The sequence below is a fragment of the Eptesicus fuscus genome, chromosome 22 (genome assembly GCF_027574615.1).
Source record: "Eptesicus fuscus isolate TK198812 chromosome 22, DD_ASM_mEF_20220401, whole genome shotgun sequence".
In the NCBI taxonomy this organism is placed as follows: domain Eukaryota; kingdom Metazoa; phylum Chordata; class Mammalia; order Chiroptera; family Vespertilionidae; genus Eptesicus; species Eptesicus fuscus.
Window position 1 is genome coordinate 4,079,575 of NC_072494.1, and position 144,179 is coordinate 4,223,753.

Consider the following 144,179-nt stretch of genomic DNA (forward strand, 5'->3'; position numbering starts at 1 on the left):
GGGTTCAATTCTGGTCAAGGGCACATGCCTAGGTTGCTGGCTCAATCCCCAGTATAGGGCATGCAGGAGGCAACTAATCCATGATTCTCTCTCATCACTGATGTTTCTCTCTCTCTCTCTCCTCTCCCTTCCTCTCTGAAATCAATAAAAAAATAATAATCGCTAATATGTCTATCCAATATTCTACCATAAGATATTGTATTAATGACAATATGCAAGGTACATTAATTTATTTTAAGGGTAACATTCTATTAACACAGAGGTAAGCATTTTAATCCCAGCTACAAAAAAAAGTATTAAACAACATCTATTCACCTTCTTACCCTATAAAAACATGGAGATACTGAGATAAATTAGAAAAGATCCATGAATGGACATAATTCAACATGTACGGGAAAAATAAAGACCATAAAGAGAAGTGTAACGTAGTCCAAGGACCTTTCTCCCTCATGTCCGCATCATCAACCACCAGGATGAGGTAAGCAGTTTGGTTTGCTGCTTGTCCTGAACTTTTCCTCGGTGAAAAGTTATTCTGGATCAGGGGTCCTTTCCTGATGCCCCAAACTCTGACTTATGTCCCCTCCTTTCTCTGTCCCGAGGCTGCAATGCTGATTGAGGTGCCAGAGGGAGGCACTCCCCCAATTAGAGCCAGCAAAGAGCTAAAGCATGGCAGACCCTCATCCTCTTCCTTCTCCTCCCCCCACCCCTCTTCCGGCAACACTGCCAGAAAAGTCTACTTATCCATATACATATTTTCATTGATGTTTGGAGACCAGCTCAGGAGGGAATTACAAGATCATTTTCCTTGCAGCATTTGACAGACTGATTTCTGAGTCTACCTTCATATAGACAATACCACCCATGATTTTTTTATTTTCCTTCCTGACTCAGCTTTTTGAAGGATTTGTCAACATCAATGATCACACACCTGTCAGGCTGTTGTCTTAAATTTTATCCCAACTTGAATCTATACCATATCTCTACCAGTGGGGAGTGGGGGATGGCGGGGGGGGGGGGGTGGCAGTTTTTTAGTAAGGAGTTATTAATAGCATTCATATTGCCACAACCTATGAACAGTGAAAGTCTGTCTGGCAAAAATTCTCTATGATATTTGACATGATTGAGCTATTCCCCCTTCATTAAAACTCTTTCCTTATTCACTCTAAGGCATCTTTCTCTTCTGATCTAATCCTTTCTCTCTGATCATTTATTCTGCCTGTTGGTGAGCTCCTTTGCCCCTTAAAATGTGTACTTTTCAGGAGCCTATCTTTGGCTTGCTGCTCACTTTTGTTGCTCATTCCAATTCCAATTACTAATCTGCCTCTGTGCTTCCACAGACGTGTCTTTCTCTCACAAAACTGAACTAATATGTTTGCATGGCTGTATTTCTCCTAGAATGCAAGTTTCTTTGGGACGGGGACTTCATTATACCCATCATTGTATCCTAACCACTTAGCATGTAATCTACACAGAGAGGGACAATAACTTTTGTTGAAGTGAATTGAAATGAACTAGTGTAGGGATAAGCCTGAATAAAAAAAATCAATGTTGAAAAACGTTCTATAGGAAAGAAATGAATTATTAAAAGCTAAATCTATTTTGGGGAGAGAAAGGGTAACAGAATGGGAATAATCCAATTTTACACATTCATGGGAGAGAAATAATAGACCAACCTAAGTGGGCAGAATCATTCTGGTTCACAATAGTGAAATTGACTAAAATGCTTTTCATCTTGGTTCCTTTTCTCTCTCTAACTATACACTTCTTTCTTTCAATCACTCTAATGAATTAGGAATTTTTTTTTAAGTTGGGTTAAGCTATGATTTGAGTGTATGGGAATTTAACATTCTACAATTGCATATTGTTCTGTCCATGCATTATAGAGTAAACAAAGTACTGGCTTGCAGCTAGGGCCTAATAGATCAGGTTGGCAATGGAAAACAATTTAGTGAATTTACGCAAGTAAATTCAGCTAAGTTTTTGGGGGTGAAAATATGGAAAAATTGAACCAAATGCTCATTTTATTGTTCAGGATATTTAATATTAAGTACCCTTTAGATAAGAATACTAAGCTTACTCCTTTGGACGGATGTAAATGAATAAATAAGCAAGCTTCCCCTACGTCTTAAGTACCTTTCTGAAACTGCAGAATTTGCAGCTAGAAATACATTTAAAAGAAAGGGCTTCTGGCCTTCATTATAAAAGAACCTAGTAAATGAAATGGGAGCAGAGCGGGGTTTTATTATCAAGGAAAAAAATTAGTCCTACATCTTTTTAAACACAATTTCAGAAACGGTGAGTTCACTAGAAGGCAAAATAAGAAATATATGTGGCTGTCAAAGAGAAGCATTCATTAATTCTTGTTGGTTCCCTTCTACGTTCTTTCCTTTCTTTTTCTCTCTCTTCTCTTGGCACTAACTCATGCTGTTTTGTACTTAGTACAAAGGGGTAGGAATATAAAGCATTGAAAAATAATACAGAGAATGAAGTTTATTATTATTTTTTAAATATATTTTTATTGATGTTTGACAGGAAGGGAGAGGGAGACAGACAGAAACATCAATGATGAAAGAGAATCACTGACTGGCTGCCTCCTGAATGCCCCCTACTGGGGATCAAGCCCGAAACCCCTGCACATGCCCAATTGGGAATCAAACTGTGACCTCCTGGTTCATAAGCCGACACTCAACCATTGAGCCACACAGGGCGAATTTTATTATCTTTTATTCAAGGCATAATTAACCAGTATATGAACTGGTTAATTTATAGTCCTTCTCCATTCACTTCATTTACAAATTATTTCCTCACCCCAATTTTACTATTATCACCCCCTCTTCAATGATGAATAAGGCAAAACATCTTTTTTTAACGTGCTCATGATGCCTAGTAGTAGCCTCCAGTTATAAGACCATCTTTAAAAATTTCTTCTGAAGTTTTACTATATAGACACTCACTCCCACCCCAGACTTACTGAATCAAAATCTCAGAATTTAGTCATTGTACTTCAGGGCTCTTTAGATGTGACCTTGGTCACTCAGGTATATGAACGTTGCTGTCAATATTCATTTTACTCGTATGAAAACAACTCAAGTGCATGCAGACCAAGTAATGAAAGCAAATGACTTCTATAATCACAGAAAAATACATCCCAATGTAATTTTGAAGCATAAGAATCTAGCAGTAATAGAACAGCCACTCCCAAGACACATGGACTCTGAATGGGAAAGATTACATGACTATATATTTTTATTTATACATAATTATATATATTTTTTATTTATACACACTATCAGATTGACCCATTGAACAAATTTTGACCTGTTTTCACACCCAGGTAAAAATATTTAAAATTCAAAATTTAAAACTTAAAAATTCCAGTTTCCCCCAGGGTAAATCATTCTTCTGTTCAACACTACATTTCAGAAATATTTTCCAGTGTGATGTTGGTTCCAATTCACATTCCTGTGAAGCATATGTATATATATACTATTCTAAAAAATAATCATGCATTAGTGTAGGGGGCTGCTTTTGTGCCAAGAATAGTATGGCAATCATATGGCTGAATAAACTGACCAAACAAGAAATTAAAATCATGAATTGAGCAAAAGCAATTTTGGAAGAGCTTTTTAACATATTTTAGTGAATTATACATGATTGCAAGTATAATAAGGTTTCTAATGTATAAAGAATGGTTGAAAAAACTAAAATAAACCCTTCCTATGTATTCTATATAATACATGACATTACAATTGGGAAAAAAAAAAGAAAACAGCCTCTTCAAGGTCACAGTTAGATTGTAATAAACAATTGTTAAGGAGTTCATTGAGGTATTTACCGTTTTTTTCTGATTTCCAAGCAAGCAAAAGCTTCATTAAACTAAAGGCAATTAATTTTAAAATGCTTCAAATTGCAACTAATGAGCCTACAAGATTCATTACCAGTGAAGGTCACAGAACTAACTAGATTCCTGAATTTATCTTTATCTCTAGCTGCATGACTGGCTGAGTTGGGTATTGGAAGGTCTACCATGCAAGCCATCAATCCCATTACCACCCAGCAAGAGGGCTGTGCCCAGGCACTCAAATAAAAACAGTGTCAGAGTTCATTTTGGGCCCATGTGCAACATGTTAAGCTCCATTTTCTTTTCCTAATGATTTCATTCTAATTTTGTGGAAAAGGTTACTTAAATATTGAGGTGTCCCATTCTTCCTAATGTAAGACAGAGAATAAACATCTTCTATCTTTAGTAACATATTTATATGCTCTTTATAAAATCCACTGGAGATATTAACCAAAGAACATATATGCATATATCCATAACCCATGGACACAGACAACAGCATGAGGAAGGCCTGGGGAGGGGCGGTGGTTGGGTGGAGAGGGACAAAAGGGAAGAAAATGGGAGACATCTGTAATACTGTCAATAACAAAATAAAATTTAAAAATGTATTTTATTTTCATGAGTCAAGAAGGTACTAAAAGGAGCCTATGACCATGGATGGTACACACAGAATGGGTCATATTGAAATCAGTGAAAAGTGCCATGTAAGTCATCTTGTGGCCAAATTGGCTTTGAGAATATTTACTCATCATATTCTGGGATGCATTGGTTTGTTCCCTCATTAATGTTTTTATTCATTTGTTTGTTTCTCCATTCATTTTGGAACCATTATTTGTTCAAGAGCTTTAAAAGCATAAGTGTTATATAGGGTGGCAGGAATAAAAAATATTGCTCTCCTCTCATCTTTGGAGAGGACCACCTGCCATGTCATGATTTCCCAGGAATGTGAGTGCAATCAAATGATGCTCAACTGCTCACAAGCTGCGTGAGTTGACTCTCTTATTGTTCTTTTCCATGTGTACCTTGGTATGTTTCTAGCTATTAAACTTTTAATAGCCACTGATGTTTTATGCTTTTGGATTTTCATTAATTGAGTCAAATTCAAATTAAAAATAAAATAAAATAAGCTCCCCTCTCAAGAAATTTTGACAGTGGTGAATAAAGTTAGGTAAACATTCTAAGTACAATAAAGTACCATTACAGGTCTATCAATGAAGCCTTCAGGAGCCCAATGGAACCACTAATGAACATCTGATCAATATAACTAATCCTTCTAAAAACGTGATCTTTAAAAATCGACTCTTCTTGTCTAGCTAAAGCATTGGTCTACTCTGACCTCCTAGGCCCTACCTGAAGGTGAGAGTCTACAAATTGCATGTGTGTGCACTCAATATTCTCCTGTTCACATTTTATACCGTGGTATTGGCAAGTTATAAGACTAGTTTAAAGCCTGTTGAATAATATTGACAATCTATTATGAGTTTGAATTAAAGCATTAGAATTATTGACAGAAAGGAGGTGACATATGCAATATGTTAAAGGGAGGAATTCTAAGAACTTGTGGCTTATTGGATGTTAATGTTGAAGGAAATGAAAGTTCCTCACTGTGATAATTAAATTCTATCATTTGAAATAAGGGAAACATATTTGAAGAGGATGGAAGGAGGAAGAAACCACTAAGTAGGATTTGAACCACGTTGATTTTTATATGCCTAGATGGTTCCTGGCGGAGGTGTCCAAGTAATCCCATTGATATTTGGGAATGAGGCTGATTTAATGGTGTTTGTCATCATTTCCATCTTTAATCAGAGGGAGTGGACCTTATTTTTATTTATTTCAAATAATAATTTTTAATTGTATATTTTTAGCCTCAGTGAGTAATGACTTTTTTTATTGAGAGTAACTTAAAAAATTCAATTTTAATATTTAAAATTCACAAAATATAATAAATTTAAAAGAAATATAAACTCGTAATTTTTCAATGTACAGTATTGATAATGCTTAAATTATTACAACTTAAAATTGGACTATGATTTATGAGCACCCTGTGTTAACATATGGCCTGAAAAAGAGAATATTTAATGCATAAGAATCAGAGCGAGAGAGAAGAAAGTAAAGGGGGATCAGTGGTGATGGGAGGAGACTTGACTTGGGTGGTGAACACACAATACAATATATACATGATGTGTTGTAGAATTGTAAACCTGAAACCCATATAATTTTATTAACTAACGTTAGCCCAATAAATTAAATAAAAAGAAAAGAATCACAGAAAGAAGCAAAGATCAAGGAAGAATATTGGTTGCAAAGAAGCTGAAGAGAAAATAATTTCAAGAAATTAAGTGGTCAATGGTTTCAAATGCTTTATATTGGCCAAATAAGAATAGGATTTGAACAGTTCAATGTATATTTGATACAAAGAGAAGGCCCTAATTTTATTTAAATGTTGCAAGGAGAAGCCAGATTCCAAAATGTTCAGGGTATCCTGGAAGTGGGAAGGCGACCAGAAGTAGAGAAAATGGCTGAAACGGAAGGCAACTGGGGAGTAGTTAGAAAATTTCAGTCAGGTAATATGTTGCCATTTGCTATTTTAATTATAAATATATTTTCAAACATCAACTGGCTTTTCAGTGAAAAGGAGGATCCAGTGAAAGGGAGAGACTGTAAATAAGAGGAGAGAAAAACATGATTGAGCAGAATCCTAGAGTAAATGGAAGTGACCAAGTAAGGACCCAAAGTAAAGAACGGATCCTTAAAAGGATATTAGAGAGGAAAACATGACAGATTTGTAGCGATAGTGGGGGAAAATTTAAATATCATCTGCATAGGGAATTACCTTCTAAAATCATAGTTTGCATTTTTATTTGTCCATTGGACACAGCATGGAATTAAGTTCAAATTCTAGCTCCTACCTACTAGCTGAGTGACTGGGAGCAAATACATAGATGAAAATGCGTTCTCTCTTTTGAAAGATTGAGACAATAATTTATACCTTGAGTAGTTCCTGTGGTCATGAAACCAGAAAATGCTTGCAAAAATGTTTAGTAGCGTGTGTGGCCAAGTCAACAGAGATCAGCAAGTGCCTGTCCTCATCCTGGGGGACACACAGGTGAACAGCAGGTTTTCTCTTTTCAGTGACTTGAACTTAGATTGCTCAAGGAAACACTCGCTGGACTTTCATTATAACGTGCTCTTTTACTCACATAAACTTCTTCAAACTAGAAAGGCAAATCCCTCCCCCCTTTTAGCAACTCTTCTAGATAAAGATAATGGAACAAGAAGTTACATAACATAATAAACGTGTTTTTAATTACTTACTTATTTTCCTATCTTCTGGGCATATGATGGATGGTGCCACACAAGAATGCATTCTAAATTATACCTCAATTAAGATCAGAAGGAATTTGGCTGCATTAATCTTTTTCAAAGATAGCGGGTCACAGTTATCTAGTTCCCTCTTTCCCCTTATACTTGAGTCATAGGTGAACAAGAGTGATTTGAACGAGGAAAAAAACAGCAATGCCTTCCTGGACGGATTTTCAAAGAGTGGAAATGAAGAATAAAACTTTAATATAAAGCTTCTGTACAGCAAAGGAAATCATCAACAAAATGAAAAGGCAGCCTACTGAATGGGACAAAAATAATTGCAAATGAATTATCTGATAAGGGACTAACATCCTAAAGATATAAAAAACTCACACAACTGCACAACAATCGATTAAAAAATGAGATGATTTAAATGCACATTTGTTCCAAAGAAGGCATAGGGACGATCAACAGGTACATGAGAAGAGGCTCAACATCATTAACCAACAGGGAAATGAAAATCAACACCAAATGACATCACCTCACACCTGGTCGAATGGCTATCCTCAAGAAGACAAGAGATACAAGTGATGATGCGGACATGGAGAAAGGGAACCCTGGTGCACTGTGGGTGGGAATGGGAACTGGTGCAGCCGCCGTGGAAAACAGTACAAGAGACTCCTCCAAAATTTAGAAGCTAGAACTACCAAATGATTCCACAATTTTACTTCTGAGTACCAGTATTTATCCCAAGAAAACGAAGCCACTAATTTGAAAAGATATATGCATCCCCATTGTCAGTAAAATTATATTTCAAAGACCCTCCACTATTTTCTCATTAATTGTTAAATAAGTAATATATATGTACTAGTCTACGTTAGCATTATATATTAGTACATTCCTGATCAATATTTCCTAGCCATTTTTACGATCTCAATTATTGCCATTCCTCGCCTACATACGTTATACTTCAGCAATGTGGAAGTATTTGCTATCCATTCCCATGACATCAAATTCATTCTTATTTGAAATTTCTTCCACTGTATTATTGTTTGCTCTCCTAACTCCCCACAGGAAATTGAAATTTTCTTGAACACAAGAACTCTATCTTATTGATTTTTTTGTCTACCGTATAGCCTTTGACACATAGTTCCATAAAAATTATTGAGTTTTTGTTGAATGCATGGGATAATAGAGGCATGGATAAATAGGCTTAAGAATGAATAAAGGAAAGCCAACATTCCAGGTTGGACTGAGGTGATACCATACTACATCATATCAGATCCTGGCTTTTATGCCCTATGTTTGTTTAGCAAAAACTTACTCGTAGCCACTGCCCTTATCATTAACTTCCCTAAAATCACAACTCACTTATTAAATATTCTGAATTTCAATGAAAAAAACAGCTGCCCATTTCTTTTTATCTCTAAGGTTTTCTTTAGCTTCACGGGTAATAGCATGTTCCCTGCCCCTCTTGTCTGTGGACTGTGCTGGATTGTAATTATTCTCTTTCCCGGCTCCTCTCCATCACCCCACCTCTTCCTTGCACACAACCAGTGAGTGACATCAACATTCAGTGGTACCTGAGTACTGAGGGGACATGGTGCTAGTGGGGAGGCTGGGCAGGCAAACTTGTTTCCGTTTAACCTATTTATATTCTTTTTCAGGTGTTTGAAACACACCAAATAATTTGGAACTACACTAACATCAAAGAATAAAGAATTTTATATTGCAGAAAACAATAAGCAACATTTAAGTACTACTTTACTAATCTAAGAGTACAAAATATCAAATTCTGCTTATATTATTGTAGTGTTTTATGATTTGTTCCGCATATAATGACATCTATAGAAAAGGATCTCTTTCGGAAAAGTGGAAGTCCAGGTGGAACAGGTGAGGTCACTCAGCGAGCTACGACACAGCTTATTAAGGTCCCTTAGTTGTTCTGGCCTTCCAAAAGTTATTATCACTCATTAATTTCTAACTCTTCAGCATCTACAAATCACATAATAATGATTTCACAAATATAAACTAGGAAGTTGACTTGTGATTAATTTTGGAAACAGAATATTCATGAGTTGTTCCATTATTCTTCCTTCTGTATTTAAAACTCCCTTAATTACTACTTTTGGAGAAATAATTGACTCGGCGCTTCATTCTGAACATGCATGTGATGGTTATTAAACTCAGACACATGTCTACAGAATTCAAATATCCAATGTCCATTAAAATTAAAATATGAAACCCACCTTCCCGTCATGACATAATTGAACCGTGCTTTGACAAGTGTATCACCGCAATCTGAGCATCAGATTTGGATGTGCAACTATTTTTTCGATAGCCAGGAACATGTTTGTCCCTTTTTCAGATAATCTGCTTATTACAATTGTCCTCTGTGTCCATAATGAAAAATGCTCTGATAAAGACAAGTAAATCCCCACATAATTTGATGATGTGGATTCAATACTAACTATGCAATATTTCTTAAATGCTTAGGGTACTCTCCGTGGGTGAAACTGCTGTCTAAGATCAAGGAAGTGCCTTTTTTTCTTTCCTTGTAGTAAGTTAGGTTCCTACCCAGAGCAGTATTGGTGGACTGCCACAGCTGAGTATGGCATTCACCAAATGGAAGGGTGGAAAACCCTAGGACCATGGAAGGCAGTAAAATCCCTAGCAGCTGTCTACATTGATGCACATGAACCTCTGCCCTCTTCATGATGGAAAGATTCCTATATGACCATCGTCCACCAGGTCGATGACTGCTTCTCAGGCTCATGGTATAGAGAGTAAGCAGCGGCGGTAACCAGATCAGGTTAGCAAGGAAGGGGCCATATTGTTGAGACTTGGCACTGGTTTCAGCCCTGTAGCCAGGATCCCATTTCTATGTTACCTGGGGAAGAAGGCTGACCTACACCCCCGAATGAATAATCTTGCCCATCTTGTCTTATTACAAGCCCTCTCTGCTTTGACAGCTTTTGCTGACCATCCACATGAAACACAAATATTCTAATATCCTGTCCCAAATTAGGAGGTTCATTAATATATGTCTTCCCAAACTTCTTTTTAACCCATCCATTTATTTTATTTCTTCTAAGTGTCAGATTATTCATCAAAGCATTATTCATGGACACCTCACCTGAGGTCTTCTCTCCGTTGAGGTAAAATTGAAACTGTGATTGTGCCAACTGAGGTTCTGACTACTGAGCGGTTTTACTTTTGTCACCATAATTTAGAATTGTGCGACAGTGGGATGGCAATGCTGTCCTTGTGCATTTTTTGCTGATGTAGTCTTACCCATAAACCAGGCTGGGTATTTTTCTCATCAGACCAGTGGTCACAGAGATTACTCATGAGGTCATGTATGTATTTTGAGCTGAGACATGGAGGACATCACAGCCAAGCTGTGAGTGTGAATCACCTACTAACATAAGTTGCTTGTGCCTATCTGGACATGCTTGAAATAATCTCACATGGACAGCCTGACTTCATGATAAAGTGCTGTTGGCTGGCTAAGCATATTGCTAATAGGATATAATGATTCTAACTCACCATGTGTAATTCAGGTTGGATGATTATGTCACTTTCCATGGTTAAGCATTTTAGTTTATATCATTGTCCAGGATCAAGGAAAGAACAACTTAAAGGGAAAATACTTAATTGCTAAGATAGCACAGCATCTCTCCCTGACCTCCAATCCATGGGGGGCATCACTGTGACTCTTCTAATGGGCTTTGCCATAGAGCTATGCCAAACCTGTCTCCACAGGAGGTACTTATGCAACACTGGACCAATGGGGTTACAATGGATGGATAGTGGAGCTGTACACGCCGTATCTCATAATCATCCAGAAAGCATATGTGGTCAGAGAAGTGTCATCACAAGATACATTTTGCCTTTATGTTTCTGAAAAGTCTACCAAGCACTTGACTTCTTGTTTTAGTTGTCCAAATAATTACATGCAGAGATGCGCCTAGTATTGTGGAGTGACTACCTTGATAACCAGTTACTCCACTAATATGACATAAACCAGAGTTATCTGTTGGAAACCTGATAATTCACTCTTATTTTCAAAGGCCCATCAATTGCATCCTTCAGAAGTAACTGATAACTAAAAGGGGATGTGGAAGAAATATTTATTTCTTCCATTAAAATTTTTACATAGTTAAATAAATGTTCTTGAATTTCCCAAAGTTGTGCTATTATTTTTGATTGAGTAATCAAACACATAATTATGATGTGCCAGACATTATTATGAGTTCTACAAAATAGATAGCAATTCTAAGAAATATATATTATAATATCAAGTGCTTATGTAAAAATTAAACTCCAAAATGATTCAGATATGTGTGCAAGGTCACAAAGCATTTAGGTGGTAGAAATGTGATTTTAACCTGAGTAGCTGGATTCCACAGTGTGCGCTCTTTTAACGCCGCCAAGCTGGGAGACAGGAATGCTTATAGGAACAGACTAGAGAGCCCGGAAACCAACCAACACCTTTACAGTCAGCTAATATTTGACAAGGAGGCAAGAGCTACAATGGAGTAAAGACAGTCTATTCAAGAAGTGGTGTTGGGAAAGTTGGAAAGGTACATGCAAGAGAGAGAGAGAGAGAGAGAGAGAGAGAGAGAGAGAGAGAGAGGGAGAGAGAGAAAGAAAGAAAAGAAACTAGACCACCAATTTACATCATACACAAACTCAAATGGATAAAATACTTAACTATAAGTGATTAAACTATAAACATCCTAGAAGAGAACATAGGCATCAAAATATAAGACATTTCACGTAACAGAATTTTCATCAATACATCTCCTAGGTCAAGGAAAATAAAGGAAAAAATAAACAAATGGAAGTACATCAAACTAAAAAGCTTCTGCACAGCAAAAGAAACCACCACCAAAATGAATATGGGAGAACATAGTCACCAAAGATACATCTCATAAGGGGTTAATTTCCAAAATATACAAAGAACTTACACAATTCAACACCAGGAAGACAAACAATCCAATTCAAAAATGGGCAAAGGACCTGAATAGACACTTCTCCAAAGATGACATACAGATGGCCAACAGACATATGAAAAAATGTTCAACGTCACTAATCATCAGATAACACAAATTAAAACTACAATGAGGTATCACCTCACACCTGCCAGAATGGCCACCAGCAATAAATCCATAAACTACAAGTACGGGTGAGGATGTGGAGAAAAGGGAACCCTAGTTCACTGCTGGTGGGAATGCAAACTGGTGCAGGCACTTTGGAAAACAGTATGGAGTTTCCTCAAAAAATTAAAAATGGAGCTGCCTTTTACCCAGCGATTCCACTTCTGGGAATATATCCAAAGAAATCCAAAACACCAATAAGAAAGAATCTATGCACCCCTATGTTCATAGCAACATTATTTATAAGAGCTAAGATCTGGAAACAGCCAAAGTGCCTATCAGTAGATGAGTGGGTAAAAAAGCTGTGGTTCATTTACACAATAAAATACAACGTGGCAATAAAAAAGGAAGAACTCTTACCTTTTTTTTGACAGCAAGGATGGACCTGGAAATTATTATGTTATATGAAATAAGCCAGTCAGAGAAAGACAGATACCATATGGTCTCACTAACATGTGGAACCTAATGAACAAAATAAACTGAAGAACAGACAGAACCAGAGGCATAGATACCTGGAACACACTGACAGTTGTCAGAGGGGAGGGACATGGGAGGGCTGAACCAAAGAAGGTGAAGAGAGTAGCCATAGAACATACATGCATAAGCCATAGACACAGACAACAATGTGTGTGAAGGCCAGGGGGCGGGGTGTAGGAGCTGGGCGGAGGCACACGAACAGGGGAAAAATGGGGAACATCTGTAATATTGTCAACAATACAAAGGAAGAAAATAATGAAGGAAGAAAAAAAGGGAAGGGAAGGGAAGGGGAGGGGAAGGGAGGGGGGGGAGGAGGGGAAGGGACAGGGAGGGGGGGGGGGAGGGAAGGGACGGGAAGGGGAGGGGAGGGGAGGGGAGGGGAGGGAGGAAAAGCTGTAGGAGTTTTCATTTGGACTTTCTCATAAGAGACCTTACTTCTTTGGTGAAATGACGACCTGGGAATTTTTACAATTGTCGAGCATATTTACTTATCAACCATAAATCTAGTGAGTTGTGAAAGAATAATGGATTTTTAGTTAAAGCAGTCCTACCATGAGGTGAATTCCATTCATCTACTCCTTGGTGCTTTGGCCTCCCCTATAATTAAGGAAAGAAGAGCACGTTTTAGTCTCCAGATTAATGCACATTTAGATCCACAGTTGACAAATACTCAAAAGAATTCAGTGTTTCATTTTCTGATTGAGTTATTCCTTTCTCTTTGCAGAAGGCCAGAAAGAAGATCCTGAGACCCGTTATTTTAGGTCTTTCTGTGAACTAAACTACTCAGAAATTACTTCAGAAGTCATGATTCTATTATTTGAACCAAGCCTACATTTCCAAAGCCTAATGCATTTTGTGTCTTAAATGATTAAGAAGTAGAACATTAGCAGGTTAACTACCTCGTGATCTCAGCTGCTACCGAGAGCCTACAGGTGGGATGCTTCTGCTGAACCCCTGGTCCTGCTGACAGCACCCCCTTTGCCCTGGTCATTTGCCCTTCACAGGATCCCACTGTGCCACCAAAATCAGTAAGTCATTTTCAGCTGAAGTAAATGTCAAGCCTCTCATTATAGAAAGGGGAGTATAGTCTATGTGTTCATCATTGGCCACTACTGAGCTTCAGTCCCAGAATTTCATGTTCACTAACTCTATTTCAAGTATTTCTTTAGTGTACAAGTTCCTTTCTAGACTAGAGACTTACATTTTGATGTCTTTTCCACTTGTTCTCTCACAATTCTGTGATATACATTAGTATTTGCTCTGAATTATTACTGCTTTCTTGCAGTGTCCTATAATGGGCTTTCTGCTCTACTTGTGGGACTTCACCACATGTACAAACAATCAAGCAAGCAACCAATTGATGGCTTATTCCGGTGACTGACTAGAACCCCCAGGGGAGAAATACTCTCCAGGTACAGACAGAGGGAGATGGAGACGTCAGTGTGGGTCCTTAACCTGCCAATCACCCATTCGGCATCTGTATCTCCTTATAGAACCTTACCAGGTCTACTTCACTAAAGCCCCGAACATTCCTTAGTGACTGCTGTGCCAGCACCCTTGCAAAGCACTGTAGTAGCTGCGGGAAGCGCTTGTTTTTAGGCGGCGAAGAAGGCAATGTGGTGATTAAGAGCAGGCTCTGAACCCTAACGGCCTGTTTCACACTCACCGCCTATTAGTTTGACATGTGTAAGTATTTTATGCTTCTTTAGCTTCACTTGTAAAGTAAGGGTGACACTAATAACGACCTCACAGGACTGCTATTAGTGTCACCTGACGAACTGAGAAGTCCCCCCACCCTCGGCCATCTGAAACCCTTACCTGGTGTCCTAAATCCTGGCTATGAGTGAGTCCACTTGCTGCTAATCACACACAACAGCCCCCCTCATCCCTGGGGGATATGCTCCCAGACCCCCAGTGGATGCCTAAAACCATAGGTAATAGTATTAATCCCTATATCTACTCTCTTGTTTCCTATACATATCTATGACAAAGTCTGCTTTACAAATTAGGCACAGTAAGGGATTAACAACAATCACTAGTAATTAAATAGCACAATTGTAACAATATACTGTAATACAATTTTGGGGAAAGACTGGTGCCACTGTTAAGTAAAATAAGGGTCACTTTAACACAAGTGCAGTGATGGCACGGCAGTCACATGCCTTGACAGGTAAGTGAGTACCAGACAGGTAGTGTCTACAGCCTGGATCTGCTGGACAACAGGATTCACATCCCCGCAGGCCGGGCCGGACGGTGTGAGATTTCATCACGCTGCTTAGAATGGCGTGTGATTGAAAACGTATGACCTGTTCATTCCTGGAGTTTTCCCTTTTATAATTTCGAGCCTCAGTTGACCTCAGATAACTGAATCCCCATGGAAAGTGAAGCCAGGGGTAAGGGGGCACTACCACTAAATGTTTGAATTCTTCATTGTTCCTACTTTTTGGATTTCACCATTAATGTTGGATTCAACATTTCTGAGATTTTTTTTTCTTTATCTTGTACTTTTTGGGGTATCTGATTTAGGCCCTGCTCTAAATGTTTGGGGTAATACCAAGAAAAAAAAATAGGCCCAGAGACATAGAAGCATAAACAGACTGTTGAACCTCAGAGGGAAGGCAGGGGAGGGTGTGGGAAGAGATCAACCAACTTGTATGCATATATGCATAACCCGTGGACACAGACAATGGGGTGGAGAGGGCCTGGGAGTTGAGGGACAGGATCAGGCTGGAAGAGGTTAATGGGGGGAAAAGGAGGACCTATGTAATGCTTTCAACAATAAAGATTTTTAAAAAATCAATGCTAGGGCAGTGGTCGGCAAACCGTGGCTCGCGAGCCACATGCGGCTCTTTGGCCCCTTGAGTGTGGCTCTTCCACAAAATACCACGGCCTGGGCAAGTCTATTTTGAAGAATTGGTGTTAGAAGAAGTTTAATTTTAAAAAATTTGGCTCTCAAAAGAAATTTCAATCGTTGTACGGTTGATATTTGGCTCTGTTGACTAATGAGTTTGCCGACCACTGTGCTAGGGTAACAGACTAAGGAAATATCTAGTCTTTGTATCTCATTAACTGAGGAATGAGGTCTGTATCCTATGAAGTCTTAAGGTAACATAACTTTATATGGTTTAGATGATTGAAGGATAAGAAAATGATACAGATCTGCTTTAAAAATAGCTCACACAACTACCTCTGGCACTAGAGTGTCCTTCTGACTATATTTATCTCCTCTGGCTCATCAGCCCGCAAAAAGAGAATTTGTAAGTCAACTCAAAATAAACATTCCATTACACAGGGCATATAAAAGATGATTGGGAAATTTGCTAATATGCTTCCAGTAAAAATTGAAAAATTGTGAAAAATTTTAAAAGATACCCTCATATTCACTGCAGCGTATTTACAAAATAGCCAAAACAATCTACAGTCCTTTAATGGGTGAATGAAGAAAATATGGTATAGACATACAATGAAACATTACTCAGCCTTAAAAAGGAAGGAAATTCTGTCCAAGGTGAAAACCTTGATGAACCTGGAGGAAAAGTATGAGAAGTGAAATAAGCCAGTCCCTGAAGGACAGCTGAACTGCCAGTCACAGACCCAGAGAGGAGAATGGTGGGTGCCAGGGGCTGGGAAGAGGGGGATGGTGAGTTGCTGTTCAATGGATATCAAGTTTCAGGTACACAAATTCTAGAGATTTTCTACACAACACCGTGCCTTCAGTTAGTGATATTGTGTTATGCACTTAAAATCCTAAGAAGCTAGATCTCATATTAAGTAAACAATGTTATGAATAAATAATGAATAATAAATAATAATGAATGAATTGAATGAATACATAAATGTTGGTTACATTAAAAATGCAAAAGACTATTCTGAGTAGCATGGGTAAAGGACAAATACAAGGAAAGGAACACATGCTTGGGGCACATCAGGGTGTTTGGCCGCGTCCTACTTATACGCAGTTGTGTATATCGGAGTGGACACAAATAAAACTTCCTTTTGTTTATACTTCAAGAGACTTCATTTTAAACTAAACTACCTGCATCATAATCATTACAGTGAGTTTTTACAAAATTTCAGAGATTCCCTAATTCTATCACATTTTAGATAATCAACAGCATAAAAGCTAAGTGGGACAGTTATTACCTCGTTTACATATAAGATAAAAATAAGTAGAACATTCATGATATATTCTGACAGTTGGACTAAGCTCAAATAGCACCCTTTATTCCTATTTTTTAAACTCATTTAAAAACAAAAACGTTTCCCTTAAAACCCAAATAACATGTTGATCCAAAATCACTTTATTTTTAGTAATGGACAAGTGAATAAGCATCCTGCACAGGTTTGAGCACAAAAACTGGCAAATACGAAAAAGCTAATTTACCTCGACACATCATTCTTTGTTAAGATAAATTAATAAACAGCACCTTTGGGTACAACGAATCTATTCAATTGTTGTCAGTGTTGATTAGAATATCTTTCTAAACTGTAATAAACTGTGAATGCATTAATATATGATGGTGTCTTTTGTTTATTTAATGTGAAGCAATTACCACTTATTCATCCCACCAATCACGATTTTCCATGAGTGATTCTGTCCCTTGCTTACAGTGCTCAAATGAACAAAGCAATTAGTCACATTTTATTGTTGCTCAAAGCTATTATTTATCCCGTCAGAGACGCCGTGGTGATTTAAATAGGTACCATGCCGCCTCACTAATCAGGTTTGTTCAGCAGATGTAGGATTAGCAATTTCAGAAAGACAGAGATACCACAAATGAATACAACATAAGCTGAATCTTGTGTATTCTATGGGCTACTTTCAATAACATTCAATTCAAATCTTCCATGAATGTTTTCTATTAAATAGTTAATGTAACTTATTTATCAATATTCGATTTTAGAAGAACTTTATCAAACAGTTATGGTCAAACTACTTGAATGATGATTGCATCAATGAGGTTATCACATTAATTATAAAACACTTCCTCTTTATTTCCCAACAGAGGAAGACTTTCGGGATTCTTTTCCTCCTTTTCTTGGTTTTATTTCATAAAGGCTAGGCATTACCGTACCTATCAAACAATTACACTCACTATGACTATATTGCTTTTCTCACATCCAGTGTTTCCAAGATTGTTTTAAATTTCAAAATTGTCTGGTGTGTTTTTTTCAGATTTGAATTACCTATTGGATTTCCTGCATATATCCTGTGCTTATAGTAATGTATTTCTTTTATTCCATAACTACAAAGGTTTTCAAATATGTCTCTAATATGTGGAACAGTTATTAACCTAGGAGGGAATGTGCCACAGAGGATTAAGATCTTGCTTGCTTAGGAAAACAGTCACAATTTCTCCTGCTGTGTATTCTTCAATGGGTCAGAAAACCTGGCTTGTCATTAAAATGCTTCAAATTTTTGAACAAAGGGATGAAGTCTGATAAAGACTTCTTTTCAAAACATTGATATGTGACATCTGAAATTTTTAGGTATGTGACTACTAATGACATGGCATGGCTTATATTCCCCCCCCATTGAATTTGCATCATCAGAACATACTTCACACAACACAACATTTAATCTCCAAATGACAAGATGATCCTTCATAATGTTATATAATCCATTGTATTTGTTGACAAGCTAAAAATGTAATTCTTTTTCTACAACACCATAATGTGCAAATCGTACATTTCTTAAAATAAATACAAATAAGAATATTTTGAGAGTTTTTGTTTTTTCTATAATTTTGTTATATGATTAGCTCATTCCTGAATCTGCCACATTATGGGCATTACTCCATAATGGGACTCAAGCTCCGTATATTGCCAGAGACTTCTTAATATATCCAAGCAAACATTTTTGTTTTAATCTTTCATTAATGCCTCACTAATTGCACATACATTTTTAGTAACAGTAAAACCAATAACAGTACATTTACTTAGATTCCCATCCCGTGGAGTTGACAGTTGACAAAGTGTTCACACGAGTTGCCGTGTGCGATTCAAAATCTGCGTTAAACAACACCGTGACCCCTCTATGCCCTCCTGTCGAGTCAGGTGGTCTGATCACACACTTAGATGTCATGACAACGGTAAACAAGTACAGGTGTTGGATGCTTATTCTCCACTGCTGGACTTATCTTGTAACTACATTGTCAGTAAGGGCGTTGCTGCGCAGACCCAGTCCCTGCACTGCACTGAAAATGGAACACGTCTAAATGTGTGCGACTTCTCAGGGAACAGATTATCCTCTGCCTCATTGAGCATCACCAACATCTCAGGTATGCAATAAATCACACACTGACAGGTTCCCACTCAGGAGCTCTATAACAAAACAGGACGCGAGATAAGCCGAAGAAAGGATATAATTATGTGCATGCAACAGAGAGGCAAGTCAAAAAAAAAAAAGAGTTTTAAGGAAGGAGGTGCCCTTCACTGTTCTTTTTTATACCTGTCATATTAAAGCCTTTCAGCTAAAACTTATTTACCAGTGACATGTAAACGAATGAACTACCAGGCATTTTACATGCAAATTATACATTGAGTGCTTGGTTCTGAATAGTTTTCTGTTATTCCCATTTGAGTACTCTATAATCCTTTGATTTCCCCATATTAAAGCCCATATTATCAATTCAATGAATAAGTAGAAAATACTTTGAAAATAGCATCATGCCATCTTGATAGCTATCCCGCTAATATTTTATTCACAAAAATTAATAATTAGGACAAGTCTCTTTATTTGGGACCCTATTCTTTTGATAGTGTAATTTGTGAAATTTGGCAGAATTAAGTACTTAAAATCTTATCATCATATCTATTTTTCTAGTGGAAACAATACACTGATTGAATTTAAGTATTAAAAATTCTATGTTCAATTCAAAGTTATGGGCTTTAAAATAATACTCAAGCCCAGCCAGAGTGGCTCAGTGGTTGAAGGTCAACCTATGAACCAAAAGGTCACAGTTCAGTTCCCAGTCAAGGCACTTGCCTGGTGTAGGGAGTGCAGGAGGCAGCCAATCAATGATTCTCTCTAATCATTGATGTTTCTCTCTCTCTCCCTCTTCCTTCCTCTCTGAAATAAATAAAAATATATTTTAAAAAACAGTTAAATAATATTCAATAACTTCAAGCTTTTGGTGCTTTCTGTTTGTTTTAAAGATCTAAGTCATTTCCATTCCTTAATGAATTTTCCTCTATAGGTAAAATGTGTCCTTTGATAATTGTTTGTTCTGTTCAACTATTATAATACATAAGTTACTTAAAGGTATTTTTTTTATTAGTGTTGATCTCACAGTGTTATCCATTTCCATCACCTGGCCATGCTATGAGAGCATGTTTCTATGAAAAAAATCAATTAATATGTAAGGTCAATGAAAACAGGGACTCAGAAATTAAGACAATACTTGGCATATAATAGTCATCTAATGAATATATACTGAATGACTGACTGACTGAATGGGTTTGAATACTAGGGATAATAATATCTATCTTCTCAGAATGCTTTCAAAAAGATCTTGTAGACATAAGTCAATCTATCATTCTCTCTTAAGTCTCCCTTTTAATGGCTGTTCTTCTGAGTTGCATGTAATGCTTCTCTGTTGTGCCATAAACCATAATTTTTCTCTGTTATAAGCCACTGTGTGGTTCTATGAACTGCAGATGTCTAGGCAGATACTGTAAATCCTTTCAAAGAGGTATCTTTTGGTTTGGTGTTAATACAAAGGTATACACACACACACACACACACACACACACACACACGGGTATATATCAGACTTCACTGATTGAGGAAAAATAGGTTGAAAAATAATAGGGGCTAGAACTACATATACTGTACCCTAATCATTAACTTTGCTATAGCTTAAAGCTCCCATGTAGTTTTGTACTTATAGCTTCCTCTTGATTCCAATGACTCAGGAAAGACTCCAAAGAACAAAGAACTGGGAAGTGAAGTGAGGTTACTATATGAGAAATATTATGAAATATCTCCATGATGATAAGAAAGATCCATTTTAGATGGAAAATATGTTAATGCAGTAGATACAGCAAACACCTACAGAATGATATTACTGATATAACATTTAATCTTAGAAATTCTGTTTGAAAATATCAATAATTAAAAGCGAAACCAAACAGTCAGTGACTCTATTTATCTTCCTGTTTTGAATAAAAGTAAAGATGGGAGATAAATGTCTGAAAGAAGAACGGGTCCCTGTTACATGTCTGCATTGCTGTGGTTAAAGATTAGCAATGAGTTTGCTCTGCTACTAGAGTAAAAACACAAATGTTCACATAAAAAATAACTAGTTACCGCAACTGTCTCTTTCTACAAATCTTATAATTATACAAGGACATAAGATAATTTAATTTCTCTGTATTAAAAAAAGAGAATATTTTAAAAGTACTCATACTGAAACATTTGATGAAATACTCCCAATACATGAGGCAAACAGTAAAGATTAATGTTACCCAGTGGCATTCCATGAGCCACACTGAAGTTTTGGTCAATTCAAGGTTTCACAATGGTTCAGTTTTCAGTTTTTAATGAATTTTGTATCTGAGACACTCATATACTCACAGCTACTAGATGTGCCTGTTGGAGCAGTAACAGTGGCCTTAGGTCCCTCCCGATTTCATATTGCAGGTTCCTTCTCATTTCATCAATTAAAATGCCATCAATATTGATGGGTAGCAACTAATAATGAGCTCTTATTATATGCCTAGGCTCTGTGCTAAGAACTTGGCATCTATCTCCTCATTTAAGAGAGAATAAAAAATAAAAATGAAAACAACACAAAGGTAAGAGTATTTAAGGAAACTGTCTACAGTTATACTTCTAATTTATTGTAGATTTGAAACTTAAACCCAAGAATCTTTTTCTCCACACTCTGAATATCCACTCTGTTTCTTATAAAATAAACCATGGAAGGAAAGAACTGAGGAAATTTTCAACTACGCTTAAGAGGATGAACAAAGAGTTGTCCCTTTAAACTTAATTCCAATTAAGTTCTACAAAGCAACATACAGGCAGATAAGATTATTGGTTAATGTTAGACATCATTTTACTGCTCATGGTAGGAGCTGTTTCCTGCATAAGAGGGAGGGGAGCGAAATAGGGGATGATGGGAGGAAACAATTGAGTTTGGGGGAACCACCAGGGGAGCAGATGGCCAGGACTAACTCCGTGAACCTGGCTGTAGGCTGTCCTGAGGGCAAGACTTTACACTGACTCCATCTGCTGATGTCACTACTAACTGCCTCACTTTGCATTCTTTGCCTCTTAGGTGTCTTTCTGGTTTTCAGTGTCATGGCTATAAACACATATTTTAATAAATATTTATTGAGAATTACTGTATGCCAGGCACTGTGCTAGACAAGACATGTAATCAACCCAGTGCTTACACTCCAAAGTACTCGTGCATAGGTGGGGTCCGGAGGGGTCATGGGCGGTTGGCTGGCCTGCCTGCTGGTTGAACTCCTGGTCGAGGGGACACTTTGCATATTAGCCTATCTATGAAAACACTACCAACAACCAAAAGAACATCAACAAGCACACAGGCATTCAAGTACAATGATTCAGATGTTAATGTGGCTACAGGGTGATCTTCTCTGGAGGATTCCAAGTGGAATGAACCTCAGCAAAAGGAAGGGCTTCTTAAAGTGAGAAAAATACAACAGATGAGACAAATCAAGAAAAATTTCATAACATCAAAATTAAAGATTTTGCTCAGTGAAGAACATCTTGAGCAAAGACAGTCAATATAGTAGAATGTAAATGAGCACATAAACCAGCAAGAAAATGAAACAAAAACCAGACAGCCTGATAGAAAATTAGGCAAGGGCTGTGATGAGCCAGTAACCAGAGAGCAACACAAATTCTAACAAGCCTATAAAGTGATCTTCAATCTCAATTGTCATCTGAGAGAAAAAAAAGTGGAACAATATGAAATATCACTTTAGAGCAATCAGAAAGAACAAATTAGAAAGCTGTATAATGCAAATATTCACTGAGGATAAACACTGAGTGGCCAGATTTTTATGATCTCTGAACGCATAATAATCTGGCCACTCAGAGAGTGTGTGTGTGTGTGTGTGTGTGTGTGTGTGTATTAGAGGCCGGTGCATGAATTCGTGCACAGGTGGGGTCCGGAGGGGACATGGGCGGTTGGCTGGCCTGCCTGCTGGTTGAACTCCTGGTCGAGGGGACACCAAAATCAAGAGAGATTAAATGATGATGTGATGTAGCAAGTATAATGTGCACGCTTTGTAAAATTCTTTTCATGATGTTACATAACGCATGCACTGTTTCCAAATTCAAAACCATACCTTAACAGTGAGGAGCTACCAAAGAGAGAGAACATCTAGTCAGTTTGCACAGTCAGACGTGATCTCCAGGAAAATGAATCCATACCTGATGTGATGTAGCAAGTATAATGTGCACGCTTTGTAAAATTCTTTTCATGATGTTACATAACGCATGCACTGTTTCCAAATTCAAAACCATACCTTAACAGTGAGGAGCTACCAAAGAGAGAGAACATCTAGTCAGTTTGCACAGTCAGACGTGATCTCCAGGAAAATGAATCAGCATTAGGACATACTCGTGCAAAGACCCTGAGTGGGCAGTTGGTCTACTCTACACAGTGATTTCAAATGCCCACAATTACTAATTTCCTTGTGTTGATCGGTGTTCTTTAGTCTCGTATCCCTGCACTTGGTACTCTATGAAACATGGAGACAGGCATGCACCCTTTTTGGAATACACTGAAGAGGGCAAATCCTGCATCAAAATTTGAGATAGAGCTGGTCCTGAAGAGAGGAAATTAATTCAGGATCTCTGCTTCAGAGGACTGCCTATTGAATTATAATAGGTTCATAATTTTAGGAAAACTACTTCCAAATAGTAAAAATTATAAGTTCTACCGTGAATCAAACCGCTGGGGCTGAATTGCAAGGTCATAGGTGACCCTGACCTGAACTCTCCAGGCAGACCAAGTGCACATTAATTCAGTGTTTTCTGCTATTAGAGCGATCACAGAAATGAAAGCATAGAGCTGGAATACTCCCCAGGCTCATATCTTATGCAGGCAGCACAGAACAATGATTATAAATCTCCTTCCAGACAGAGCAAAAACCAACCTTACAAATCTGCCTTCGCTTTAGGTAGCAGAGGGGTTAAGGATATGATAAGAATTCTCCTAAATAACATTCCAATGTCTTCATCGATGGAGTCATCCGTCCCCACTAATGTGGACTAACTGAGGGAATTAATTATTTTGCAATCATGACCCGGCACAGAGATCAAGGTCGTGTTATTACATCAGCAGAACACTGACTAGTTGTGAATTATTCTTGATGAGACATCCAATTCGTAAATCTAGAGCTGGTAGTCACTGGTGGCCTATTAGCCATTATAGGTTATAAGGCATTTTATACAATACCATTATTCACAGATCCTGCGTTCTGCCTCTGTGGATTATAATAATGCTCATGGCTTAGGAAACTAACCTCTGAAGAATATGAAACATCTGGGTGGCAGATTTTTAAAACTCTGCATGATCATTTACATCTACTTGACTAGTTAGCGATTACAATCTTTATAATGATGCTCCTCGATATCTTGAAATAACACAGCATAGTCACTGCTCACCTCTTTGTTACCAAGTGCAAAGGCACTTCAAACAATACAAATATTATATAAAATCAAATCACTTCCTTATCAATTTAAAATTTATGCATGCAAAGTCACCTGGAGATATCCTGTTTTTTTCTTATGATCAAAGTATACGCCTTGGATAATCTGAGTATGTGAAACAGGGAACAAGTGGTCTCCCAGGTGATCCCAGGATTTCCCAAGTCAAGCTAATAGGAACTGACAATTCTAAAGGTTTGGTGTTTTTCCTGACGCTCCCAATGAACACACGTGATATCAATGAACTGGTGAAATGCAGTCACTGTAAATTTAGTACCTAGACGGCATGTTTCTACAGACAAGATTTATATCTCTTTTCTCAGACAAGGAGTCACCAGCACCTACAACTGTGCAGTGTCCAGTAGCTCTTTAGTACTTGCTTAGCAAATAGATGATTCCATTAGGACATCTACTTTCCAGGGCCTCTGGTATTGAATACTGAAGGTGAAGTTCTATTAAATAAATATTTTTCTTTATTTTTTGGAAAACATTACACCAGAGAGCTAAGAACTGTTATTGAAGAAATTCCTAAAGTCTTTTTGAACAGAATTACCATGTACATAAGTTGCAAATCATAAATTTTTAAGTTCTATAAAATTACATTTAATACATATTTTAAGGAAATTGAGCAATCCTACATGCATGAATTATAATGTGTGCTTATAAGGAGTTATGCCTATATTGCTAAACTTTTTAAATGGCTATTTTAAGAGTCAGTATAAAGTTGGGGAACATTATGATACACACACACACACACACACACATATATATATGCAATAATATGTGCATATTCGTGAGTGAGAGAGAGAGAGCAGTGGAGAATATATAGTTCAATAATGCCTGTTCTGAGGAGAGAGCTAAATTACCAGGAAATACCATTGCAAAAAATAAAAATGTAAAATAAAATATTCTTTAATATCCTTAAATGTATTTAAAAAGCTGAAAATATGCTGATGTATCAGTAGGGTAGGGTGTGTTTAATAAAACAGTATGTGACAATCTAGGGAAAGCTGTCATTTGGTTTTCGAGGCACTATCAGAGAAAAATGAAGACAATACAAAGTTCAGACTTGATTTAACTAAGTACGTGATTGGGTTGAGGAGAGAAGCTTATGCCCTGCTGCCAGAGGAAAAATGGAATCATTTCTGGAGGCTGTTACTATTGTCCAGCATCTTCGCAGTCATACGCAATGTCTGGTGTGCAATGAAACAATATAAGGCTTGCCAGCTAACAAAACCAAGAGATAATACTGAAAATAGAGACAGAACCATAGCTCATCCAGATGTTGAAATTATAGTAATATGCTACCCCAGAGAAGACAAGATAGAAAATCATACAAAATCATTATTTATAGAAAGAATAAATAAAAATTCTAGAATTGAGAAATGTATGGATAATAGCAGCTTAGATACAGCAAAGGAGAGGACTGTTTGCAATAGATGATAGGTTAATAGGAAGTATCCAAACTGAAGCTTGGAAAAGACAAAAGAACCAATAAAATAAAATAGTTTTTAAAGCATATAAAGAATGAATCTAAGTTTTAACTTCTGTATATTCAAACACAAAGAGGAAAAAGATACATCAGACGTGGTATTTGAAAACCAGTACTGGGAAAAGTTGTTGATAAATAGTATCAACGCTGAGCCACAAACTCAAGGTACTCGAGCAGTGTAAATGCAAATAAAACCACATATTAGTAAATAATAGCAAGCACTTGAAAATTAAAAATGAAAGCAAACAAAAATCTTCAAATCAAGACAGCAGAAAGAAAATAACATTATCTATCAGTTTTGTTTGCATTGAATGTAATTTCACTCCTGACTAAATATCCCACCAAAAGCCATAATTATATGCACTATGATATGTGTTTAAAAATGGTCATAGAAGATTGTTATCCCCAAATTGAGAACTGAGTTAAATTATGGAATTACATTGGTGTCATGTGGCTGATCCAGATTATTCTCATATGTTAAGGTCTACTGATTAGCAATCTTAATTCCTCCCTATAAACTAACATAGTCTCAGGTCCTGGAGGTTAGAATGTGGACATCTTTGGGGAGCTGTTACTCTATTTACAATGACCCTAAACTTCCCATATTAATTAAAGAGACAATGTTATCCCTGGTATATAATGATGATTCCCAGGCCCTGGTCAATGAGCAAGACTCTTGAATTTTTTCAAGTCTGATGAAGTATTTGTTACTAATGAAATTATTTGTTAATAGCAGAATGAGGTTAATTTTCCTCTTGACGCTACTTAACTATGTGAAACTATCAAAAATACTTACCAATTTCAGTGTGAAAGACATAAATTTAAAACAGAGTGTCTGACCTATGTCCATAATGACATATGTCCACAAATCTTTCCAGGATATGATATCTTTATTTTGTGCTATATTAAATTAAAAGATTTCATTCAATATATTTTTGTAACTATATACTTTCACAACATACAATACCCTTACTTTAATGTGTAAAAACTGAATTTTTCAGTTAATGATCCTAACTCGAGTTCTGTGGAGAATATTTTTATACATTTGGAAGAACAATACTTTAAAAGATTTCAGTATACTAATTCTTTATATTCCTATAATCTTTTTTAAATGTTTTTTAAAATATATTTTATTGATTTTTTACAGAAAGTAAGGGAGAGGGAGAGAGAGAAATATCGATGAGAGAGAAACATCAATCAGCTGCCTCCTGCACACTCCCTACTGGGGATGTGCCCGCAACCAAGGTACATGCACTTGACCGGAATTGAACCTGGGACTCTGGAGTCCTCAGGCTGATGCTCTATCCACTGAGCCAAACCGGTTAGGGCCCTATAATCTTTCCAAGTACAAATGTATATTAGAAAATTGTTAAAGTGGTTTTTGGTGATGTACTTTGAAATTCACGTTGCCTGTCAATTATTTTACCTATTTAAAATTTATGAAATATTTACAAATTGTTCTCTAATTGTTGTTACTAATTTATACAGAATCACTTCCAAGTTAATATAAATTTGATATATTATTTCTTGGAATAAATTTCTCTGCAACCATTCCCTTTTTTTCTCATGTCTTGATTTTTGTCTGCCTACCTCCAATCCTCTGCTTCATAGCCCGTCTACTTTCTAAAATCTATTTTATGTGTATCGAGTTTTCTACTTTTGGCCAACTCTGCCTTGATCTTTTGTTATAATCAATAAAGTGCTGCAGAGCCCCTTGGCCAGAACCTGTGATGCTCATCACAGTGAAGTTGAGCAAATGACCTCCAATAGCTCATTTCCGATGAGCATTCCACACTTCTGATGTTTATGCAAATTTTAGTCTAATTATCCAAAAGTGTTTGGAACAATGACCCCAGGAGTCTGACCCTTGTCCATAAACACCCTCCTGTACGAACAGGCTGTGGAAGCCCTCTTTCTTCTTTCTTCCCGCGGAAATGGAAATTGCTGAACTTAGGTGCACTTTGCCGTCATTAAAAACCAGAGCCAGTGGGGAGCCTTAGCAGCGGCTGATGAAATATTTCCAAATTGTCGGGCGAGGGAGAATGTCTAGGTCATCGCCACCTCCATGTTGCACTTAAGAGAGAAGTTGCCAAAAGAGGAGAAAGCACCTGCTTGCTTTAAGATGGAGCGTGTGTCCTTTCTCTGACCCGTGAGACATCCGCAGAATAAGGGCGTTTATAGCATCATTTCAGAGAAGTTGGCTCTTTAGCATTTGCCTTTGTATTTCAAAAAGACAGTCTTACTAGAATATTTCAGAAACAAATATTAACATCATTAGAATATAGGTGTCTATAGGTTAAATTTTTCATGTGAGAGGCCTTGCGACCTTTTTCTTCAAAAAAAAAAGAAACATATTTTACTGTTATTGAATATTCTACAATTATTTATGTAAAAGTATACTTGTGACATATACATATTTTTTGTGAAGTCGAATATTTGAAAGAGAAATATCACCACCAATTCAGAAGGGCAAATAAGGAGGCATTTTTCCTACAGAATTCTAAATTTCAGTATTAATGTAGTACTGCATATCTCTTATCATGCTGTAAATCAGATTTTATATACTTATGATTTTTCTATCTCAACACTAGACAAATTCAATTAAAAACATGGGCATAAGTTTTAAAATTTACTTAGGGTTTTATTAAAGAAAACACAAAGGCTGAAATTGTTGACTATTGTGGATATGCTTAACTGGTTTGCAGTTGAATGGAACAAAAATTAGAAAACAAACAAGTGAAGTTAAATTCTGAATATCAATTATTAAAATCAGCCAAGTTTTTCAAAGCTTTTAGTTTAATGACACCCCCAAAACATAGTTAACTGATCACTACCAAAACCAATTCTCCCACTCACCGAGTTCGGGAAGCACATGAAGTCAATAAATGTGAAAAAGGGGTGCACATTTATCGTCAGTGAAATCATTCTTTGCCGTGTCAAAATGTAACCACCAATCATTTGACTCCATCTTCATTGAATTCAAGCTTTAAGAATTAGCACAGAACTTTGCGGTTTTCATAAAGTTGTTTCTCTAACAGTAGAGATTTAGAAACCCTCTGTGGAAGTATACGTTGGAAATTGCCTGTTCAAAGAAATTTATGATTTTATTACAGCGGCCTATTGACTATTCCGCTAGTCACCCACAGGCAGAAAGTAACAGTTTATTTATTCAAACTGCAAATGAAATCAGGCAAGAAAAGTAATTAGCAAGCAACAAAAAATAATGAAAAAACACCATAAAAACAGTTTGGAATTTATGTGGGTTGTCAGATGGTTAAAAAAAAAAAAAACACTTCAATTTTAAAAAGGTAGAAAAACTATATGTGTTTTTTCAACCAACTGCCTAAACACATAGATTTTTCAAAGGCAATTCTAAAAATCACCAATATTGTTTCCTAACTCTTAAAATAATTGTAAATACTTCCTAATGTAATTTCAAGTATTCTGCTTAAAATACAAACTTCACAGTGCATGATGGCCAGCTTGGCTCAGTGGCTGAGCGTCTAGCCCAGTGGTTCTCAACCTTTCTAATGCCGCCACCCTTTAATACAGTTCCTCATGTTGTGGTGACCCCCAACCATAAAATTATTTTCGTTGCTACTTCATAACTGTAATTTTGCTACTGTTATGAACCGTAATGTAAATATCTGTGTTTTCCGATGGTCTTGGGCTCGACAGCAGCGGTTCTCAACCTGTGGGTCGTGACCCACAGGTTGAGAACCGCTAGCAGGGTAGCCTAAGACCATCGGAAAACACAGATATTTACATTACGGTTCATAACAGTAGCAAAATTACAGTTATGAAGTAGCAACGAAAATAATTTTATGGTTGGGGGTCACCACAACATGAGGAACTGTATTAAAGGGTCGCGGCATTAGAACATTTGAGAACCACTAGCCTATGAACCAGGAGGTCATGGTTTGATTCCATCAGGGCACATAGCAGCGTTTCGGGCTCAGTCCCTAGCGGGGGGCATGCAGGAGGCAGCCAATCAATGATCCTCCCTCATCACTGATGTTTCTATCTCTTTCTCCCTCTCCCCTCCTCTCTGAAATCGATGAAACATATATTTACTTTTTAATTGGAGAGACAAGGCATGTTTCACTACCTGGCTGCAGTTTCCAATAATCTATCGACAATGTTAAATGCGGGTTTCCTGTACTTCAGGATCACGGAAGAGAGGATGTCTAATTGCATAAAGCAAATACAGGGACGTGAGAAATGTCCAATGCCAACTCACTTACCGGAAACCCTTTAAATGATGTACTCCTCAACAGACTCTCCCAGCTGCAATCACGTCTTACTCTGTTCACCGAGTGCCATGCACATTTGCTGCATGAATCATTACTCATAGCAGTTTATGAATTAGAAGACAACACTCTTACTTGACTCACCAGCAATGCAGACCCTCCACACACCTCTCCATGTCCAAGGTCTCCTGCCCCATCTCTGCTTCCGGTCCGGTGCTCTTTAGAAATCAGTTCACACCTTAAAGGAAAAAGAGCAGAAAGTGGTAGTCAGTCCATGGTCTTCCTTTCCACTGGAATTCTAGTTTAACCATATTTCATGAGGGCCGGTGTCCTGCAATGGGGAACGGACCTGAAAAAGGAATGAAGGCATTCTGGGTCACTCCTTTGAAGGCCTCCTCTTCCTTCTCTAAGATTTCTGTCCCCTCAAGTATTCTCTTTCTCATCCTTTCTCTAGTGCCATTTGACCACTGCTTCCTCCTTTCGTTTCTTATTTTAAGATTTTATTGTTTTTAGTTCTTAGTAGGAGTTCATTGGTCTGATTTTAGCTACTCCATCAGAACTAGAATAGGAAGTCCAAGCAAGCTTTGATGTTGGAGGCACACAGACATGGCTTCACATCCTATTATACCCCCTCCTGGGAAAGCAACTTATTCTGCTTACAGATGAATATCCTTCATCTACAATGTGCAAAATATAATTCAAAATTAAGTTATTGCACTTATATATGTGGATGATGCTCAGCATGTGGCTCAGTAAAAAATTTTTCAAATAAATGCCACCTTTTCTTTGTAGGCATAAAATACATAAAATATCATGTAATACTAGTACAGAAATGCAGCATTTTAAAAAGGAAACACATTTTAGGCATAGAAAGGGGGTTAAACTATTTGTTCTATGCAAAATACAAAAGAGACAAGTAATCACTAAAAAGAGATAACTTTTATACATGCAAGTAGCTGCATGTACCCAATGTTTAACTGAAGAAGCTGAGGTTAAATTTATTTTTAACACCATGAGGCTGTTTTCCAAAAGGCAGATACAATAATAATAATAATTCAGGAAGAAGACACAAATTGAGTATACCAGCCCGATTCTATTACTCTTCAATTTATCTGAAAAGAATCTGCAGTCTTATCAGTATTAGCATCCTACTGAAATAGTATTCATTTTTTTATTGAAAATAGAATAACCATGCTTGACTTTCCGATTATTTTGGTGAGGAATGAGTATTAACAATTTATAACATGTCATGAAAAATCTCTTAACATGTGTATGTGAATGGATCTGCCTACTATTTGCCTACAATGAAGCTGACAAAAGCATTGTTGGCTCAGGGGCGGTTTGATCTGATTCTGTTCCTATGAAAATGGCACCGCTCACAGGACTTGTACAAATTTTGGTATGCAGCTGACAAAAAGACAAATAAAAAAGGCATTCGTTTTCTTTAAATTTAGGATGGAAATGGAGCGTATTCCAAATCATTTCTGTGTTGAGGAAGCATTACAAAATTAGCTGGGCATTCTTTTACAGTGCTAACAAAGAAAATGTAATAGTTCAAATAACCATGCAATAACTAAGTTAACTAAAGAAAGAACTCGATTCCCTGAAAGCACTCTAGTCCACTGAATCCCAATGAGTATTAAAAGTCTAATATTTAATTTAACATTCTTTTGCACAATAAAAGAATGAAGGTTTCAAGCCATCAATAAGAAGCAATTTTATGAAGTGGAAATAAAGATATCTTTATATAATAATATTGATGAAGCAACTATGAAGATGGTTTGTCTTTTCTTTTCCTTTATAGGTAATACACAATAGAGATGGGATTTATGATTTGATACATAATTTAATTAATGTAAATAGCAAATGATTATCCTTTTAATCTAAATTGGTATCTATGCACCATTGGATTTCTCATTTAAATATTCCAAACTGCATATTTTGTTACTATGAATGCCATTCTTAAGACTTCATAAATTCATGTATAACTGCCACAGCAAAAGACAAAACATTCTGACAGTGAGCTCGAGGCTGTCCTATGCCATCTCATTCTCTCTGACCTCAGATTTGAACCCTGTTCGTTTGGTGTTTGCTTTCCCGTAGGCATCCCCCAGGTACCACTACTGGGCTAATGAAGTTGATTTTCTTGCCTCCACTCTCAGTGGCATTTCCCTTTTCAACTCGATTGCCACTTTCTTTGCAGAGGTATAACAATTACTTAAGGTGTGTGTGTGTGTGTGTGTGTGTGTGAGAGCATCTGTTTGTATGTTTGCCTATATTAAAGGAGTGATCACCTCGAGTGGATGCAGGTTGAGAACAATGTGCAGTCCACTAATGATTAATCTCAAGTGCCATCTCCTCACTGATCACCGGACCTGTGTTGACTCCCATCCTCAGAGTCCTTGTTCAAGCTCCTGGAGAAGCAACTTGTTGGAATTTTCTGGTTTTGTCCTGACATAAATTACAATATAAAATCTCTGTTTATGAGATTAGTTTGTGTTTCTTTCCCAGCTACGTTACTGGTGAGGAAAACGAAAGAAACCAATATGACATAATTCTTTCTGAAATGTTCTCCTTTTTATTAAAAATATGTTTTGTTGATTTCAGAGGACTAAGTGACGTCATTCATTATTATTCAAGAATTGCTTAAAATCAATGTTACAAATGACTTTTACTCTAATACAGTCTAATAGAGAAATACTTTTCGTATAATGTATGTACCCTTAATTCAGGATTTCAGTCATCTCCCCGCTAAAAAAACAGTGGCATTAAAGTTCTATTATAAGAAGTCAATATTTTAACATATAATATTCCTAGCATTTAACAATCTGTTATTAATCTAATAGTTGTAGGTTCATCTGAATTCATTTAAAATCAGGATATACTAAAACCCATGGTTTCATCTCAAATGGCAAGATTTGAATCTGGAAATAATAACTAAATGTATCAAATAGCTAAATTAATCCCTCTGGGCTTGAGTTTCCTCACTGGTAAATTCAAGTTAAATGTACCTACTTTATAACGTTGGGAACAATAAGATGAGATAGTACTCGAGAGAGAAACCAGCAAGAGCATCAGACCCACCTAAGAACACCAAGACCTGCTCTTCGGCTTGGAAACTCGGTGGCATTTTTGTCAGCTCTACATACAGTTGAAATATATCAGCGTTTTGAACCAGTTTGCTTTCCACTTGTGGGCTGCTCCTGGGAAGATGTGGGACCTCCTGCTGACCATTTCTCAGAATTTGCGGGGCCTATTATGTTTGTGATGATTTTAGGAAAGCTTTGTAACTCGTGAACAAACACTGCAGGGTCTGGCTTCTAGCCTGTGTCAAATGTGGTAACTAAGCAAACCAAAACCAGTGAACGGATTCAATACTGAGGGGAGGAACACCAAGCCCATAGCAGGACATTGGGTCAACACTGGACTGAAAGCACAAGGAGCCCTGGACTTAATGAAATCTAAAGTGCCCAGTACAGCCTGAGCTGGCTGATTGGATCGATTGTGGCTTTTACTTTTGATTACATTTAACTTTTCTATAGAGATGCCATTGAAAAAAGTCAATGCAGGTAAAATAGGGAACAATTAGCACACAGGTGAGCCAAGTTTCATGGGTATACATACAGACACTATACACAACACAATCGAACTGGACAATAAATTTAAGTCTACAGCTTGAATTTCTAGCTTGCATATTTCATACAGCAATAAAAGGAACAGACACTGCAGACATAAATTTTAGTAGAATATAATCTTAGACACAAACTTAAATTCCCAAACTCTGCTATCGTGGACAAAAATAGGATTAGCTGCTCAGCACCTACCGTATTTTCCGGCGTATAAGACGACTGGGCGTATAAGATTTTCCTGGGTTAAAAAGTTGTCTCATACGCTGGAAAATACGGTAGTCCAATATATCTAATCCATTATATCTAATCCCGTCAATATAGTCCAATATACCGTATTTTCCGGCGTATAAAACGACTTTTTAACCCAGGAAAATACTATATGCCCAGTCATCTTATACGCCGGAAAGTACGGTACTTTTTTAAGGCCTTCTTTTGCTGGTAACTATGCATTTTTGAGTCCTCTGTGTTAGTACAATTGATCTGGCACTCCTTCAGGGAGTGGGGGGAGACTCCACCAACCCAACCCCAAACTGAGCCACTCAGTGTACCTTTCCCTGAATTTTTTACCAAGAAACAGAGACCCCACCCCCTTATTCCCCTGACCACGGGACACACCTGCCAGTCTGGTTTCGCTCCTTGCCCAGAGGGGAGGACCTCCCAGTCTCTGGGGGTTGGGTTAGGAGCCTGACACAAAACAGCCCCAGAGTCACTTTCTGCCCACAGGCTGACTGCTACACACTGGGGAGGACGCCAAGAAAGTTGACACCAGTCTTCTTTCAAGACAGCCATGGGAGTCCATGTAGCCAGGTGCCCCAGTGGTGCCCCCAATGGGGGCATCTATCATTGGACTGTCCTGGAACCCTGAGCCTGCCTGGGAGCTTAGACCTCCGGGAAACAGCCGTGTTGGGCCCCCTAAACCCCGTGTCCTCTCTGTGATCTCTGTCATCCCTCCCTCAGAGTTCCTTACTGGTCACTGGGCCCTGAGGGCCAGCTTGCTGCCATGTTCACAGGTCACCTCTTGTTCCTGAGGGCAGGGACACTCAGTCTGCCATCCAGACTCTGCCACAGGGTTGGAGGTCCTCTCCAGTCTCACCGGGCCCCTCCTCCTTGTCATGTGGCCCCACGCCCTTATTTCCCACACCACTCTTCAAGTTCACCTGGCCCCTCCCCCACTGCATCCCTTGGCCACTTCCAGCTGCTCATCTGGCCCCACCCCCTTGTTCATCAAACCACTTCTGGCATAGATTAACTTACCTGGTTAACAGTTGCTTAGGGTATTTTAGGTTCATTTGCAGTGAAAAATTTAAAGTGGTGAAAATGCACCTGTAAAATCCTAGCCTGTGAAGTTACTGCAGTGTTCTCCTTGGGAAAGGTAAAAGATGTTTTCATATAATGCAGATGTAAAAGTCAGCAAGGAGGCATTAGAGCTGGTATGGAATGAGAGTCCAGAAATATCCAGTCAGTTCTGGAAGAGTGATGAACCTTTACATTGATTATTACCTATTTTCAATGAAAACTAGGAGGATATGTGTGGCACTGGACATTAAGGTCCTGTTCCAAGTGTGAAGAATCATTTTGATGAAAATTTCTTGAGAATTCTATGAAATGTAATTTGAGCATGTTGCATTCCAGTCTGCACAACTGAACTAGAAAGTATAGGAAAACTGACGATGGAAAAGTGATGGTGAAAAGATCATATGTGTTAAGTGATATGCATGCAGTGGCTTTGAAAATCCTCACTGCTCTTGTTTTGACTAAAGCTTTGCTGTCTGCTCGGAGGCCTGCCCCACACCCGCACACCCAAGTGTGCTCTTCACAAATGAAATGCAGGAGCCTCAGTCAAGAGGGTTGAATCCATTCACTTAGTGCTACCCCTACTCCTCCAAACACAGATCAATAATTAATCAAATGTGCAAAAAAGCAACTTTACTCAGATAAAAAAATATCTATTTATGTGGACTAGAAATATAAAAACAAAGCAAACTAAAACCACAGGTCTTTAAGGGTTCAAGTCTTGAATGAGGCTAGAGTAGGCAAGAGAGTCATGCTTCAGATATCTACATATATAAAAGCCAAGAGACCGGAATGACAGAATGACCGAATGACCGGAACAATCAGTTGCTATGACATGCACTGCGGTGGCCAACCATCCTGATTGGGGCCTGAATCGGGCCCCCCCCACAATCTCCCGTGGCCCCTCCCCCTGACCAGCCCCACCCCAAATTAGCCCCCCCCACTCTGATCAGAGGTGGGGCCGACCAGCCAACCACCCACACCCCCTCCCCGCAGCCAGCCCCACCCTGATTAGCCCCCCCCAACCGTGGCTGGCCCAGCCCCAATCGGGGGAAGGGCCACCGACCAACCTCCTGCATCCCCTCCCCCCCCACTGGCCCAGTGTGATGGTCCCCATCATGGCAGGCCAGCTGGACCCTACCCGTGCACAAATTCATGCACCGGGCCTCTAGTTGAGAATGAAAACTCCTCCACTTCAGACAGGAGAAGCAATGGGTCTTCTTCATAAAACCAGTAATGAAAGGAAATTGAAAAGAATCACCTAGCTGCTGAAACACAAGCGTTTTAGCTAGGTTAATTCTTCTGGGAAACTGGAGAATTATGCAGACACAATCTGAGGAAACACAAGTTGAAATTAAAGTTTTCCACACATTTGGTGATTGGATGCCCAATAGCACCATACCATAGTAGTTGGAAAACACATTTCTACATCCGAGTTCTGTGTTGGGGGCTAGGGGATTGGTGGAAGCAACTGTATAAATGTTAAGAGTAATTTTTTCAGAAGAGTAAGAATAAAGAGAAATACACAAAGAAAATTAAAAACTTTGATTAAAATTAAAAAAAGCAATGGAGAAAACCTATAGTAAGAAGCAATATAGTAACGAAAGTATAAATTAAAATTCAAAAGGCAGCATGATAGTATTTGCCGATTATAAGGCTTGTGTTTATTGCAAAGCCAAGATCATATTACAGTCTAACTTAGGAGTAATTATTTTATATAAGGATTAATTTTGATTCCATAAGTACAGTATCTGACATACTATCTAATCTAATAATAGACAAATATGCAAATTGACCGCACCTTCGCTACACCTAAGCCACGCCCACCAGCCAAGCCACGCCCACTAACCAATCAGGATGAGTATGCAAATTGCCCCAACAAAGATGGCGGCTAATCTGCATATCAAGACAGCGTCCAAAGAAGCCAACAGCTGCAGAAGGGAGTAAAGCTTCAAAGAAGCAAGCAAGCGGGGGTGGGAGGGGGCGGGGCGGAGGCGGGGCCGGGGGAAGGAGAAGGGCGGGGCGGAGGCGGGGCCAGGGGTGAAGGGAAACGCGGGTGGGCTGGAGGAGAAGGCGGGGCGGGTGACAAGGGCGGGGCGGAGGCGGGGCCAGGGGTGAAGGAAAACAAGGGAGGGCTGGAAGAGAAGGTGGGGCGGGCGGAGCGGAGGCGGGGCCGGGGGTGAAGGAAAACAAGGGAGGGCTGGAAGAGAAGGTGGGGCGGGCGGAGCGGAGGCGGGGCCGGGGGGAGCAGGGCGGGGCGGAGGCGGGGCCGGGGGTGAAGGAAAACAAGGGTGGGCTGGAAGAGAAGGCGGGGCGGGCGGAGCGGAGGCGGGGCCGGGGGTGAAGGAAAACAAGGGAGGGCTGGAAGAGAAGGTGGGGCGGGCGGAGCGGAGGCGGGGCCGGGGGTGAAGGAAAACAAGGGAGGGCTGGAAGAGAAGGTGGGGCGGGCGGAGCGGAGGCGGGGCCGGGGGTGAAGGAAAACAAGGGAGGGCTGGAAGAGAAGGTGGGGCGGGCGGAGCGGAGGCGGGGCCGGGGGGAGCAGGGCGGGGCGGAGGCGGGGCCGGGGGTGAAGGAAAACAAGGGTGGGCTGGAAGAGAAGGCGGGGCGGGCGGAGCGGAGGCGGGGCCGGGGGCGAAGGGAAACTCGGGAGGGCTAGAGAAGGCGAGGCGGGTGATAAAGGTGGAGTGGAGGCAGGGCCAGGGGCGAAGGGAAACGCGGGCGGGCTGGAGGAGAAGGTGAGGCGGGGGACAAGGGCGGGGCGGAGGCGGGGCGGAGGAGAAGGGAAACGCGGGCGGACTGGAGGAGAAGGTGAGGTGGGCCAACAAGGGAGGAACAGAGGCAGGGTAGAGTGCAGCAGGAAATCCTATTGCAGGATTTTTTCCTGCAACGGGAAAGCTAGTTAGAAATAATGAGTGTTCACTAACACTAGTTTTCTAACATCAATTTTCTCCCTCTCTCTGCCTCTCCTGCCACCTTTCTACACACACCATGTAGTAAATTGTAGATTTCATCCTTGACAGAGTTGGAAAATCAAGTGGTGTGACGCCAAGTAGTGCCCATTAAACAAATATGGATTGTTTTTGATCTGCTCCACCAGAAACTGCTGTGTCTGTAACTCATTAACGGTCCATTAATTCCAGAAGAGCATAGAAACGCTTCTTTGGCCAGAATGTTTAAAACAAAGTCCTTGGCAATATAACTAAACAGGGAAATATGTCCTACACAGAGTGCTGTTGATAGTCTTTTGAATATTCAATTTTATGTATTCTTTGTGGCCTCCTATTGATCTTAACTTTTTTATTTTTATTTTGCAAAACACTTTCTTTAGGCCCACTAGTTCTCATGATCAGACTTAAACACGGAAGAACTAGCCCATTAATTCTAAATCGAATGCTCAGTTATGTGTGTTTAGAACAGTGTTACTGTTAATTGTCTATGCTGACTCCACGTCATTCCAGCTGAGTGTCTACAATGCTGAAAAACGCAGCTGGGCTGGGGGTTTTCTTGTGGAAGACAGAGAGCTGATGGTGATGGAAAAGGCTAATGGTAGGCGAGCAGTTCTGGCTCAGTAGAAGCCCTCTCTCCTGACGAAGCTTTTGATGAACTGTGTTACAAAGTTATCAAATATTCCCAATTACCTAGCAGGACCGAAATTTCCTGACGCAACACAAAACACTATTATTATCCGTTCTCCGCCTTTTTTTTTTTTTTTAAATCACTGTTTCTGTAGTTGACAGGCATTCAGAGAGATATTGCCAAATCCATTGCATTCTCTTGCTCAACACCATTCACTAGCTCCTAGCACATTCAAGACATCCAGTGTGTGCGCCTACTCCCATCCTCTTGAAACTGCACACCCCATGAACTTTGAATTTACCATTTACATTTTCTTTCCCTTATCCTGCTCTATGGCATTCACGCCCTTTCACGTGATATTCCCTCTGTGCCACCCCTGGTTTTATCTGGCTAACTTTTTCACTCTAGTTCTTGTTTCAATAAAAGTCATTTATTATTTATTACAGAACCTCAGGAGCTTGTAGATCAATAACAACTACAATAACAAAACCCAAACATTTATATCACCAGAGTCCAAGAATGCAAGGAAAAAGACAGTGGGGCTGAAAGAATATTTAAGGAATTAGTAGTGGCTTAAAACTTCCCAAATTTGGCAAAAAAAAATCATGAACCCACAAGTAAAAGTAAGAGCAAACATCAGGTAGGGTAAACTCAAAGAAATCTAGGATAAGACATCATAATTTAACTTCTAAAGACGAAAGGCAAGGAAAACACTTTGAAAACAGCAAAGATCAATCAAACAAACTTGGAACGCCAGGAAATAAGGGAAAATGGAGAGAATACAAAAATTATTAAATAAAATAGTTGATCCTTTTCTTTATGAGCTTTCTAAATATATATAGTGATCCAAATAGAAGTTATAAAACCATCGGATATTCATAACAATAATATTTAAAAGTAAGGAAGATAAAAGAAACCTAAATAGAAGGAAGGCATTCTCACTTTTCTTGAAGTGGTAAAATGTTGATGCCAGTAGACTGACAATCATGTGTACTGAAATACTAAAGTCAGCATTAAGAAAACTATGGAAAGAGATATCTTCAAACATACTATCTATACATAACATGAAGTCATCAAAAGAAATATTCAAGTAATGTACATGAAGCCAAGGGAAGAGAAACAGAAAAACAAACACAAAATAAATAGCAATACAGCATTAGGGTTTAATATATCAAGAAGTGTCTTTCATGTACATGGTCTAAAATATGAATTGCGAAGCAGAGATGAAGAGTGAATAAAAAAGGTTTCTACTATGTGCCACTTTAAGATGCGCTGTTATAATTCAATGTCATAAGTTGGTGGAAAATAGAAAGATGGAAAAAAGGTATGCCATGCATTTCCATATCCCCCAGAAGACACATGGTGCCCACTGGCAGTCACCGCCTATTCCCAGCTCAATCTAGGTCACCACCAGCCTGTACTCTGTTCCATAGATTTGTCATATATATATATATGTGTGTGTGTGTACACACACACACACACACACACACACACACTCAGACGGACGTATCATACACAATGTGAGCTTCTTTCACTTAATATAATGTGGGTAAGAATCATCCATTTTGACATATAGCAGTAATTTCACCCATTTTATTGTCAAACTAAAGGCCCGCTGCACGATATTCGTGCAAGAATAGGCCTTCCTTCCCCTGGCTTCGCTCCCGGCTGCCCAGGAGCCCCCAAGTCCTCTCTCCCTGCCGAAGCACTGCTCCTGTAGCTCCCTCCGCCGCCCGCCCTCCTCCTCATAGCAGGTGTCCTGCCCCCCCCGGCCACTCTGCACCTGCATATGCAAATTAACATGCCATCTTTGTCGGGTTAATTTGCATACTCACTCCTGATTGGCTGTGGGCATAGCGGAGGTATGGTTAATTTACATGTTTGTCTATTATTAGGTAAGATATAAACCCATTGTATGAATAGGTCACATAGTATGTACCCATTCACTAGCTGAGGGACATCTGGACGGTTGTCTGTTATGAGTAGTGCTGTTATGAACATTCACCTAGCAGTCTTTGCGGGACATAGGTTTGTAATTCTCTTGGATAGATACTAAGGATGGAAATAGGGAGGTCTCATGGTAACCCTTTATTAACCTATTAAATGCCAAAGAGTTTTCCAAAGTGGCTGCACTATTTTACACCCTGATCAACAGCGCAGGAGGGTCCCCGTTTCTTCTCACTGTCACCAGCACTTATTGTTGTCTGTCTTTTTCACTAGAGCCATTCTGGTGGGTGGGAAGTGATGATGTAGCTGATAGAGTCTAGAACCCCTGAACTATGTCATCTCAAACCATGCTGTCGCCACTGGTTTTCTCAAATAACTTGCAATTGCCTTTTTTAAGATGCAAATTATAGAAAACGGATTTTTATCCCAGTTTATGGCTTTCACCCTTAACGAATACATCTACTGAGGCCGATTTTCAGAGATAAATGTCAGACAGTGTGCTTTGCTTGCAGTCCTGTGACTGTGTGGTAACGATACCTGAGGCCACTAATCTCCGTTATGCGGCTATAAAAACACCCAGGGGGTGTGCTGGTCAGGTGACGGGACATTAGAACAGGAAGGATAGCACCCGAGGGGGCGCGTGCTGTTCATAAGGAAAATATTACATTTCTGGTGAAGGATTTTAAACAGCTGGGCTTGAGCCTCTGCTGGTTTCCCAAGCCTGAGCCCAGAGTTTCACACATCCAAACCTTAACCTTTAAAAGCCTTCCAGCAGCTGTATAAAAATTGGTTTTACTAGAGGAATTGGGCAGTTTCCACACTCATTAACTGCTGGCAATGGCCCTTTTTCATAAGCTATAGAGGCACCCTATCTATTAAGTTGCTTATTAGTACCACCGAAAGTGCTTCACACATAGTGGATGGCAAATCTAAATGATTTACCTTTTATTCCTCTTTGGCTTCTCATACCTGTAAGACTACTGTATGCATCAAAGAGAGGTGGAAGCTAGTTTGTTGACATAATGAGACTACTCCAACATTATCCAGGCTCTCTGATTATTTTCCTGAAGGAAGCCAAAGGGATGTGAATTATTTCTCAATTCTCTTTGATATTCTAGTATGCTAACAGAGTGCCTTATAGCCTCAGCTAGTTTGGCTCAGTGGTTAGAGTGTCAACATTTGATTCCCATCAAGGGCACATACCTCAGTTGCAAGGCTCCATCCTTGACCCTGTCAGGGGCATGTGCGGGAGGCAACCATGTCTCTCTTGCATATTGATGTTTCTCTCTCTTTCCCTCCCTCCTACTCTCTTAACAAATCAATGGGAAAAATATCCTTGGGTGAGGATTAACAAAAAATAAAATAAAATAAAATAAAATAAAAAAAATAAAATAAAATAAAATAAAATAGTGCCTCATAGGTAGAGCTGTGGGTAATGCTTCATTATAACCCTTGTCCATCAACCTGTTGGGTGCCTACTATGTGTCAGGTACTGAGAGAGATATTGGGATAAAAGTACTGTCTTCAAATTTCTTACACGGAAAGATAGCCAAAGATTTTCCTCATTCAGCAGCCCATCTCTGTGGTTTTCAGTCAGTAAAATAGTAACACAGAGAACATATCCTCTTGTTGAATATTAAGACTCACAAATATGTACTGTACATTTTAAACTGATGAAGATCATACTGTTGGGCACTTTGTCTCTGACAAGAAAAACACCTGAAACAACTCAAAGAAGATGCAGAGGTCACACATTAATGATAACCAATGTGCATTTTGTAGCCCTTTATCCTCCAGGGAAAATTCATCTCCATGCCCACAGTATCTCATGGGGATTATTTCTCCACTTAGCATTTTATTATTTTTTTAAAAAAAATATTTTTATTGATTTCAGAGAGGAAGGGAGAAGAAGAGAGAGATAGAAACATCAATGATGAGAGAGAATCACTGATTGGCTGCCTTCTGCACGCCCCACATTGGGGATGGAGCCCGCAACCCAGGCATGTGCCCTGACCGGGAATTAAACCGTGACCTCCTGGTTCATAGGTGGATGTTCAACCACTGAGACACGCCGGCCTGGCTCCACTTAGCATTTTATACTGAAATTGTCCATTAATGTGCCAGTCTTCAACCGTATTTGGAATATTTTAAAATCATATTCCATGTTCCATTCACATTTTCTATCTCAAGCCTTCAACACTAAAATCTGCCACATTCTAGGTTCTCATTTAGTGTTGAGAAGTCAATATTCAAGGACTGGAAACAGGGCCAGAGTCAGAAGAAATAAGCAATTGTTTAATCTAAGCTTTCTTGATTTTATTTCTTTTTATCTTTCCCCTCTGGAACTATATTTCTAAAGAAGGAGATTTGGAGAAGCACACTTAAGAACTAGATAATGATTTACTTCATTGATGAATTTTCAGAGAAGATGTGGCAAAGTCCAGAGAAAGGGATTCAAAGAACTAGCTTTGAGGGACGTAGGGATTTGCAGCCTTGCAATCGTAATTCTCTTTACTAATGTTGTTTTTATCCAAGCAATAAGTAGAATTTTTAAACAGCATTTTGTTGATTAAATAATTTATAAACACACACATATATTACACATTTTTTTCTAGACTTTCCTATGCAGCAAAAAATGGTACCAACATTTAGTTTGGAAATTATAAGTATTATCTTTGTGACTTGATAGGTATTTTTAATTTTTTCTTTCTAAAACAACACTGTCAAATTAATATTATTAGCCCTATAGTTCACAGAAGAAGAGACTGTTATTAAATTTGCACAAATGCTAAATGAAAGAGCCCGGATGTGACCCTGGTTCCAATGTTTATACTTTTTCTTTTCCATTATAAATACTCAAAGCACTATCTTAACCAAAGAGTTGGGTATATTTCATGATAAACATGCTGTGAGCCAAACTGTCAAAATTGTCCTTGTCTTGTGTAGCTTTAATCTCCCATATCACACATCCTTATATTCTGATTATTTAGGCTTGGAAAAGTATAGGATATTTGACTACTGCTAGTAATTTTAAAATAATTTATTTACTAAGGTAATACAATATTAACATCCTCTTCCTTTGATTTAGACTATTATTTTATATGCTTTTAAAATACATGCATAAAATAAAATACATGCAAAAGACGAAAAGATAATAGAAGGTCAAATCTACACCCTCGGCGGTCTAGTCTCCTTTGACACCTCACACCTGCCCAGTTTTAACATTCAGAACCTTGCAATCACGTCTAGGCTCTAGCAGAAAATATGTCTGCAAGTATCCTTAGAGGGAACACGCTGGTTTGAAAAACTGGCACAATCCTAATTGCATCGCATGTCCTGGCAATCGATTCTCCTTCCCAGGAGGAACTTTCACCTTATTCACTGGGATTTCTTAAACTTAACCAAGAAACCTGAATTGGTGATGAGATGACTGGAACAGTTTGCTTCTTCTAACGATGACAGGGGATAAACCAGAGGTCACATAAAACAAAGAGATGAAGCAGGTGCAAGACAGAGTCCCAGTTGGAAGACGGCCCACGGATCAGCCCACCAAGGTTTTAGTATCTAACTAGAAACACATTTTGTTGATATTTAGTCTTTCTCCCTCCAGAGTCACTGCTGCCAACTGGACACAGTTCAGTGAACATAACGGCCGTAACTATTCGGGACGCAGGTAACTGATTGGCATCATAATCGCCACTGGACCCAGGGCTTTGCTCTGCCTGCATAGAGACATCCAGAGAACCTGGCAGCGCCAACCACGCACAGGCTGTTCATGTGGCCCAATCTGGAGATATGTGCCTGGGCTTTCTTTCCATTGGAACTTATCTCAACAAATCACTGAGGGAACAATCCGAGGATTACAATGCAATCAGCAACTGCTTACCTTGAATTGATGATCAAGAGGTGTTTATACACTTAAATCCATGAAAAAGCTATGGGTTATAAAGTAATGAGAGGGGTGGAGGGTCAAGAAGGTGCAGGGATTGAGCAAAACAAAACAAACAAACAAACAACAAAAAAACCACACCACAGTATGGCGATTACCGGAGGGGAAGGGGGTGGGAGGAGGTAGAAGAGGGTAAAGGGAGGATAAATGGTGATGTCAGGAGACTAGACTTGGAGTGATTAACACACAATACTACATACAGATGACATATTACAGAATTGTTTAGTTGAGTCTGGCAGAGCATGAGGCTAGATGTGGTCCATCAATCCATTGTGTGGCATCCATATGGCCACGAGACACGTGTGTGCAGGGTGGTGTTACACATTATATAACTTCTCTGACTCATCTACAGACTTTTAAGAACAACGTGGGACAGTGGTACATGCTAGAACCCAGGTCAATATGCTTTATTTTATTCTAAGGGAAGTCACTGGATGGGGTAGAGCGGTGTGCTGTGATGTGCGCCTTTGGAGAATGGTTTGTTGAGAGGCATGGACAAATGCATAAAATTAATAAAGAAAACTCACCCAGTGGTCCTCAAGGGGCCTGCGGTATGTGAGGCATCGGGCCGAACACTTGTAAAGATCTCCCATCTTTAACCTTTTGCACTCGGATGTCGAGTGCAAATTACTCTTTGAATGTATCAATAATTTGAAATATAAAAAAATCCAAATAAATAAGTTTGTATGAAAAGAAACTCCAGTTTTTTATTCTATTGCCGCGCTTTGTAAAATCTGGGGTTTTTAATAAATTAAATCCCGAGTAGAATAAAGGAATCAAGAAAAAAGCAAGCGAGTGCAAAGGGTTAAATATATTTTAAATTTAAAATCCCCAGCCCTGGCCAGTGTCGTTCAGTGGTTTAAGTATTGGCCTGTGAACCAAAATGTCTTAGGTTCAATTCCCAGTCAAGTTTACATACCTGGGTTGTGGGTTCGATACCTGGGCCTGGCCAGGGCGCTGGTGGGAGGCAACCAGTTGATGTGTCTTTCTCACATGGTTTCTCTCTCTCTCTCTCTCTGTCCTGTATCTGTCCCCCTCCCTCCCTTCCTTTCCACTCTCTCTGAAAAGCAATGGAAAAAAAAAAGTCCTCATGTGAAGATTAACAAAACAAACAAACAAAACATCTCCAGATCTTAAGAATAACAGCTATGGAGTCTGGAGCACCTTTATCTTAAGAGAATTCAATTAAATTTGCCTGTACTGCATTTTCAAATTATTCCTTTAGCTACCTATGGAATTATAATGGTTATAATGTTTTCTTTCCTACCCTTTTTTCTTTTTCTTGTTGAGATGAATGGTTGAACGCACGTGTATCTCAATTTAGGATGCTTAGCTTTGGCCTCTGTCATCGATCACCTGCCAGGCACAGCTCCTGGAGTGTTCCTTTCCTTGCCTCAGTAGGTATTTAAATTTCCTATTAGAAATCGCTGGGGTAAAAAGCCTGCAAGTATCCTAGCAATTTCAAGAGGTTACATGAATAACAAATGAATGTTTTAAAATGTAGAACGGTTTTGGGATACTTCACCGGAAAGTTACTTGTGTGGTGTGAAACTTGTAACTTTGAAATTGGAAATGGAGAGCAGCTTTTAAGCTGGCATTCTTATTTTTCCTGCCCCCAGGAGAAAAGAGCTCACTCCTTTTTTAAATGAAGTCTCTGATAACCATTTCCCATGAGGATTTTTCAGGTTTGACTTTTTTCTAAAACTTCTTGTTCGCTCTGGCGGTTATATTTTCCTAATCCTGATGAGAAAGAATATATATATATATATTTCCACCAGGGGCTTTAATCCATTAGCATCAGAGGTTGAGAACACCTCTTCACATGAACCAAAATACTAGGTCTGGTCACCCAGTAGTGGTAGAAAGAATGGCAACAAAAATTCTTACGATAATTACTTCTAATCAGACAAACCAGTAAAACAAACCTACATTGCAGGAAAATTAGAAAATGGAAATTAGATATATGTCAGTGTTCTTAATCTCGAGCTGGGTAACCCTGTATGTTGTAATTCTAAATTTGAGGTCGTGGTTGTCAGAATGATTCTATACCATGTGAGTGTTTACAGAGAGTAGAAACAATAAACTGTTCTAAACTAGAATCATGGGAAGTACTGTTTTTACTTTCTGTCTGCAAACAGTAGTCATGTAAATCTTTCCACACCCAATATGCACATCTCCTCCATCCAACATTCATTTTTCCCCCTCTCTATAAAACACACTGTTTCTTCCAGTCGTAAGAGAATGTTTGGAAAAGAAGAAAATTAAAATCACCTATAATTTCACCACACAGAAATGAGAGTGTTTATATCTCAACATATTTGAAGCCATTCATTTTCTATATTTAATTCATAACTTTGCTACTTCTGTGCAATGACTCTATCTCCCCGCCAACATGTAGCCTAACCCATGTTGGTCTCTGATATAATTTAGAAATTTACTTTTTTTTTGGGTAAAATCACTAACATTTTATTCTCTGTTACTGTAGTATTTGTTAATGCAGCATCATTTAACACATACTTACTAATATTTAATACATTGCAACAAAACACAAAATGTGTAAGGATTAGTGGGTGGGAAACGAATGGTAAGAATGCAGATAAAGCATTCTGAACAGCCCAAGATCTATGTGATGCAGTAGCAAAATATGTGGCAAAACATTCTTCTCTGCCACCTGCATTCAACCTGTCCTTCTCTTTAGCTGTTCAACATCTGACGCTACTCGCTGAGAACTCCTCTCTTCTGAGTGTTGGTCAGAGACAGAGCTGTGTTCTGCTGTATGACAATGATCGCGACTCATGTTTCCAACCGCCTTTGACACTGGCACACAACCCACTGGCCCGGGAACTGGAGTCACCACCAGGTGCCTCACACATGGCTGCTGAAGCAGAGCATCAGGGATGGGAAGGATGTCTCCGGGATGGTGCTGCTGGCAACAAGAAACAGGGAAAAGACAACAATGGCAGGTGTGCTCATTACGACCCTCAGGCCCTCCTACAACAGCAGCCACGTGGTTCAACGGCAGGAGCTGGTCTTAGCTTGGAGATAGTCTTAGCCGATTACTGTCTGGACCAGTTCTGAGTGTGAATTTGGGCATCTCTCCTTGTCTCTATGCTGGTTCTACAGCCCTTTGGGTGACTCAATAGCTGCCCAATATTGGGTAAAATCAATCTGAGATACTTTTTTTTTTCTTGGAACTAAAATTTTGACTGATATATGGCCTTAACAAGATTCTTACATCGACTTTTCATCTCAAATGTGAAGATGTGAGCATCAGAAAATAAAACTGTCATGTAAAGCTAGTAGTAAAAGTGTGTGGTGCTGGGAATATTCGTTGTTCCAGTGATATTTCATGAGAACTACCTTCTCCTGTTATATTCTAAGACTCATCGATGAAAAGTTCCCTAATCTTAAAACAAAGCAAAGAGGTTGAAGGTTTTGGTAAAAGGAGCGGCTATATCCTGGGTCCTGACTTTCGTTTTACTGCAAATGGCCTCCTATTTAAGAGCAGAAATCTCACGAATCTGTCATTTAATGGGTTCCAAGAAGGTTAAGAATGAAATCGTATGTCTTAGCCTTTGTTAGTGCGTTAACCAAGCCCAAGACTATTGAATACAATATTCTCTTGTTTTGTTTTTCCATGTAAAAGTAAATATATTATTGATGAAATGCTCAATGAAGTGAATTAGAAAACTATTGCTATCAAAATTGGTAGGTGTTCGTTTTAGCAGGTCAATGAGAGTCTGGGTGGTAACAGTAGAAGACAGTTATGAATTTAACTCAAGAAAATTTAGGTGAAGAAAGACCCAACTTGCTGGGTGAATATACAACATTTCCATCTCACTGAAAGTACTTTCAAAGCACAAGCCTTTTTATTTGTTGAATGGAGTAAACATATGTCACTAACCAGATACAATTAAAAAAATGTAGGAACAGAAGAGATTTTGGTAGAAAATGGTTCAAAAGTTCAGAAAGTAATGGTTTAAAATTAGATCACGAAGTGTCTGAAGAGGCCTGAACACTTGCTATCTGCCTTTACTTCCAATGAGCGTGCACAAGCTCCCATGTCCCAGCCAATTATGTGAGGAGCGGTCAGCAAAAGGATAACTGTGCTATAATGTACTTTCTATGTAGGTTCTTCCAACAACTGAACCCTTTTAAGGGAGTGTACCATTCTATATTTTTGAAATCCTCAGTAAAAGGTTAGCACTGATTTATTGAGACATTCGCTTTATAATTTTTTTATTAGGAAAATGCATTTATAGTATTATCCCAGTTACTTTAATATGTTTTTAATTATTTTATTTTTAAAATAGATTCTTATTAATTTCAGAGAGGAAGGGAGAGGGAGAGAGAGATAGAAGCATGAATAATGAAAGAGAATCATTAATTGGCTGCTTACTGCACGCCCCCTACTGGGGATCAAGCCCGCAACTCCAGCATGTGTCCTTGACTAGAATCAAACCCAGGACCCTTCAGTCTGCAGGCTGATGCTCTATTCACTAAGCCAAACCAGCTAGGGCTTATCCCAGTTACATTAATCTGGCAGGAAAATCACTTATCCATTTTATAATTTAAAAATTGGCAAAGATTAAAAATTTACTTCTGAAATTGTTTCCCAGAAATGTCCAAAGCCAAGTTAGGAGAGAAAATGCACAAAATATGTTTTTTTCCTGGAGGATACCTGTGGCCAGAATTACACAAAAGTTACACGATAAGCCCATGTTTTATACTTTTCACACACCACTCCGAGTTTGTTTATTTTTACAGTTCCTTTCACAGATACAATGCTGTAAAGTGTGAATAGTTAGCTTAAATCATCCCTGTAGATATAACCTGAAGAAACTGATAGAATCTTAAAACCTGTACAAACAGAAAATTAATTCAGATTATTCTCAAAATATAAGAAACTAAATCCCATATTAATTGTAGCCTTTTTAAGTCATTAAAATTTTCTCCACTTTATTGCCCAGAGAGATAACAAATTTGACTGCGGTTAGCATCAAAAGTCTGAATCATATTGCCGTTATTTCTATTATATATGTTTTTAGATGAAAGTGAAAGTGTTTCTTTATAGTAAAATGCTATGCCATTGTTTAAAATTGATTTCTCTTTAAACAGAAACAGTTGAAATATTTAGACTCTATTTTTTGTGATGTTGATAATATGTGTTAAGATGTGATTCTTTAGAGTAACTGTCTTGTGTGGACTACAGTGTTTAATGTATTCAGGAATGAAAGGTTAGCCGAAACCGGTTTGGCTCAGTGGATAGAGCATCGGCCTGCAGACTCAAGGGTCCCAGGTTTGATTCCGGTCAAGGGCATGTACCTTGGTTGCGGGCACATCCCCAGTAGGGGGTGTGCAAGAGGCAGCTGATCGATGTTTCTTTCTCATCGATGTTTCAAACTCTCTATCCCTCTCTCTTCCTCTCTGTAAAAAATCAATAAAATATATAAGAATGAAAGGTTAAAATTCAATTCTTTTTCATTATTATTTATAGGTTTCTGAATCGGTAACTTCATGTTAGAAAATGATTTATACTTGTGGCTCTCTGGCTTGAGAGACAGGATTATTGGGGTTTGATTCTTAGTTCCACTGCTTGGATTTTTAGTCTGAGCATGTCATTTAGCCTTCTTTAATTTTTAGACCCATCTAATGAAGAGGCTCACTTACCTCACAATGTTATTTTGGGGGATTATATGAGGAAATAGAGGTGAATATGAGATCCCTTAATAATTGCTATCAACTTTGTGAAGTGATTTATATTTTAAGGAACATTGTTTTCATATATATGAAAATATAGTCTTGCCATTAACCTTCTCGGGTAGATATTATGAACCTTCCAGGGAAGAAAACGGAGACGAACGGAGGTTAATTCGGGTAAGTAGTAGTGACTCCAGGGTACAATACCACTGTTTTCACTTCCCTGTTCAATGATGGGACTAGAATAGTATTCAGATTAGCAGAAGTGAAGGAGCAGAGAAACAGCTCAAGAATGTGATTTATGGAGGGGAAGAATCTCTAAGGTGCTATTTTTGGTTTTAAGGAAAGAGGGACAAGGACAGCATCAAAGCATAAATGCCCGGATGCTCTTAGTATATGTGTGTGTGTGCCTTTGTAGCTGGTATGCTTGAAAGATAAACACCTTGTTCTACAGTGTCTTCATACAGATGTCACTCAAAAAGGGTAGTGATGCTTAGGACCTGACACGGTGTCATTTAGGTGAAAAATAAACCACAGCCGCTCTGATCCCATCTTTTCATATAACTCCTCAAAAACCTAATAGGTAATCATATATAGGAATAAATTCTGGAATTAAATTTACTGAGGTATAAACAATGGCCATTCCTTATTTTTAATATAAGGAGTGTTTTGGATACAGACAATAGTGTGGTGAAGGCCTTGGGGAGGGGTGTGCGGGAGGCTAGAAGGGGTCAATGGGGGGAAAAAAGGGGACATCTGTAATACTTTCAACAATAAAGATATATTTTTTTAAATGTTTGCTTATGTAATTCTATATATAAAAAGTTTGATAGTTTTATCAATTAAAATATAACTTCATAATAATTTAATGTTAAATATGACAGGTATCTTTTTAACTGACAATAATAATAATAATTATTAAAGTATATAAGGTATTCACAATAGATGGCACTCTATTTGCAGAGTGACTGAGCTGAAATGAAAATCACACACACACACACACACACACACACACACTCACCCAAGGAGCAGAGAACAGTTAACCAAGAGAATGAAGTCCTTCATTGAGAGTGATGACTAAAAATATAACACACTACTTAACCATCAACAGGAGTAACAGTTTACTATTTAATTCTTTCATTTGACTTAAATTGTCTCAGAATATCACAATCCACTGCTCAAAAATAACATTTAAGAACATTTCTAAACTGTAAGGATTCTATATCCCAATGTTTAAAAAGTCTAGCATTCCTAGGAAAGACAAAAACACACATGAAAACATTGCAAGCAAAATGTCACAACAAAAACCAGAGTGGTGTTGTTTCAGCTAGAAATTCAAAACAACTGAATAAGAACCCCATTGTGCTCAATATTGTCCTTTGTAATTATAAACTCAGCTGAGCTGCCATCTGCAGAAAAAGCTATGGGCCATTGCAAAGGTTACAAACGTGGAGTCATTGGAATTGCACACGTGGGCCAGCAGATGGCACTCCTGCGAAAAGACTGTCTGAATCATCTTTTATGAAGGGTAATTGTGGGCTGTGGTTGCGGGCAGAATCTCAACCTGTGAAGGATTTAACCCTGACCCTCTTTTCACCTTACCACCTACTTTACACTAATGACAACAGGATCAGTAAATTAAAAGTGTCAGCTGCCCGGCCATCAGTTTCCCAAGCTGTTGGGTCTAACTGTAATTTATGGTCGATAGTGATTCCGCAGCATTGCCAAATCTCTGTAATTATTACAGGGATGTAACCAAGCACAGAGAATAAATGTTGCTGCAAGCTAAACCGAGCCCCGACATTACTATAATTAGGCCGATGATTCATGCTATTTGTTCCTCTTAGAAGAGATCTACAGTAACTAGAAAATTAAGCTGCAATTTCTGATATTAGGAATTTTATTTTGGTGTCTCTCTCATTTTTTTGCTTGTATAAAACAACAGTTTGATCATAGACAAGATCTGTTAATCCTTCACCCTTAATTACTTAAAGCACATTCTGGAAAGATCACTGGCGTGACATAATGATAAGAGGATAACAAATAATTTTAAAAATAAATTGCCAGGATTAAGGTAAAATGTCTAGAATGTATATTCACTTAATCTGTCCAAAAATAAAAATAAGTAGATGCGTTATGTGTGTGTGTGCGTGCACATGAAAACACATGCACACAAATGTGAATCTACTCACATGTGTGGTATATTCTTTAAGAGAACATATGAGCTTCTTGTAGTCCTATGAATATGGAATACATACTGTCATATAGTGACTATGTAATATTTTATCAGGACTCTTTTTCAGGTGAATTAATTATTGTGATAAATGATTTCTTTTTTTACTTTTTAAAAATATATTTTGATTTCAGAGAGGAAGGGAGAGGGAGAGAGAGAGAGAAACACAATGATGAGAGAGAATCATCAATAGGCTACCTGTTGCACGCCCCCTACTGGGGATCCAGCCTGCAACCTGGGCATATGCCCTGACTGGTTATCAAACCGTGACCTCCTGGTGCATAAGTCGATGCTCAACCACTGAACCACGCCAGCCAGGCTAAATGATTTCTTACATGAATAAGATTGGCCATGGCTTCTTTGGCCAAAACTACAAATAACAGTAAAAAACAACAACAAAAGAAAAACAATGAGAAATCCTCCTGGGTTCAAATACTAATTCTACCAACCATTAGGCTTATGAACTTAGAAAATGATTTCCCTTTCTCATCTGCTGCAGTTTTTTAATCTGAAAAGTAAGGTATGACTAACACCATAAAACAGTTGTGTGGGACAAATAGAGCAGCCTGGCTCTTCTAGGATCGCAGAGGGCATATTAGCTCTCGGACTGCACCTGGGCCTTGCCAGTGAGACTACTGATACGATCGTCCGTGCTCATCAAATAACCTGTCCAGTTGGACAATGTCTGAAAGGTTATTTAATCCATCGCCCCACCTTATGTGCACCAATGGCTGGTTTATGTGCTTTAATATTTTGAGAAAATGGAATTCACACAGGACCTGCGTATTTCTGGCTCACTACTTCACAGAATAGCTCATCCCATTTAGTCTAGCCATACCTACATCAGTCTGATGGACTTCAAATCTGCTCAAGGGCCCCAGAGCTGGACCCAACAGACACACAAAATACACTTTCAACATCAAAACACTTATACTTTAATGTTTATGGCAATATTGTATAGCGATAGGTGTCTAGTTCTTTCAGTATTTTCCTATATTAATGGTATAATGCATTTATTACTACCATTTGCTTTGAGGATTTAATAAAATGTTGCTTGTAAAAAAATTTAGCCCAGTGCCTTGTATATACTAAACAGGCCCTGAATTTACATTATTTTGCCATATCCATCCACTTATGTGCTGGCTCTGAAGGATACACCACTTTTCACCACTCTGTATTTTGTGATATTGTGATTAAACCTGGCTATAGTGTCTCAGATGTGGAATTACCAATCCTCATGACCTAGTAGTTCAGTTTTATTTTTATTATTGTCTTAGGAGATGTGTCACAACATTGATTCAAGTTTAGTTTCCCTGAACAAGAATTCTTACATAATTTAGGATTATTTTGTGTTCAGTTCACAGAAAATTCAAGTGGCTTTCAAAAGTATTATTTTTATTGATTAATTTAACTAAAATGTCAAGGAATGGCTCTTGATTCTGACTCAGCATGATGGAGAGCATTCTGACCCTCATGACATCCTATGGCCCAATGATTTCCCTAAGGCCCATCTCCTAACACCATCACACTGAGGTCTAAGGATCTCAGCACATGGGTTTGAGGGGGACACCAGCATTCGGTCTGCAACATCTTGGAGGCTCAGATGTCATCACTGGTGACAGTCACTGTTTGCGCTCCTCAGAGGAGCCGGCTTCCTGCATTCATTTCCAAGAAAATATATGACAGACACCCAACTCTGAATAATCATTACTGATCTGTCAGTCACTCTTTCAAGTAAAAACAATGTTCTAAGAAAAAAGCCTCAAATTCAGGGAGCAACTTGATTGCACAAGTGTTGTTTCCCCCCCCCCAAAGAAATCATTATGAATTAGAACGCAGCACAAGTGCTTTACAAATAACTTCCACTTTCTCGATTTTTAAAACGTGTGCACTCAGAGGCTGAGAATTCAAAACATCCATCATCATTGCTGCTTTTCCAAGGACATTTTCAAGTGAAACTGGACCTTTTTTATTGAGAAAGCATGGCTGTGAAGAATCCTACTGGTACCAGCCGTGGTACTGGTACCAGCCGTGGTACCGGTACCAGCCGTGGTACTGGTACCAGCAGTGGTACTGGTATCAGCAGTGGTACTGGTACCAGCAGTGGTACTGGTACCAGCCGTGGTACCGGTACCAGCCGTGGTACTGGTACCAGCCGTGGTACCGGTACTAGCAGTGGTACCGGTACCAGCAGTGGTACTGGTATCAGCAGTGGTACTGGTACCAGCAGTGGTACTGGTACCAGCCGTGGTACCGGTACCAGCCGTGGTACTGGTACTAGCAGTGGTACTAACACTGGTACTGACAGGACAAGTACTGATACGAGTTGTCGCTGCTGCTCTGACTCATGCTTCCGCACTAGCAGTTTTACACATCATTGTCTTTGCACCTTCGGTGCAAATGTCACTACAGTGAAAGGGGAACTGAAATCTCAGGATTATTATGGTGATTTTTTAAAATATATTTTTATTGATTTTAGAGAGGAAGGGAGAGGGAGAGAGAGATAGAAACATCAGTGATGAGAGAGAATCATGGATCAGCTGCCTCCTGCACGCCCCGCACTGGGGATCCAGCCTGCATGTGCCCTGAAAGGGAATCAAACCGTGACCTCCTGGTTCCTAGGTCCACACTCAACCCCTGAGCCCCGCTGGCCCGGCTGGTGATTGTTCTGAATTTGCAGATCCCCGAAAGCATCTCAGGGACCCCTGGGACTTGACAGGCCGCGTTTGGAGAGCCGCTGGCCTGATGTGAAAGCACTTCCACACTACAGTGTTTACCCTGGTCGATAGAAGAGCCTGAACAGCTGCCCCAAGTAGGATAGCTAAAGAACGTTGATATGGAGGAGCAGAGTAGGGGAAACAGAAATGAGACGATACACAAATGCCACGAGAGAGAGAAAACCTCAGCATTGTAGTAAGAAGTTATTTAAACCCACGCAGTGTATTCCCAGGATTTATAATCTTAGTCAGCATGTTGGACTAAGGTTCTGCAGCATAGTCTATGCCAAGGAGGATGAGAGGCGACTAGGAAGGAGAAGGTTGGTGGAAGCACAGACGTGGAAAGGGAGGCAGAGATGAAAGAACTGACTCGGTGCGGGAGCAGGTCACTACAGCTGCTGCTGCCTTAGCAATGACCTGCGATGAGTATCCAATGCACAGCGATGAGTATCCTAGCTCCGTAACAGCACTACACATACATGGTCTTTAGTTACAAACAGTCTCACAATACATCTCCACCCCTGAGGTAACAGCTGGGTTTTATTTCATGGAACGGAACATTTTCATTAAGTATAGGTCCCTGTAGCAGTCTCATGATTCCTGTGGGTGGCATGGATCAGTAGGGACATTGATGGTACCACAGGGGGGACTTCACTAGGTTTCATCAATAGGAACCAAATGGGTCAAGACCATGAATTCAGAAAGATATGAACGGGCCAACCAAAGTAAAAGAACAAGAACCTGGAGGTTGGCTACAGACAAATATCAGTAATAACAATTGTTCATATGAATAAAACACATTCTCTATCATTCTTTTCTTACTGGAACAAGAATGACAAAGATCTCAGAGAACACCAGAAGTCATATGTTGCTCCTAATTATCTCTGCTGCATGACAATTTATAACGTTATGAAAAATACAGGACACAGTAACCACTGGCAAGACCAATGGCATTCCTCTTTGAGGGGAAAATGGGGAAGAAGGTCAGAGGGTCAGAGGGTCAGACAGTACATTAAGAAAAGACTTTGAGAGATTGATTTGGAGATTTAGGTAAGATTACTTTTATTAGGTCTTTGTCTCAGGAACTTTGGTGTATTGCAGAGTCCCTGTCATCTCCCTGAGGTGCTCTCACACAATGTCAACGATGCCTCTGTGTGTTTCAGTTGCCACTGACCTCTTCTTGTGGCCGTCACTGTGTGAAGAGCAAAGGTGGGACCAAGTTTCCCAGAGACATGGTTTTGCAAATTTGATGTGAATAGTTATTGATGTGAATCAATGAAGATATATATATACATACACACACATACCTTCATTAATTTCAGAGGGGAAGGGAGAGGGGGAGAAAAATAGAAACATCAATGATGAGAGAGAATCACTAATCAGCTGCCTTCTGCATTTTCCCTAATGGGGATCAAGTCCACAACCTGGGTATGTGCCCTTGACTGGAATTGAACCTGGGATCCCCCAGTACACAGGCCAACACTCTGTCCACTGAGCCAAACCAGCTAGGGAGTTGTGAATTGTTTTTAATAACAATAATGCGCTATCTGTATGTCTCAGAAAATTCCAATTCACCCAAACACTAAAAGCAGTAACTTAAAGCAGTAGAGTGAGTCAACAATTGCAAAATCCTCTTCAGCGTGACTCATTACTTAAAGACACAACAGTCAACACTGATTATGAGAAAGAGGGAGAATATTTCTGGTTTATGTTCAATTGAAATCCAGTGCAATGTTTTCTTGGCAATACAAAGAAAGTGATCTCAAGGTCAAGCAGAAGAATAATAAGGGGATACTGGCCAACATAATTTGGGAAAAGAATAATGGTAGTGGTTTACCTTCCAGATATTAAAATAGTAATTACAATTTTTGCACTGCATATTTATTTTATTATATATTTTTCTCTCTGCTGTTCTGTAAGTATGAAATATTTCATAATTAAAATAAAGAATACAATGTTACGATTAAAAGCACAAACAAATCAATGGTACAGAACAGTCAGATGCAGGTGCACACAAGAACTCAATATAGGATAAAGGTAATAAAATAATTACTAATAAAAGATAGGGTTATTCAATCCCTGTCACTAGCACCACTGTGTAAATATTTAAGAAAACATACATATTACAAGAAAATATTTGAAAGACATACACACACAAATAAACAACCCAAGTAATTATTTTTCCCATGTACCATAAATATCCAAGGTTCTACATCATATTACATGCCAATTTGCATATTGAGACAATGGGTCCATACCTATGAGCCATCTGTATTTAACTTCTCTATATTTCAATGTATTAATATTAATATAGAAAGAAAGAAAGCAGAAGTAATGTTTGTAGGAAGTATTTATCTATTGGATACATCAGATTCTCTTCTGAGTGTACGTGTGCGCATACACACATACACACACACACACACACACACACACACACATGCTTACTTAACCTATGACTAGATACCATTGCTACCCATATGTTAGAAATGAGGAAACTGAAGCACAGAAAAACGAAGGCACATTGTTAAGGTTACACAGTATTTTGAACGTTACACAGTAGTAAGAGGTAATTTAAACCCAACCAGTGTATTTCCAAGATTTATAATCTTAGTCAACACGTTGGGTTTTCTGTGCCACCCCTGAAGTAGAAGCTGAGACAGCATGATGTATATATCTAGGTCATAATGTTTATAAAGCAAATAGCACCAAGTCTAACATGAACGCTCAACTAGTGCTCCCTTCACCTCTATCTTTCACTATTAGATGTAAAATCAGTGCCTGCTCTCTGTTCAGAGAGACTGTGAGTTAAGAGTACTAGGTACTCTAGACTGTCAGGCAAAGACCTTTCAGACATATTAAACGTAAGAAAGCTGACTTCTGTTTGTAATGGCAGTGGAGGAACAGCTCTTTGCCTAGGATGTCCAAGTTTGCAAGCGTTCTGATTACGAAGGCCAATAGCACCACTCGCTTGCTCAAGAAACGATTCCTGTTTGGAAGATACATTTTCCTGCCACCCTACATAGGAAGTATATACACAGCACCTCGACTAAAGTACGTTCCCCCAAATCCATATGTTGAAGCCCTACCTCCCCTCCCCGCGATATGATGGTATTCAGAGATGGACCCTTTGGAGGGGCTTGGGTGTAGAGGAGGTCATGCGGGTGGGGTCTTCATAATGGGTCAGTTCCCATATAAGATGAGGAAACAGTGGGAAGAGAGCCTCTGTTAGAACCTGACCATGCTGCCACCATGACCTTGGACTTCTAGCCTCCAGAACTAGGAGAAAAGCATTTTCTGTTGGTTAAGCCCAGTCTTCGGTACATGTGACGGCAGCCTGTGCATCAGAATACCGCTATATTGCATTAAAGAGTAACAGGTTACATGCTCATTAAATTATATGCATATAACGTCTACCTTGCATTATTTGATAACAAATTTCTGTGTTAGACTTTAAACATTATTTATATTTATACTAGAGGCCCAATGCATGAAATTCGTGCAAGGGGCCTGGCCCTCGCAGCCCTGGCAGCTTGCCTTGGCCCGAGGCAACTGTAGCGGCTGCCTCGGCCCTCGCAGCCCTGGCTTCATCCTGAAGGTCATCTGGAGGGACATCCAAAAGGACATCCGGTCTAATTAACATATTACGTTTTTATTATTATAGACTAGAGGCCCAGTGTACGAAAATTCTTGCACTTGGGGGGGTCCTTCAGCCCAGCCTGCACCCTCTTGCAGCCTGGGAGCCCTCAGGGGATATTCAACTAACGGCTTAGGCCCGCTCCCTTGTGGAATCCCACTGACCATCAGGGGCAGCTCCTGCGTTGAGCGTCTGCCCCCTGGTGGTCAGTGCGCATCATAGCAACCGGTCATTCTGCTCTTAGGGTCAATTTGCAAATTACCCTTTTATTATATAGGATAAGCCTCTGAATCCTTGGAAATGTTTATTACTTGCAGCTTAGAGGAAGGAAAGTTCTGTGTGACATGAATTAAAAGATGGACATCCACACCCCCAAAGAAATACACTAAATTCTAAAGGAAACGTTCACCTGCACTCACAACTGTTTGCCAGCCACACTGATGAGATGTTTGTATGTTTGTATTGTGGCCATTTGGGTCTGTTGAAAATTTAGTGGGTCCACTGCCTATTGCTAAGAGTATGACTGTAACTTCAGCTTCTTCAAGTCTATGTTGTATCTATGTTTACATTCTTGACTCCAATGTTCAGCATACGTCTTATTACATACCACATATATTAAATAGACAACCATGTACACACAAGTACAGCCTCTTAGACAATGTAATGATCAAGAAAAAGTGTCCGTGTAATTATGAGAAGCAAACAGAAGTATATAGGCTATTAAGTTCTGATGAGAAATTTCCACAAGAAAAAAAAATACAAGGTTTTACAAATCATGATTTATATTGTTTATAGGCATCCTAATATATCTAAAAATAGGTATTTCAAATACATGGCTCCTTGGCTCCCTGGACATTCTAAAAATAGTTGTCACACTTTAAGAATGTCATTCACATTTAAAGAACAGAAAGAATTTTTCTCTTTCTTCTCTCATAAATATGAGAGTAATATTGTCCATCAATCTCTGAGACAATATAATCAGTGAGAATGTGCCTAAAGATGATTTTCCTTCGGTCATTCTGCCACTTATGCTATAACTTACATAAGAGATTAGAGGAAATCTGTGTCCACAGAGCTGCATCGGCTTCGCTGATAATCTCAACAACTAGGCACTGTTATCCTCAGCACCAACATCCAAACCCTAAAATGCCTTGAACTAGTAAAACATATCTACTAACATCTGTACTCCCAAAACATTCACTGTATATCACAAAACTTGATGTTTCATTTGTTTCATAGGCGTAGATGTGCTTTGCTGGGATACATGGATGTATAAGGGGAAAAAATAACAAAATGTGTGCATAAAGTGACAGTAAGATTTCACATTAACTCTGATGCTAATATCAAAAGACAGGCTGAGTAGAAGCCAAGTAAATTCAATAAAGAAAATTTATTATCTTGTATTCACCATTATATCTCCAGCACTTACTGGAGCTCTTTGCACACAGTAGGACTTTAATGTGTTTTTTTTATCTTCCTATCTAATAAAGAGGAAATATGCTAATTGGCCCACACCATCGCAAAGATGGTGGCGCCAGCAGCCAATAAGGAGGGAATATGCAAATTGACTGCCAGGCCCTCAAAGATGATGGTGCCCACAGCCACAAGATGGTGGCACCCAGTCCCCTCAGCCCCACCGGGGCAGCAGGCGTGCAGCAAGGCCAGGCCCACCCCCAGGCGGGCCCAGCCGCTCCGCGCGCCTGCCTCCGGAGTCCCCCAGTCCCTCAGTCCCCCAGCCATCCAGGGCCTGCCCGAGGCACAGGCAAGCCTCAGATGGCGGATGCCCAGCCGACACCTAAGGTGCAGGCAAGCCTCGGATGGCAGATGCCCAGCCACCCAGGGCCACCTGAGGCTCAGGTAACCAGGGCCAGCCGAGGCTTGCGCTGCTGGCAGTGGCAGCAGCAGAAGTGTGATGGGGCATCGCCTTCCCCTGATTGCTGGGTTGCCTCCCACCCCTGAAGGCTCCCGGACTGTGAGAGGGGGCAGGCCGGGCTGAGGGACCCCCGCTCCAGTGCATGAATTTTCATGCACCTGGCCTCTAGTAAAATACAAAATGGACTATTTCCATACCATTTAACAAAATATAAGCAAAGTATTTCACTAATTTACACATTTATAATTCTGTCAGTACAAATGTACAGATCAATCTGCTTACAGCTCAGATATGGTGACTAATAGGGTAATTTTTTAAGAAGTTGGGCATTTCTTAGAAAATGCACTCCATAATGTATAAACATCATTATGACTGATAGAAAATTAGTTGCCATGGTAGCTTTTCAGAAAATATAATCTTTGTCTTCAATGCATTTGCTCACTTGGGTGTTTTTTAAAATGTAGGTCATGGGAAATTGGAGATGGTGGACCTCATTATAAATCTGCTTGCTTTTATATAAGATTTATTTGAGATATAGAATTCACTCAGGTATGGTAACTTTTTTTTTTTTTTTTTACTGAATCTCTTACAACCTCTATAAGTACCTTTTCCTGTTAAAACCTACACTGCAAAATGTACACATTGGACTCAGAATTCTACTAGGTGGATTTATAACAAAGGTAATAAATGCTCATTCTAAATAGCGCTTGAAATGACATGGGTAATAAGCCATTAGATATGAGTTAGATAAGCTATGCTTTTCTCATCTCAACCTTCCCATCCAATTTGAATGTGTATGCGCATAATATTTTTTATTTCCACACACCAGAGATTCAAGAGAGCAATAGCCATGTTTTTTTATTCTTTTTAAAACTCACATCTTCTGTATTGGTGTTATAGGCAGCAGTGAGTACATATTAAAATATATAAAAGGGCCCAGCCTATGTGGCTCAGTGGTTGAGCATCAACCCATGAACCAGGAGGAGGTCAGGGTTCGATAACCAGTCAGGACATAAGCCCAGGTTTCGGGCTCCATCCCCAGTAGGGATCATGCAGGAGGCAGCTAATCAATGATTCTCTCTCATCATTGATGTTTCTATCTCTTCCTCTCCCTTCCTCTCTCTGAAATAAAAATATATTAAAAAAACATATATATATGAGGGCTCTCAGTTTTTTAAAGTGGCAGTTATTTCACAATAATGTAGTGTTCTTACTCTGTGTTTCTCTTCTATAGTTAACGGTAAGCAGAAATTGAGCTATTCTTATTCAAAAATCTTTCAAACCACAAAATTGTTGCTATGTAGCATAAGATTTTACTCATTAAAAAAAAAGTTACTCAGTACCAGTACCCACGGGGCAGGCACCACACTGAGTACTAAGGCTATGATGCAATCACCCCCTAGGTCAGGAGTACACAGCTCACTGGATACAAAGAAATTTTCAAAACCGAATAAAAGTATAATTTTGGTACAAATACTGAGTGTCTTAAAAAAATGACCCAAGAAGAGCATACGGCTGAATATTGGATAGATGCTACCTGGGATGCCTCCCTGATATAACATGCATCTGACGACAGGTAGGGATTAGAGGTATTACCTGAATTGGGGCAAATGTACGGGCTGTAGGTGGAAGGAGGAAGAAGTCATTCCAGGAAAAAGGAATGGCCTGTGCAAAGGCTAAGTGGTAAGAGAGATGTGAAAAAAATAGCATATTTCATGGAGTGATGAGTCTACCTGGTAAAGTTTTTTTTTTGGGGGGTGGGAAAGGTCAGAGGTCAATACCCTGACAATGGTATTGAACCTTCCCTCCCCCTCACCGCCAAAGTCTTGATTTGAAATGTCTTTATCAGTTTTGTGACCCTTTTAATTGAACTCTAGGGTTCCTAAATTATATGTTTTAATCATAGACATGATCCCCTTCTTCTGTTTATTCGGCTCAAGCCTGGCCAAGGCCTCACAGCTGGTCAGAATGTTCTTAGATCTGGACCAGAAAGAGGTTTCTGGTCTTCTTCCCCAAATCTGAAAATGGCCCTCCCCCTACAATGGGATGCTGTAGATAGATGGCGGCAGTGCGCTCGTGCGTGTGCGTGCGTGTGTGCGTGTGCGTGTGCGTGTGTGTGTGTGTGTGTGTGAGAAACACCTAATTGGGTTATTGCAGAAAATAACAGATTGGAAGCAATATTGCCAGAAAGCAATGCCAAAGCAATTAGGAACAGGAGGATTCTACTCCTTTTTCCAGACCCAGGGTTTGGAGAGGCATATGAAGGGGGATGAAAGAAATGGGTAATTAGTGGCTTCCTCTGAGAATGTGGGATACTAATTTCCATAATGAAACCCCAAGACTGAAAGTGCTGACAGCAACTTGCATGTAGCCAGATCAGCTTTACATTTTTGATATTCAGAAAAGAAACCTGCTTTACTGAGCAAAGTTATTGTGCACAGAACGTTAGTGTTAATTTTAAAGGTGTTTAAATATTACTTATGCCACTCCTTCCCCTAAAACATTTTTTATGATTACCAACAATTCAAAGTTACATCATCTGATGCTCATTTTATTAACATGTTTGAAATTGGAAATGTGACAAGAATATGCCAGTATTGTGTCACTGAAGGTATTGCTGAGAATGTGAGCTATTAAATTTTTCTGAATTTGAGGAATTTAGAATTTTAAAATTTGGTTGCTATTCCATATAATCCTCCTAATTCCTTTGTATGACAATTATTTTTGAGTCAAGGGGGTTAATGTTTATAATAATCAATATTTAAAACTTTTTCTGTGCTTTTTAAAAATATCAAAATTACAGAGTGTATATGCTAACCAAATTTGTATATTTCATATATTTCAAAAGTATATGAAATAAAATGTCTACCATAAAATAAACATTTTTCTAACCACAGATATTGCCAGATAACCAACAGGGATTGCCCACTATGTTGGAACAAAAATAGTCCAGAGCTACACTTTCGAAGTTGAGCACCTGCTGTAAAATAACCATCTGTGATGAACGGTAATTTAATTATGGAGTCATTCCTTTTGTGTACACTGGAAGGATCTCACAGGTCTTCCCCAGTTGGTAGACAATCAACTTCTGGCATTTTGTTAAGGAAACTTGCATATTCTCTTAGTAACACCTGCTCACTCTATCTCACTGCAGATTTTATAAAGATCTTCTGGGATTTTACAGTGGCATTGATAGGCAAACACATTATTAAACCTGGACTCAAAAGCTGCAATAATTAATTATCTGCCTTAGAAAGCCAGCATCCTCAGCTTCAGAATAAGTTGGTGTTTACCTGTTAAAAACTCCTGTGGTAACTTCAGATATTTAATGGGGATAATTCAGATAACCAAATGTTTGTGACCCATTTTAATAGTTGATAAAGATGATGTTCATCGTGCATTCCACAACTGTTTATCAAACTGAAAAATTAGATTGTGATAAAATCAAAGGTGCCATATATTTTATCTCTGCATTGATGATTATCTAATTGCTTTTTTTATTAAGTATTTTTTTAAATATCATATTCTCATATTACAAAGATTCTTCAATACATGATTACTGGCTCAGTATGTTTCATCTTCACAATTGTCATGAGGTGGAACCAACTCTCCCCTGACCCACATAGCACACACTTTTGTGATAAAGCTACTTAATAGCTAGAAATAGAAGGGAACTCCCTTAGCCTGAGAAAGATCTGGGAACTACCCACAGCTATCATGATATTTAATGAAGGGAAGACCAAACGCTTCCTGCTGGGATCAGGAACAAGAAAGACACCCACTCTTGTCACGTCTCCTTAGCACTGTACTGAAGGTGCCGGCCATGACAATGGCTAAGGTAAGAAAAACATTAAAATGCCTCCAGATTGTAAAGGAAGAAGTAAAATTATTTTATTTGCAGGTGACATGATCCTAGATGTAGAAAAATTCAAAGACAGACAGATACACACACACACACACACACACACACACACACACATCTAAAATAATAATGGGATCAAACAATGTGGAGCATATAAGATATATTTACAAAAATAAACTTTGCTTCTACATAGTAGCAATGAACAACCTGAAAATCAAATAAGAAACAATTCCACTCACCATAAGAATAAAACAATGAAATACCTAGGAATACATTTAACAAAAGAAATTCAAGACTTGTACAACCAAAATCTCAAAACATACTGAGAGAATTAAGGATCTAAACAAATGGAAAGACATCTCATGTTTCAAGACTTAACAGGGTTAAAATGGCAATACTCCCAAAGCAATGTATAGATTCAATACAATCCCTTTGTAATCCCTGCTGGGGTTTTGCAGAAATTGGAAAACAGATTCTAAAGTTCACATAGAAATTCAGTGGCAAGCCAAAACTATTGTTAAAAAAAAGAAAAAAGAACAAACTTGGAAGACTCACTCTTCCCAGCTGATAGCAAATAGTAACCAAGACAGTGTTGTATTGGCAAATGATAGGCAGATAGATCATTAAGTGGAATTAGGAGTCAAGACATACACCCAACATTTGTGATCAACTGATTTTGGCAGAGTTACCAAGAAAACTCAATTTATCAACTGAATGGATAAATCACTTGAGTTGCTTCCATCTTTTGTCTATTGTGAATCACGTTGTTATGAACATGGGTGAACAAACATGTTGAGAGTCTGCTGTCATTTTTTGTTGTGTATATACTGAAGTGGAATTTTTGTATCATCTAGTACTACTATGCTTAATTTTTTGAGGGACCACATCTTGTTTTCCATGTCCTAATTCAGTCAGGAAGCTATAACAAATGACCATAAACTGGGTAGCTTACGTAAGAAACATGAATTTCTCCCAGTTTTGGAGGCTAAGTCCAAGATCAAGGTGCTGGCCAATTTGGTGTTTGATGATGGCTCACTCCTGGTTCACAGATGGCGATGTTTTCCGTGTCCTCATGTGACAGGAGGGAAAAGGGAGCTCTCTGAGTCTTTTATGAGGCACTTGTCACATTCATGAGGGCTTCACTCAACACTCACTGACCAAATTCTATGCTAAAAATGATCTTTCAGTGTAAAAGTAGTGGAAACTGCTTCTCAAAACGCATATTATCACCAATACCTGGCCAGCATGGCTCAGTGGTTGAGCTTTGACCTCAAAGCTCAGTGGTTGAGCTTTGACCTCAAAGCTAAGTGGTTGAGCTTTGACCTATGAATCAGAAAGTCACAGTTCGATTCCTGGTCAGGACACATACCCTGGTTGCAGGCTCAATCCCTAGTAGGGGGCATGCAGGAGGCAGCCGATTAATGATTCTCTCTCATCATTGATGTTTCTATCTCTCTTTCCCTCTTCCTTCCACTCTAGAATAAAAATATATTTTAAAAAAAAAAACAAGCAAACATATATGTATAAAAGCCCAAGAACTGAATTATGTTTCCCGCGGCCCAGTGGACCTTTCTGTAAAGAACACATTGGACATTGGACACTATTTTGAAACTCTCTTTCCAGTTGGGTTCACACTGAGACTTGTGTGCTGCCCATTAAATTTGCATGCATTTCCAAGCTAAATTTCAGATGGTTTCCCCATATTTCTGGTCAATGGAAGCCAAGGTCAGAGCGTTGAATGGCATGCGGCGTGAAGAACAAGCGTACGGCATCCTCTCTCTCTGCCCCAACTGCAGCTCTAGGAGCTAACCCCATTGCTCTGTGTTCCCACTCCCAAGTGGAGTGCCCACGGTGGTTTCTGCTTCTGATAACCATGGCTTCTGGCCTCTGGGGACATTCCCTCCTTATTTTATCCTCCCTGAATAGGCACAACAGACGTTTCTTGCCCTCCCATCTAGGTGGGGAGGTGAATTACTATTCACCTTGGGCTTCTCAAACAACTAATTGCTCTCACTAAATTCCCTGTTTTAAATTCCTCGATTGATTTTTGTGTTCCTGGTAACTCAGACTGAAATTCTTTGGACAGGCCGCTCTCAAACAATCTTCTTGAATTACAGATTAATGTTGCTACAGTAGACCCAGTGCCCAGAGTCTAGTCAAAGCTTTACTTAACATCCACATTCTGTTGAACTGGCTGAACCCAGCACACCGGGGGGCCAGTCACACTTTGTTGGTGATTCACGGTTGGAGGGGTAGCTTTTTGATTCCACTTTTCAGATACACAGGAGGTGGCTAAGGCACTGAGTTCTCACACCGGCTATTTCCAGGGGTGATCCCTGATTTTGTAAGCACTTCCACTGTTTCATAAAAATAAAACACCACAACAGCAACAACAGAAGACAAACTAAAGTGGACTGTTCCCAGTACTAAACCCTAATTGGTAAAACCTGAGGTTTAAAAATATACCATTAAGCCTAGCTGGCATGGCTCACTGGTTGAGCGTCAACCTATGAACCAGGAGGTCAAGGTTCAATTCCCTGTCCAGGCACATGCCTGGATTGTGGGCTAGATCCCCAGTGTGGCAGCCAATCAATGATTCTCTCTCATCACTGATGTTTCTATCTCTCTCTACCTCTCCTTTCCTCTCTGAAATTAATAAAAGTATATTAAAAAATAAAAATATAAAATTAAGCTTAGGTGAAGATATTACATTTTCAAACATTTTATATTTTTATATGATCTGCTTGAACTATAATTTATAAGAGAACCAGTGTTCAGACTTTATAAAATTCATGGAAAACATTTTCTTTACAAGATTAAATATTCTTTCCTTTTCGTAAAAAGTGTGTTTTAGCTACCCATAGCCCTTCAAGAGTTTCATAAAGCTTGGATTGATTAAACAAATAAAAACTAAACCCTTACTTGAAAGGCAATTTCAAGCGGTTATGTTGTCATGAATTTAAAATTATATTGCTAAAACAGTTCTTCTCAAGGGTATCCAATAACTTGAAATATCTCACAACATGAAAGGTTTAAAGTCAAAGTAATTTTTTCTACTGGAAAGCTTTTTTTACCTGTTGTGTGAGATCCCGGGATTAAAATGTTAATACACATTATTATATTCTCATTTGTGGTTTAATCCAGCAAACGTTTCTTTTCATCACAGTAGTGTTACCAGCGGCACTGTGTGATTTGGAAAACAGCCGTCCTGTTGATCTGAATTACTGATTTCTCTTAATGCTAATTAGGACTCTATTCCAGCATATTGCAAACACCACACGGTATATATTACTAATCAGAAAATGCTGAAGGGCAAGGTTACAATGTGTAAGAAATAAAAAGGAGACAAGGCAATTTTGTAGGAGATGGATTTAAGTCATAAGATTTTTTTAATATATATAAGTATACTATAGATGTATATATGGGTATATCCCTATATCTCTCTACATGTATCGAGAGAGAGAGAGAGAGAGAGAGAGAGAGAGAGAGAGAGAGAGAGTGTCAGACACTACCCATCTATCAATATAGAGATACTAGTGGCCTGGTGCACGAAATTTGTGCACATTAAAAGGAAATTAATTAGAAGAAATATTTTAATATTGCTATTTGCCCTTTCTCTATAATAGAAGTGTCAGAGATGAAAGAAAATTAGTAAAATGTATATAAAATCTCCCTCCTGTTAGCCCTGGGGGCGGAAGTCCCCTCCCACAGACTGGTAGTGACTGGTACACCATAACAGACAAATTAGTGTATTACCTCTTTAAAAGTATAGAAGATATCAACTGAATACCAGGTAGATATAAATACAGGTATAGAGGTAAATATAGCTATCTGGGAAGACAGTCCCTTTGAAATATGTGTTTTTCTCTAAATTTAATAACGCAAAGCATATATTCGCTCCCTTGCAATAAGTCAGTTGGCATTTTCACAGGAATTGGTAAATTTTAATTACTCGGGCAATGAAGAGGATCTTAGAAGTGACTTATAATGAGCTGGCGTCCTATGTGTTTGATGTCACCCTGGAGCTTGAAGGCACCTGCCATATGCTGTCTTTAATAATTCCACAGTTGCCTTCTCTAGGCGACGTAAGCACTGATGAAGTTATACTGGTTTGTGCAATACACTCAACTGTAACTAAAATATGCTTGGAAAATGACTCTGTTTTTCCTTCCTCATTTCATTTGAAGATACACTTCACCTCCCTCAAAAAAAAAAAAAAAAAAGATAAAAAAGATTGTCAAAGAAAATAATACTGACATGGGGATCAGAAAATGTGGCTATTACGCAGCCTTTATACCCCTCTGGTTTGTGATTTGAGAAATAACATCTAACCTGTTCACACTGCTTCTACCATTAGCTCTTTTGAGAGCACCTATTAGGCATGTTTTAAAACTAGGCTCTATTTTTAAATTCTTCCATAAAAAGATACATAAGACTTGGTGGGTGCTGTGAGGAGCATTAAAATTTATTGTGTCTATGGCAGGGAGTACATAATATCATAACCAATTAAATCTATTAAATGCGTGCAATAAAGGTAGGTTTCAGTCTCATAAAGTATTATTGCTTAATAATATTATATTATTTTATTGGCTTAATAATATTCTTCTCTATTTTATGTTACCATTGTCTTTATGTATTAAAGACATAAAAACTTTGTCTCCAATACATGGTGAAAATTTGGCTTTCCAGTTTAATTTATAGTGTTTTCAGTTTATCAAAAGATGATTTTAAAATGTTTTCATTTCTATAAACAAAACGCATTAATATTTTCAAGAATGTTCTTTCATATCATTCTTACAAAGCTGTCATCAAAAAATAATTAATGTATTTTACTATTTCCATAAACGTATTTTCAAGTTTTATTCTTTTATATTACAAGTTTTAATACAGCCATGGGCTGGTGTGTCTCAGTGGCTGAGTGTCATCCTATGCACTGAGGGGTCACATGTTTGATTCTAGGTCAGGGCACATACTGGATTTGAGGGCTAGGTCCCCAGTAGGGGCCATGCAGTAGGAAGCCTATGGATATTTCTCTCTCATCGATGTTTCTCTCTCTCCCTCTCTGTTCCTCTTTCTTCAAATCAATAAAACGTATTTTTAAAAAGTTTTAATAAAATAAGAATGAATACCAGTGCCTGCTTTTCAATTGGATGTACTCTTACAACTGGTTAAAATGGTAGCCAGCTTTCTCAGATAAAATAGCACAATCACTCATACAGTAGAAACACGTGTAGGTAGGAATCTTGACTGAACTGCCTGTTCTATTTCAGTGTCTCACTTTCGTAATTACTGCTGGCTGTAGTTTTGTTTTGTTTTTTTTCATTTGTTGTTTCCTAAATTAGTTTTGGATTTAATAAGCCTTACGGGGGTAATTGGCAACTGCATATTGTCACATCTGAGGTGCACAGTGAAAATCAACAATACTTCTCCCTGACTAACGTGTGGCTGATCTTGAAATAGTCACTGTTACCTTCTTTCTTCAAGGTTCACATTTCCTTAAGATAAACACTGTTAAGTGAAATCTATCCATAGCTGTAGGCTATGGCTAGAACTGATGAGTCACTGCACCTCTGGTACTCAGTTGGGGACAAGGCAATGAAGATGTAAGTACAACAAAGGAAAATGTGACTATTTTACTTCCCAGGGCAAATAACCACAGAGGTCAAATCAAATGTCCTTGAAGAAATCACTGAACCAACCCACATTTCCTTTATTTACTTTTTTGAGTTTTTTTTTTAATGATTTTTTTATTGATTTCAGAGAAGGGAGAGGGAGAGAGAAACATAAATGAGGAGAGGGGGTCATTGATTGGCTGCCTCCTGCATACCCCACATTGGGGATCACGGGCACAGGACGCTCAACCACTGAGCCAAGCCGGCTAGGTCTACATTTCCTTTAGTGATCTTCTGTCACTGTTTTAAAACTCTTCATAATTCTTCTCTTTGAATTTTGGTTTTGTTAATGAAGTTTAGTGGGACAATGCAGTATGGAAGAGAGCAGAGGAGAAAGGCACAATACGCGTGTCAGTGCAAGCTACACCGTTGTCTAATTACATTACACCTCATGCACACTAAATGCTCTTGTATTAGCAGTTAAAGCTGGTATTGATAAAAATAAAGGTGCACGGTAAAATCATGTTAATAATTAGGATTTTTACGTTCTTTACTTAGAACAGCATTAATTAGCAAATACAACAACACTGCTAAGGTGAGAGAGACAGACAGGAAAAGGAAACACTGTCTGGAGGACCTTGAATAGTTCCTTCCCCTTCTCTGTGAGCACGCCCTCGCCCTGCTGCTCTGCCATTTTTCCTTTTATCCTGGGCCCTGCAAATGGTGGGTCTGGCCCTGGATGGGGCCATAGTCACATGGCAGAAGGATGCACCGAAGTCTAGAAAATACAGACGATGTGGGCATTTGTGTGCCTGGAAACCTGGAGCTCAGAACACTTAAGAAATGGTGTTCACTTCTAAAGTAGGTTATTCAAAGAGTTTGGTAAATTCATTCTCAAGAGTCACATGACCCGGCTGGCATGGCTCAGGGGTTGAACATTAACCTACGAACCAGGAGATCATGGTTCAATTCCAGGTCAGGCACATGCCCTGGTTGCAGGCTTGATCCTCAGTGTGGGGCGTGCAGGAGGCAGCTGATCGATGATTCTCTCTCATCATTGATGTCTGTCTGTCTGTCTGTCTGTCTGTCTCTCTCTGTTAGTGGAACCAACGTTTATTGAGAGAAGCCGAGAAGCCAGTCCTGGGAAAGGTGCAGCTGGGGTTCCAGGAGGAGGCCAGTGGCCAGAGCTTCCTTTCCATGTTACGGTTGGGAGTAGTTCAGCATCCAAGTGCATTCAAGTCTATTAGTCCGCGTGTAGCGTCCCACATGGCCATGTGCCATGTAGGCAGGATGTCCCCGCCACAGGAACTTCAGGCTCTCACTTTGTGCTGGGGAGAAGATGACTGATGTTTCTCTCTCTCTCCCTTTCCCTTCCTCTCTGAAATCAATAATATATATATATACACATATATACACACACACACATATATACATATATGTGTGTGTGTGATATATAGATATATATATATATAAATAAAATATATATATATAAAATAATTTTTAAAAATCTCATACGTTCTTCACAACTTCCTCCTTTAATTTTCTCTGCAAACCTAGAATCCTAGAATAGACATTTTCTACTTGGACGGATGGAGCAGTGAGCCCTCAATTCGTGGAGTGTCTTCACAATGGTACCACGCTGATATAGACCCCATTTCCTCTCACCTACGAAGGGGAAGACGAAGGAGGCTACTGGACACCCACAGGGGAGAGGGAGGCGTGGGGGGTGATCTGACCTCCACACACTCCTTCCTGAGTGCCGTTTCAGGGATGGGCTGGATGATGGAGAACCTGGGCGGCTGCATCCCTCACACTAAACGCTGAGGACTTTCCCTGGTCCCCATCCACATGCTTCATCCCGGCAAGGGCCAGTGTCATCATCATAAACCAAGGGCCTTCTTTTGTCTTTTATCTGTTTCTTTAAAAAAATAATCAGCTCCCATACATACAAAAAAAAAAAAAAACACACCAAAAAACAGAAATTCACTGGTTATTTACTCTCACGTGCTATTTCCTAGGTGTCTCCATGTTTAAACAATCAAATTTGGCCCCAACTGAAAAGAAAAAACAAAATAAAACATAAATTAAAAGGCAAACAAAACATCCAAAGAAATGAGTATCTTACATGAGTGTTCATAGATACACATGTGTATCAAGGGCAAACATTTCACATGGGCTGAAGAAGGCAGACTTTTTACCTTCTTTTAGGAGATCGCATGGTTTAGATTATTCTTTTCGCCTGGTATCACCAGAGACATTCCAATTCCCACAGCTCTGACACCTGTGCTCTTTGCAAACCTTTGCTCAATGTTTTTATTAACTCAATTTAATGGAACCTTTTTGATGGTGACCTTAAGAATTTAATAACTCCTCAATACAAGGGCAATGCCACCTGCAGGCTCCACGGGGATTAGAGTGTGGTGGTTCAATATGTCTGCGGGACACATTAAAGATAAGGAGGAGGTGGGTGGACCCGGCACACAAATCCGTCCCTTCCCTGGAACCCACAAGGACCGCCACTGTGCATGATGGTCACTCCCAGACACAGGTAGAAAATCTGTGGTTGCTAAGGCGACACGCAGCTCACTTGCAGCTCCTTAATAATATTAATCTAACGCTGATCATGTCAGCTAGGCCGCGATCTCCAAGGCCTGAGGTGTCTCTCTTCCTGACAGACACGCTGTGTATCTCGGAGATACGATCAATATGTTATTAGTCAACAACCTGACGCGCGACCATGAATTAATCCCTTTCTGTCAACCCAGCAGTTTCTAGTCCTCTGTAACCTCATCCTGTCCGTACAGACGGGACCCGGCTTAATCCAATTAAGGTGAAATTAACTTTTTTTTCCTCTCCTGGTCCTCTCCATCTATGTTAATTCCAATCTCCCAGGACAGCCGCTCCAAGCAAATAATTTTATGCTTGACCTTTTATGTGCAAGATTAACGTGGGAGAGATCTATGCCTGGGAAGTCAATGAGCTGTCTCGGCATTTGCACCCCCTCCCCTTAGCTCCCCGGGAGTGGCAGGAAAAATTCCACTGAGCAGGGAGGCCGGCTCAATGACAGTGATATATTTATTTGGGGTGCAGAAAGGACTCTGTCACTGTAGCGCTGTGTTTAGTGTATGTGAGACTTTGGTCCTTTTGAAAGGTGAATGAAGAAGTGGGGCCAGGAGCTGGGCCCTGTTGTCCATGTGACAAAGGATGCCGACAGTCTGCACAACGCAAAGCTAATCAGTTACGTTCCTGGTACGGAGGTGATGCGGTGACATTACCCGCCAAGAAGGGGACACGGATTGGGAAGTTCAGTTCTCTGAGCGGAGGCTCTAGAGCAAAGCTTTCCCTCCATGGGCCCTGCAAGGATTAGCTGCGGAGAGCAGAGCGGCTTGCTTCTTCAGTTGCTCAGTTCTGGGCCTTTGTGGCTGGTGTGCTTTAAAGATTGCAGGTCTGGCCCTGACTGGTTTGGCTCAGTGGACAGAGCGTCGGCCTGCGGACTCAAGGGTCCCGGGTTCGATTCCGGTCAAGGGCATGTACCTTGGTTGCAGGCACATACCCAGTGGGGAGTGTGCAGGAGGCAGCTGATCGATGTTTCTGACTCTCTATCCCTCTCCCTTCCTCTCTGTGAAAAAATCAATAAAATATATTAAAAAAGAAAAAAGATCGCAGGTCTGGTAATCCCCAGGCCAACACCGAATGGAGTTGGTGCCCTGGGCAAAGCCGCTTCCATTTCCTATCTCTTCCTTCCTCTTCTAGTCTCCCCCACCCTCTCCCCTTGGCTGGCGCTGCTCTCCATCCACCCTCCTTTCAGGCATTTGGGGAAACCTTGCTTGCCTCTCCAAATCCTTCTGAGGAGGAGAAGATAAATGGCACGTCGTTTCCATTTAGAGAAATCGAGTGTGAATTTAGAGAAATCGAGTGTCTCCCCGCAGCTCTGAGAGAATGGAAGTCTTTGACCCTGCTCCAGAGCAGTGAAATATTGATAAGGAAGCAACGGAAATATTTCTACTTCAGCAAACTCTGGATATTGGTTTTGTTTACAAGAGATTGTAGCTAGGGACAGCCAGAAGAAGCAATGGTTCTACAGACAGAGAGCAGGGAAATGGGCAGCTAAGACCGAGGAAATCCTAACTTATTTCAAATTTTTATCAGCTGTGGTATCCCAATGTATACATAACCCACACGTTTATTATGAAGTGTTTTTGATAAAATAGCAAACACCTACTTTGGCTGCCTATGTTTTCATAAGAGACATTTTTTGTGTGTTTTTATTATATATGCGATGCATTGGGATGTCCAAATATTGGACATTTCTCATCAGTTCTGGAATATTTTGTAATTTTTCCTATTAAGATTTCCTCCCCATCCTCTTGCTCTTTCCTCCTAAAATTCCATGTGGATGTGTCTAGTATTTGCACTCTTGAGAGTTCATTGATTTTTTAGGTTTTTTTTTTCTATCTCGTTTTTGCCTCTAGACACTCATTTGTGTGTTTTTTTAAACTCATCTTGGGTAATATTCATGGCATTTTGTTTCTTATATTTTGTCTTTACACTAACAGCTATATTATGTTTCTTTAAAAGGAAACTCTTACTTCTTGTACTGTGTGGATAACCTGCAGCAGGGTAAGTATCTGTGTGTTTGCTCTCTATAGTTTCCGCTGGCCGACATTCATTGTTCTTGGTGTCCGTGCGGACCCTGGAATTTCACAGCTCATGGGGCTTGGGCTTTATATTTTGATCCTGGGGTTAAGAAATGATTCACGTCTTAGGAAGTATTTCTGTTCCTCCAGAAATAAATGTTTGCTTCACCCAGTTTAGCCCACACATTCAAGTGAGAGCCATAAAGTGAGGAATCCTCCGCAAGGACCTCTACCCTCCCCCAGGCGCCCGGCTGAGAGAGGCTGTTTCCTTCTGATGTGAGACATGTTTCTTCTTCATCCACACGAGGGGCATGCAGCACGTGGGTTCTAGGACAATGCACTGTTTCCCATTAAATCCCCCTCCGCGCTTGCTGAGCCCAGGACTTGGCCTTCCTTCCTTGACTGCCCTAGAGCCCGCAACAATTATAATTCGTGTCAACAAAGGGTTCATCTCCGGGGATGTGTTGGAAACCCAGGCTTATCTCCAGAGGTGCCTGGAACCCTGAGTGACCCCTGGCCAAACCCGAATAAATTGTCCACCTGATGATCAGGGCAGTCCTGTGCTAGGGTTTGAGACAGACCAGGAGGCAATGTGCACCGGCTTTTAAACACTGTATAGAGAATGAACAGATTCACGGTTTGTCCCTGGGTTCTGCTCTGCGGACTGGTTTTGGCTCCATTGGCAGAGGAATAGGAAAGTCCCTCCCCCATCCCAGTGAGCGGATCAACAATGTGAAGACAGGCCAGGTGGGCAGCTAAGGACGGGCCCCGGGGGCCATGCGTGTGAGCTGGGCCTGTCCCATGCCTGCCTGGCTGGCTCTCCCTCTCCCTCTCCCGCCGTCTGTATCTCCCTCTGAGAATATACCCCCGGAGCCCTGGGAGTCCCTTCACCCTCAGACCCTGGGTGACGGCTGCACAAGCCGCTGGCGGACCCCTCCGGGCACAGCCGCCTTCAGGTCAGGCCGCCTCTTGCTCAGTCCCATCTCCCGCCCCCTCTGCTTTTAGCCGCTTAGAGTTTATCTTCGTGCCAGATCAGCTTTTCACTTAAAATATTTTATTGAGTTGTTTTAGGTGCTTCTAGTGGGAAGGTCTCTTAGGATGTCTGATATGTCCTGCTGCCTGGGGTGAAAGTGGGTGAACGTTAAAAGAGAAAGAGAAAAACTGCAACTAATGGAGACAGCTTTATTTTCTCATCAGAATATTAAGAATCGTTTTAACTGACATTATGGTCAAAGGCTCATCTTGCACGCCACCACTACTATCACTGCCATATACTCACATGCACATACATGTGCACACATATACATATATACCCACATGCACACATGTGCACAGACACATATGTACACAGATGTATACAAACACACACACATGCACAGGTGCACACATAAATACATATATACACACACACTACTACTTAGCATTATGCACATGTGTATATGACTTACGTACAGAATAAAGTAATAACCCTTAAATGTTGGAGAATGTTGGAGAATAAAAGAGATGAAGCGAATGCATAATTTTCAACCCAAAGTGAGTGAACGAACATATCATCTTTCCTCTTGTTACTGCTCACGGGCTGCAATGAGCAAGGCAGAGAGGAGCGACGGTGCCTTGGTGAGCGGGGAGAGGGCCTGGGGAGCAGAGCTGGGTGCGGCTCAGAGAGGGGGAAAGCAGAACCCGGGACCACAGGCAAAGCCCATCGCACGTGTGTAGTTCTGGCCCGTGAAGAAGCGTCATAGCTGGACCTAAGGCCAGGCTGTCTATTTGGTGAAGAGAAGGGAGCGGGCCTGGCTGCCTGCGTGGGCCCAGCCTGCCGCCTTCCCCGTAATTGGCAGCCGCCCCGGCCAAGTGGCGGGTGGCCCGGCTCCTGAGCGCTCTGCCGCTGAGCAGCGGTGGGAACCAGTCCTTCAAACAGAGGCTGCGCTGCCTTCCCGAGCTTAGGAAGTTTTCCTTGGTTTCATTTGTAGAAAAGCGAGAAGTAAACCTTTCACCTGAGAAAAGATGAAAGGCGTTCGCCTAGAGAAATCGTCCAGGGACCCAAACAAGGAGACAGCCGGAGACGGACTATTTAAAAATCTGGTCTGCTGCTTCGGAGAACTTAAAAGGAGGATGGAAACTGTGTGCGGGGCCCCGAGGGGGTGGAACCGGGCACACGGCGGGGACTGCCGGCCACCGGCGCGTGCCCTTCTAGTCGGTGGAGAGGCGATTCTGCCTTAAGAGGCACGCTGCTGTGAGCTCACACAATAAATAAAATAAAACACTTATTAGTACGAAGATGCTTCAAAAACACTATTAAAATAGGAGGTGCCTTACTGGGTGTCTGTTAAAATAGGAGGTCTGCCCAAAATATTTTTAGGATTGAGCCAAACCAGATGATATTTTCATTTAGAACAGAAAATAACTAACACTTTATATTCCCAGTTTAAGTTTAGTGGATGAGCAAGGCATGTTGTCCATCAGTGGAGATGCACAAATCACAGCTATTTCTAGACTATCCTTATAATCTCATTAAACCCATTTTAGCAGCCGTAACAAAGATAGGAGCTCGGCGAGGGTGTTGTCATTAAGGCAAAACAAGGTTTGCAGCCTTTTATTCAATAGATGTATGTGAATCGACATAAAGCTCTCTTCCATGAAATAAGGATTAGGTATTTCTCTTCTTTATGTTACTGTTAGGTTTGTTTTCTTAAAACAAACGGAGGAATGTCCCCAGAAATTCTGTTTTCAAATGTCACCCTCAAAGGTAAGAGTAAATCTGTTCGCCAGCAAAGATTGCTCCCTTCCCTGTGTGCGTGTTGTATTTCCATACTTCCCGCGAATCACCGAGAAAGCCATGGGCACACTGCTAGCAAATGTCACAACACACCAGACACTCTATACTTTTTTCCCTAAATATAGAGGTGAAGGCTCAAATTTAAAGAGACAAGAAGCTGCAAACGATGTGACAGCATAAACGGGGTGGGGCGAAAGGAGGTTTACAGCTGTTCGCATGGAAAATAATACAATAAGCTCTAAGTAACAAGAATAAACTGTGTTTCTTATACTCACAATTGTAAACCTGCTTTTGCCCCACCCTGTACTAGTGGTACATAAAGCAGTCTAAGACCCTACCTCCACCTCTGCCCAAAAGTTTAAAACTATAGTGAGCAGTGAGAAGGAGTCAGCGACGGGGCCAGATGTCTTAACTTTAATCAATCACTCTCTTTAGTTTATGGCATTTGTTCAGATGACTTTACAATGCGAACCTCAAATTTTACCAATGTACTTCCCAGCATGCCTCCAGATGGACTAAAACACTACATCTGACTTACTAAAAATTAAGTAAAGACAATCTTTTATGTTGGACACGCGTAAAGCTTTGACGTATCCAACTTAAAATTGTTCTTTTAGTTTGTCCACATGTTCAACAACGCCATCCCTTTCCAAGCACCTGCACCTGTGGCTCAGATGCACTGGAGGCTAGGTGGTAGCTGGGGACTTGACCGATGATGACACAGGAACCCCTGGCCTGTGCCATGTGCCAGTCTCCTTGCATCAAGAAATCACCATGAGGTCCAAGATCAGCATATTGTACAATCCAGGTCATAAAATCATCTACATCTTCCATTCCACATGTAATGTGCCAAATCCTTTTCAGAGCATTTTCAGTTGGTGTGGTCAATGAACAGAGGGATGACGGAAAGACCTGCATGCTGGGAAGTGTATGACATAAGATACATATCAATCAGACCCTTTTGTTTGACACACGCATGGGTTTCTGAATTAGCCATTAGAATGACAACTATTGCCACAGATTGCACTGTTCTGAGCAAATTACCTGTCCCTTTACAGCAGCAGAACTGAAGTGTGAAACCGACAAACCTATTTTTCAAATGAATTTGCAGAGCCTTCAGCCGAAAGTAAGTCAGAGGTAGGAGGAGTGTGGTTCACACAAGAGAGAAATAGATTTTCTGCTTTGACTGCTTACAAGAACTGGAGATGATCTATGAACTGATAACAACAGTATCTCTTACTTTCAGGGAAAATGTCTTTATGTTTCATTTACGGGGTTATCAGAATACACAGACTATTTGAATAGTATTCAAGAATCCACTTGTAAAAATACTGGTAATATTTCCTCCATCCTACCTACATCCAAATAATTCATGATGCAATGCTGAGGTTTGTAGCTACATTTTTAGTTTTAATGACAGCCATCATTTCATCCTTCCTTCTTAACATATCCATTTCTCCTATAGGACTTCCCATTTTTATTTTTCTGATTTTCATCTGTCTTCATGCTTATGGTGTTGCATATGCATTTAGTTCTTTGTAATGATAACATTCATAATACCTTTTTTTCTCATGGTCTTGGATACAGAATAAATCTAAGCCTCTCAAAAAAGACAAGGATTTTTAAAATCGGGCCCTACTTCACTGAACACAAACGACGTGGTGACCTGGGGCATATCAAACACTTCAAAATATATTGAGAGCGATGCTTTGTGAAATGTGGATAACCATGATTGATGATTTTTAGGAAATTAGGGTAAGACACCTTTACACATAACACCTGACCATCGCATATATTTTCGAAATGAGGTACCATCTCTTTCCCATCATAAGTATCCCTCTCTAAAGCACTCTTGATTCTTAAAGCACCGTCTTCATATTTTAGAATCGGGAGCCCTTAGTCTTTACAGGTCTGATAGTGTATATTGATGAAAAATCTCCCTTTTCGGAGCCCAGGTTCCCACTTAGAGGAGCAGTGTTAAAGGAGGACTGATGTCATTGAAATCAGCACCGTTTCCACTTGGTAATGTCAGCAACCTAACTTGCCTCGGCCCAAGCGCATCTTCATCATTATACTCAAATTGTTGACTTTCCCACCCCCAAAGCATTCTTGGCTTCCCTCCATTTTTTTTAATAGTGTTAGTTTTTTCTTATATTCTCTTGGGTAAAATCCTGTAGTTAATATGCAGAACATATCAGTTTTGTAATCACTACTTTGGAAAGGCTGCTGTTACCAGAGCTCCCTCAGGACTCTACAGATCCTGAGTCAGGAGGCACTGCCGTGCCAATCTAATCATTCCTTGCCCTCAGCCGTGCATCAATGACAGAAGTGTATACCTACTACGTGTCCATACAATCCCTTGGGTTTACAACAACTTTATTTTGTTTAAGCTATGACAGTGGCACACACACACACATAATTATACACATATGTACATTTGGGTATGCTTTGCATACACACATGCTGATCTATGATACTTAAAACATTTATACTATATTAAGTTCTGTGACCTTGTCTGGCTACCCACGTTGCTGAGATGCTGCTGTGTTTCATTAGGCAGACCTTCTGGGGCGACCTATCCTTGTATGTTTCCTCTGAAGAGCTACAAGCCTCATGGCTCTGTAATCAGTACAAGACACTTCATAATATTAAAAGTGCTATCACAGGGAAGCACAACTTGCCCAGCATGCTTTGTGTCCTATTTAAGTCATTAATTAGTTTCCTTTTTAAAGGAACATTACAACAGGAGGGGAAAGGTAGGTATTCGCTGAGAGAGGAATTTCTAAACTCTTAGGACCTTTGAGTTCCTTCTGCTTATACAAAAGTCCATGAGTGTTACAAAAGCGTAGCTACCTTACAGAAAGTGCTTCACAAAGACTCTTTGGGGTTTAAAGACTATGAAATAATTAAAAAATGCAGACATTTTAAGTGGTTAATAATCTGAACCAAAATTTGTGTAGGTTACATCTGAAAGGAAGAAACAAAATAAAAAGAGTGTTCCTATGTCTGGATAAATTTATAACATTCTCTGTCTTAAAAAGACCTGAATTCCATACTTTGGATTATTTAACATGCTATTTATCCCTATTTGTGCTGTACTGCGTTATGATGTCTTATTGTATTTCGTAGGCATAGGCAAATGTGTTTCATACATTTTCTTATACAAGCCGATGGCATTCTCACGCTATATTTAAGAGTTTTCAGAAAATACGAACCTAAATAAATAAGCACCGTGATAAACCCAAAGTACTTTCTACAGAAGAAAATCACACGTGAAAAGCAAAAAAGACAGATGATTAGTTAGGAAAGGCCAAGAGGTTAACTCAGTTCATGACTGAACTGGGGCCAGGAGCCAGCCATCACACTGTAATTAAAGAACACCAACCCTTCAGCCCGCCGGGCGCGGAAGGGATCACACCCATCACACTTGGCACTAATGGCCTCCATGCTCTCAAAGCGCATCCATCTTCCAATGAACAGAAGCAGTGCATTTGTAAGTAAATAAATATTGAGGGGCAAGTTGGGGTTCTTTTTCTTTTTTGTTGATGGTATTCCAAATGACAACGTGACAACGTAGAAATTTCCTTTGGGTATCATAAGACATTCAATGATGTTGAATTATATGAATTATTTTGTTATGTATTGATGTGAATTCATTATTGGAAAATGAATTCACTTAAGATTCAGAACTTGATAACCTTAACTTAGATTTCAGGGGGAAAAAAAGTCTAGACAGTGGCTCTATCAGCTCAGAGTTTGTCTTTTTCATCCTTTTCCACCATAAAGGGTAAAACAATCTCCATGTATGTCATTTTGAAATGATAAAACAAATTAGTGGAATGACTTTGGAGAAATGGATTTAGCAACATTTTACTTTTTATTCTCTCTTAGAAATATAGCAGAAAAATTCCAAATCTTTACTTGGTTATGTTGATTTTTTTCATTTAAAAATCAGTATAGATCTTTGCACAAATACAAAAGTGAATTCCATATTCATGTATATGTTTGTATACATTCATATACACAGTCATACATTCATGTATCATGGTCTCAATCAACCATGAGCAGTTCTCTGGGAAGCCCATGTGGGAAGGTCACCGGAGGTGACCTCTGCCTTACAGACATCCCGGAAGGACCTGAATGCTGCCTACAACCTAGGAATGGATTCTTCACAGGCTGAGCCAAAGAAGAGACTAGATCGAGGCTGACAGCCTTGCAGTGGCCCAGGCTACAGGGAGCCTGTGCTCTTGGTCCAGAGAAACAGGGTGAAACAAATCTGGGTGGTTTATGATGCTAATGTGTGGTCTGATTGTTATGCAGCAATATGCCATCACCAGAAGGAACGTTCTAACAGTGAGAGCAACTGGAGTAAGTCAATTCAGGAAGCGCAGGGATACTCCTGAGGAAAATGGTGAACAACTCCATCATTTAATTACTATTAAAAATGTGCTATGGATATTTTTAAGTGTCAGTTATTATGGAAGTTATAGGACTTTTAAAAAAGTGAAACTAAGGCTTAGAGATGGTCTTGTATAAGTCTGGGCTACAGAGAGAACTGATCGATGCCTGCCATTAAGTAATATAGAACCACCGAGGCCAACATCTGTCTTCGTCACCAGGGAAGAAGGATAGCAGCTGAACACATGGACTACAGTGAGCCATAACTCTTTCTAAGAAAGCGTCCTCTGAAGGCACTGACAAAGAGGAAGCCACAGGAAGGCGCTCATGGGTAAAGCGGGATATATGGTCCACTAGGAGGCCGATCCTGGTTGGTTTCCCATTTTCAATGCCTCCCCATAAACCACTTTGACTCACAGCTAAACTGATTGCTTCGGTCACCACAGTATCCTTACCATCCCTCCCATGTCGGGAGGTTGTCTTTCACAGCCTTATTGGAGGCTGAAATATATGATTTCATGAAGTTCCCATTATTACCCTATTCATCTTTTCTGTTCTAAACCAAACACTGATATAAACGACAATCGGGACTTTATATTGTGCCCAGCATGTTGTCCCTATTTCCTTTCCCACCTCTACTGCACAGCCATCTTTCAAAGGAGGGAATGTCCTTTTTCTCCCCATCACCCCACAGTGCCTATCCCAGTGCCCTATGTAATTAGAACCAAGTGTAGAAATGAACCAACATGCCTACCGGTGGCCCCATTGAGATGATCCCTTAGTGTGGGTAGAAATCATTTCTGCTTTCTTCTCTGTCTATGCTCGTCAATCGTAAGTAAACTAGAATATCTTTTCCACATTCTTTTCCTCCAAACAAGAACAAGCAGGCCCTGTTGTGTTAAGCGCCATCCAGGAGACCTTATTGGCTGAAATTATAAATATTTTCAAACAATGTGTTGTGTTAGCTGGTTTACTGAAGAAAAAAAAAGTAACATTTGTGGAATAGTTATGGGATGTGGGAGTTATCTATCAAAATACCAAACAGAATAGCCTGTATCAAGTCTATTGCGGAAAACTGGATCTTTCTGTTGATGTTGCTGTAACCTGAACTCGGTAAATGGTATAGATTCTAATCTCAGAATTAATGTAAGAATATTAATTTCTTTCTAAACTAGATAGGTGTTGGCGTGGTTGTTATGAAATTCACTGCTAGATTTCTACCACGCTGCCCAAATACAAACAACGGCCGTGACAGGTGACCAATGACATTGAAAGAGAACTGAAGTTGAAGTCAGGACATCCGAGTCCACCTCCTACCTGTACTGACAGTTATTAGTGTAACTTTGATATTAATATTAACTCTTTGGGTCTCAGTTTACTCTTCTATTAAATGGCAGTTATAATGCCACCTCTCTCTGCTCTCCCTGTAGGATTCTTGTGAATTTTAAATCAAATTAATACATTAAAAAAACATTTAGAATAATAAATGGTAGATAACAAAAAAATCAATGAATCTTGAGTTATTAATATTTCTATTTATTCTTAGCACATATAAATACTGGAAGTGGGTATCCCTGTTGTTATGCTACAAGTAAAGGCTGATACTTCCCCAACCTCTATCTCTATCCTGAGTTCTACACCTATTAGTATATACTGTCCAACTATAAACATGTTTTAAAAATAGATTTATTGATTTCAGAGAGGAAGGGAGAGAGAGACAAAAACATCAATGATGAGAGAGAATCATTGATCAGCTGCCTCTTACACGCACCACAATGGGGATCAAGCCAGCAACCTAGGCATGTGCCCTGATTTGAACCATGACCTCCTGGTTCATAGGTTGATGCTCAACCACTGAGCCATGCTGGCTGGGCTACCTCTTTACCTTACTGTTCCACAGGCATTTCAAACTCAATTCACCTGAACTGAACTCACCTCGTGGTACCTTCCTTCTGCTGGACCAGGACTAAGTCCCCAAATCTGATCACCTCCATTTGCAGTCTGTCCTATAACTGGTGCTCTATCTACTCATTTATTTGAGCCAGATAATCATCCTTGATTCATCCCTTCCATACCTCTCACATCTCTATTCTATTATAGTTTTCTTAAGGCAATTTGCTGTAATGATTGCAATACTCTTTGAAACGACCTTGTCTATCTCCTTTAACACTTTCTATACATTGCAACCAGAGTCATCTTTCTTAACTTTACATCTGATCCTATATATTCCCTGATCCACTTCAGACTTCCCATGATCTTTAAGATGAAATACAGATGGCCCAGCACAATATAAAGGAAATATTCGTGATGTTGAAGCTTTCCCATTGTCACAGCTTTGCTGTATTCTAGTCACACAAATATTGGAGGTGCCTAGAAATAGTTTAGTCTTCTGGGTCTATTGTCCATGTTTGACTCTGAAATAGTTTTTACCATGTTTCTCACTCCCCCCCCCAACCTTTGAAGATTTCATTAAGACTCAGCTCAGATACTACCTTTTTTTGAGAAAACAAATGCTTATTCTGTCCACTTACCTCTATTCCACTAACATGTGTTTGATTTCGTATCATTTCTACAGGTTCCCAAAGCACTTCTTTTAACTCCTCTTCTCTATATTGCAAGCACTGACCTCCAGCATTAATCTATGAGGTATTTGATTTCTAGAGACTTACCTTATTTATATTTGCATGTATTATTGATTGAATTTAGTAAATACATGAGTTAAGGTCCCAAAGGGTGATGCAGCAAAAATCTGAATTTTGGTCACACCTATAAATTAACTCAAGGGGTGAGCAATCAGAGTACAATGCTAAATTTAACACAAAATACGTTATAAGCCTATTTTGTTGAATTAAACTATTTATGCATGCAAACAGAGAAGAGAGTCTTCAGTATAGAGACAAAATAAAGAGCAACTTTTGCAATTCTGTCTGCAGATAATAATTCGGTGCATAAATGGAAGAATCAATCCAACAATAATCCAACCCTATCTTTGAACTTTATCTCCACTTAAATGTTTACAGGCAACTCATACTTAGCATGAACATAGAAATAGTCTCCACTTTCTCTCAAAACAAACATATTCATTTTTAATTTCTCCCAACTCAGGAAATGGCGCCATGATTCATTTAATTGCTCAAGTAAAAATGCTAGCAATTTTATAGGCATCTTGTTTTCCTTTCACCCCCACACACAATTTCTATAAATAATTACAGATCAAGATCAGTATAATTTACCATGCTGTGGCTGGAGAGAGACACAAAGATAAAAATAACACTTATAATATCAAGTTACTGGGTGCCATTAGTAAAATAAGGACTAAAAGAGGGGAAGGGGTCCTGTGCTCCAGAAACACAGAGGAAATAAAAAATTGGCAGGATTAGACCCATATGTAAATTGCTTTAGAGGGAATACAAACTAGAGAATGCTAAAGTAATGAGAATGAGAGTAAAATAAACTAAGGAGGAAGGTCCTTTGCAATAGGTTTGATTTCATATCAATTTGGGGATTAGTCAATGCTAAGAAGCCATGTAACAGTGAAATAGGATACCAGTGTAGTGTTTAAAAAATTTCTGTTTTTATTGATTTCAGAGAGGAGGGGAGGGGGAGAGAGAAACATCAATGATGAGAGAGAATCATTGATTGGCTGCCTCCTACACTGGGATCGAGCCAGCAACCTGCGCACGTGCCCTGACTAGGAATTGAACAGTGACCTCCTGGTTCATGGTCGACGCTCAATCACTGAGCCACGCCAGCCAGGCCGGATACCAGTGTTTTTGAAGGTCTAGGTCAGGAAGATCAAAGTCCTGAGCTGGACAATTCAAGTATTCTGATAATTGGAACAACCTAGGATGAACAGAATGTTCTAATTCTGAGGCTTTTAGGGGTCCAAAGGATGACTACTGGAGCCTCAGCTCTTAATGTCCCAGCAAGTAAAGAGGTTGGTAGAAGGTGTTACGAAATAAAACGCTTAATTAACAGTGATGATTTAGGCCCCGCGTTTTTCAAGGTAATGTCTGACTAAATGTATGGCGGTCACACAGAGGAAGCATGGAGCTCATCAATTCATGGACCTTGCGTGTACTTACAAGGTCTGATATAGGTGATGTCTGAGGCTGCAGTGGATACACTATAAAGATGTAAGAGGGCAGGTATTCAAACAGCGCTAATCTCATATGGTGGGCTATCCTATTTCAGGAAGGATTACCATATTATGGGAAAAGTAAGATTCCAATTTCTCAGAATATGAGCCCAAAAAAATATTAACTGTTCAATTTTACAAAACAGACATCCAATTTTTTTTTAAGAAAAATTTCAATTTTGGCAGAAAGCTTTCCAACTTCTTCCAGTGCCTTGGATCCTGCGTGCTAAATATTTTATGATGCATTCCAGCAATACATTCTTGCCAATTAACTGAGATCACGGGTTGACAGGGTGTCAGCCGGTACACAGTACTTCAGATACATATTTGATAGCAGAAGGCCAGCAGTTTCTATAATATGGAGTTATTTGGGTCTACGAACGTTTACACTGGCAGTTTGCAGAAATGATATCATGGGTAATGGAACAGATTTTGCCCATACCATCTGTTATTATTCAGAGACTCTCATTTCACAAATGAAAAACTAATTGATAACAGCATCAATGCTAAGACGGCCGAAAGACATTTCTCCTCTGAACATGATGATTTAGCTGTTTTCCCCACAATGCATTTTTGATTACCTCGGCTATCGAATAAGACACAACGTGCCTGACTCGCATTTCTTCCCTGAGCCTCATTTACCATTTGTCTTCTCTTAGCAAAAGGATATCACCAACCAATCAGCCTAATGGCTCACCGAGGAAATCTGCATCGTGGCAACAGAACCAAATGTCTTTCATTCCAATGGCACAATAAGCAAGGTAATTGTCACAAAGCTTACCGAATGCAAGGAGAACACACTCCAAATATTATTGGAGAAGACCCTGATTATCTCGCCGAGTTGCTGCCAAATTGATTTTTTTTTTGCTGTTTAATATTATTCCTCTGTCACTATAACTCCTCTCATCACTATCAGCCTGAGGAGCTGTGCAGCTGACTTGATTTCATCACTAAGCCAACCAGGCCACAGATGGATGGTTCATTTGGGAGCCGGGGTATCATGTCACTTCAACATCCCTGACTGTCCAGAGTTCTGCTCCGAATGCTGAGGGAGAATTAACACCCGGAGACAGGGCGGTAGGGGTTCAGTGAGTGGCTTTTCAGTGAGTATATTTTAACTATATCTTTTATGTGGTGAGATGTACAACGTCCACGTCGATATAACCTGGATTCTGTAATCAGATCCCCCTGCGCACAAATCTTGGTTCTCTCACTCGTTAGCAGCTTTTGAATCTTGGTGTCTTTGTCTGTAAAATGGAGATACCGGGGTCATTTCCATTTTCAGAGAGATACTTGCCAATTAACTGTAACTAGGATAGAGTGAAAAATATGTGGAGGGCATTTCTTGCTAAAAGGATGACCCCAGCAGCATCGTGGCCAACAACCTGCTTCCTGGAGTCACACAGACACACAGCACTCCATCAGGAGTCTTGTGCTTTTGCCCAATCAGTGGATCCCATTCATCCCAGGTTTCCTCCTGTGTAAGAAGTAGTGGGGAGGGAATTACTGAAAGAAGATGCATTGGGAGGGAGAGAAATGGAAGACAGAGAAGGAGACGGGAGTGTATCTAACTCATCTAACTCAGTTACCTGGGGAAGGGGGATATGATGGGTGATGTCTCTAACTGTTTGCCTAGAGAAGGGGTCAGTGTAAAAAAGTAATATGGAGAAAAGGATTGAGGAAAAAAAGTCTGACGGCACGTCATGTAGGGTATTGTGCAGCTGAAGCTGTATTCTCTGGGCAGCAGTGAGTAATATCATTATGCAAAAACTAAGACGAGCGGCCCATTTGATTTCATCTTCCCCACGTTAGAGGATGTGCAACTCTTTAGACCTCCGTCAAGGTCAAATGATGTTGAACATATAGAAAGCATATATTAAACATATGAAGAATAAGTCCTAGGACCACATTATATAGTACAGCTTTGTGGTCTTCTGATATATCCCCCTTAGAAGAATATAGCCTTCAGCAGAGTTAGACCCTTTCCGCATAAACTTGTTTACTTCTCCCTGTCCCTGTTTTATCTTATCCGAACATATAAAGCTGCAACTTCAAAGTCATTAGGAATAGAGATTGTGTCCTGCACTTGAATATCCTTCATGTGAATTGCCCTCCAGAGGAGGAACTTAATGATCACAGTAACAGACTGATCTCCACATCCCTGAAGCTCCCGCCTGAAGGTCGTCCTGCAAGCAGTCACTGGAGGCAGAGGCACAGGCTCTGTCTGCTCAGGTGAGCTCTTCAGGAGGCGGCTCCCCACGTCAATCTGGCCCTGGGTCTCCTTTCCTCTCCGGTTCTATTTGGAATTTACTGCTGCTGCACACACCAGCAGAGGGAAGTTTGGAGATAAACAACCTCTGCTTCCAAGAGGAACCACACCAAGTTTGCTGCACTGAGCTGGAAACTGCATTTCTGATTTTAACCTAGCGAGGAGCTCACCTCAGTGAGTCCTGCTCCCTCTGCAGGGAGGGGAGAAGGAGCCCAGACCTGCTGAGCGGAGGCAGCGGGTGAGTGCCTGTGTGGAAAGCGAACTGCTCCTCCCAGCTCCACGGAAGATGTAGTTACTATACTCTGGCACAGCACACTTTCTCCTCATTGTACAAAGGACAATTAGTTGCCAGGTCACCTATTTTTAAAAATCTTTCTAATAATAATGTGTTTATTAACCCATCATCTAACTCAGTTAAGGAGGACCAGTCCCTTGGTGAAGGGATTAAGAAGAAATATGGGCACACAGGGAAAAGAAGGACAGCAGACAAAATTAATCAGGAGAAACCAAATTTTACCGGAAAGCTTAGGACACTACCCCAAGGCAGGCTGTGCAATGGCCTAAAGACAGGTTAGTTTGCTTTTGCAGGACAAGGAGCTTTGGTCAAATACTCACTTAATTTATATAACGACTTCTCTTGGAAAATCATTCCAAAGAATCCCCCCATAAACTATGATAGCCCATCAGGACCTACATGAGTCCCTGAAGCCTTTGTAATCATCTCCTAAATCAGTGGTTGGCAAACTGCGGCTCGTGAGCCACATGCGGCTCTTTGGCCCCTTGAGTGTGGCTCTTCCACAAAATACCATGTGCGGGCGCGCACATACAGTGCGATTGAAACTTCGTGGCCCATGCGCAGAAGTCGGTTTTCGGCTCTCAAAAGAAATTTCAATCGTTGTACTGTTTGATATTTGGCTCTGTTGACTAATGAGTTTGCCGACCACTGTCCTAAATGATCACGGAAGGCCACCATCCATCCTCTTAGCTCCAGAGCCTTGGAGGAAACAGTTTGCTTTTTCCAGTGCGTGGTTAATAAGAAAGAGACAGCTGCTGAATGGGTGTTGAATGAGATGAGCTGGAGAGAGGCATCAGACAGAGTGTAACTGAAATGTAAGTAAGGGAAGCATAACAAAAAAACACTGGTGAGGCTTTTCATCACTTCCGTGAAGAGCTGAGTCTCGCCTTCCACTGCTCCCTAGAACTTCTGCATAGAAGCCTTCGCCCACCCTCTCAGGCTCTCATAGGAAACAGCTGGGATGTCAGAATGAGAACCCGAGGTTAGAGCGCTGTGACGTTTTCCGGCTCTTCAAGCTCTGTCAAGCACAGGAATTACATTTGCTGCGAGTCTCTCACCCCCTTAATCACACACGCAGTGGCGATCTCTAAGTGTGCAGGCCTGGGATAAAAGGGGTGGGCTTGCATGCTGCCTCTAGGACACAGACACATGGCTGAGATGTTCCAACTGAGGTAATCCGAACAGATACTTTCATGTTTTAGTTTTCTCTTAAGCTAGCATTAAAAGTGTAGATGGGGTTTTCTACAGAGATTGCAAATGCTCAAAACATCAATTTAAAGGCTCTAGTTGGATAAGCATACTTTATTTGAGGGCTGAAAACTTTCTAATACCATTTTGAAATATTGCATATTTTCTGTATCTGAATCTGTGAGAATTATTTTTATAGTGAAGTCAGAAATGGAGAATTGTAAGTACTTCCAAATGAAATTCCTCAAGCTTTCAATGCAAAAGCTGCTGTTCTGAAATAGCTGGAGAACAGTATTTCTGAAATTTTGACGAACCGATTAGAAGAAGCACATTTAATAAATTGTATTCAGGTATTTTATTAGTAACTATGTGTTCTGATGGCATGTACTTTGGGTATATAAAAATACAAGGGGCCCAGTGCACGAATTTGTGCACCTTGAAAGGAACTGTGGGAAGCGAGGCTTTGGTGGGCACAGGAGTGGGTCTTGGCCCATCCTCCACGCCTTCACCTGGCCCCTCTCGCCACAGCCCCTGGTCTCGTCTGCCAGCAGCCTCACTCCCATGCCCTGATGATGCCAGCTCCGCTCACACCCACTGATGGCGCGAAGCGATTGGGGCCAGTGCCAGCAGCAGGTGGGAGCGGGGCCAGCGCCATCAGTGGGTGGGAGTGGCGACTGCTGCCCCGGTCGTCCCTCAGGAGCAGGGGGAGGTGAAGAAGCCTTCAGGGGCGATCAGGGCCAGCAGCCGCAGCTCACACCTGCTGAGGGCGCCAAGCGACAGTGGCCAGCGCCGTGTGCCTGCAGTGGGTGCAAGCAGCAGCTCTGGCGCTGGCAGCGGGTACGAGTGGGGCCGGCACCTGCAGCAGAGGCTTGCCCCGATGACAGCGACCGGGGCCCCGCCTTGGTCTGGCACCCCTGCTCACCTGCTCCACCATCCCACTGCAGTCAATGTCCACCATGTTCTGTGTGCACCCCCTGGTGGTCAGTGCACATCATAGTGACTGGTTGTTCAGTTCTGTAGTTCGGTCTATTTGCATATTAGCCTTTTAAGATGAAGGCAATGGTATTGTATATAGAGCTTCCATTCATGACAAGAAACAGAGAATTTATGAAGCAAACAGCATCTGAATGACCATTTAGTAATGTTATAGTATACACATTAGTTCCAAAATATAATGCAAACAATAAAAGAGATACTACTACACACCTAATAAACTGTAGGGGGAAAAAATGTGACAGCACCAAATGCTGGTGAGGAAGAAGGGCAACAGGAACTCTCCCTAATTCACCACAGAAATTCAATATGGCACACCCACTTTGGAAGACAGTCCAACAATTTCTTATAAACCTTAAACATAATCTTAACATAGGATCCAAGAACTGTGCTCCTAGATATTTATCCAAGAGATCTGAAAACATATATCCATACAAAAATCTGCATGTGAAAGATATAGCAGCTTTACTTGTTATTGACCCCAAACTGGAAACAACCAAGATATCCTGCAAAGATGAAACTGGAAACTGTGGTACATGTATACAATGGAATAGTAAGCAATAAGAAGAAATGAGTATTCAAGCCACAGAAAAAATGCTTGGATAAATGTTAAGTGCATATCGCTAAGTGAAAGAAGCCAGTATTAAAAGGCTACATACTACATGATTCAATTTATATGACTTTCTGGAAAACACGAGGCAATGGAGTTAATGACCAGGTCACGGTTTCTATAGCTGAAGCACAGATTTTTAAGGTGATGAAACCAATCTATATGACACTCTAATGGTGCATTCATGGTACTCTGCATGCCAAACCCTTTAAATTTTACATCAAAGAGAGTGAACCTTAATAAACGCAAATTTTAAAAAATCACTTAAGAGGTCAAGGATTCCCAGAGTAGAATGCAGATTGCAATAGAAGGATATAAATGTATAACAAATACAAGAAAGAACCAAATTTAAGGGGGTAGTAACTCTGGAAACGAGTAGAGACTGTGAGACTAAAAATGGTGTACCTGTATTTAAACATTATATTTGTTGAAGTATCTTACTCTGGCGATATGGGCTAACAATTTTGAAATTATTATACATATGTACTGGAATTAAACAAATGAAACGAAGGGATGGCAGTTATCAAGAGCCAGGTTTCTCACTATTGAAGTGGGAAGTTGGATACAAACAAGGTGAGAAAACTAGAATGAGCCCCATGTTAATGCATTAGAGTTGATGAGAGTATGAATTCATATTTAGTTTAATGCAGACACAGACAAATACATATAGAAATATTTACAGATATATCTATATATACCCGGGTAAGTATACACGTGTATTTTCATGCTCTTTCAGTTGAAAGGATTTAAAAATAAAAGACACTCCAGCCTTAGCCAGTTTGGCTCAGTGGATAGAGAGTTGACCTGCAGACTGAAGGGTCCCAAGTTCGATTCCAGTCAAGGGCACATGCCCAGGTTGCGGGCTCGATCCCCAGTAGGAGGTGTGCAGGAGGCAGCTGATCCATGATTCTCTCCCATCATTGATGTTTCTATCTCTCTCTCCCTCTTCCTTCCTCTCTGAAATTAATAAAAATATATTTAGAAAAAAAAAGACACTCCAGTAGCAAGCAATACACAAACATACACAAATAAAATAAAAATGAATGTTGGTATGTCGATTGGACATAAGAGACAAGAAGAGCTACCAATGGCAAAAGGTGGAGAAGTTTAAAAAGTAGTATTGGAATATGACCAACATATAAAATAAATATCCGTGATTCTACCTGATATAAATAAATAATCAGTTAAAAAATAAGTTGCTAATAGACAAATCTCTGTATAGAAGAATTCTACATCATTTATGTAGACTCTCCACCCTTAAGGAAGTGAAGAATAAGTCTTCAGCCATAGTCACTTCCTTCCAAATACAGAGTAAAGAAAGGAGGAAAAATAGAGTATATAAAACATAGGAGAAATCTGACAAACTCTACCTTAACCACACGATCAAAGTCAACATCAACATAAATTATGTGCATGCTTATACTCTTGATAAGACACGGTCTTCTTCCACAACACCCACAACTCCAGTCAAACCAAAAGAAAATCATCAAACAGTTACCAATTGATGGGGATTCTATAAAATACCCGACTAGGTTTCAAAATTGTCAAAATCATCAAAAAACAATAAAAGCCTGAGAAAATGTCAGAGCCAAGAGGAACCTAAGGAAACTTAACAACTAAATATAATATGATATCTTGGATAGAATCATGGGCAAGAAAATGACATTAGGTGAAAACTAAGGGCATCTGAATAAAGTTAAGTTAATGATACTGTATTATTATTAATTCATATTAATTCATTAGTTGTGACAAATTATCATACTAGTGTAATATGCTGATATGGGAAAAACGGGATGTGGGGTTTATTTCATTAGGATCTAAAGGGACTTTGGGGGATAATGATGTTCTCTATCTTGATGATGACAGTGGAAGGACCACTGATTACATCTGTTAAAACTAATTAGTGAATTTTGTATGTAAATGTACCTCAATGAGGTTGCTAAAGAAAAACTTTACAAAATAGAACAGTCAAGCCATAAAGTGATAATGATCATTAGCTACCCATTAAGCAATCTGGTAAGTCCTGAGTTATATGCCATGTAATTGACCAAAAACATTCCTGCTCATAGGTGCTGCTGAAACTCTTTCCCATGACTGTTCCCTGTGAATTGGAGTATAACTTAAGACTAGATGAAAGCCTATGAAATAAGGGATCCTCTACTATCCATTTGGTATGTCTATTGTTCATCAATCTCTCTCTCATTTCCAGGAATTAGTCTTCCCATATGATCAGATATTTAGTATTCTCTAGTTCCTTATGTCCAGAGATGGGCCAAAGTAGATTTATAGTTGTAAACACAGAGTTTATTTTTATATTATTACTGTAAACCTACTGTTATAACTATAAACCTATTTTTGCCCAGGCCTATATTCTGATTTTTAAAAACATATGTAAAGGCTTAACCAATGATCAAAATATAACTACCTCATCTTACCATATTTTCAGCAAAAAGATAAATGACTTAAAGTTAAACATTCATTGGGTGTTTGTATATATATTTGTACTTTGATGGTGCTCCTGGTAATAGTATGTCACCTTCAGAAAAAGATGAGGTCAAAAATCTCACTGCTAGTTGGGGCATATTCACATGGTGTGCAGAGAGGAATTACTATTTTAAGTTAATGTTTGCATTTCTATATAATGAACTGTGTGTAAAATAAATGTTACATGCCTTTTACTTAGCTCCAAAATTAATGTAAATTAATTATCACCATACAGATGTGAGAATGAATCCATTTATACTATATCAATATGTTTTTCAATAAAAAGCTCTATGTATTGCATAGAAATATTCTCCAAGTAATCTGTCTAGTTAAATATGTTCCCATGAACTTAAGTAAAAATGTCTAGTTCATATTCATGAGAAGAAATGAATCTCCTTAATAGGGTTAACTAGTTGTAATATATGACTGCAAATCAAAAAAAGCACAGTGCTGTATTTATACATATATGTGTGTATGTTCTGAGGGAAGTAATCATATCAATAACCTTGAGCAACTTATTTAACCACAGGGTAACACAGAAATTCTTTTACTCATGCACCTTCCCATGAAGCAAAAATGCTCTATTACCAGCTGTAATTCTGTTAATGTCTCTTAAATATTGTAACAAAATAACATGGCTATTAATACTAGTAACAATTTTTGTAAAGTGTTTTAAACCTGCCTTCCTAATTGAGACATTATGGTTAATCTATACCAGTAATTATCATACAGAGAAATTGTATATAAACAAGTTGAACACTACAACATGACATGAAATAATATTTAATTGAATCATGATGATGAAGCATGATGTAGCTGAGCTGTATTCAGCGAAGTTTAAAAGTAATTTGTCATAATAACAGTAAAAGATACCCTAAAAAATCTTCTAAAAAGAGCCTGTTAGTAGCAAACTGGTTATTGAAAGTTATGCAAGTGGACTAATTACGGAGGAACATACCAGGATGTTAAGTTGGTGTCACAGAGAGTGACTAGAGACACATGCCTTCTGCTGCCCAAAGACAACTGGCTAAAACTCAAAGGACTAATTAAAATGTCAGCCCCCAAGGAAAACGGGACGACCGTGGCGCAACCGTCAACCATAGCAAGCCCCTTCCCAGACAGACATGGAAATACACACAGAAACAGAGGGCTCCTGGCCTCGTCTTTGTTTACGTAAATAAGAACAGTGTCCCTGAGAGAAATGCCCCGTCTTCCCAAGTCAATTCTCTTAGGATGCTAGCGTTCCAGAACAAGATCAGATCCACACACTCATGTGCCTGTGCTTGAGTTAATGCTAATGATTATACTAGCGGTGAAAACACTAATTCGTGTGCTTTGTCGAAGCTTTCCTCTCAAACTTGCTCGTTGAAATAATATTCCCCAATCTGATTTGAAACTGAAATACGGCAGGTGGACAACAAATAACGAATGTGATACCAACAAGGTACCTATCTGAGAAAATGCTGTATTTCCAAATACTGCCAGTCAAATTAAGTATTTCTGAGACGAGAATATGGGAACAAAGTGTATACTTGTAATACACAGAATCGCATAAAAATGGCCACAGACAATGGCCATGTCTTTGCATTTCATATAGGTTTCGTAGTTCACATAAATCAAAAGGTGGGTGCAATTCTAAAAAAAACAAAACAAAAAACAGGCACTCCACAAATTGTTTTAAAAGATTTTGCATAAAAAACTTATGGATGCTAACATTTCTCGTACTACCAATCCACTAAAAAGTTGAACATTGTGAATTTTAATCCAATATTTTAAAATGCAATAAGATGACTGAAGATTTGGGACCAAAAAAAAAAAAAGAATATGATTAAAACCTTTAGAGGTTTTTACTATAATCAGTGATCATGAACCTGGTTGATTCAAGGTTATTTTCAATCAAAATATTATGTGATACAAAAACACATATATTTCTGATTTCATAGTCTTCTCTCTGTTGAAGACTATATCTCCTCTTTCCTAAGGGTATTAAATGTTTGTAAAAATAAGCTGGTGAAGAAAGAATATAGATATGCCCTGGATAAATACAAGTTATACATAATGGTGACAAGGTTCAGCATATGCAATAAGAGAAAACACACTGTCGTATATCATGAAGTCTACAGTCTCTATTTAAAACATATTTGATGTGTCACTAATAAAAGAAAAAAAATGCTTGCAATTATAGTTGTAAATTGTCACAGGTTTCTAATATGCATCATGATTTACGACATTTTAAAATGTAAAAAAGAAAATGTGCATCTTAGAATTGACCAATACAGTTTTTGTATTACAAACAAAGACGCATGCGGGTCACTGGGCACAGGAGCCCCAAATATCTAAGTAGCATGTTTGTGTTTCTTTTCCTTTTTATTTTCTCTTAACACACATTCACTGTGTTGATGCCAAAGTTCCTTAGTGCTGTGGACTGAATAGTGTCCCCCAAAGATTTCGAAGTTCAAAGCTCCCAGTACCTGTGAGTGTGACCCGGTGTTAAAATAGGTCTCTGCAGACGATCAAGGGAAGGTAAGCTCATTAGGATGGGCCATGACCCAATATAACTGTGTCCTTCTAAGAAGGGGGAATTTGGACAATGAAACATGCACACAGGCAGAATGCCATGTGAACATGAAGGCGGAGATCAGCATGATGTATTTGCGTGTCAAGCAATGCCAAAAGATTGCTGGCAAACTACCAAAGCTAGATATGGAACATACCTTTCTAGGCATGGAACAAATTCTTCCACTCAGCACTCAGCAAGAACCAACCCGGCAGGCACTCGGATTTCGAACTTCTATCCTCCCGAACTGTGAGCCGATCGGCTGTTGTCTAACCAGCCAGGCTGAGATGCTTTGTTCTGGCAGTCCTGGAAATTAACACAGTAAGATAAGTTAGTGATACTTTAGTAAAATATTGTTGATCTTGTTGTTCGACAATCACAGTCACAACAATCACAACCTTTTTCTTATTACTCTTCAGTTAAGCGAATCATTTAATCAGAAACCCAATATTCCCAGAATTTTTTATATACTGCCTACTATTGACTTTTACTCACCGTTTGCAGTAAGCTTACATATTTAAAAATTATGAATAAAGCATCGGAGAAAGGAATGAAATAGCTACTACTACTAAGCAGGCAAATAACACAAATCTAAAATCATAAATTTCCTCGAAGTGACTAACACTTGTCTTAGTGAAAATTTCCAGAGATGCCTCATGTTGCACAGACCAATGTTACGTCTTTGAATACATATGTCTCTCTCTGTGCACCTGTGCCCGGATGTGTGTGACTGTGTTTGTGTTTTAGTATTGAAGAAGGCAAGGAGGGCTCACATTTCCTTCTCCCATTGAGTCTTTGTGTTTCAGTTTCGTTTTGGTATCCTATACAGGGCCTACTTTTCAGACCTTCATTATAGTTAACGTTAAAAAAAAAATCTCCATGTTGATTAAATTAGTCAGTACTAGATGCCTTGTGCTTCTCAAAAGAACAGCTGTGGCTTAGCCCTAGTTTTTATCTGTTTATATGTAGAGGACAAAGGAGAGGACTTTTCCTCTACCCTCTTAGGTTCTGAAGGAGAGGAAAAATAATTTTCCTTCTACCCTTCCCGGTTTTGGCTGAGACCCCTCTAATGAAAGATAGGTTAGCAAGAGAAAAACAAACCGAAGTGCATTAACATGGATACTTTGGGTGTATATGGGAGATCCAGGGAAAAATAAGGAACTCAAAGCAATGGCTTAGAATTCCAGCTTTCTGCAGGGTCAGCAAAGGAAACACATTTGTGGCCAAATGACAGGACAAAGGGAAGCAGTTTTAGGCTTGCAAGGACTGAGATAAAGGCCAATAAGTAAAGCCCTTTTTTATAAATTGGTTTTAGAGAGAGGGAGGGAAGGAGGGAGAAAGGAAGGGAAAGGCTGGGGGCGGGAAGAGGGAGGGTAAGAAGGGGAGAGTGAGAGAGGAAGGGAGAGGGGGGAGGGAGGGAGAGAGAGGGAAGAAGAGGGAGGGAGGGAGAGGAGAGAGAGAGAGAGAGAGAGAGAGAGAGAGAGAGAGACAGACAGACAGACAGACGTCGATTTGTTGTTCCACTTATTTATCCACTCAGTGGTTGCTTCTTGCATGATTCCACAACCTTGTCATATGGGGACCTCTAGCCAACTGAGATGGGATGTAGGCAATTTAGGGGAGAGGAAATACATTTCATTTTTACTTTTTTATTGAATGCATTGGGGTGAAATTGGTTAATACAACTATATAGGCTTCAGGGGTGCAGTTCTGCAATACATCATGTGTACTGTGTGCCACGCCAGCACAGCCAGGTTGCGTGAGCCTGAGAGGGGGTGGTGAAGGATTACGAAAAGACAAGACAAGAGAATCAAGGTGGGTCTGGGTGGGACGCTGCCCTCTCAGAGGGAGAGACAGCTACACAGTCTGGAAGCCGAGTATTTTGTGGCCAAGATTGCACGAGGCAAAGGAAGGGCTGGTCAAGAGGTTTACGACGTCCTCGCGGGTTACTCCGTCACCTGCACCTGATCACGCTGTTTCCTTGCTGCAGCTCCGGCATCCTGTATCCCTCAGCCAAGGGGGACCACGGGTGCCCACCAGGCAAACTCTGCAGCCGCTCTCCACAGTATTGTGTTCTCACCACCCCAAGTCTCCTTCCCTCTCCACCCCCCTTTCCCCCTGGGAATCACCATGCTGTTGTCTGTGTCCAGGAGTTGTTATTTTTCTTTATTTGCTTGATCCCCTCACCCTTCTCGCCCCGCCCTGCAAGCCCTCCCCTCCCCGCTGTCAGTCTGTTCTCCGTACCCATGAGCCTGTGTCTCCGTTGCCTGCTGGTTTATCGGGTTCATTAGGTTCCCCCTGTGAGTGACATCCGAGGATGCTGGTGGGAAAATCTGAACGGGCCCTTTCTGAGGCCTTCTCCCCACCTTGGCGCCAGGCTCTGTGCCCATTCGGTCCGGGCTTGGGTGGGGGGGTCCGGTGGCCCAGAGGCGGCTCAGGCTGCAGGGGGCGGCTCAGGCCTCCCGTGAGCGCAGGGCATGCGGAGGGGCCCTCGAAGCTCGCTGGCCCCGCTCCCGCGGAGGTTGTTGGTTCAGGAGCCCGAGGAGAGACAGCCGTCCGCCCGGCCGCACAGCCAGCCTCGGGGGTCGGCGGGGCGCGGCCCACGTTCTCGGATGGGTCTTACCTCCGCGTCCAGGACCGGGAGGGCTCCTGCGGCACCTGTGGTTCCCTCGTGCGGCCCCGCGTGCGCCCGGGCAGCTCTGCGTCCCCTACGTCCTCACGTCCTGGAGGGCGTGGCCACGGCGCAGGTGCATGTTCTCGCGGGAAGTCGTGTCCTCGAGCAGGAGGAGCAGCCACGCCCGGGCCAGGTGGTGGCTGCGGGGACAGCAGCGGGGTCGCAGGTCGCAGGTCGGTGCAGCAGGGCAGGGTGACCGGGTGCCGGGAGGAGGACAGCGGCGCATGCGGGAGCTCAGGGCTGGGGGGCGGTACGGAGAGAACCTCCCCCAAAGCGGTGCAGGCAGGTCTGGTGCAGAGGGTGGCGGACACGATGGTTCCGCAGGTTGCAATTAGGAAGAGGTTGGGGGTGGGCCCAGGGGTGGGCCCAGGCCCCCACCCCGAGGCTGTTGAAGCAAGAGGCAGGGTCTCAGGCCCACCAGCGCGCTGCCCGTTCCCACCCGGGACAGTTTTGCGCAGGGAGAGTGGACGGGGGCCTGGGGTGCGCTGCGGGAGGGCCCTGGGGTTGCGGCGGGGATGCAGAGGATCTGACTCGGGGCCAGGCCAGCCTGGGGCCCACTCTTAGGGGAACCGGGCCACTGTCCCAGCTCCAGGGCCAGAACGCCCAGACGTTGGCTCAGGGAGAGAGGAGAGCAGGACAAACAGAGCCCGCTTCTAGGGAACTCTCTGTATTTGGAGCGTAGTTTGGGGAAGTTCAAGCCTAAGGATGCTGTTAACAAAAAGGTGGGGAGATTGAAGTGAGCCGTTCAGGTGAAGCCAGTAGACCCGAAAGAGAAAGGAGCTAATTTTGCAGCGAGAACCCCCTCCCCGCCCCCGTGTCCAGTGCAGACATGGACCTCGGGATACCCAGGCGAAGGCCCCAAAGACGAATTCACCTCCAAGAGACCGACCGCTCAGCTGGCGATGGATGGAGCCTAACAGGTGGATGTGGTTGGTCCCAGCAGAAGCCGACAGCCTGAGAGAAAGGTCGTGGCCACGGGCGAGGCAGGGCGCTCTGCTAAAACCGCTGTCCTTCTGTGGTCACTGGGTGTGCGCGCGCAAGCCTGGCTCGCCGAGGTTAGGCCTCAGAGGCTTTGCACGGTGGGCAAACAGAGGTCAGTAAAGGAGTCCATCCACATCCACAGATAACCGACAGCTACCCCACCGAGGGGGGCTCAGTTGCCAAAGTCTGATGCCTTCGTGGCCACTGTTCTTCGGAGACCCGGACTCCCCCCTGCCTCTGGACTCAGTCCCTGGATGATGACACTCACCCTGAAATACCATGGCTTTCATTCAGAATAATTTCTGCACCCAGCTTCACCTACCCACACCCTGGAGGTACTGGAGTTGGTCCAACGTGGTTTAAATGCTTCTCTGTGAAATGTGTAAAATGTCTGTTTTCCAAATACATAATGGGTTACAGTTGAACACGGGATAATTATCTCCCTTTTTATTCATTTGAGACTTCCAAATGATAATTAATTCAAAAAGGCATGTTTATCAGAAAACCAAACAAGTCTGAGAGGTAAGTTTTCAAAGAAAACTTGACCCATTTGAGGGTGAAGATAGAGCAACACATTCTATTACGCATTATTCCCTCATTTCAACATAACAAGTTCTGTCTAAGCACTATTTATGATGGAACATGTTTCCTTTCATAAAAAAATGTAATTTCAGCCCTGGCTGGTGTGTCATCCTGTGCATGCAGGAGGCGGCTGATCAGTGTTTTACTTTGCACACCAATGTTTCTCTCTCTCTTTCTCTCTCTCTCTCTAAAAACAAAACAAAAATCAACAATAAAAATAATTGAAAAAATAATGATTTCAGTATTTGATTACAACACATGAAAATGTTTGTTGCTATCACATAACATAAGCATAAGGATCGCAAGTCAGTACAAACTAATTCGGAAAAGAATTTAACAACACAACTGGACACTTTGCATTTGTATTCAGTATCTCAATACTTGAGGACATTTCTGAGAGCAGGAGACAGTGACTGCATATTGAAACTATAATGTGTAGCCTTAAGAGAATTTGGGAGTATTTTAAAATATCAAATCTTTGGGGGATCTTTTATTTTTTAACATTTTGAAGTTCTTTCTCCAGGCACCAATACCAAAGGATAAAGAAACACAGTTCACATGACAGCCACTTCACAGAGCTTTGTAAAACTTGTGAAATAAAAATTTCAAAAGAGAAAAACTCAAGTTATCCCATAAGCACATACCAGCGGGGTTCTGTTGTTATTGTTGCTGTTTCTTCAAGTGAGAAGTTTCAGAAGAGAACCTGAATGGAAATGGGGTGCTAGTTTAGTTACAATGCAAGGGGCTTTATAATAAAAATTAAACGGGATTAGAATTTTAAGTACAACCTCTAAGGCTATAAAGCAAATGTAAGTGTTAAAATAGAAGTTATAAAATGGTTAGTAGTAACTATTTATTTCATTCAAAATTCAAACACTTCTTTATCCCCTATATGTCTTTTCATCTTACTATCCTGGGGTGAATAAGATAGCTTGAGGGGTTTTTTTGTTACATATATATTTTTCATATGTAATTTTTTGATAATTTTTTTTTACTAAGTACCATCATATGTATCTAATAGAAACATATAAACTTTTGATTAAATGTTAAATCATTTTTTTCTAGAAATTAATGAAAGCATTAAGACTCTTATTCCCAGGATTGTAGTAAAAGAGAAAATTTAGTCTCACCACATTTAAAGGGGACATAATTTGATTAATTCATTTTATAAAAGTGAAAATGTCTTCCAATATTGTCATTTTCAAGTTGAATTTTTATTCCCATTGTGAATTTTCACTTATTAAATACCCTTACCTCTCAGACTGTTTGGTTTTCTGATAAACATGCCTTTATGAATTAATTATCATTTGGAAGTCTCAAATGAATAAAAAGGGAGATAATTATTCCATTTTCAACTGTAACCTATTATGTATTTATAGCAAATGCCTAGTAGATTTCAATTTAAACTAATCCTAACTATTGATAAAAAGATGTGTTCAGTTCCTTGTAATGTTGGCTTAGTTTGATGTCAAAAGTACAAAGACAGCGAATTCTCAAGCCTTAACATACCAGAAAGGGATAAACAGCCTTTGAAATAGTTTTCAGAAGCCAGAAGGACACCTCCATAACCTTGCACTACGTACTTGACTTGCATAGCAAACACTGAGTAGAAAGATTTGGCTTCTGCTGTTTCAGTTCACTTGTCCTACAATAATAGCTCTTGCCATTATTCATATGAAAAGACTCCCAAAGTGAGTCTCACAACAGATTCACCTTTTAAAAATGATGGCACATGCTCTCTATCATGGGTTTTTCATAGGACCAGACTACCTACCTTTGTTGTTGTAAAAGAACAAGTTTGAAAACACTTTATGTTTTTGGAAGCAACAACCTAGAACAGGTGCCCACCATGTGCAGGTAGGCGCTCGAATGAACGAATACGGTTAGGTGTTAGAAAAATCGTGATTTTCATGTCTCACTTTTTGCCAGTTTTATTGAGATATGACTGGCATATAACATTGTGTAAGTTTAAGGGGTACACCAAAATGATTTAATATATGTACATATTACCAAAGAATTACCACAAGATGTTTAAGTAACATCCATCACCTCTCCTAGTTACAAGTTTTTTTCTTGTGATGAGAAATTTAAGATCTACTCTCTTAGCAACTATCAAATATACAACACAGTATTGTTACTTAGATCCATCATGTTGTAAATTATATCCCCAGAACTGATTATCTTATAAGTGCAAGTTTGGACCTTTTGACCCCTTCACCAAATCATGCCCCCACTTTCTTGCCCCCCACGTCTGGCAACCACAAGTCTGACCTCTGTTCCTATGACTTTGTTGCTGTGTTGAGTCCGCATATGTGTGGAATAATGCAGTATTTGTCTTCATCTGTCTCATTTTTTTTTTCTTTACTTAGCATGATGTTCTCAAGGTCTGAGTGTAAATAATGCTGCAATGAACATAGGATGCACATATCTCTTCGGGACATTGATTTTCTTGCCTTTATACCCCAAGTGGGCTTGTGGATCATATGGTAGTTCTGTTTTTTTAAGAGACTTGGATTCAAATTGATGGGGGGCTGTGATGAACTAGAGAATGCAGATGAATCCATCTCCCTGTCAACCAGTGGCAATGTGGACCAGTGTTGACAAGACATGTTTTTCTTCTTTATTTATTTACTAGAGGCCCGATGCACGAAGATTTGTACAAGAATGGGCCTTCCTTCCCCTGGCTGCCGGCACCGCCTTTGCTCTGGCCCGAGCCGCCTTTCCGCCTTCCCACGCTGCCCAGAGGCCCGGAGCAGCTGGGGTGGTGGACTGCCTGCATCGTCGCCATGGTGATGACACAAGTGTCCCACCCTGCCCCTTGGCGCCTGTGTATGCAAATTAACCCACCATCTTTGTTGGGTTAATTTGCATACTCCTGATTGGCTGGTGGGCGTCATGAAGGTATGGGTCAATTAGCATGTTGCTTTTTACTAGGTAGATTTTTTCACTCAGAGAGACTGGATTTCTGGAATTTTATGTGTGATCTGTGAGTTCTTCAATTCTCAAGTGGAAGCTCATATTTTAACAGTTTTTCATGGTATGACATACAAACCCATTGAAGGGCTGAGTTGCTACCATGGATTACCAGTTCATAATCCCTGGGTTACATACTTCAGAGAGAGAAAGAGGCTCCTTTTTAACCAGAGTTTTTTTTTTTTTTTTTTTAAAAGCCATCAAGGAATGTACAACACTGAGAGTGAACCCTACTGGGAACGATGGCCTTTCAGAACTTATGATGCTTCAATGTAGGTTTGCCCCTTGGAACCAACGCTCCACTCTAATGTGGGGTGCTGATAGTGGGGGAGGCTGTGTGTATGGGGAGGTGCAGTGAGAGGTAATTTATGGGCACTCTGTACTTCTCTCTCAATTTTGCTGAAATCCTAAAACATCTGTAAAAATAAAGTCTATGTCTAAAAATCACCAATAAATTAATAACTAACTTAAAAATACAGAATCCCTAATAATTAAATAATAACAAATCAACGTAACAAAATGTCTTTCAATATGGAACCATTCCCATACTCTACAAACTAATAATCAAGTAATGAGGTCCCCAAAAGCATTGATAAATAAGATAAGGTCAGTCCCAGTTAATAAATTAGTCCAGTATTTGTTTCTTCTTTCCTTCCATCTTTTTTTTCAATTCATCTCTTCCTTAACATGTGTTTTGCCATTGTGCTGCATAGCTGTTTAAGGCCTTCTGGCACTGCTTTATATGGTAGGTGACAGACAGTTTGCCTTTTTTGAAATATTCCCATAAATACAGACCTGTCTGGGATCTACTCCCACTGGTCCAGATCGTCTTCCAAAGTGATACTTTGCTAAAGCCAAGAAAAACAGAGAAGACCTCAAAAATAACTTTATTTTTGTTAAAAAGGTTGTATACTCTTATATGGTATTTATTAGACTCAGTATACTTCTTGCCATTTTAACAGGAAAATAGAATGATAATTAAAATCTCACTTGGTGAATTTCTTTTCCCTTTGGCAATAGGACCAAAATATTTTAAAATGTATTTTCTCATGAAGGACTATAAATATGATTTTAAATAAAATCTCAATATTTTAAATTCATCTGAGACTGTTCTAGTTAAAGAAATTAGTTCATCATAGTTCTGCATGATCACTTTCTTACACAATAATTTTTAAGAAATATGATTCCAAGTTTCCCAGCATAAATTATTTGTACTCATTTCATTACTTGCTACCTTTGGTAGATGACATATCTCAGTAAATCAATAGTTATGTAGCTCTAAAATTTCTAATGTTCTGATTGCATGTACATGATTGATATATTCTGATTTATCTATAATATTGAAGTGAAATATAAAATATCTTGATTAGATATGTTTTATTAAAATAAGACGAGAAATATTAATAAGGATGGTTAAGTAAATGCGTTTGGATAGCATGCTCACTGACATTTAAGAAGAATGTTTCCTAATATAAACGCAAATAGCAGAGAATTTTAAATGCCTTTTTGTAAAGCATTATTAATAATCTGAGCTTCAGTTTCTTTTTACCCCTTGGATTCATGCTTTTCATTGAGAGCACAGAGTTGATTTGAGAAAGCAAGAGGTAATCCAGCCTAGAGTATACAGGTCTGTCTTACTGTTTTTATTTTTTGTTATGTAAAAACCAAACAACTTGTAAAATCAGGGGAGGTTAGGAGTCCCTACATAAAGTTTTACTAGGAGTATTAAATATTACCTGACCAAGTTTGAGATATAAATTAGAAGCTTTGATTTAACCCTCAAACAATTTCATTTTAGCCACCCAGTCAAGACTTTTTCCTGGAAATAATGCAGTAAATAATCACAGATACAAGCTTTAGGCTTGTTTTCTAGGTTGTTCATCAGCGTGTTATATATGAATGAAAATTATGGAGGAAAAAAATACTGAACAATGTGGAAATGTTTGACTAAAGTACTGCATATATGAACAATTACATATTAGGAATCAAATTTTGGTTAATATTTAATAAGTAAAATATGGATAAATCAGATGAAAATGCAAAGCTATAATGCTATATATAATTCATCTTATTTTCAATTACATAAAGATAACTGTACATAAGCATACAGACACACATACATATGCAGAAAGATGTATACATCCATACACTGAGGAAAAAATTCTTGGAAATAAATATGCAAAATGTTAATAGCAGGATCAAGGTTGTTTTTACATTAAATGTAAAATGCCCATGCATTACTCAATGTAGCCAGTGAATAATTCCAACATGTTTATAAATCCCCATCCTCTCTTTTCCTGTAGCTCAATTTAAAGTATTTATTTAGATATTTGTAAAGGATGCATGAAAACATGCTGACAGTTTTAAACGCATGTAGTGTACAATCATGCCATTAGCCTAGAAACAGAGGTTAAAGAAACATTGTTAAACATGAACTATAATAAGAAGTCTTATGCGGTGGGAAGTTTTAATTTGTGAGTTATCCACTGCTTGGATTCAGTGTCCAGGGGAAAATTATATAGAGCTGTCTTGTCAGAAATAGAAATTAATTGATGGAGAAATCCATAGAGTCCTTACTATAAAGAATGTATGAACGGAGGCACAAACAGAAACGCTGACCTTGGTGGGAGCCATGATTCTGAGACTAGACTGTACCTTTTGTACTTGAAGGTGTGCCTGGGACCAGTGGACGGGATGAGATGCGGCTCATCAGCACATCAGGAAGCACCCTTGGCAAGCGCTGGCTTCCTGAGTTGTTATGGAGAAGATGTCAGGTAAGGTAAAGTCCAGAAAGCGTGGCTTCCCTGAATCGTTTATAACATGCAAAGCATTCGGATATCCACACCTTACAATTTTATACTTTTTCAGTGTGTTTCTTATTTTCAATTACGTGTGTGCTTGATCCAAAATAAGGTACAGTGTATCTGGAAACTGTGGACGTGTGTAAGTCAGTGCAACATTTAATCATAGCATTATTCACAAAATAGAATGGCCAAGAGCAAAGGAAGTCCTAGGAACAGTTTCGTAAAGGAGATTGAAGGTTATAGGAGATCCTTTCTATTTCTTCTGATTCTTCTAACAGCACATAAAAGGAGACTGGGCAGAGAAAGTGTGCTGAGAAAAAAATTCCTAAAACAGCTTAAAACAACAACCACCCACAGTACTCTTATCTCTCAGTCCTTAACATGGATGACTTTATGTTCATTTTGTCATCTTTACAATCACTTTTGTAGTGAAACCTTTGGTTGCTTTTGAGAAACTAACTGCCCAGAGGGAGCCAAGATGTTGGACGAGCAGAAAATCAGTGCGCCAATTATGAATATGTTCAAAGTCTGAGTACTGCAGTGCTAGTACAGTACAAAGCACTCTCAACATGGTCAAAGAAGGCCATGTTTAAGATTAAAGGATTTGATGACAGTGACTCAATAAATTGATGATAAAAATTATAAAGAGATAAAAAGTACTTCATCCTTCAAAAAAAAATAACTGATTGTGTTAGGATTGTCAATAATGAGTAATTTTTCTTTATTTATACAAATTGTCATATAAAGAATTTTTCAAAATAAAGACTGGAATTGTAAAAAAAAAAAAAGGGTACACTAAAAGAACCAAATGAAAATTCAAATGTTGAAAAACTCAAACTGAAATTTAAAAAACTCAATGTAGGGGCTCAGCAGCAGATCTACACTAATAAAAGAGTAAGATGCAAATTGACCATACCTTCACGATGCCCACCAGCCAATCAGGATTGAGTATGCAAATTAACCCAGCAAAGATGGAGGGTTAATTTGCATACACAGGTGCCTAGCGGCCGGGGGCGGAGTGGAATGCTTGGCAGCCAGGGGAAGGAAGGCCCATTCTTGCATGAATCTTCGTGCATTGGGCCTCTAGTTTGAATATAAGAGGTTAAATATAAGAGACGCACAATCAGGCAACACAAACAGTTGCGAGACAAAGAAAATCTTGAAAGCAACAACAGCAAAACCATTCACTATGTGCAGCAAACCACACTCAGATCAGCAGCTTACTTCTCAGAAGAGATGTTGGACTTCTTTTAGGTCTCATATCAATAAGCAGGGGTACAGATCGTGTGATCTTTATTTAGGATAGGTAAGTATCACTTATCTGGACTTCAGTCAATATAAAAGAAAGCCTCACTTAAGCTCTGGAACTAGTCTAATCTAATAATAGACAAATATGCAAATTGACCGCACCTTCGCTACACCTAAACCACGCCCACCAGCCAAGCCACGCCCACCAACCAATCAGGACGAGTATGCAAATTACCCAACAAAGATGGCGGCTAATTTGCATATCAAGACAGCGTCGAAAGAAGCCAAGAGCTGCAGAAGGGAGTAAAGCTTCGAAGAAGCAAGCAAGCCGGGGGGGAGGAGAAGGGCGGGGCAGAGGCAGGGCGGGGGGCGAAGGGAAATGCGGGCGGGCTGGAGGAGAAGGCGGGGCGGGGGACAAGGGCGGGGCGGAGGCGGGGCGGGGGAGAAGGGAAATGCGGGTGGGCTGGAGGAGAAGGTGAGGTGGGGGACAAGGGAGGAACGGAGGCGGGGTAGAGTGCAGCAGGAAATCCTATTGCAGGATTTTTCCTGCAACGGGAAAGCTAGTCTATATATATAAAAAGCCTAAGCAACTGTTCAACTGGTAGCTATGATGCGCACTGGCCGCCAGGGGGCAGATGCTCAACGCACAGGCATGGAAACATGGAACAGAAGAATCTCAGAAGGAAGGGGGGAGGGCAGGAAGAGATTAACCAAAGATCTTATGTGCATATTAGATGCCTGGTGCACAGGTTCATGCACCGGTGGGGTCCATCAGTCTGGCCTGTGGGAACCAGGCCGAAACCGGCAGTCTTACATCCCCTGTGGGGTCCTGGATTGCGAGAGGGCACCAGGGTTACGAATCCGTGCACCAGGCCTCTAGTATTATATAAGTCTACATAAGAAGAGTGGCTTGCCGGATCTGCATATGAACCAAAACTTGAGAAGATAAATAGGCAGAGAGTGAAGTGAGAATACCAACGTTGGTAATCTGGAGAAGATAATATACGTAGTGTGGCTTGAAATGTAACTAGTGAGGAGATGCAGGGGGTGGAGGAGATATGTTCCAGGGCTTGGAGTAGATGCATAAGAAAGAAGATCATCTGGAAAGCCTTGGAAATACCATAAATGGCCCATGATTGGATACTTTTTACCAGGGCATACTGCATAGAGAAGCTAACTCATTTCAATGGTCCGAGTTGGAGTGGCAGCAATGTCCTGATCCTTTACTAATTACTAATATAAATAAAGGGAATCTACCGAAGAGACAGGAGAACCAGCACCGTGAGGAGAAGAGGGAAAAGGGGAAAAAAAAGTTTTTTTTAAAAAAAACTGGGATCGGCTTCAGTGTTATTAAGTATTATAGAAAAGCTGAAATAAAGCAAAGCGCTAAGAACTTTAAATGGAAAGTTTTGAAAGAATAATGAGCAAATGTAGAACCAAGATGAGATAGAATCCTGACTCAACAAATTTGGGAAGACCTAAACTAGATTTGAAGAAGAAAAAAAAACCTGCTGGAGAAGATGTTGTTTGTAAGTACTTCTATGGGTCATGTACTGGTATATATGAGAGTGAAATATTTTGATGGAAGAATTATTTCATGCAAGAAATAGGAAGAATTCACAACAGGTGTGGGAATAGCCAAGACCAGTATGAGAGACATTAAAAATTCTTTTACAAGAAGGAAAGCCATGTAGAGAAACAGTTTATAGTTCTTTGTTAAAATCGTTTAGGGAGGGGGTTGAGAAACAAGAAAAGTTTGTTTAATTAATAGAAATGCTATGTACTCTTCTTTAATATAAAAATAACTATTAACCTAAATAGGATTGGCTCATATATTCCTTGATAGTTAGAATCAGAAGTAGTAAAAATCATTTGACCTCTAGTATTACCATCTCTAATACTTCCCAAAATGTGCAATAATGGCTGAAAATGTCCCTCTATATCTCATTATTGTTTAAATATACATTGGCCATCAGGTAAACTGTGAAGAGGGAGTCCACATTAGAATAAACCCGAATTGCATTTTTGCCCTAGAAGCTTTACATAATATTGTTAGAGTGGACTGGCACTTGCGCGTTGTGATGGGGAAGCAGGTAGATGTCTGTCAAGTGGAAATCATTCTGCAGACACGTCCGCTCTGTGACGCACGCGACGCTCAGGTGCCAGATTTGGGTCTTGAGCATCAAGACGTACACTTTGCATTTGACCGTGTCATTATTTTGACAGGGAAGAGCTGGGCTAGATGAGCTGTAAGAGGAGTTGTGATTGTTGGCAGGGTAAGCCCCCAAACACAGAACCCCAGCAAACTCTCGTGGATGCTAGGAGACTGCGGATTCTAGCAGGGGATGACTCATCCATTAGACAGTCTGCCTTTTAGGTGAGGGAAGTCAGGCACCAGTGTGACGTTGCTATTTTGGGCGGATCTTATCGTAAGCCTTATGGCTACTCATCATTAAATGTTTGTGTGTAAGCGTGTGTGTGCGTGTGTGTGCGTGTGTGTGTGTGTTTGTGTGTGTGAGTGTGTGTGCACGTGTGTGTGTGTGTGTATGTGCATGTGTGTGTGTTTGTGTGTGTTTGTGCGTGCATGTGTGTGTGTGTGTTTGTGTGTTTGTGTGTGTGAGTGTGTGTGCATGTGTGTGTTTGTGTGTTTGTGCATGTGTTTGTGTGTGTGTGTGTGTGCGCGTAGTAGGCACATTGGCTGTTTGTGTTCTGTGGTCCGGCACTTAGCACAGTGCAGGCCTCAGCCTGTGCCTCCCTAATACCTCTCCCTGAAGACAGGACATTCAAGAGAGGGATGACACACTTGGAATGACTTTTTTAAACCCTGGAAGGAAACATATAACTTTGTGAGGAACACAGCTGAGCAGGAGAGAGCTGCATTAAGTGTTCAAGTAGGCCCGTCGTCGGCAAACCGCAGCTCGCGAGCCACATGCGGCTCTTTGGCCCCTTGAGTGTGGCTCTTCCACACAATACCACGGCCTGGGCGAGTCTATTTTGAAGAAGTGGCATTAGAAGAAGTTTAAGTTTTAAAAAATTTGGCTCTCAAAAGAAATTTCAATCGTTGTCCTGTGGATATTTGGCTCTGTTGACTCATGAGTTTGCCGACCACTGAAGTAGGCGATCAAAGCAACAAACCCCAAATAAACGTAACCGCTGGCTGCAGTAGCATAAGGAAGAGGCTAAACCCGGGAAAGACGTGGTGACCGGCCCTGTTCCTCACCGCCCCCCCCACCCCCAAGCACATGACCTGGTGCAGCAGGTGAGGCAGGTGGGTCAGCGCAGGTGTGGGTTCAGCTCACTGTCCAGGGAGCTCTGAGCAGAAGATTCCCGCAGGTGTCCGGGCGCGAGGCGGGGGAAGGGGAGAGCAGAGGGCTAGCAGTGGCAATGTGCTTAGTCCTGAGGGAGAGAGGGGAAAAGTATCCTCACATTTCCGCCACCTTCCTCACCTCCTGAGGAAGCCTCTAGGCCCCAGGTACAGAGCTGCGAACGAAAGGGCCCAGGCTGGGACTGCAGATACGCCTGTGCAAGCGGACAAGGTCGGTGCTTGGTGCAGCGATCTGAGACGCATGCGCCCTGTGCACTGGGACTGGTGTGAGATGTGAGCACCCCCCATGCAGCCCATCAGGCTGTTCTCATTCTGGGGTGACAGCCATTGGTGCCAGCTCATTGAAAAGGCGGAAGCCACGAACACTGAGAAAACGCGACCGAGTGTGGAGGATTAATGAGCTATACAGTTCTTAGGAGCACACCTCCCTGGCCCGTTTTCCTGGGTGTGGTTTTAGTAAGAGTGCCATTAACTGTGAAAGCGAGGCGTTATTCGTCTTTCTCCCCGACATCTCTGTGTCTCTGAGTTAAAATGAAGACACACATTTAGGTGCCGAGTCTCACATGTTCGACCGTGGAAAGTGATACTCTTTTCCCCTTGATGTTGCCACCACTGTTTCTCTTATAAAAACCCAAAGAGGTGCTGTAATACAGACACCGGCTTGATTCAGATATGGTAATGCCGCATTTCAATACTTTTTATCTCCTGGGTGCTCAGAACTACTGGAAATCAAACACTTCGAAGCACTTTTTTTTTTTTTCCTACTCCCACAAGGATACTTCAAACTGGAGGTTTCCCGGCAAGGTAATGCAGTGGCGGCTCCGTGCCATCGCCTTGGGCTATGAATGCTCCCGTCCTCCAGTGTCACCTTCAAGTCCTTCACACTGTCCCAGGGCTTAGCTGAGCAGCAAACCTCGCTCTCACAGTCAGAAACTACCAGGTGAGCGTCCAGGTAATGAGCAACCCTTCAACTTTCAAATAGCACATTGCCTGGGACCCTTAGGGTGTGCGGATCTTATTTGGGTTTAAGTACAAAGGCCTCTGCTAAGGGTTTTCCAAAGACTTGAATGAGTCAAGATCCAAATAACAATCAGTACAAAAAAAAAAAAAAAAGACAAAACTGAACTCCTATCCTCAGGGGTTATGATAATATTGATTACATATTATCTTAGCTGTCACTGGCATTAATCTCAGGAAGGGAAATTATCTGTGCTTGATGATTATTGAGGTTTTTTTTTTGTTTTTGTTTTTTAATTCTGAACACGTTATACAGGATTCACCTTTTAGGGAACTGTATCTGAGTATTACCTTTAGGATTTGTCTATTTCTCAGACCATTTGGAATACTGGGTTTTCATACATATGATAGAACTAGAGGCCTGGTGCACACAATTCTTGCACGGGTAGGGTCCCTAGGCCTGGCCTGTAATCAGGGCCAATCAGGTTCCCCGCCTTCCTGCCTCCCTGCCTCCTCACCGCCTCCTTCCCTTGCTCCCTCAGCACCCTGCTGCCGCCGCTAGTTGCCCGCCATATTCCACGCCACCCCCTGGTGGTCAGCACACCTCATAGCGGGCGTTTGAACTCCCAGTCAAACTCCTGAGGGGACACTGCATATTAGCCTTTTATATATATATAGACTAGAGGCCCAGTGCATGAAAATTCATGCACTGGAGGGGGATCCCTCAGCCCGGCCTGCCCCCTCTCACAGTCCGGGAGCTCTCAGGGGATGTCCTACTGATGGCTTAGGCCCGCTTCCTGTGGGGAGCAGGCCTAAGCCGCAGTCTGGCCTCCCTGTACGGGAGGCGACTGGCTGATCATGGGAAGGCACTATCCCCATCACCCCCTCGCTGCTGCTGCCTCTGGCCTCCCTCTGCGGGAGGCGACTGGGCCAATCAGGGGAAGGCGATGCCCCCATCATGCCCCTGCTGCTGCCACTGCCACTGCCACTGCCGGCCTCCTCGGCTGCCTGAGCCTCGGCCCGGCCCTCACAGCAGCAGCCGCTGTGGCTTTGTCCAGAAGGACGTCCAGAAGATGTCTGATCTAATTAGCATATTACCCTTTTATTAGTATAGATAAATACATCACTTAGTATTAGAAGCATTGTCCTTAATCATTGATGTGCATATGTTGGTAACAACGAATATAATAATGAACAATTATGGTTTATTTTATTTCTAATTCTAGTTGAAAGTGTTTATTTATTCATTTATTTTTTTAATATTTTTATTGATTTTAGAGATGAAGGGAGAGGGATAGAGAGATAGAAACATCAATGATGAGAATCATTGATCGGCTGCCTCCTGCTCACCCACTACTGGGGATTGAGCCTGCAACCCAGGCATGTGCCCTTGGCCGGAATCGAACCTGGGACCCCTCAGTCCCAGGCCAACGCTCTATCCACTGAGCCAAACCAGCCAGGGTGAAATTGTTTATTTTTTATAGTAGTTTTATGACAAAATTAAGAGGAAGGTCCAGAGATTCCCCTCAGAACCGCTGCCCCTAAAGATGCATAGCCTCCTCCATTATCAGCATCACTCACCAGAATGGTGCATTTGTCTCCAAGGATGAACCTACATTGATACATCAGTTTACTTTAGGGTTCATTCTTAGTGCTGAACATTCTGTGGATTTGGGCAAGTGTAAAATGAAAACCATTACAGTATCATGCAGAGTATTCTCACTCCCCTGAAAATCCTCTCCGTTTTGCCTACTCATCTCCCACCCCCGCACCCCACTGTTTACTGTTTACCAGACTGCAGACTATCCATGTCCAATGTACTATATCATGTGGACTTGAAGGCAAACTCCCTGGCTACATTTGATTGGACCAGAGAAGTCACCTCACTGAGCCAGTTCCATCAGATTTTCTTATAGAAAGGTGGGATTGGTTTGGGACAGATTTCAGGAGCAGAGGATGAAAACCAATGGGGCTGTTGCCAGGTGCCGTGGCCTGTTTATGTTTCTCCTGTGTGCTAGAAGAATGAAATAGTGGATGCTGGGAGAAATAAGAAAGCCAAGTTACAGAAGAAAAGTGAACATGAAATACCTAAAGGAAGAACGGCCAGGGTTCTGGATTTTTGATGATTTTCCAGTTCCTGTCATTTGTGAGGCTCAGCTGTACTTGAATTACACCTAGCTGTTTCACATGGCTTTCCTTTCTTACAGCAGCCTGGATTCTGATACTTGCAGTCCACAAAACTTTGCCTGAAGCGAGTGTTCTGATTTTCTGTGAGTGTGTATCCATAAATCCGTCATCTCTCCTATCATTTCAGATCACTGTGCTGTGTGTCCCTAAGTAGACTGCAGTTCCCACCAAGAACTGTATGACAACAGCTACAACAGAACCAGAATGGTCAATCCGCCTGGGAAATACGCATTTGTTAAGGCCTCTGGGGTCTTGAATAAGTCACTCACCACTTTTTGGATGTTAGTTTCCTAAACTAGCCCAGTAGACCTTAAATCCTACAAGTAGTTCCATTTGTGTTGAGACTATTGGAGGGCTACAGCGAGGTATCTCAAGGTTTACGTGAAGGGGTTCAGTGTGTAAGGAGAGTGAGTCTGTTATCTGAAGAGCCATTCCTTACACAATCACACACGCACACACACTCACAGACTCATCATAATTACACATAGGCACGGATTTGTAAATTCTGTGTGAAAAATTTTTGCTTAAAATATCGAAAATACTTTCTGTTATTAGAAAATACTTAGTATTTTATATTGTTCTATGATATGAAGAACACAGATATAAGCAAGTGCATAGACCATATGACTGGGAAGAAAAGGTTTAAGGAACAAAAGAGAGGCAGGCCAGTCCTCGCCAGTGAGGGCGTTTCTCAGTGTGAATCTCTTGGCCTCTGTTGGGAGCAGGCTTTGAAAGGAGAAAAAGAAACCCAGGAATAGCTGGAGGGCTCCTTCAAGTCTTGAAGCAGCATAAACTCTCCCAGACCTGAGACCAGGAGTCCTTTCGAAATAAATAAAAAGTGTTCTGTTTCATTTGGCTTCAACTGGCCTCAATACATTTTTCTTCCAACTGAGACCCAGAGTCGTTTCCTGGGCATGAGAATGTATACTTAACTTTTCTCGTTGGTTTTCCAAGGCAATGCAAACATTGACAAAAGGACGTGAAAGTAGCTGCAGAGAATATTTTGCAGTTAAGATAGCAAGTGTTCTGTAACGTTACTGGACACTGAACAACTCGCTAAATGCCTTTTTCCCTTTCATACTTCATGCTATTACGAATAACTGATACAACCAGAACAATGAGAATGGTATGGGCCATCAGGAGCATGAGTGCTTTCCGTTAGTGAATAAATAAAAGATATAACGGGGAGATACTATCACGGAAGACAACAGAATAGGGGGCTCCAGGGATCAGTTCCTTCACCAAAACAACTACGGAGCTGCCAAGAACCCGCTGAAGAGAAGTAAGAGAATGAGCAGACAAGCCCCGGACTGGGGGAAAATGTTTGCAAAATACGCATCTTATAAAGGACTGTTATCTAAAAATATACAAAGAACTCTTACAACTCAACAATAAGAAAAAAAAAACAACCCAATTGAAAAATAGGCCGAAGACCTTAAGAGACACCTCATCAAAGAAGACACACAGATGTCATCTAAGCCTGTGGAAGGATGTTCCTGTGCCATATGTAATTACATGCGAATTAAAACAAGAGGTACCACTGCATATCTGACACAACACTGACCACACCACCTGATGGCGAGAATGTGGAGCAAGAGGATCTCTTTTCTTCTTGTCGGTGGAATGCAAAATGGCCCAGCCGCTTTGGAAGCCAGTGTGGCTGTTTCTTACAAAACTTAAATATACTCTTACTGTCTGATCCAGCGCTCATTCCCCTTGGTATTTTTATCCAAAGGGGTTGAAAACCCATGTCCACACAGAAACCCGGCATGGGTAATTACAGCAGTTTTATTTATAGTTCTGAGTAATCGCCCCACATATGAGGCAAAAGATTAAAATCCACAGTAAACACATCTAACGGGATATGTAAGGAAAATCTACAACTTAATCAAAAGCTGAGCTAAGGAAAAATGTAGAAAATCATATGAGGGATAAAATTGCTTATGGGAGCATCATTTTTTTTATTTTTTTTTTTTGCAAAACCACTTCACTACCTTGGAATGCTGTTTTGCAACTGTGCAAACCCATAAACACCGATTCAAATTACAAACATATGCCGCAGACATTTGGCGGATTTAAATAAGGAAACATATAAGAATATTCATTTCAGTTTTCTTGGTGCTGGTGAAACTTTGAAAGGAACCTAAATATCCATTATTATGGAACTGGTTAATTTTGGATATTCTTTTATTCATTCTGGATAGTTTTCAAAGCAAAGAGCATTGCATGAAAATAAGTTTCAAGAAAGTACCATTTTGAGAGTTATTAAAAAATTAAACTATTGTATATGTTAATCATAGCTGTAGGTGTATACACACACAGGCACACAGATATTTTACATGGCTCCCTACATCCCAATTCATGATAGTGGTTGGCTTTAGGGATGGCTGCAGAGGAATAGGATTATGAAGGCAAAGTAGAAAGGTATTTTTTTTTCCAAAAATGTAATCGGTACTGTATGATTCCTACTATATGACATTCTGTAAAGGGTAAAACTACGTAGATAATAAAAGGATCATTGGTCGCCAGAGGTTGGGGGAGGCAGGAATGAATTAGTGAGCACAGGATTTTTAGGGTAGTGCAAATACTCTTTATGAAACTATAATGGTGGATACATGTCACGTATTTCTCCAAACCCATAGAACCTGTAATGTAAACTGTGACTTTGAGTGATAATGATGTGTCCATGTCGGTTCAAATCTCTGGGACTGTCACTTTTTTGATGAAAGCAAAACTTCTCTCCAAAAAGGTGTCCTTAATAAAATCTGAAAAATGTAAGTAATTAGCTGGGACTGTGGTCGGCAAACTGAGGCTCGCGAGCCACATGCGGCTCTTTGGCCCCTTGAGTGCGGCTCTTCCACAAAATACCACGGCCTGGGCGAGTCTATTTTGAAGTAGTGGCGTTAGAAGAAGTTTAAGTTTAAAAAATGTGGCTCTCAAAAGAAATGTCAATCGTTGTCCTGTTGATATTTGGCTCTGTTGACGAAGGAGTTTGCCGACCACTGAGCTAGGATGAGGTAAGATTTGGTTGATAATTTTGAATAAACACGATTGCTTAGCATGAAGTCTACTCAGTCAGCTGACTACTTCTGACATGGACGGTTGCACCCACCACTACTTGTAAGGAGGACCATTCTTGAGGCTCAGAAGAGTCACTGTACACTCTCTGGCCCCCATGACTCCTAAGCTTGCTCCTGAGATGCTGTCTCTCCCCAATAGTAGGGCATCTGCAAATGAGCCATTAGCCTGCAGCTGACTTCTGTTGAGGCCCATGCTGGCCCGTGGCTAAGGCCTCCTTCTCTCACGTGTGCTTTCAATGGCCTGATGATGGAACACGTGGATATGTGTTTATTGTTATGACACTAATCAAGAGGAAAACAATCAAATCGCCACGTCTGACACTTAAATGGCAGTCCTTACCCAGGATAGACATACTCTGATACTTGAGTTCATAGGTCATGGAGTCACTGTAAAAACTAATTAGGCATCACCTCTGAGAACTGCTGTTACTGTGTGTGTTTATCCGCTTTGTTTACTGGTAAATTGTAGACTGTGTCCAAGAAAAGTAGTGATTGTCAGTTTATCAGTGCCTGTATCCTAGGTCTATTGAAGCAACCTCCACTTCACCTTTGTAGCTGCCTCTATATGGTAGTTATTATTCTGTTTCATCATCATATACAAACAAACCAACAACCTCCCTCCCCCCCCAAAAAAAAATGGTCCTGGAAGAGCCAGGCCCGTGTGGCTAGTGGTTGAGCATCGACCTATGAACTAGGCAATCATGGTTTGATTAGTGGTCAGGGCACATGCCCAGGTTGCAGTGCAGGTTAGATCCTCAGTAGGGGGTGTGCAGTTGGCAAACAACCAATGATTCTGTCTCATCATTGAAGTGTCTCTCTCTCTCCCTTCCTCCCTGAAATCAATACACACACACACACACACACACACACACACACACACACACACACACACACACATATATATACATATATATATATATATATATATATATAAATGTAAAGTCCTGAAAGGAATAAAGGTATAAGATGAAGACACTTGGTTATCTTCTTCTGTTTGTCTTTTTTTTCAGTAGTTTGTTAATATAATATGCCAAACTCAGGTACAGTGTGATCCAGGGTAAATCTGATGTATGCAACAGGAAAGAAAACAAAACTCAGGCATAGTAGAAACTATGACAGCAGGGAAGGGCCAGAGGCCATTGCATGGTTTACCTTCTTTTCTTAACTGCTATACTATTTCACTCTAAATGCACTGTATGTAAATGATATTTTTTATAATTTGCAATATTTAACATAGATAATTTATGGTGTGTTTTTTTTTTTCATCCTGTGTGCATACCTAATTTCTCATTACCATCAATTTTCCTTTTAAAAACTCAACTACCTTTTTGGGTTTTATTTTTTTGCTTCAGAAAGCATTCTTCATTTGTCCTTGTAATCATTTTAATGGCCCTGTAGTGTAATGCAATCATAAGAAAAATGAACAGTTTAAAAATCTAAAGTTTGCCATTGGGGACACCAGCGTGAGTGGCGCCAGAGAATGCGCAGTAGATGTGCTGAGCTGGGGGAGACTTCTGCTGAGCGGACAGTGTTTAGGGTGCTGCCTGCGTTGTAATGTAAACGCCTCCTGCAGGTCTCCAAAGGCCAGTAATTTAGAGGCATCACTTCAACTTCCACCGGCACACTGTCTTCCCACCGTTACTCAAGCTGAAGTAAGAAGATGACTCCCCGCGTTTCCTAATAAAGGAATATATGGGTCGTCTAGGGAACATTTAAATAATAAATGAGAAGAATTCCAGATGAATACACTGTCCTTTAAAGTTAGAACGGTTTCCTTCCTCAGAGGAGAGCTAAGATGTCAGGGCCGCTCCCTGTTGAGGAAATAGTGTCACCAAAAGAAACTAAACTGTTGAACAAAGACAAGGAAAACAGACAGACCATCCTCCTGTGAAGTCAGTCCAGTGAATCACCGGTGCTCAGTGGCTGTGTCACAGTTCCTGTTGAATGCAAAGAACTGTATGTGAAAACATGCACAGGCTACCACGCTCAGCGCTTGACAAACATCTTTACCTGTAAAACGCTGCATCGCGAGGCAGTGGCAGGTGATTAAGAATTTAGAAATCAGGAAACTCACGAAGATCCGTCTGAGCCTCAGCATGAGGTGCAGGAACTTGAAATAAAAGTAATCCAGGCACACACTCATCTGACCCGTCGGTGAGCTCTCTGATTGATCGTTTCTGTAAGCTTTTCTCTCTTGTGCTGATATTTTCTTTCTCCTCCTTTAATATAGAACAGTTAGTAAATTAATAAATAGGAACCAAAATAAACATCTTCCATAAGACTCTGAAATATTTATCACTAATTTTTATCTCTCATCATATTCCCTCAGTTAGAAAACATTTATTTCTAGGAAACTTCAGACAGAGAACAGCAATTTTTCACCAGGCTAACCCAGTTAAATTAGGTGGTTAAATTCCACTTGTCTTTTTGTAAATACAGCACCTAGATTGTATATTATGTGATATTCATCATCAGTTCCTTCCGAGATTTATCAGGTATCCTAAAAACAATTCAGGCTTTGAAAGCAAATGCACCTGGATTAGAATCTCAGTTCTTCAACTTCCGTCCATATACTCATTCACAGTAATCTCTGACCTTTAATTTCTTAAATTAGATTGCAGAGTAAAACATTTTTTGTGTTTATAATCTTGTTAAATTAAGGTATATTTGACACAATATTTTAGTTTTCAGGTATACAACATAATGATTTTTTAAAAAATACGTTTTTATTCATTTTAGAGAGAAGGCAAGGGAGAGAAATATAAAGATAGAAACATGGATGAGAGGGAAACATAGATCAGCTGCCTCCTGCACGCCCCCTTCTGGGGATCGAGCCTGCAACCCTGAGCATGTGCCCTGATTGAGAATGGAACCAGTGACCTCTTGGTTCAAGGGTCAGTGCTCAACCACTGAGCCACACTGGCCAGGCACAACATAATGATTTGATCATTTGTATTGCTGCGTGATAATCACAGCAAGTCTGGTTAATGTCCGTCATCTTACATAGTTACAAATCTTTTTACTGTGATGAGAACTTTTAAGATATACTCTCTTAGCAACCTTCAAATATGCACTACGGTATTATTAGCTACAGTCACCATGCTGTACATTACTTCCCCATGACGGATTTACTTTATAACAGGAATTTGTACCTTTGGATGCCTTTCTCCCATCGCTCCCACCTCCTACCCCTGCATCTGGCATCCAGCAATCTGTTCTCTGTATCTATGAACTTGTTTTGTTTTTCGATTCCACATATAAGTGAGATCACGTGATATTTGTCTTTCTCTGGCTGACTTACTTCATTTAGCATATTGCCCTTGAGGTCCATCCATGTTGTTGTTGCAAATGTCAAGATTTCATCCTTTATTTTTTTGGATGTATTTTTACAAATAATTTTATTCAATAGAGTCAAGCATATATATTTACATATATATACATTTCTGCTTGACTATTAAAATATTACTTATATCCTTTTCTTAGTGTGAAGTTTTGTACTTAATTTTGTCACAGGCTTATTTTTTAACTAGAGGCCCAGTGCACAAAATTCGTGCACGGGCGTGTGTGTCCCTCAGCCCAGCCTGCACCCTCTCCAATCTGGGACCCCTCGAGGGATGTCCGACTGCCCGTTCAGGCCCGATGGATCGGGCCTAAACGGGCAGTCAGACATCCCTCTCACAATCCAGGACTGCTGGCTCCCAGCTGCTTGCCTGCCTGCTGTCCTGATTGCCCCTAACCACTTCTGCCTGCCAGCTTGATCACCCCCTAACCACTCCCCTGCCAGCCTGTTTTCCCCTAACTGCCATCCCCTGCAGGCCTGGTCACCCCTAACTGCCCTCCCCTGCAGGCCTGGTCACCCCTAACTGCCCTCCCCTGCAGGCCTGGTCCCCCCTAACTGCTCTCCCCTGCAGGCCTGGGTCCCCACCAACTGCCCTTCCCTGGAGGCCCAGTCGCCCCCAACTTCCCTCCTCTGCCGGCCTGGTCACCCCTAACTGCCCTCCCCTGTAGCCTTGATCATCCCCAACTGCCCTCCCTTACAGGCCTGGTCCCTCCCAACTGCCCTCCTCTGCTGGCCTGATCTCCCACAACTGCCCTCCCTTTCAGACCTGGTCCCTCCCAGCTACCCTCCCCTGCTGGCCATCTTGTGTCCACATGGGGGCAGTCATCTTTGACCACATGGGGGCAGTCATCTTTGACCACATGGGGGCAGCCATCTTCTGTGTTGGAGTGACGGTCAATTTGCATTTGCATATTATCCTTTTGTTAGATAGTATATAAATATTGAGGCACAATAGTTTTGGGGGGTGGGGAGGAGATTTCTCTTTTTCAGGTATATCTTCCTCCATCCATTTATTTCCACTTATTCTGTAAAGTTATGCTTGGTTTTATTACCTAAAACAATACCTAGTTTGAAGAGAAGCTCTGTAACTTTTAATAGATGAGATCAGCATGGGGTTACAGTGGTTATGGGGGACTTTGCAGTTATTGTCACCTTCATTTGTGCTTTTTTGTCATGCTTTCTGTTACTTTTTAAAAATTTCCTGAGATGTAGGATTGCTAAAGTCCTTTTCACATACACGTTTTCTTTAATGGTTGATAAAATATATATTTTATTCTTCCCATAGCATGTTTTATATTTGGAATGAATATAGTAAATTATAGTTAAAATGAATAATAATCTTTGGCCTCATAAAAGAAGAAAGAAAATCCGAGTGGAATGATTTCTCTTTAAACCTCCCCTTTCCTTTTCTATATTATTCATATCTGTACTTCCAATTCCAGTTTCCTTTGAATGGGAAATTTGCATTTTTATTTTTTATTATTTATTGAATATATACAATACATCATTATTCATACTTTCTGATTTATTGTATGAATTTCTTTGTTCACCATAGTGTCCTCCTCCTTTTTAAACATATTTTTATTGATTTATATATAGAGAGGAAAGGAGCATGATTGAGAGATAGAAACATTGTTGAGAGAGAGACATAGATTGCCTGCCTCCTGCATGCTCCCTACTGGGGATCCAGCCTGCAACCCTGGCATGTGCCCTGACCTGGAATCATACCAGGGATCGCTTGGTTCATGGGTCAATGACGCTCAAGCATTGAGCTACACCAGCCGAGCTCCTTTTGTATTTATTGGTTAATATTTATCATTAATTTTATACTCATTTATTTAAATTAATCCATTTTTCATCTTAATTATGATAGTCTTGTGTTCCTTTCACTGACAGTCTCTAGGTAGTACATTTCTGCATCATTTCCCCCTTTTGCTTGAATAATAGTAGAGAATAATTGAATTCCAATTTACTATTATTTTCCACTTCCCTTTGAAGCTATGATTCCAACGTTTACTGATTAATTTTCGCTTATCTACCATCTCTATTAATTTTATTGTTGTACTTCTGCAGGAGATCCATCTTTTCTCTTCGGTTGTTCTCCTATTTGTCTTTATCTCTGATCCTTTACATTTCAATATGAAGGTCTAAGTGGTGATTTTTCTAAAATCACTTAGTTCTGATTCTATAACCTGCTAATGCATTTAGTTTGAGGACTCACACATCATTTAGTGTTAGGAGATATCCAGTCATTATATTCCTTCATATTCATATAGTCTCGAGTGTGGCTTATCCACAAGCTCCTTTTAAGAAAGTTATCAGGTAATTTTGAAGCTGTATATAATAAGGTTAAGAATATGACACTATATATAGTTATTAAGTTCATTTCTATCATTAGAAAGTGCTTACTCAGTGTACTTAACTGCTCACTCTCATCACTCAAACACTGTGTGTGGTTATAGATTGGGCCACAACCTGAATTTTATACTACTGATCTTTAATAATAAATATCAGCTAGTTACAGTTATTTGATCTCCCGGTCATCAGAAACTTTTACCAGTTCCTCTCAGGAATAGTATACCTCAACAGCCTTGGGTTTCCTCCCCTTAGCCAGCTGTCAGTTCTCAGGCCTTGGGCCGGAAGAGTATTCCTTGCCTGCAGCAGCCCCATGCCACCTGCCCTGGGTGAACTCCATCCCCCTCTCAGTCTCCCAGCCCTTCCATAGATTATAGCACATTGCATTTGATTTTTCAGGTTGAATATAAACTCCAGTTAAGGTCGTTCCTCACTTTTTCTAGAGTTGTATTTCTTCTTTTTTAAATATATGGAAGCTAATATTTTTTTCTTCGCTGCCATCTCCTCACTGTTCCCTCTAATGAAGAATTATTTGATGACTTCCAAGACTGATGTGCAGTGGTTTGCCCATTATTCCCTGTGGGAGCATAAACCTCACATAGCTCAGTTGCCTTTCATTTTAAATATATTATAGTCCCACTGAAATAAAGTCAATAATAAATCCCTGACAGATAAGACATCTTAACACCACGTTTTTGTCCTTTGACTTACTTATTAAATTTCATATCTTACAGGTGATTCATAAAGTATTAACTCCATTAAAATAACAGTAAAATGAGTCAAACTCATAATGATAACATCACATTACTATTTTTAAATAATAAAAAATGGCAGTCTCAATTACTTTATCTAGAAAGGACTCTCAGTATTATTCTGGGAATTAATAGGAGCTATGTTGCGTTCTTTGCATAGCACAATTTGAATTTGCAGAGGGACTGATTGAAAAACTATGAAGCCCATTGAGTTTATTTCTCTGTATACGATAAAATGGCTAATGTCAAAATGAGTAAGATAAATAGTAGGCCCATACATACTAGGTCTTCTCATCTATCTTTGCAGAAGCTCAAGCTGCCTTCTTTTTTAAAAAAAAATAATATGTTTATTGATTTCAGAGAGAATGAGGGAGAGAGAGAGAGAGAAGCATCAATGATGAGAGAGAATCATTGATTGGCTCCTCCTGAACTCTGCATACTGGGCATGTGCCCTACCTGGGAATGGAACCATGACCTCCTGGTTCATAGGTCAACACTCAACTACTGAGCCACACCTGCCAGGCTCAAGCTGCCTTCTTACAAGACCCCTCTGGTCTCTATACACTAAAAATAAGAGAAACATTACTGTATTTTAAGACACAGATTTGGAGGAGCATGTTTAAATAAATAGCTCTAAATGTAAAGCATTTCTTGTGTTTTATGGAGAATAAGAACTCATCTAGAGGTCAGTCTATGCTTTACCCAAACGTATTTAAAGCATATCAGCCCTAGCCAGTGTGGTTTTGTTTTTTCCTTTTCTTTGGGAGTAAAATATGATAGAACACCACATTCAACATCCATTTTCTTTGCTTTGCTAATATTTACAATGGTTCCCCTGTATTTATCAAGCAACAGACAATTCCTGATAGTTAGAGCCATTCAAACTAACAGTGGGAATTCTTAGTGTTGATGGAACTATTGATCAGACAAACATTAAAATGATGTCTCCTGCGGTGAATGCCAATAAAAGAGTTTGTTCATTAATCAGGACATCAGTACACTTTCCCATAAAAAGGCAACATTTGACAGGAGGATATTGTTGAAGACCTAGTGGCTAAGAAACCAGAAACTAAGAAACTCAGCAAGCGACCTGCTTATTTGACTTAAGGCTATTCTCAAATTGTACACTAAGAAATACAGTGTAGAACCAAACTGCAGGAAGCTGTGTATTGCCCATTCCTTTAACTTATTTAAGAATAAAGGCTAGCTTAGTATTGTAGTAACCTTTACTCGTTCAATTTCTAAAACATTTCTCTTGTATTTTCTATTAGAACTGTACTAATTGATCCAAACCAGCAGAGAATTTATGAAAAACATAAACCATAGTTTTCTCGTTTCCCACAAACCTTTTTATTATAAACTAGAAGCCCGATGCACGAAGATTCGTGCTAGAATGGGCTTTCCTTTCCCTGGCTGCTGGCACCGCCTTTCCATTCTGGCCCAGCCCCTTTCCACTCAGGCCCTGGAGCCGCCTCTTTCCGCTCCGGCCCCGCCTTCCCACGCTGCCCAGAGGCCCTGAGAGATGGGGGTGGGCCAGCACGCCTGCGTCGTCGCCATGGGGCAAGCATCCCGCCCCCGTCACTCGGCGCCTGTGTATGCAAATCAACCGCCATCTTTGTTGGGTTAATTTGCATATCACTCCTGATTGGCTGGTGGCGTAGCAGAGGTACGGTCAATTTACATCTTTGTCTATTATTAGGTAAGACTAGAGGCCTGGTGCACAAAATGTGTGCACTCGGCAGTGAGGGGGCATCCCTCAGCCCAGCCTGCACTCTGTCACAGTCCGGGAGCCCTCGGGGGATGTCCAAAGCAGGCTTAAGTCGGCAGTCGGACATCCTTAGTGCTGTCATGGATGCTCTCCAGCCCATGCTCCCCAGCCATGAGGTTGGCTTCTAGCTGAGCAGCGCTCCCCCTGTGGGAGTGCACTGACCACTAGGGGGCAGCTCCTGAATTGAGCCTCTGCCCCCTGGTGGTCAGTGCACATCATAATGATCTGTCGTTCTGCCATTCAGTCAATTTGCATATTAGCCTTTTATTATATAGGATGTTAAACTACTTTTTTAAGCAATATGTCTAAGAATCTGTATACTTTATTTGATCAAAATCATTTCAGGATTGTAGCTGATGGTCCTTGCCTGCATAAAAGTTAATGGAAGAACAGTGTTATTAGAATATATTTTTAACATTGAGCTAAATGACAATACTAGTAAGTAGAATGTGCTATGTGTTTGAAGATAATTAACAGTAAACAGAGAAAATATTTCCAAATAAAGCTGCTGAAAAAGGAATAATGGTTAAGTCATTTGAGTTAAATTGTAAATTAGTCTTAATTTTACCTTAAGGGTAGAAAGATATAATTGGGAACTTAACCATAGAAAGACATAATTGAGAAGTTAAAACATTTCCCAGAGAAAAAGTTCTCTGGAAAGCAAAATATTAATTATTTTAGAATTATTTTTGTATTAAAGTATTGATCTTACTGTTTTCTGTGATTAGTCTACCTAATCAAAACTGACAATAATTAGGTTTTAAAAAATATATATATATATTCTGTGCATGGTGGTTCATATTTTTGTCACCCACAAATGCTATCATTAAATTAGCAAAGTTAGAATAATTCACAATGCTAATTACCTATGCCAACGATTTTAACAGTTTAATTATTTTTTTATTGGAGAATCTTTAATTCTAAGAATGCATTTCCTTCAAGCAATTCTAATTACATGGAATTTGAAGTTGATTTTTATGCATTGATTAATACCACATGCAATAAGACTCCAGTGTTATAAGTCTGATTCTCTAAGTCTTTAAAATGTGTATTTTAATAAAGACTCATTAGGAACCCAAAGAGATTGAATCTAATGTTTCTGTTCAGAATAACAACAAATTATGCAAATGTTATGATTTTAAGCTATCTAATTTAGCTCCTATTTTAAAACATTCTCTCTTGAAACTTAATATTTCAAATATGAGTTTATTGCATACAAACTTAAGAATGTCTGCTTATCATCTGTTCAGATACGGAGTTTGAAAACAGAAATGCTGTCTGTTTTCACTGTATGACATGTCAAGGCCCTGTATCCCATGTGGTTAATTTCCTACTCTCCGGAGTGCGTTTGTCTTACTAGCTTATCTAGCATGCTAAATATTGCTTGATTATTCCTCTTAATTAACACAATTTATATAGTAGTAGAATCTTTTTGCATTATTATTGTCATGATGTTTTATTTTACATATAGTTTATACCCCACAAGACATTCCTATAATTATTTAGCACATTAAACACTTATTTATATCCATCCATCTTGTTTACCTTCTTTTGGTGAATTTTAATTCCATTCTATATTTCTGTGTTCACATTTTAGATCAGTGTCTTTGCCCAGCCTTAAGAACGTGCTTTAGTTTAGACTTTTATTTTTAACAATGTTCCTATTACTGACATCATCCCCCAGTCTTTGTATGCAAGCATCTTTATGTCACATTTATTTTGGAAGGATAGGTTATATCCCCGTCATAGAATTCTGTATTGCAGTATTTAGTCTTTGGAAGTACAAAGATGTCATCCCACTGCCTTCTCACTTCCAGCAGCAGTGATGAGAAGACAGCTGTCATTCTTACGGTTGTCCTCCGAAGAGGAGGTGTCCTTCTCCCATGCCTGACTTTTATGGTTTACGTTCTTATTCTTTGCAGCATTCTGCTGTGAAGTGCCTAGGTGCACTTTCTTTTTGTACCTGCGGCTTAAGGTATAATTAGATTTCTTGACGCTGTGAATCTTGCATCATTTTTAGAAAATTCCTAGTCATTATTCCTTTGAATATTGCTTTTCACCCATTATTTCTCTTCTCTCCTTCTAAGACTTTAATTATAATTATGGTACATTTTGGAGAGTGTCCAAAATATCTCCTATGTTCTGCTCTATTCGACACTATCCCTGTTCTTTAGGGCATTATTTGTTGACTTTCTTGTTTTGTTCTGATGTGTCCATTTAAAACTATCCACTATTCATAATTTCAGATATCACATTTTATTTTCTGTTAACAGTGTCAACTGATTCTTTATTCTTGTGGAATCGATCCTAGTACTGTGGTAAATTTCATTAACGTTTAATGCATTTTTCTCTATCTTTCACTATTTTCTTTCACATATTAATTGTAGTTATTTTAAAGTGTTTATTAATTCTAATATATAGCTACTGGCATGGCTGAATCTATTTTCCATCTTTTTTCCTTGATGCATGGTTATATATCATTCTTAACCTGTTTCTAATTTTTTATAATTTAATGCCAGTTAGTGTGTCATGAAATAATTCTAGAGGTTCTGGATGATATTATATTGCATTTAATAAAGTTTACGTTTTCCGCATTGTATGTGAAGCAAATACAAGAGGAGCTAACCACCTAAACCCAATTAGAAATTAAGATTAGTTGGTCTTTGTTTCAGTCTTGATAAGATTCTGTATACCTCTTGTTTGCCTTTTCCCCTAAACATGGCTCTCCCAAGCTTTTGATTGAGAGCTTTCCAAGTCAATATATAAATATATATATTTATTTTTTTATGTTATTTATTTATTTATTTTTTTATCCCCAAGGACTATGAGAGAGTCTGTTATATCCGTTAGGAGTTTTAACGGAACTCGGGAGTCTCTCCCTGCCCCGTGCGGCTTCCCCGCCGTGCCCATGTCTTCAGGAAGCTGACCGTGTTTCTGAACTACGTTCCCTTTCGGTCAGGTCTTGGTTTCCTGCCTGTCGTAAGAGGGAGGGAGAGTGCACTCTGCCTCAGGAAGATTTGTGCTCTCGTCCCCAGCCTCCTGTGCAGCCAGCCATTCACCTGTGTCCTCAATTCCCAACTCATCAACCTTGTTGAACTACTCTCTTTTTTCCCTCTCTGCCATTTTTCATCCAGATCCTCTAGGCTTGCCCACGATGTGGAAATGCCTTCAGTAAAAAATACTAGCACAGCCGAATATTGTCAACTCCCTTTGGGAAGGGCCTCAATTCCACGGATTTATAGATTTTTAGTTCTTTTTATTTTATTTTATTGCTACCAAGGCTCTTTACTGCTTTTAAAAAATGTGATTGGAAAAAAATATCTGCCCTTTTTTTTTTCAGCAGCAGCAGGAGTTTTGGCCATATATGTCTGACAACACCCAACCTATAAGGTGGTTTCTTCCCACTGACAAATCCTTCCCGCACTTTAGTTACCCCTGACTTCCTTCTCCAACTTCCTGTTCTGCTATCAAAAGAGAAAAAGCTCCCGATGTGAGGTCTCATGCACTTCGTTCAGGCCCATCTGCAGAATCTCCCTTTTTAGTCAAATGATTAGTAATGTTAGTCACATTGGACCCATCCCAAATGTGACATCTCATCATAGTCACGTTCCTGGGATTAGGGCATGAAAGTTGGTCCGTTTTGGTCCTCTGAGTCTAAAGATTGCTGATTATATTGCCAATTTTTAATGCGCACCATATCAGTGCTTCAGAATAAATTTGATAAGTTCTTTTGATGAAGAAATGAATATATCCACATCCCATGGCTTTCCCGGGCAGGGCACACGCATGTTAGCAACATGTTTGCAGCTCTAGTGCTTGGTAATAAATATCTATTGAATAAATTAAAGCATAAAAGGCTTTCAGATAATTTCTGCACATAAGTGTCACCTGTGCTCTACTCATAAATTTCAATTTATTGTGTTCTACTGGATGGCTTTAAATTTTGTATAAAAAGAGTCATCATTTGAGCATAAAATTACTAGATGTGTGCTTATGGTCTAGTTTTTACATCACATTTTTCTAAATGACATGCAAATTTATTTACCAACTAAATTCTTAACTTCTCACATTAGGTATTTATGGCCACAGTGATGCTGTTTAATGACCAACCACAAAACCTCAGTGGCATACAAGAATAAACCGGCCTGTCTGGCCGGTGTGGCTCAGTGGTCGAGCATTGACCCATGAATTGGGAGGTCTCTGTTTTACTTCCCAGTCAGGGCACCTGCCAGGTTTGTGGGCTTGATTCCTGGTGGGTGCGGGGGAGGGCATGCATGAAGCAGCTGATCAGTGATGTTTCTCTCTAATCAATGTTTCCACCTCTCTATCCTTCTCCCTTCCTCTCTCACTCTGCTGCTGTCATAGTGAGCTTTTAGGATAACGCCATTGGCTTTCTCCATCTTTTCTTCCTTATTTCTTCTTCATTCTCCAACAGTTGCTTCCTCGTCCTTATGTTGTTTTCTTCTTCCTGAAAGGACCTGATGTTTTTGCCAAACGACAGTTAGCAGAAAGTGACTTTATTAGACACATTAATCATCAGTGGCAGGAAAGCTGCCCCTAAGAATGCCACGTTGAGCAATGTGCAGTGGGCCCCACTTTATCTGTCTTCCTTGAGAAGCACGTAAGCCACATAATAGAGCTTGCTACTGCAGAAATGTCACGGCTCTCGACCACAGGTTGTCATTGTTTTTAAAGTAAAATATTACCTTCTGGTGGTTGTCTCCTTTCTTCTAATATTTTATAACCAGTCTCAACTCTTAGGGGAAGAGCAGTTTCAGATAAAGTTGAACTTAAATCAAAGTGTTGATTTGTCTTAGAGTTATAGGTATGATCTAGAATATAAAAATATGAAGTAAATTATGTGCCATTTATGTGTGGCTTATTGACGAATACGTGCTCAAATTGTATGTGCAAATTATTAATCATTTACTTTCCAGTTTCTTTATGTAAATACTTCCATATGCTTGTATTACTTGGTGAATTCCTAAATTCTGAACTGGGAGGACTGTTGTTTATATCTGTGCCGTGAAGTTCCTGACAAAAATATATTTCTCTGGGTTTTAAAGTATTTGGTTATATGTAAAAGATGGTATTAGTTAATATATTTATTTATGGTTTTCTGAATGATTGAAAGAGGCTATATTACATGATCAAGTATAAGGCTAGACTCTGAATCTAAGTTCGTCATGGTATGTGCTATGTGACCTTGAGAAAAACCTACCTACCTGTCCTCCCTGGATGCCTTAATTTTCTTCCCTATAAAATGAGGGCTGATGAAGTCACTACCACCTATGATGGTTGTGAGGATTAAAGAAGCTCATGTATAAAAAGCTGCTTGTCATGGTGTTAGCCAGCTTGCTGGTATCTTCACACGTGAAATTAACTTCCCCTCCCAGTAGCTCGGTGCTGGGACAGAGGAAAGAGCAAGGGGACGCTGGTCCCTGGAGGAGCCGGTTAATTCAGGAGAGCTGGAATTCTGGGGGAAAAAGGACAGACTGGTCCAGAATTGAAGTCAGCGAGGTAAGAAAAACCTCTTGCGCGTGCAGACGAGATACATCTCCATTTGCAGGCTGCCTAGAATAAGCATTTCTCAGCCGCCGTGCCTTCCAGCTCCTAAAATATAAATGTGACCGCCGAAAGGAAAGCATCCATGAAGTGGGGCTGGAGAATCTTCGGCTTCCTCCTCTCAATAAATGCTCCCGTTTTGTTTACAGAGAAATCACAATGCACACAGCATAGAAGTCAGCTGTAGGAAGAGTCTGATGTAATCAGCACTCTGCCAGCTAGGAAGTTCCCCTGGGAATGTCTTCTGTTAGTGGGATATGGGCAACCTAGCAAATGCAGAATGAAAAGACAGCAAGGAATAAATTATTTATTAATAAATACTGACAGTTAAAAATGCCCTGTATTGTCATATTAGATCCTTCAGTTCTGTAAACCAAAATACAGTGCCTGAGGCTAGAAAATAGTCAGTCTTTTCATTTATCAAAAATAGGATATTTGGCCTGGCACGGCCAGCATGGCTCAGTGGTTGAACGTCGACCTATGAACCAGGAGGTGACGGTTCGATTCCCAGTCAGGGCACATGCCCAGGTTATGGGCTCCATTCCCAGTAGGGGGTGTGCAGGAGGCAGCTGATCAATGATTCTCTCTCATCATTGATGTTTCATCTCTCTCTCCCTCTCCCTTCCTCTCAGAAATCAATAAAAATATGTTTAAAAACAAGAAAGAAACTGGATATTTGCTTTGGGGTCACTATGGAGTGCAACAAAATAAGCCCACATTAAACTAATATATTTTAAATATTTAAATGTTATGGTGAAATAATATTTATGCTTAAAATTGCCTTATAGAAGTATAATTGATATAAAATAAACTGTAAGTATTTCAAAGATAGAATTTAATGAGATTGACATATGTATACACTGGTGAAACCATCAAACGTATTCAAATTTTGCAAACCTAACTAAGTTTTATTTCCAATACATTTAGTATCTCATGGTGGCCTTTATCTGCAGCGTGTATACTTGTAGCTTTCCCTCACTGGTTTTATATGCACTATTATTACACTGTTGTTTTCTTATGTACCTAAAACTGTACCATCCCTTTTTAAAAAAAATATATTTTATTGATTTTTCACAGAGAGGAAGAGAGAGGGATAGAGAGTTAGAAACATCGATGAGAGAGAAACATCGATCAGCTGCCTCCTGCACACCCTCCACTGGGGATGTGCCCGCAACCATGGTACATGCCCTTGACTGGAATCGAACCCAGGACCCTTCAGTCCACAGGCTGACGCTCTATCCACTGAGCCAAACCGGTTTCAGCTGTACCATCCCTTTCAATACTTTATGTATTCAAAGCTCAACTCCAACACCACTTTCTGTATGAAGCTTTCCTGATGTCCTCTTCAGAAGAAATCTTTTCCTCTTTGTCTTTTTAAAAATCTTTATTGTTGAAAGTATTACACATGTCCCCTTTTTTCCCCATTGACCCATTCTAGCCTGCCCCACCCTTGCCACTGCCCCAGGCCTTCACCACCCTATTGTCTGTGTCCATGGTTTATGCATATATGCAAACACGGTCTTTGGTTGATCTCCTTCCACCCATCCACCCTCCCCCACCTTCTCTCTCGGTTCCACAGTCTGTTCCATGCTTCTGTGTCTCTGGAACTAGCTTCGAGTAGCCCTTATTCTGTTTGACGGTCTGTTGGACATATTACCTTCCACTGAACTTGCAGGTGAGTCTTTCTTACAGATCATAAGCAGAGAGGCAGAGAGCGAGTCTGACCTACCTTTGCACCCACTTCAAGGCCTAACACATAGTGTGTATTTAATTGACTACAGTATAGCAGGGTGGGGAACCTTTTTTCTGACAAGGGCCATTTGGACATTCATAACATTCACGGGCCATGCAAAATTATCCACTTAAAACTTAGCCTGTTATATTTGATCAAACATGTAATTAACGCACTCACTAATGCCTTCGCAGGGCCTGGCCAAACGATTTTCGGGCCTTATACAGCCTGCGGGCCTGATGTTCCCCTCTGTTGGTATAGAGCATTGGTCGGCAAACCGCGGCTCGCGAGCCACATGCGGCTCTCTGGCCCCGTGAGTGTGGCTCTTCCACAAAATACCACGGCCTGGGCGAGTCTATTTTGAAGAAGTGGCGTTAGAAGTTTAACCTTTTGCACTCGGATGTCGAGTGTGACGGTTATTGAATGTATCAATAATTTGAAATATAAAAAAAATCCAAATAAATAAGTTTGTATGAAAAGAAACTCCAGTTTTTTATTCTACTGCCACGCTTTGTAAAATCTGGGGTATTTAAAAAATTAAATCCCGAGTAGAATAAAGGAATCGAGAAAAAAGCAAGCGAGTGCAAAGGGTTAAGTTTAAAAAATTTGGCTCTCAAAAGAAATTTCAGTCGTTGTACTGTTGATTTTTGGCTCTGTTGACTAATGAGTTTGCCGACCACTGGTATAGAGTGATGATAAAAGATTTTCTATCCTAAATTTTCCAGCATGTTCTTCATTTAAAATGTCAGATGAACTATCCAGACAAGAGCCGGTTTCAGGAATGATGGAGTTGAGGGAGGGAGAAAGCAAGGAGAGTGGGAAGGAAAAGATGCCCAGGAAAGACCACAGCTTTGGTGTTCATGGTAAAGATCGCAGAGAGAGAGGAAGCTTTCTCTGAAGAACGTGTTAGGGATGTAAGCTCACTTTGGCAATTGCACTCAGATAAAAGTACAACTTACTACTTATTTCAACATTGAAAGTTAAGTGCATGATTCCCCGAGAAGCTACCTAAGACAGGTAAATATGACAGGAAGGGTTATTTTAATAGGAACCACTTTGACTGGAAGTAATATAATAAAAATTTATTATCCCCAGAAAACAAACTCTCTTGTTCTCCTTCCATCGCTGAGATCCTAAGAAGCAGCTCAGGAATACTGCGCTGAATCACACACTTCAACGTGGCATGGTTTGTGTTTAGGACTTGAGATAAGTAATAGCTAAAATTCAGTGTGACGGGGGAAATATATTTACATTCTATATGGAACTTCATTTTACTTCTGTCATTTGACTTTTAAACTCCTTTTTAAAAATTTATTTTTGAAAGTATTACAGATGTCCCCCTCTTTTTCCCAATGGCTCTCTGCCCCCCACATCCCCCCCCCAAGCCTTCACTGCACTGTTGTGTGTGACCAGGGGCTATGCATAGATGCATATTAGTTCCCCATTTCATCTTCCCCTCCCACCTCTCCCCATCCCTGCCTTCCCTCTGAGGTTCCTCAGTCTGCTCTGTGCTTCTGTGCCTCTGGGTCTATTTTGTTCATCAGGTTGTTTTGTTCATTCGATTCCACATATGAGTGAGATCATGTGGTACTTGTAAACTTTTTGTTCTCTCTGCCCAGCAGAGTACATGGTGAACTTAGCAAGTACGAATAGGTAAGGATTTTAGAAAAAAGTTGTTTACGTAAAACACTTCAGGGGCTGAAGAGGAAAAAAAAAATTGAACAATATAAATAATGAGCATAAGATTGGGATACAAAATAATTGTCCTATGGAGAGAAAAATTAGGGGAAAAGACTGGATATTTAAGAAATAGATTATTTAGAGATATTAAATCATGGCTACAGTGTGTATGAGCTCTTCGCCCTCCTCTCCAAATAAAGGATCAGATTGTAAACACTAGTTAGCAAGTCCCAAACCTTTCTTTGATATTTTTTTACTCATGAAAAGAGAGAAAATCCCTAAGACCTTACGTCCACCTTTGAAACACAAAACAAGCACCAAAATAATAGAAACAAACCCAAACGTAATGAACCCCGAGGAAAATCTCAAACATGTTGGAGTCCTGCAGTTAGGTCCAACAGGTACGCAGTGCCTTTGCTTCAAACACCCCCCTAAATCAAAACAATGGGCCGACGGTGCGGGGTAATTGTCTCTGATGTGTCGCCGGAGCATTATTTATGGCTGTTTATAAAATATGCCGCCGCCGGGGCAGGCTGCCTGGGAACTCACCGGTTTTTATGGAGTCGCTTATCCTTAGGTGCCCTCTGGCGCACACATTTCTAAAGAAGACGCAAAGGTGTGTTCAGCTGGGTCATTGTAAAGTCACCCCTGACCTTGCACAGTGACATGACTAATCAAAAGCTAAACGTGTGACAGTTTCACAGGAAACAGACACAGAGGCAAACACATACCAACATGCAATTTCTGGGAGGTTTCGTTTCTGCTTATTTTGTTGTTGTTGTTGCTGCAGATTCTCTTACTCAGATTAAGGATGCCCCCTGCTCTTCCTACTTTGCTAAGAGTCGTTTTCGTGTGTGTGTGTGTGTGTGTGTGTGTGTGTGTGTGTGTGTGTGTTTTAATCCAATGCTCTTTTATGCATCGGTTTCTGTCCGTAAAGCAAGCTGTTCACCTGGTGAAATATAGTGCCTGATGATCTTACGTTAAGAACCTGAAACAAAACCCATTTGGCCAAGGCACAATATTGATTTGTAACAGTTCACTTAGGATTGTGACCTCTGCGTTTAAGATGCAGATAGGCTTGTATGGCTTTCTTGTAATGTCCTTGTAAAATGTTGTTGCCAGTACAGTGGTCTCATAGAATGAGTTAAGAAGGTTTCTCACATTTCCCATGTGCCCACAGAATCTGGGAAACTTCGGGTTATTCCTTCCTCCATTATCCATGAGACCGTTTAGTGGTGGAGATTTCTTTAGCAACCAGCTTTTTTACATAGAGATTCAAATTTTAATAAAAATAAAACATTCATATCACCCATTATTATTGTTCTGTAAATGTGCCTATTTAATTGTCAAAATATATTGCTATAATTTCAAGATATCCTCTTGTTATTGAAAACACTGGGGTGTCCCCCTCCCCAGTGCGTGCTCGGGTCCTTATGCTATCTTGAAAAAAAAAAAAAAAGAATTTTCTAAGACTTTGCAGGAAGGATGAGTGATTTTTATCTGCGTGGAATTGCACCCCTGGGTTTCCAAAGTCCCCTTGCAGTCATAGAAGTGCAGCTGGGGTTTCAGTGCCCTGGCTGGATGCGAAGCCGGTGTCCAGAGCTTCCGTTCCATGTGGCAGCCGCGTCCAGTTCAGCATCAGGCTAGTTACTGTCCCTTAGTCCAGTGGGCGTGCGTGTGCATGCGTGTGTGTGTGAGGGCGGTGGGGGGAGGGGCGCATAAAAATTGTTTCAGCGTGTATCAACAATGTTGTGCCCTTATTCTTTAGGCATCTTTTATAGTAAAGTATTTGTCATTGCAAAATTGTCTTTTGTGATAAAAGGGTGTCTGATCTAACTTACACTATAACCTGTCTTATTCAAGCACCACAGGAAGCGTCCTGAAGGCTGGGGCCGCGGTGAGACTTTACCTGTGGAGTGACGTTTTCAGAAATGGTATTCAGCACAGTTAATTCACCTCCATCATGGAATCAAAGAATAACAGTTATAATTACAAATTTAGCAGCGTTTTAACACTGAACGCTATATTTTTATTTCATGAACTTGACTTCAAATGGTTACCTCAATTGCAAAGCTGACTGCACCTTTAGAAATACACCAGTGGTATCTACTATGTTCATAAAAGGCATATGGGTACATGCTTTTCATGCATTTTGAATAGGCTTTATTATGAAGATGTTTGTAGGGTATAATTAGTTTTTTCCATTTCTAATATCACTTTATTCTGTTAGCAAAGAATCAGAGTATCCATTTTAAAGCTATGCGAATATTAACAGCAGTTGTACCAAGGAAGCTCTCTGCTTTTGAATACCACCTACTTAACTTTCTTAAACAAATAATAGTCCTGAATGTCCTGACTTAGAGTCAGAATCGAATGTGACATACGTATGACCCAAAACACAATTTTCCTACAGAGCGGGGGTCTCATGAGGGCAGTGGAAAGGAGCTCCCGGCTTCTAGAAATCAAGTTTTTCGCTCAGGAATGTCTTTTAGGCTAATGTTTCCTTTCCTTTCTGGGTCAATTCAGCCCTGTCCGTCTCAGAGGACTTCACAGGGATTCATTGATCTCCCCAGAGCCCCTTGCACCTGAAAGCATGGTGCAGTGACTGGCGATGGCAATTAGCACTGAACGGACTTTTTCCTCTAGCTTTCTTCCACCCAGGTAGTCTTAACAGCCTTTGTTGTTGTTTTTTTAAATATCACCTTAGTGAAGCAAAATTAAGATCAACATATTGGACAGTACTACTGATTGACCTCATCTGGAAACAAAATTGAGAATCAAGTGTTTTCAAAGAGGTTATTCCTTCCAACAATTCACCTGAGCAGCTAGAGGAGACACTTTTATATTCAACACGAAATGACCTTTTGGAGAAAGGTACTCAACATGCTGAGTGAGTGCCCTCTTTGTCAATGGGAATCAAGCGGCTGAATAATGCAATTGACCTGGAAAAAAAATGACTGCGCTGTCTAGAAATTCGCTTCCCATAGAAAAGCATCAAAGTTTATTTGAGAATCTAATATTAAGCACTTTCTATCTATGAAATTTCAGCTTACATTGAAGATCAAACACTTTTTACACTTTCAGGCACATTAAGATCTGGGACAGGTGGTATTATAAGTTTATGTACATTGTATATAAGCAGTTAATAGGCATTATCTGAACAGCGAATGTTGTCATTAATTTTTAGAGCTAAATTTGATGAACTCATTCAGGCTGAAAAAGTGTTTTTAAGTCAGTTCTTCCAAATGTCTGACCAGATCCTTGCTAATTTTGTTTCCACCATGTAGACATAGCCACAGACCTTTCCGATAACATCCATTAGCTTTTCAGTGTTTGCTTGTAGCTAGTAAGATGATACTAGGAAGTTGAATGATTTGTTTTGCAAAATGTAAAAAATCACTCAGACATATCAAGTAAGAGTGCATATCAAGTTAAAGTACTAACTGGTTTAGCTCAGTGATAGAGCATCGGCCTGTGGACTGAAGGGTCCCGGGTTTGATTCCGGTCAAGGGCATGTACCTCGGTTGCAGGCACATCCCCAGTAGGGGGTCTGCAGGAGGCAGCTGATTGATGTTTATCTCTCATCGATGTTTCCATTTCTCTATCCCTCTCCCTTCCTCTCTATAAAAAAATCAATAAAATATTTTTAAAAAGTACTGATAACTTAGATTAAAAAAGGATCAGAAAGTAGTGCCAATCCTATTATCTTATTTCAAATATAGACTGTGATTCAGTGAGGTTCCATAAGCAGGGTCAATATCACCATCACACAGTTAATATCATGCTGTATGTTTCCTAGGTCAACTGTCCTATCAGGGCTCTTTTCCTCAGACTGTGGTGTTTATGCCACATAAATACAGGTATTGCAGAATACATTGATGTTAGAAAGATAACAGCAAATTAGGCACAGATGCATTGCAAAGACATTTTTATGATGAGAAGTTATTTGGGGGAAATAATCTTTGATATGGATACATTGTTTCTACTGTGGTTGCATATTTTTAGAACCTAAAAATAATGATTGATATATAGTGTATGTAGCCAGTAAACCATGTCATTATAAACATCACATTTGAGTGTGTAAGATTACATCTTGCTCAGTCATGATGGAGCTAGAAGAAAAGATAAGTAAGAATTCATATTTCAAGGGGTGAATTAAAACAATAAAGTAGAACGTTCTGAATACCAAAGGGCTCCTGGGTCAAAGGAAATAATATGTAGTTTGTAGATGTGGAACCCCAGTGGCCAGCTGAGTGCCTAGGGGTGGCTACATGTCCACCTGGCCTTGGGTGTGTATAATGAGGTGACAGGAAATTCAATAAGGATAACAGATGTGACTGGGGGAATGATGTGACATTAGCTAACAAACTTGTCGCAGTGCCTGATGTCATCAGTGGCTTTTCTTTTTGTTGTTGTTGTTGTTTGTTTTTACTGTCTTTTCAATTACACTGATTATTCTACTCCATTCACAGATTCCTTTGAAACTAATGTCATGCTTTTACCAAATAGTTCAAGGTTGGAGGGTTGCAGAGAACCATGAGAAATTGGATACTAGCTATTAAATCATTATATGTGGTAACTTGTTCTCAGGTAAATAAGTTACTTCAAAATCCTATGCTGAAAAGCCATTTGAATTAAAACACCCTATTATTTGTATTTTTTAAAAAGCTGTGTAATACAACTATCATAACCTACATATACTTTTCAGAAAAATAAGACATGAATGAATAATTAAGTGAATAATTACCTAGATACCGCTCCACAGAAATATTTCAATATAGAATACACTCAAAATTTCTTCTTTATTAATTGCTGACCTATATTTTGTTTTCAATCTAGAAGCACTCAATCCTACCCATTATCCTGTTATGACTAAATTTACATTATAGATCATTCTCCTCCCACTACACACCCCATAAACTAATTGACACTCTTCTACTCGCCACACACAGAGATTTGAAAGGAGCTCATTATCTATTATGATTTACTTTTAACGAGCCAATAATATAATCAATGTGAGCTGTCATATAACATTTGGGAAGAAACCTCTGGTTTTGATTTTATGTATAAACTAGAGGCCCGATGCATGAAATTTGTGCAAGGGGCTTGGCCCCCGCTGTGGTGCCTGGGACCTCTGCCACCTCTGCCTCGCCCCGTCTTGGTGGCTTCGTCTGGGAAGTCGTCCGGAAGGACGTTCGGTCTAATTAGCATATTATGCTTTTGTTATTATAGATTGACACAGCTAAAGCATTGGCCTTCTCCTTATACATTTAATCATTATGCGCATGTTTACTGTTAAGGGCTTCTTAAAAGTATTTGTCACCCTGAACCGTTTCACGTTTGCATACTATTTCGCAAATGGGTCAGGAATCTAGTGGGGGCCTTTCTGCTATTTCTCTCAGAAATATGAATGAGCTGGTTTTCCCCCACGTTAGCCTCACAGGGATATGAATAAATCAAATCAGTATTGATTTACAACACAGATAATTAGAGAAGAATGTGCGAGAAGGCTTTCTAATAGAATTCTGTCAATCAACTCCAGGCCCAACTTTCTCGTTACGTGTTTGCTGAAGCCATGGGATGGAATTTGTCTGGTGACATTTCAGGGACAGTGACTTTGACTTCAAAGGAAATGTTTCAGGTTCATTTCATTACCTTAGAAAAGTAAAAGCAAATTTGCCTTATAAAAAGCAATTACTTCTTAGCTGACCAGTACACAATAGCAGTATAAGAGAGAGTTCTCATTCCACTATTCAAATCCTGAACCAGCAAACTAGTGTTTGATTTTTCTTTAAGCCAATTTTACTGTGTTTGAATTGCAAAAGCACTTAATCTTCATAAAGTAGGTTATTATCATGGATACCGTATTGTGTAGGGATGGCATACCAGCTGAGGGATATCAGGGTGGTGTGTTTTTTTTTTTTTTTTTTATAATTTCCAATATTTATGACATTTGAAAAATGATATTTGGTAGAAAACATTCATGAAAATTTTAAGGAATAAATAGAACATTGTAAATTGGGACATTGAACTACCTTTTACGTCTGCATTTGTACTTATCTTTATTTAAAAATGATAGTTTATGCATTTTTAAGTCATGAGTACAATTCTATAAGGACTGTAATGAATAATACATGAGAAAAACCTGACCGAATCTCAGTCATATTGTTTTGATTTATCTTTAATATTTTATTTACTTTTATTTTTAAATCTTTTAAATGTTTTAAAACTTAGAGAGGAAGGGAGAGGGATGAGAGAGAATCATTGATCGGTTACCTCCTGCACACCCCCTACCGAGGATCAAGCCCACAACCAGGAGATGTGTCCTGACCGGGAATCCAACCGTGACCTCCTGGTTGGTGGGTCGACACTCAATCACTGAGCCACACCTGCTGGTCTATCTTCAATATTTTAAACTCGGTCTCTATAATGAAATTTAGTCCATACTTTCATAGAGGTGTTTTTAAAAATTTATAATCTGCCTCCTAATAATGTTTCAATACAGAGACAGAGTTCAGGGGACCATGTGCTGGTGTAGAGTGTTGTCCTGCAGTGTGAAGTGTTACAAGGAGTTAGAGAAATCATAAAAATTGTACTAAAAGTACTATGGAGTGGTAAAGTCTAAAATTTGAAAATTGAAATTAAAAAAATATATCAGGCTTAGATTAAACAAGATGTTATTTTTTGGTTAACATAATCTAAACTTAATTTCCAAAATAAATCTCCAATGTGAACAAAGTGAAAAGGGGGGTGGGGGGGAGGCGAAGTATCAAAAAATAACTGAAATATAGCAAAAATTGACCTCGAAATTTCAATGACCTTTAAGAGTATACCATTGGAATTGGTAATGATCATGGTATGGGAACTGATTTTAGGATTTTAAACAATACAAAGTTACATCAGTATTTATCTATTTATATATTTTGGAGGGTGTCAAAATGTTACCTTCTGCTAAAGGGTGTTAGAGCATTTTTTAATGTGATTTGAATACAAATTATGGTCATTTTTTACAGTCTGGTAGAAGAGGTGATTTATCTGTCAGTTTTAAACAAAACACCTTCAGGACTGAAAACTTACAGGAAAGAAGGGGTTTATTAAAGTGCCTTACGCTGGCCAGAAAAAGGACTGGGCCTGGGGTCTAAAGGTCTCGTGGTTGGCAAACCAAGGCTCACGAGCCACATGTGGCTCTTTGGCCCCTTGAGTGTGGCTCTTCCACAGAATACCATGGCCTGGGCGAGTCTATTTTGAAGAAGTGGCATTAGAAGAAGTTTAAGTTTAAAAAATTTGGCTCTCAAAAGAAATTTCAATCGTTGTACTGTTGATATTTAGCTCTGTTGACTAATGAGTTTGCCGACCACTGGTCTGCACCATCAGCGGCAGGACTGGATGGAGTAGACAGCATTCTGGTTGTAGATAGCATTCTGTCATTGAATACATCTCAGATTTTGTTTTCTTGCCATCCCTGTGTGTTAATAAATGATTTAAGTGTTCCATCCAATGCTACTGCTCTTAGAGCCAGCAATCATGACTCAGATTTTGTCTGTCGGTGGGACTGCCATTCATCTTTGTGGCTAGAATGAGTATCAATGAACCATGCAGAGCTATAGGAACCCACTGTTACGTCAGCAGGTCGAGCAGGGAAATCTGGGATTTTATCTGTATGTGAGCAGAAAAGAAAACCTTGATGGAAAATGGCGTGAATGTCCTCATGTAAATTTTAAGGAACAAAAGGGAAAAAGCTGTGATGAAATCATTATCTGTAGGAAAGAAGAGGATGTAAATCACCCAAATGGTGCCCAGTGAGCCCTACGGGATGGAAGAGAATGGAAATAGTGAGGTGTCAGCGGAAAAGTGTGACCATATTGCTTGATTCAAACCGAGACCTCCACGATGGATTAGGGCTGAAAGGAGGGGTGCACGCAACGGCCGTGCTCAGGTGATTAAACGTTGTTAGTGGGTAGAAGAGACATTGGCAAGTGGAATTCTAAATTAAAGCCAACGTGTGTCATGGTACATAGGAATGCAGTCACAAAATTAGAGTTTTCCGTTCAGATACAGACTCTTTGTGAACTTGAGAAAGATAGAATCAATATTTGCGCTCACTTGACAATATTTGGTGAAATGAAAATAGTTATTTTCAGGTTTGAAAAAACAGAAATGAAATACTATGTTAACATTAAGTGTAGAAGAGGAAACGTAATTTTCCCTCTGCCCTCGCAGGTTCTTGGCTGAAACACCCCTGTAATAAAAAGACAGAGTAACAAAAGGAAAACAAACAGAGGTGTATTAACATGTAAAATCCCTGTATACAAGGGAGATAGATACCCAGGAAAACTGAGTAACTCTGAAATGGCCCAAGGCCCCACCTGGAATACCGCATACAGCTAAAGACAAAAGAAGATGTGTGTGTGTGTGTGTGGCGGGGTGGGGGGGACAGTTAGGGGAGGTTTCTAGGCAAAGCACGGTGAGGGAGGGTAAGGCTGAGGCGGGTTCAGGTCCTGCCTGCTCCATTGGTAAGTTGGTAAGAGCACCTAGAGATTTAGTCATCCGCCTCCCCACCCTCCACCCCCACTTCCTGGTATAGCCAAGGAGACACCCTTGCCAAGGGAGCTTTCCCTTTAAATGTCAGCGTCTCTTACAAAAAGAAAACTTCTGTTGTGGTTTGCAGAGCTTCTCCTATGCCTGCTGTTCCTTAAAAAGAACCAGCTCAGATAATCCTCTGACACGGGCGTATTTTGGGGTGGTGAAGGCTGCTCCCCCTCATAAGAAAATATCTCAGTGCCGCTCTGCGTCCTACACTATGTTTCCATTAAGACATCTTAAGTGTCATCTATACCCACTGAAGCTCTTTTATTTGGAAAACCGGAGGGTTGGATGAAAGAGACAAATTCCTGACAAATAAACCTCCTCTCTTCTAAAAGTGTTCTCTTTATTGTGGAAAGTATTGTATAGGCCCCCTTTTCCCCCCATTGACCCTTTCTAGCCTGCCCCTGTCCCCCCGCACCCCCATCCAGACCTGCACCACCCTGTTGTCTGTGTCCATGGGTTATGCATCTATACATACAAGGTCTTTGGTTGATCTGTTCTCGCCCACCCACCCTCTCCCGCCTTCCATCTGAGATTATCATCAGATTGGTCCATGTTTCTGTGTCTCTGGGTCTATTTTGTTCATCAGTTTATTTTGTTCATGAGATGACACATATGGGTGAGATCATGGGACACTTGTCTTTCTCTGCCTGGCTTATTTCACTTAGCATAATACTCTCCAGGTCCCTCCGTGCTGTCTCAAAGGATAAAAGATTCTTCTTTTTTACTGCTGCATAGTATTCCATGGTGTAGATGTCCCACAGCTTTTTTATCCGCTCACCTACTGATGGGCACTTGGGCTGTTTCCAGATCTTAGCTGTTGTAAATTGCACTGCTATGAATATAAGAGTGCATGCGTTCTTTCTGATTGGTGTTTCCGGTTTCTTAGGATATATTCCTAGAAGCGGGGTGATTTTGTTAAAGATAATGTACTTCATGTGCATTGCATTGTTGTAGAGGCGTTAGAAATGATGTTTGTGGAAATTGCAGCACTGATGTC

At 40.1% G+C, this 144,179-nt stretch overlaps 1 long non-coding RNA gene across 1 annotated transcript; it reads right to left on the bottom strand.

Moving 5' to 3' along the window:
* Positions 1-13,367: 13,367 nt before the first annotated feature.
* Positions 13,368-96,823, bottom strand: LOC129148029 (uncharacterized). Its single transcript, XR_008555218.1, has 3 exons — positions 96,748-96,823; positions 30,365-30,458; positions 13,368-13,383 (listed from the first exon to the last, which is right to left on the bottom strand). It is a non-coding gene; the product is annotated as an uncharacterized LOC129148029 (long non-coding RNA).
* Between the last annotated feature and the right edge of the window lie 47,356 nt (positions 96,824-144,179).